This window comes from Aricia agestis, chromosome 3 (assembly GCF_905147365.1).
Source record: "Aricia agestis chromosome 3, ilAriAges1.1, whole genome shotgun sequence".
NCBI classification, from domain to species: Eukaryota; Metazoa; Arthropoda; class Insecta; order Lepidoptera; family Lycaenidae; genus Aricia; species Aricia agestis.
In genome coordinates, this window is record NC_056408.1 from 7,125,720 (window position 1) to 7,269,898 (window position 144,179).

At 35.5% G+C, this 144,179-nt stretch overlaps 1 protein-coding gene across 1 annotated transcript; it reads right to left on the minus strand.

Moving 5' to 3' along the window:
* Positions 1 to 7,631: 7,631 nt before the first annotated feature.
* Positions 7,632 to 91,000, minus strand: LOC121725514 (lachesin-like). The gene is made up of 9 exons (XM_042112517.1): positions 90,911 to 91,000; positions 65,162 to 65,336; positions 35,640 to 35,767; positions 34,433 to 34,618; positions 16,718 to 16,907; positions 11,035 to 11,166; positions 10,400 to 10,522; positions 8,510 to 8,680; positions 7,632 to 8,099 (listed from the first exon to the last, which is right to left on the minus strand). Exons 2-9 carry the CDS (start codon positions 65,244 to 65,246, stop codon positions 7,750 to 7,752), a joined length of 1,365 nt encoding a protein of 454 aa, XP_041968451.1. The 5' UTR covers positions 65,247 to 65,336; positions 90,911 to 91,000; the 3' UTR covers positions 7,632 to 7,749.
* Positions 91,001 to 144,179: the final 53,179 nt, after the last annotated feature.

The following is a 144,179-nucleotide window of genomic DNA, read 5'->3' on the forward strand; positions in this document are numbered from 1 at the left end:
TACTCTCCAACCGTCTTACGGTTTTTCGATCAGCACGCGAGTTTCACAGTTTTTACCCATCCCACAAAAGTGCTCAACGCCGCTAAAGAAGTGTTCACTTCAATAAAAAATAAATGCTTAACACCAGGTGACCTGTTTACTTGTTTGCCCCTTATTTCATAAAAAAAAATTGTTCTCATAGGCTTATTGCACTCTCTCCAGTTTTAAGGTTAAACTTAGATTTACACTAATTCACCATTTAAACTGCACTTGTTTTTTAAATTTTATTTTATTTCGTTATTAAAATATTTCCAATATTTCCATAAAGATATCAATTTAAATTTATCAAAACGCCACTTGTTTACAGTCGATGATCTATTTACACAATATATACAATTCCAAAATCATTGAATTTTCTATGGCTACACTGCACTGCTGTATTTATTTTAATGTTTATATAAGGGTAGATTTATAATAATATGGGTCATTTATTATTTGTAGGGTCCGAGTAAAATAAGCTAAAGCTAAGTAAACTACTCACAGACGGTTTTGCTCGATAGTTTTACTCCAAATCGAGCAATAACCACCGTGTGGACCGCAAAACTGACAGCTCGAAGGCTCGCTTCGAGCCGGCTCGATGGAATTAAATAAGTATGTCAAATATGTCATTTCCTTCGATTCGGAGTAAAACTATCAAGCAAAACCGTATGTGAGTACATTAAGCATTACAAATATTTGACGACCTCTGTGGCTCTTTTGGTGGGCTGTTGGTCGGTGGCTCAAGCCGGGGGTCGTGGGTACGAATCCCGCTGACGAAACAAAAAGTTTTCAAAGTTCCTGGGTCATGGATGTGTATTAAATATGTGTATAACATTATAAATATATCTATACATATAATAAAACTGTAGAAATGACAATTCTGTACATTAAAGATATCCAAAAAATAATAAGCGGGGGTTGTTACTACATCGCTATAGAAGCCAAAACTGTGGTTAGTTTTTTGTCTGTCTGTCTGTCTGTCTGTCTGTATGTTTGTTCCAGCATCACACGAAAACTACTGATCCGATTTGAATGCGGTTTTCGCAGACATATTTGTCTTCTCCCAACTTAACATTTGGTTTACAAAATTTTTTCCCCCCACCACTCCAAGGGGTCAAAAGGGGGGGTAAGATTTTGTACCAAACTTTTTTCTTTAACACGAAAACTACTGATCCGATTTGAATACGGTTTTCGCAGATATATTTATCTTCTTCCAACTTAACATCTGGTATATAAATTTTTCCCCCCTCACCCCTCTAAGGGGACCAAAGAGAGGGTCAAATTTTGTATCAAACTTTTTTCTTCAATGGACTAACTTCATATTATCAACTGTATTTTCCAATTTAACATCTGGTGTATAAAATTTTTCCCCCACCCCTTTAAGGGGGCCGAAGAGGGGGTCAGATATTGTATCAAACTTTTTTTTTAACATGAAAACTATTGATCCGATTTGAATATGGTTTTCGCAGATATATTTGTCTTCTTCCAACTTCATATCTGATGTATAAAATTTTCCCCCCCACCCCTCAAACGGACCAAAGAGGAGGCAGATTTTGCATCAAACTTTTTTCTTGAATAAACTTACATCATATTATAAACTGTATTTTCCGGCTTTGCCCCCGGCCGGTACTTGGGGGGCGGCTGAGCCCCCACAAACCCCACCCCCCCCCCCCTCCTGGTAATGTTGCTAAGCAAAATAGTGTTGCGTCGTTAGTGTTGAGTTTTACTTCGCCTTCTTTAGAATCAAAGTAAGTTATTTATTAAAAGTGAAATTAATCTAACCAAAAATAAACATGCAGATTTTGCGTGTCGTTTTATTAATATGTGCGAGGCTTTGCCCCTGCCCCTACTTGGGGGGGCTTCGCCCCCCCATACCCCAATCCCCTCCTGGTAATGTTGCCAAGCAAAAACATATTGCGTCGTTAGTGTTGAGTTTTAATTATTATTCCTTAGGAACAAAGTTATTAATTAATAGTGAAACATGTGAAACATACAGATTTTGAGCGTCATTTGGTTAATATGAGGAAGGCTTTGCCTGGATATGGACAGACGGACAGGCTGATATTATATCTTTGTACTCGGGTTCCGTTTTTTACCATTTGAGTAAGGGACCATAAAAAGGAGAGAATTATCCATTTCCGTTATTATACTATGGTAACGCCTACGAAGTCGCGGGAAACAGCTATCCATACTAATTTTATAAATGCGAAAGTGTATTTGTTTGTTTGTCCTTTCTTCGCAGCCTAACGAAGCAACCAATTGACTTGATTTTTGGCATCGACTTAGTTGAAAGGATAGAGAGTAACATAGGCTACTTTTGGTCTTGGAAAAACATCATGTTTCTAAAGGAGATTTGCAAGAATATTCAAATTGTACACGATTTTCGAATTTCATGCGAGCGAAGCCGCGGGCAAAAGCTAGTGTATACTATAAAAGTATTAAGTATATTTCCATTGTCTGGTACTAGTAACACAAGTCCTTCAGGTACTTACAACGGGGCCAGACTGACGTGGTGTGAAGTGTCCATGGATATTATTATTATTATCAATAATTTATTACTCGACTACTCGTTAAATGAGCTACCAGTTTAAATAACGCCTCATTCAAGCAGTCACGAAATTCTCAAAAGAACTTTATAGGAATCTATGCTAATATTATAAAGCTAAAGAGTTTGTTTCTTTTAACGCGCTTATCTCACACACCACTAGAACGATTATTATGTAAATTGGCACACATAAAAAGTCACTTACCACTTTTTTTTTGCTCCCGTGGTATTCCTTCGTAACGTGGACGAATGCGCGAGAAACGTCTAGTATGCAATAAAACCCATAGTAGAATATATATTTTATTTTAAAATATCATAAAATGATATCAACGTCTTATAATATAACATTGATAAATATTACGTTACCGGTATGCGATTTGATATTCAATATTTACAATTACAACTAGGATTGTCCAATATTATTGTCGTTACAATATTATAAATAGAATACATATTACAAATTACATGACACATGTTATAAAGGGAAAAACGTGAACAACTGTTTATTGTTAAAGATATTCGATATATTGCTTATATAAGTATTTTATGGTGAAGTTAAAATAAAAACATAAAAAAGTTTACCAAAAATAATACAAGTATTTAAAAAAAACAGACTAATCCAAGATACATCTAGTTGTTAGATAAAACCGTTATTTCATTGGTTTTCAAAAATTATGTGAGTAACTTTTAGCAATGCATTTCACAATAATAATATACAAAACATTATTCTTAGTTTTTTGTGGATTGATCAATCGCCAATAACTTATAAACTGTAACCATGGTGTCATCATCTTTCAACTTTTTTATTATTATTTATTTATTTAAGGTCGCTTTACATTACTTTGTTAGCATCACAAAAGACTAATTAAAACAAATTGTTACATTTTAAAACTTAACATTGCAATTGTTGTTCAAGTGTTACATATAAGTAAGTTAAGTATTTAAAAAAATGGCCAAGTGGGAGTCGGACTCACGAACGATGGGTTCCGTACCGTTATAGAGCGGAAGTTGGTACAAAATTATCTTTTATGTATAAGTGCCCCCCTTAAATATTTGTTTTATTTTAACTTTGTTAATAATTATTAAAGCAAAAATATAATTAAGAATTTTGTGAATAATTCATGTGCCTATTTATTGCCATTATTGATTAGGAGCAAAAAAGGCAAAAAAATCAGGAGCCCCCTTTAAATATTTAATTTATTTTGTTATTAGTATTTGTTGTTATAGCGGCAACAGATATACACTATCTGTGCAAATTTCAGAAGTCTAGCTATAGCGGTTCTTGAGATACAGCCTGGAGGCAGACAGACAGATGGTAAGACATCGATGTCTTAGTAATAGGGTCCCGTTTTTACCCTTTGGGTACGGAACCCTAATAACTTATATAATACAACAGACACTTCTAGGATAGTAGGTACTTAATTACACTTTTAGATAACATAATGCTTAACCACCCATTAAAAAGTATTACTTTTTTATTGCATTTTACATTGAACAATCAACAATCGCGAAATTAAGTACATATGTCTATCTGTTATTTTTTCATACCTTAATCGCTGAATCGATTAAATTGGAAGATAATATTATGTTTTAAGTACTGGAAGTTAAATATAATAAAATAAACTCACTCACTCACTCACTCACTCACTGCAGTTTGAAAATGGCTATCATTAGAACATTTTTTTATATACTTGTGTACTGTACTGTACGCGATTCTGCGATTTAGAATAACCATACACGGTTTTTACTTTTTAATGGGCAAAAAACACAAGCAATCCAGCTTACGTCAAGCGACGACTTCCGGCCGAACTTCTTTCTCTTCTCATCGTCCTAGGCCTAGGAACAATTACTATTCTTCAACATAATAATTTTTATTTATCTTATATTTTACATATAACTTCTTATACAGTCCAGAAGTTTAAAGTAATAACACAAACAGCACATATTAATATTATTAGTATTGAAATATAATAAAATATTGTGTCAACATTATGTAACTACCCTTAATTTGTATTATCATACCCACGCCTTAGCTTTTAATACATATTGAATGAGTATTATCATTATGAAATGCACCTGACAGTTCCATTATTAATTCCAGTTTAATCCGTACACTTAAAATAAAGTGACACGTAGTATTCTTAAACATATTATATACAAAATATTGTCGTAATATTATGTTATTGTCAAAAAACAAACTGTTATTATTATTGTGACATTATTGTCATAAATACGAACATCCATACATTTCACTTAGAAAATTCTACTCCACTACATTACTCTGATCTCTCAGGCTCCACGCTCATTTGGACACAAACCACATCGTGGATCGATCACAATAAATTATTAAAATTATTTAAGATATTGAAATACATAAATTACGCCGTAATCTATGTACTCGTAGATTACAGCGTAATTTATTTATATTTTATTGATATAAGTGGACGCTGTTAAGCATTCATGTACTAACACACAAAAAAATTACGTATTGAGTTATGAATGCAGTATGTTCTTTAGATGATTAAGAACAAGACTACATTCAAAATTTAACAACAAAAAAAATGTGGGTTAGGACAATACTGCTTAACAGCGACCAAGTATGTTACTTATATCCATAAAATTTTATTTTTTCATGTGTCAAATCGTGTGTGTACGAATAATACAGCATCCAAGTAAAACAAAAGTCGAATAACATAGAAGTCAAAACCTTGCATTTGCCTTGGATGCAAAGTCAGAACTTTATAATGACACAAAATATTACTATAAAGTCATTACACGGATGGTTTAGGCTGCAAGGTCATTCGTCAGTATACTAGTCATTTTATGTTAACACACACTTTGCTGACACATACAAAAACTCAGATGGCAGCACTGCAGTTTTCAAATGAGCGAGGACCCTTATAAGTATACAATATATTCCTTGTCTTATACACACGCTACAAGTAGAGTTCAATAAGAACTCGACAAATTATTATTTAAAGATTATTTTATCGAAATCCAATAAATTACATCTATTCGGAAGACTTTATTATGTATACCATAGAAACGCTAGTCTAAATTATGCACTTCAAAATCGATACAAAAAAGTGTGTATATAATAAAAATATTACCAACAGAAATATTTTTTAAAATATTTCAAATAATATAAATTTTTACTTATCTACATTATTGATGTTTATTGTCTATGACATTTTCTATGAAAAATAAGTTACATAGTAAGTCATACGATCACAAAATATACAACAAAATGTATACGAATCCTTACATTACAATGTATATTAGTAAAATTCGTTTTGTTTTTTACATTTCTATAATAAGTTGGATAGGTTGGTCTATATTATTGTCAATAAATATAACATTGTCGCATTAGCTTTGGTAAGTTATCCTCTTAAATATAATATTTATTTAATCCACAAAATAGTTTACGTTTCGAGAATTTACAAGTACGCGATAAATGTAACAACTTTTTGTTGATCATAATCATCAAAAGAACTTAAGTAGAAAAAAAAAATGTTATCAAAGTTACAAAAACGTTAAAAAAATTTGCTATATTATGCATAGCTCGATTTTTCTGAAGATTTTGATATGATAATTTGATATTTTATTTCACTCAAGACATTTCGCTATCATGTTCAAAAAGTATTAATATTGACTGACTAAACTGAGTAATTTGGCGTTAAAAGTTACCAGTTTCCGATTACTGCGTAGCAGTGCTACGGCATGCCACGTCGTAGCATTATAGCTGTAACGGCCGTAGTAGTGCTACGGCGTAGCACGTCGTAGCATTATAGCTGTAACGGCCGTCGCAGTGCTACGGCGTAGCACGTCGTAGCATTATAGCTGTAACGGCCGTCGCAGTGCTACGGCGTAGCACGTCGTAGCATTATATCTGTAACGGCCGTAGCAGTGCTACGGCGTAGCACGTCGTAGCATTTGACTCTTAGCATTATAGCTGTAACGGTCGTAGCAGTGCTACGGCGTAGCACGTCGTAGCATTTGACTCGTATCATTATAGCTGTAACGGCCGTAGCAGTGCTACGGCGTAGCACGTCGTTGCATTCGACTCGTAGCATTATAGCTGTAACGGCCGTCGCAGTGCTACGGCGTAGCACGTCGTAGCATTTGACTCGTAGCATTATAGCAACGACCGCAGCAATGCTACGACGTAGCACGTCGTAGCATTTGACTCGTAGCATTATAGCAACGACTGTAGCAGTGCTACGGCGTAGCACGTCGTAGCATTTGACTCGTAGCATTATAGCTGTAACGGTCGTAGCAGTGCTACGGCGTAGCACGTCGTAGCATTTGACTCGTAGCATTATAGTTGTAACGGCCGTCGCAGTGCTACGGCGTAGCACGTCGTAGCTTTTGACTCGTAGCATTATAGCAACGACCGCAACAATTCTACGGCGTAGCACGTCGTAGCATTTGACTCGTAGCATTATAGCAACGACCGTAACAGTGCTACGGCGTAGCACGTCGTAGCAGTGCTATGCGTTTTCACACAATTGCAATTATTGTTATATGTTTCATAGATTAATTATTACCGTAGAGAAACAGTATTTCATACATTTGAATGATAATTTAAAAAAATTACATATTTTGAAAATTTTCTTAAAAACAGACACGTATATCGTTCTAATGATATATAAAAACTACAATTCTTTTAAATAATAATTTTCCTAACACTCCATTGAAGGTTACATATTTTATTTGAATTACACTTATTGTCAACCTTTCCTTATTATTACATTTACATCATATTAAAGCTGATATTAATTACACAAAGTAACGTACAGCTTCGTTATATCTACAGTAACAATTACAACTTCATATGTGACAAATTTCAGTACATTATGGATATATGGTGAAATTTTTTTACTACTACTGTCATAATTATTGTACAATAAATGTAACTAATCACTAATCACTAAATTATAAGCACAATTCAATCCATTTTTATCTCTGTTTTTTAATATAAATATTATATTTGAAACAATTAATTTCACAAATAATTTTATGGCCACTTTTAGTATATTTTTAACTAATTAAAAAAATATATCCATAATATACTGTCCTAAACATTTTCAACATTTCCTTCAAACAACTTTCAAATACTTAATACTAATAAAAATTTAACAGCCATGATTTTATCACTATTTGCACAGCTAAGACGAAAGAAACATTTATATGAGAATATTTAGAGACAATAGTAAAAGTAGTAGATAATGTGAGAGATATTTTCGCACGTCGTTGCTAAATCCGACTAAATGTCGGGGTGGTCCGGACGGGCGGACTTTCTGTCTCTCTGTTCGCTGTGCGTACTCATTGCTACTGTTCGTAGCGCCGTAGCGAGTGTTAAGGTTACTTCGTAGCAGGTCTACGTCGAGCGCGTTCTGGCTTCGGTCGGGCTGCTTCTTGAGGTGGCGCTTCGGTGGTCGCGTTGTTGTTGTGACGGTTGTTGTCCGTTCTGTTGTTGTTGTAGTTGTTGTTGTCGTAGTTGTCGTCGTTGTTGTTGTGGTTTTCTGTGGCGTCTCTGTTGATTGACGTGAAGATTGTAATTAGTTTTTATATTTATCAATAAACGCAATAAATTCAATATACTGAATTTCGCCACAAAATTATTTGTGAACCATTTTATTTAAAGTTGTTTTACTACATTTTAATGCTATTTTTTTTTCAATACCCATTCTATGCGCTTTTTTTAATCAACAGTATAAGACGTATTAACATAAAAGTTCAAAAATAATCAATTTTCTATACCTAATATTATAAAGCTGAAAAGTTTGTTTGTTTGAACGCGATAATATCTGGAACTACTGGACCGATTTTAAAAATTCCTTCACCAAAGTATAGTTAAGATATCATAAGCTATGTATCACGGATGGAACCGGGGCGGACTATTAGTTAGAGATAATTTTCATAACTACTAAAGTCACATCTCACCTTTCAGCGTTATCGTCGCGTTGGCAGACCCATACGCGTTGCCGGCGAAGCAGGTGTACTCGCCGAAGTCGCTCCGCCGCAGCCGGCTGATGGTGATGTTCATGCGGACCGCGTACTCGTTCAGTACGTACTCCGATATCACGTACTTCGAGCTATTGAGAAGCTTTGCACCTGGGGATGTTAGTTGATTGAAGTGGAATGTAGTTGAGTATGTTATTTAGTCGATTATAATAAAATTAAGGGCACACGGTGTGTTTATATCGTCTTTTATTAAAAAAAACACCACGATCCAAAAAGAAAAGTAAAAAACTGTCAGCAGTGTTTTCCTTTCCTTCTTTTCTTTCTTTTTTTATCCATCAGATTAAACTGGATCACCGAACTAAACACTTCTATTCGGATCTTGTTTAAGACGCTAAAAAATAAGCGTTATTTTCACGTCTATTTTCACATTATATGCGGGTATAGAATAACAAGTACGTTGTGTCTGTAAATTTATTTAAGTTATATAGATATATAAGTGGATAGAGATAGAGTAGCTGGTTTAAAACACTAGATGCTATAAGTATATTTCAACATTATAATTCAATACTATGAAGCATATTGTGTAACATTTTCGAAATGGTTCAACCATTTCAAAAATAGTGTTATTTATTTACTAATTTTTATAAAAGGTTCGCCGAAATAATAGATATTCAGCAAAAATATTTTAGGTGTATTTCACACCTGGCTTGCGTACAAATAGTGCACGTCAGCTACCTATTAAACTTTACGGGGTTAAAATGAAAATGCTTCATACAAAAATGTAAAGTATCGTAAGTATTATACGTAGGTATGTGGTAAAATATAGTGAATGATGGTAAAATGTAATGTAATGTTTTTTTATGAAATAAGGGGGCAAACGAGCAAACGGGTCACCTGATGGAAAGCAACTTCCGTCGCCCATGGACACTCGCAGCATCAGAAGAGCTGCAGGTAAGTTGCCGGCCTTTTAAGGGGGAATAGGGTAATAGGGGAGGATAGGGATGGGAAGGGAAGGGAATAGGGGAGGGTAGGGAAGGTACTAGGGTAGGGGATTGGCCCTCCGGTGACCTCACTCGGCGAAACACAGCGCAAGCGCTGTTTTAAGCCGGTTTTCTGTGAGAACGTGTTATTTCTCCGTTCGAGCCGGCCCACTCGTTGAAGCATGGCTCTCCCACGTCTAATAGTCTAATAGTGTGGACTGTGGATGCATAGCTATAGCTTGATGAGATCAGTCTCAATACTTATTTTGGCCATACGCAAAGCGGAAACCGTACATTTTTCGAAACAAAAAAATCCAATATCCTTTCCTGTCTTTTAAATTATTAAATGAAATTTCATCCAAATCGTTTAGCCGTTTATGCATGAAAAGGCACCAGACAGACATACTTTCGCATTGATAATAATATTAGAAAGGATGTAAGGTTTTTATAACTCTTGATAATGACAGCTACTTATAATTCCTCCCTCTATAGTCTATATCAATGCCATGTCAAAAAATCCTTGTAGGTATGCAATGTAAAACTATACCTTAAGGTCGGCAACGCACCTGCAGCTCTTCTTATATTGCGAGTGTCCATGGACGACGGTAGTTGCGTTCCATCAGGCTCGTTTTCCCCCTTTTTATTACGAGCTAAAAGCCAAGGTTTGTGAGGGCTCGCGTCGTTTTATGACTGATGATAGCACATCTACATATAAAAAATCGTGACTGACTGATGACAACTCATCTACTTAATATAAATAAAAAATACTTTGCTAAAGCACAAATCAATAGACGTGATAGTTTTTCCGTAAAGTGTACCACAAAAGTGCTAAGGTTGTGGGCACGGACGGTTGTGGGATATTATTAGATAATTGAAGAAAAAAAAATACCGGAGTCTCCTCGCTGCCAGGTGGTGAGCGGTCTCGGGTAGGCCTCGACGTAACACTGAAGCGTCACCTGCATGTCCGCCGCGCGCCACACCACGAGGCTCGCAGCTCGCACCATCGGTTTGACTACAAAACAATAGTTTACAGTTAAGTAATGCTCACAGCGCGACTAACGCTCAATTTCACCAACGTCTGTTAGTGTTATCAGCTTGTTAAAATGTCATGTCTTCTCTTTCATTCATATGAAAAACGAAAGAAGTACTTTTAGCAATCGTTGTTGAAATTGAGCCATAGTTTTGTGGCATTTAGCGCTAACTTAGCATTTGATCGCACTTCGGAAAGTTTGTTTGTATCGCTCCATTACTTACTTTAAATTGTTCGTATTGACATTATTCTCCTAAATTTTTAAAGTGAATTTACTATGGAAAGATTTTACGCCGGAATTTCTCTCTGGTTTAAATCCCGAATCGGTACACGCCTCAAGCTGACGTAGAAAATCTAATACATCAAAATTAAACATCGCGGTTAATATTGCTGAATTGACAGGATTTGATTAAATTCTATGTGCTTGGAATAATAGACCAATCAGGAACGAAATAACTATGAGGAAAATGTAGAAAAATATTTTATGTACTTACACATGACAGAGACCTCGTACCGGCGGCTCTTGGTTGGGGGGATTCCGTTGGCCGCGATGCACAAGTACGACCCCATGTCCGTGCGCTTCAGTCCTTTCAGGCTTAGTGTAGAACCCACGAAGTTGTGTACTTCTGTGACCAAATAGAATTAAAATCTAAAGACTTATAAGGATAACACACAAAATGCAAAATAGTGATAAACTGTTGAGGGAGAATTAAGAGTGGGTGCACAAAAAATTCCTCACTAATTACCAAAACATGAAATTTGGGTATCAATATATCATAATATTAGCTTCAAGTGACTTAAAGTTAGTTTACAAATGAGTTTTATTGATAAGCACATAAAATACAAGTATATGTCATAATGTAAGTAATCTTAGTATTTCAGTCACGATTATCATCATTTACGAGTGAGCCATAAAGGAAAAAGCATGTTGGCTCGCTTCGGAAGGTAGGGGCGCTGCCAAACCGTTGTTCGCCACACGCGCTCGAGAGTAATTCACTTAAACGAGCCCTTTTAAACTCGATACGCTATGATATATCGATGGTTATTAAATCAGTATCGACAAAACATCAAACGCTTTAGAATTTACGGCTTAATACGATCAACTGTTTTATGCTCGATTTTACGATGCCGGGGTAAACTATGGGTTAACATAGTCGGTTTTACTAGTTCTTGACAAATTCACTGACACTGCGTCTTTGCAAGAAAGTGCTTTGTATACTAATAAAAATACGCCATATAAAGTTCCTCTCCGCGATGGATATAAATCATGGATGATGAATAAAATCAACTTTCGCAGTTATATCGCATAGACAAAGAATAACTTTGAAAACACTCTAAAATTAAAATCCAAGATGGCCGCGAATTGATAAAAGTACTTTCGAACAAAATCTGACCCAGTTCCTGAAACAAATAGATTACAGTCGCATAAATTTAACGGGTTAAGTTAAATTTCACAGACGTCAGTATATTCATAATAGAGCGTCTTAATTAACTCCACATCGCTAATCTCCAAGTATTTAATCAAAACATTACTCCAGTAATTCTCCGTTTAACAGTGGCTGTCAAATTAAATTTAAATGGAAACAATTTATAACTTTATTATGGAATAGCGACCCGCTCGAATCGGGTGCAAGCATAAAATACTACGAGTATTATAGTGATTCCAGATCTTTTGATTTTCTTGGAACATTCGGAATTTAGTGGAATGAAATTCCGTAAAGAACGTTGAAATTACTAGAAAGAATTCATGTCCAATATTTGCTCTGGTCCCGTTTATACCCTTTGTTACGGTCTCAAAACTACACGAGGTTACGAGTATGTCTATAGAATGTTTACTCTTTATCCGCGACAAAATGGACAAGGTACACGTGTAAGTTGGTCATTACCACTCTGACAGAGTTACTACTGTTGTAGTCTTTAAAATTTATCTATTTATCTCAACAAACAGAACATAATACAGTAGAATAAGTTATATTCGAACAACTTTAAGAACCACAAATATCACTTCAAAATTAGCAAATCTACCTGTATCATCCAAATATAAATAATTTAATAAGAAAAGACTCGTGTAACTCGTTGATACACAATTCCTTACCAGCTGCGATGCGCGCAGATAACGCGGGCCATTTTACTCCACATTCATCTTTGTCTCACAAACATCCGTTAAAGATTGATGGTCGCAACATGTCCTCCCTCAACCAAATTACCTTAAATATTTCCCCGATTTATTTTTAAATTATGGCCACCCTACGCCTGTATGAAATTGTGTTTTATTAATGGGTTATAAAGTTCGTACATATCGTCGGCGAAGTGATTTAGCAATTTGCCGTAACTATTACTCCCAGGCTAATTGTTTCCGGTCCATTTATAGCGGCTCCGACGTTTTTAATGATATTATTTATCGCAGTCGTCACAGGCGGCGTTGTTTAGAATTGCCGTTTTATCGTCTAAGTTGTCGAAAATTACTAAAAGTGCTAATTTACGTTGAAGCACATAAACATGAGCACGTTAAACTTGTGGTTGCGCGATTAATTGAAACCTGAACAAAAATATAACAAGCAACTTTATTAAGACTTTTAAGACTTAAAATATAACCAACTCGCTATATCTTTATATTATGTTCCTAAATTTTCTTTTAACCCATCAATTCCCAAACGGCAGTCGGCTGCCGCATAACAATTGAAAATCTATTGTGTCTCCGATACCGACAATGGAAGTGCTACAAGATGATTAGGTTACTAAATCTCGCTCTATTTAAGATAAATAAAGTCGTTGTATGTAGTAAACTTAATTAAATTTCGCCGAGCGTTTCCCTGCAAGTGTCGTCGGATTTGTTTCGCGTCGGAAAATGATAAATTTACTAATTAGCAATTATAAATTCACAGGTTTGGCGTGAACACTAATTAAGACGTTAATAATTCTTTGAGTTTACGTTACGAGTGATTTTTGTATAAATAAAAATTATTTAGCACTAGGATAAAAATTTGTATGTCACGGGATCCTTATATCTTAGTCATGACATTAGAAATAATTTATTGTAGATGATATTCATACAGGCTAATAAATCAGAAGAGAATTGCTAACCGAAACTATTTAGTTGATCTTAAGTTACTCCACCGTATAGTTTCTTTTTATTTAGTGTTTCAGTACCAAGTAATCTAGATATTTCAAGTAATTAAAATTAATGTAATTAATAACTTCTAGTGACGAAGATAAATTGGTAGTGAAACTTTCACCACCGTCTTAAGTTTTATTAGATTATCTATATTATTTAGTACTTTAGCGATATCTATAAAATACTGTGACTAATTTAATAAAAATGTTTCTAATCATAAAAAACTGTAATGATAAAAAAATCTTAATAAGGAGCTTTTCATTATTGTCTTCTTGGCAAAAATTGTACAAAATATAATGCGATTGGTATTTATGATTTCGTAACTTCCTAATTTAATCTCCCAAGCTTATTTTGTCTCTCATTTCGCATTCAGTAATGATCATAGCTGTTTTTGAAACTCTTGTACATGTTATTATAATGTCTTCAACTTTGCTTTCTCCGTTGACTTTTGCTGAAAGTTTTGCGACTTTATCATACAATATTATGTGACGCGTTTAAAGCTTATTTCTATAAAATAAACTCATTTGAGCACTCGTACATTTTAAAGTATTTTAGGGGTTCAAGAGAAGGTAGTAGTGAGGTACTCAGTGTTCCCAGACTAGTGTTGTAAAATTTATACTTAAATAGTTATAATATAAAGCTTCGTGTTGTGCCCTTATGTAACACAGTGTCACTCTTAATTTATATATTATGTGTCATGTATATTGTATAGTATAAATTTACTACGTAATAACGGAAGCATTTCTTGCAAAAATAAAAAGGACCCGACTGTACTGTGTCCGACGCTTGCGACCAAGACGAATCTAATGATAGCATTCTAGCTCAATTTCAACAAGTCATTCGTTGAGCATGCACAAACATAAGTACATTCAAAACCTTAAGTAAAAATATTCAACCTCAAAAACTAAATGAAACCAAATGAACTTCACAAACCTTCAGTCCTAACATTAAACCCGAAAGTAATCCCAACGAAATTTTCGTCGTTAATTACACAAAGCAAATGGCTCGAAAAGGGAAATCAATTGGTTAAACGACAATACTTATTTTGTGAAGCGTGTATAACACATCCAATTAATACTAAGTCTCCCCCTCGCTTTGTAACTATTACGTACCCTCTGTTTACCCGAGACCGCGACTCTTTTGTGTACGCCTAATGGCTCAAAACGGCCGGAATTCGTAAAGCAAGCAAACAAAAGAGGCCCGAAATGGCTTTAAATAGACCGTTAAATAAACACACCAAACACAAATAACGTAGGGTCTAAAATAATAACGCGTGTACCGACTTCGCACCTCAGAGATAACAATTTTATTAGCGCTCCTCACTAACGCATTTAATTTCCTGACCAAAAACCCGGATTGTACAAACTTTGTTTAAACAGTAATTGAGTTCTGAAAAGGTTCCTTCGCCGAGGAAATGAAACTCATTCTTGACCTCGACTGATACTTTAAAAAATTAAAAACCCCCCGACAAATGAATGGATTCCAAAACAATGATATACAGTTATTTTTTTAATAAAGGACATTTTGATTATTTCAACAACCCTTTGTTTTCATAACGAGAATTTCGTCCATTTGACAAAAGAGTTTTTATTCGTTCTGTGACTACAGGGGTTCAGTCAGGACTCAGGAGTAGATATATAAGAAAACATTTAGGAGTGATCATGGCTTTCATTTAAAGCTAATTTTGAACTGCTTTAAAAAAAGTATAACTAATTTTAAAAAGTAAAAATATAAGCACAAGGTTATTGAAATACTTTACAGTAAGCACTAAAATGCAAGGTGAGGCTAATAGAATATTAATAGGAGCACGTCCTGCGCCCATTCGATCCCACATTCTCCCGTTCGACATTATTCAGCTCTGTAAGTCTCTTTATTTCGCGTTTCGTAGTCTTCCAATATCTTAAGACGATCTCTTAATAAATCCCATAAAACTCGAATGTTTAACCGACGCGGCACCTGCGCCGGCTTAGGGCGGGCTTTGAATGCAAAATTAGTCTTATTTCTTTTTAGCACTCAGGACAATCCCCGATATGAATAGACTCCAATGAATAATTTGTTTATAAACAGTCTCATTTTATAATATTGCTTTTTTATTCAGTAACTTGTATAAAATTTATTAAAAAATCTTCGTTTTATTTCGATCTAGTAGGGTATGAATCTATTTCTGACGATTAGGGTATACTCTGCGCGAGCTTCGAGCACAGAAGAATGCGAAAGAGAGGGCGCAGTCACACTCGACTATAGCAAAACACTCCAGTCATAGTTCCTCAATCCATGTAAATGATGTGCATACTATACACTTTAAAAGTTTAAACTATACAGTGTGTAACAAAAATAAGTGATAATACTTTAGGGTGTGTACGTGTTCACTGTGAAAGTAGTAGCGCTGAAAGACGAAAATTTTTTTTCACTTTTGTATGGGCAAGGGCCCGAGCGTCACGAGTTTCCCCATACAAAAGTAAAAAAAAATTTGGCATTTCAGCGCTGCTACTTTCACAGTGGACTCTCCACAAGGAACACGTACACACCCTAAAGTGTTATCACTTATTTTTGTTACACCCTGTATACAATGTTTAGCACTGCTCCAATTACTCTCTTCTCTACCGAGCTACTATCATAGCATTCAACTTTTATATGCAACTAGATAACGCGCGCAACTCCATTGCACAGAAATTCGTTTATCGCGCGAGAACCGTACCTTTTTCCGGGACAAAAAGTTTCCTTTGTCCCTTCCCGGAACTCAAAGTGTCTTTGAACCAAATTTCAGCAAAATCAGTTCAGTGGTTTGGACATTAATAGGTAACAGACAGACAGACACATTTTCTTTTATTTATAACTAGATGATGCCCGCAACTCCGTTGCGCCAAAATTCGTTTACCGCGCGAACCGTGCCGTATTCTTCCGGGATGAAAAGTATGTCCTTTCCCGAGACTCAAGGTATCTCCATAACAAATTTCATCAAAATCGATTCAACGGTTTGAACGTGAAGAGGTAACAGACAGACAGACACACTTTCGCATTTATTAGTATGGATGGATATTAGTGTGAATAGCTGCACTCACCTTTAACTTCGGTGCCCATCTCATCTCGGAAGACGATGGTGCGTCCGCCTGCCCGCTTCCAGGACACAGTAGGCTCGGGCACACCAGTTGCAGTGCAGCGCAGCTCCACAGCGCCACCTTCTACTGTGCTGCCTTCGGAGCCGTCGTCGTCCGCGATCTCCGGCGGTATCATGACGGATAGGTGACCCATCTGGGAACGAAAACATAGGCCTGTTAGAAATGTCTGAAAAATAAATTTAACTCGACTGTTAAGAAACTTGAGAGCATCTGATAGAGCAGCTGTCTAATAAAGACAATGTATTATATTACATAATATACATGAATACTAACTATGAACAAAGACAGTGGGACACGATTAATTATTATAGTATTCAAAATTTTATAGGGACTTAAATTCCATGAATAATTGAAATTAATTTTAGATACGTAAGCAATAGTTAATAAAATTTGTTTGCTTAAAGCCTAAAACAGACTAAAAATAACAATAAAGTTAAACAAAATCACATTACAATAATTTGAAATCGCTCCTACAAATCGATTGGTCCCTTAACCTAACAATTTAAGGTAGCAACTCCTCAAATGTACCATGAAGACGTATGGTCCCCATAACGGGGTCGTTCTGCAAAGGCTGTGACAAAATTCAACGGTACCTACAACTGACAGACCCCTTAATATATTTGTTGCAGACATAGTAACTTTCAATTGGAAAAAGTTAACTTTTTCTTGTTTGGTTTATTTACTTTGCAAACTAACGTATTTATCCAATTTAAATGTATCACAAGAATCCTCCATTATTTCGTTAGCAACATCATACTATCTTTCAACATTATATTACATTTTTATCCGTTTAAACGTTCTCCATATCGTAACACACGTTCAACTCGATAGTCGGTAAAACCTACAACCACAAATACTTACATCAAAGAACCAACCCTTGAAGCATTGCAGCAAATACATTTGCGTCTATTGGAAAAGTCCTTTAAATCTCACGGCCGTCTTGTACGATATCTCTGTACACACATCAGTGGACACATTACTTTGACAAAATTCCGAGCTCGATGGGTCACATTCCATGTCTAAATATGCAAAGTTATATTTCAGCGACATTTCATCCTCGACTCGGCGTTTTCATACACAACTTTCTCTTAGATACTATAAATTATGCCTGTACTTTTGTTAGCTAAATTATACAGAGATATTTATTAAACTTCTCAAACAAAGGGTAGGTGAGCGCTTTATTTGTCTTAGGTGGCATCTTTGTAAAAAGGAGATAAGCTGGATTATTGTTTTGACAAAGTTGAAGCTAGATTTAATGAAATAAAGTACGATATTAGAACGTTTTGCAGTGTGTGATTTTTATTTTCTCCTGAAGCTATTTTAACATTATTTGACGACCTGGTTCAGTTGGTGGGCTGTTGGGCTGTTGTTTGGCAAGCTCAAGCCGGGGGTCGCGGGTTGAATCCCGCCGACGGAACAAAAAGTTTTCAAAGTTCCTGGGTCATGGATGTGTATTAAATATCATATAATAAAAATCTTACATATATGTATAATACATATAAACGTAATATATAATATATTTCCGTTGTCTGGTACCTGTAACACAAGTCCTTCAGGTACTTAGCACGGGGTCAGACTGACGTGGTGTGAAGCGTCCATAGATATTATTATTATTAATATTATTATAGGTAAGGTTATCTAAGAGTGTATCTTACGAGTACTTGCTTTAGCTACTTAAGCTTTTAACTATGAATATAGTATATTAAAAGGCTTGACTGTGAAAAAATATTTATAGAACATGTAGCCCTTTAAAGAAATGGACCTGTGGTTATAACTATATATTATAGTTTAAGTTATGATATTATCTTTATCAACTATTTTAACAAAATGGATTCAATAATTTTAACACAGTACAAAGTGAAATGCAAAATGTTGTATAAATTAACATATCGAAACTTGAACAAGAACAACTGGTACTATTTGAAATGTAAACAACTGCAAATGGCTATGTATATTGTATTAATATTAATATATCTTTGAAACTTTGAAGAATTTTAATGAACTAAATGTTTCCAAAATTTAGTTGCGATGAATTGCTCGGTAACCTTGCTTATTGACCGTATAAGAAGTATCCTATGGCCTTTCCCTAGTCTCCATATAAATCAGTTCAGCGTTTTCAGTGTGAAGAAATACCTAACACGTCATTTATTATTTTATTAGCATGGTTTGCGTTAAGTACTGAGGCGGGAATGTTGAGTATGGTAATGTGTCTCAAAATCATAATAACATTATGTATAAATACCTTTACAGTATAAGTGAACATCTTTAAAAACTTAAAGTAATTCATCAGGTGTGACGAACGTTGTTGAAGCCGGTCGTGTATTTTGATAAAAAATTACATAAATTAAAATGAATTAAAGTGAATATAGTGGAAATAGTGTAAGCAAAGTGTGTATCGGTTCATGGTTTACGTTAATATTGAAAATTCACCAAGATCCGATAGTACAGTCAATTACAATAATTATAAACATGAATTAAAAAGTATACTCATCCACATAATTATACTTCTACAATATGTATCACTGCAGCTCATATAGAGACTCGTTTCACTTGCGGCATAAAATAACATCGACCTCGGGAGTGCATCGCTACTTTAGTGTCAATTTTTATATCTGGGGACAGGTCTCATGAATTATGCAAATGCCGCGAAACGTCTGCGCCGGATCGAAGATTTACCCCCACAAAATGCACCGCGAGTACACGAGTACTGCATTACGTGGCTATTTTGCTTTTTAGGTAGGTTAGGTAAATAAGTTTTTGACGTATGATCTATGGGTAATACATTCTTAGCTATATCGATATTATAAAGGGTAAAGTACGTCTCTTTATCTTTTTAAGGTTCCGTGCCCAAAGGGTAAAAACGGACCCTATTGCTAAGACTTCGTAGTCGTCCGTCTGTCCGTCTGTCTGTCTGTCTGTCTGTCGCCAGGCTTTATCTCAAGAACCGCTGTAGCTAGACTTCTGAAATTTTTACAGATTGTGTATATCTGTTGCCGCTATAACAACAAATACTAAAAAAAAATATATTAATATTTAAGGGGGGCTCCCATACAACAAATATGATTTTCTTAGCCTTTTTTGCTCGATATCAATAATGGCACCAGGTAGGCACTTAAAATTTTCACAAAGGCCTTATATATATGTGTACTTTAATAATTAATAATAATATTTAAATAAAATAAAAATATTGTATATCCCATACAAAAACACAATATTTGGCCTATTTTTGCTCTATAACGGTACGGAACCCTTCGTGCGCGAGACCAAGTCGCACTTGGCCAGTTTTTATTTTAAGCCTGTCTGTATTAATATACAGACAGATTTTCATCTTCAAGTTTAAGCTGCTGACTAGACGTTGCCAGGCATGATACTTCGAACCCCAGGTTACAATAGGCTTGTTTTCATGCCGAAAATCGTTCGTGTGGCGTTGTTGCAGACAGCATATTCTACTAAGGGATATTATTAAATGCACATCAGAATAATTTTTCAGCACAATACCTTCACTCCGCTAATTAACTGAATGCATACCAGAAAAACTAATGCTGATCAAAAAAAAACAATTGATTAACTGAACATGTCCTTCAAAAAAAACTTAAACATCATACAAATTTAACCTTTATAACCGAATTCACACCAAAAATATGGTTCATACATCGGATATATTATTTGTAAAACTAAAATTTAAATTGTTTATCAAAAATACTAACTTGCACTCTAAATTGGAAAATCTTACAACGGAATTTCTAAAAACGATATCGAGAGGTGCACCACAATAAAATCAATTTCTATTATCAAAACAAGTCTACAAATTGACAAATCGTGCAATTAAAATATTTTTAACCTAACTTTATTTTCTTTTTGTTTTACTGAAAAACCAGTTGGGGCCTCCTCATCTAACGCCGCACTCACTCCTTTGCGCTCGCTCTTTACTCTTTAGCGACCACAGATATATCTTGATCTATTTCTGTGTTAGCGATTTTTGATAATTATGATGAGATATGGTGAAAGATTTTATCATTCCAAAACTATATAATTCAAGGTTTCTTGATAAAAATTAAGAAAAATTATCAAAATTCACTACTGTATTGTATGGGTTAATAAATTTATTAATGATTCTTAAATAATTAATAGCAATGTTGGCCCAATACGACTTGATTGGGTTAGGTTAGATGGCTAAGGCGGGAGCGTAGCGCAGCGTAGCTCCCTCCTTAGCCATCGTGGTTATTTTTTGTGAACCACCCAGAAGTAGGAGCACCGCGTAGCGACTCATAATTGAAGCCAGTTGTTTTTTTCTTTTTTTTTTCTTTAGTAGGTTGTCAACCCCTAGAGTGCAATTCCTAAGCCGGAGGCTTAATTATTTTGCAATATATCGGAAAGGAACCCTTTGTGCGCGAATCCGACTCGCTCTTTGCCGATTGTTTACGAGTATAAACTGAGTTACCATTCACTATGCCAAAGTTTAGTCCATGTTAAATTAGCACTTGATGATTTTTATGTGTTCTTAATTATATGAAAATAACAGATTAAATTGAGTTTTATTTAGAATAAATGGTGTTCCTAAAAGAAATTTAGGTGATGGTTTTCATTTAAAAAGTTGTAGTATGTTTGTTGAACTAAGGAATTATCTACTACGAATAACTATTATTAAAATAATATACTATTTTAATAATAGTTATTCGTTCAGTAAAACAGTTTTGCAAATAACTTTAAATAGTATGCTGAATTCGCATTATTTAGGGTGCATAATTAGTGTTCAAGTCAGTATTTTTGGTGCAACTTTCAAATATTTTGATCGGGAAAAGGGAATATACAGATATTGATTTAAATACATGCCTTCTACTAATGATAAAATGTTTGTCCAGCACAATCTATGTCGCAGCCTTATCGTAGATGTGGCATAGATTTGTTACGCCAAAACTCATAGGTAAACTTTGTAAAATAATTAATGATTATAATTTTTTTTTGTATTTTCTAACCATAATCGGTATTAATTATTTAAATTTTAAGTTATCTTAGCTAGACTATCAATTTTCAATATTACTGACCGTCTATGGTTTTTATTGAACACGCTCGCCTTTCACTTTCACGGGCCCCACTTATACTAAGATTTTACTGCTGTATACTTCTAGGGGTTTTATTTTTACATTTTACAGTTTATTTACTACCATTGACCTTCCTCTGCGACAAAGTGGGATATAAAGAACGCTCAGGCATTAACGCGACCACACGTTTACTAAAAGACTTTACATTTTAAAAGTCTGGTGCCGTAAGACTAGAAAAAGAGTTGTATACACTATGATTTAAAAAATTACAGAATAATATTGGGCGTTTCATGTTATATGTTGGATTTAGCAAGTAACATAAATGAAATGTATTATAATACTTGAACTTGTCTTTTAAAAAGAACACGAGAATAAAGCTTATTTAACAGTGGCAAAGAATGTTTATACGAGTATAATATTTGTTAAGTATTCTTATTTTACACACAGAAATGTATGGAAGTAACATTCTGACTCAAGGTCCCGCCATACATTCACTTGTTAAAAATAGCTATGAATTCTTTTACCATATTGCAACCATATTTTCCTCTTCCATTTTATGTTTCCGTTAGCTTGAAGACTTGTGAACTTTACATGATAGCATTACGAAGAGATTTGAATATCACAAGTTATATTGTAGTGTGTGAGATTGTATCTCAGGGTTATACAAAAGGAACTTCCATATATTTTATAAAAGTAGGGTTTTTTATATATAAAACGCAAATGCGTTCTTCATAATGGTATCTACTGATACTAATACTAATGGTATCTCCACTAAGTCCTATGATATCTAAACAGATACTTATCACAATAATTATGTAGATAATGCATATAATATAATATACATTGTTTCATCTCCTGTATAATCTGTGTTTTATGTAATGCAATATATGCAGTATGAGGTATCTCTAAGGTACAGTATTATAGGGTTCCGTAGCCAAATTTAACACTTGTTTTCCTTTTATTTTGTTAGATTTTCCCTAAAGATTACTTTGACAAACAGTTAGAGAACAATAAGATGTCCGATAAGTAGTAACATTTAGGGCACAAAGGCTAATAAACCAAGATCATCTTTGTATGTCTGTTAAAATAATAAAAAAAATTACGATGAAATTACGGCTACTCATTTCTTATTCTACAATACTAGAGTTCGTGCGATTTTGCTATTTCCTTCCCAGAAGACTTATAAGTACCTTATTTATGCACTTTCCTTTTTTGACGCGTTATTAATTACAGTGCTCTCAAAGTGATAATGCGCGTAGAAATTTTTGTATTTTTTCGGCAACGATCGTATTTCCCGAGCGTCGGTAGACGTCGCTGTAAAAGCTGTTTTAAACTTAACTTTTAGAAAAACAGCGCTTTGCAGCAACGTAGAGGCGCCTGACGTTGCTTGGACGTTACCATGGTAACGCCGCGATGGCTTCCCGGTGAGTTATAGCACTTATTGACGGACCGGCGACAGTGGACAGCCACCGCACAATAGACATAACTACCAGTAGTTCGACTGCAAAGAAACGGACAGGTTTCAATATCTGTCAAATTCGTCGGGTTTCACTAGGATTATGAACGGAATGTGCCTCGCGCTGGCTGGTATAATTTATTTTTAAATATTTAGAATAAAGATTTCAAAATTGGATTCTGACAATTTTAATCGCATGTGCCAAAACACAAACAACAATACGACCAAAGAGGAACACGTCCAGCGAATATGTCATAGTTTTAAATTCGTAGTGACAAGTTAACAACCCTAGCGACGATTTTCGTCATAATACGTCAAATTTAAAAATGTCAACCTCAGTTCTAAGTCGGCATACTCTATAATTCTGTCTACTCTGGCCACTGGCTATATGATATTTACTTATATTTCCTTTGAACAAGGTGCAAAATGCAAGTGCATTGTTTGGGGCTCTTACGTTTCATAGATTCGGGTGTTTTCGTGATTACGACAATTAGCGAAGATTTGCATGCGCATCATTAATTATGGACAACGCAAGGTTACCAATATTCTTTTACGACTTGTGTTGAGATTGACAGGAACACGAAGTTAGAATTAGCTAAGGAAACTATCTGATGTTGCTCTGTTGGAGACTTAGTGGCTTTTACTGCAAGGACACGAAGCGCTCTTACAAGTTACGGTAACTGAAAATTATGCAGGTACGTGGCGAACGTAGAAAACTCTACCGTTTCGAACGCTCGACTAGTTTTTAGTAGAATTGCGGTTTGGTCATAAAGATTTTTTTTTTTTTGTAAAATAAGGGGGAAAACGAGCAAACGGGTCACCTGATAGAACGCAACCATCGTCGCCCATGGATACTTGTTTTTTTAAATATTAGAAGAGCTAGATAGAAGGCATTTGTGACAAAAAACAGTTCACAAAAATTAATGTTAATTACATAGTTCTATGACGTTTTTTTTAAACTGATAATTTATTAAAAAAATTAGCTTGACGATTTAATAGTTATAATAATATAATAGAGATCCGACGGTTATAATTCAGAAAATCCAATATGTGCGACTGCCAGTCTGTCCGTCGATTACCCCTTCACGCTTAAATCACTAAGGGCCTGTTTCGCTACTTTCTGATAAAGCGCCGAATAGGCTAGTCACAGCTTTGATAACAGATTCTCCATACTTCATCTGTCAAGTTATGTGGTGGATAGCCAATACCGCACTGATCAGGAAGTGGTGGAACAGGCCCTTAGCAGATTTTGATGAAATATGGTATGGAGATACTTTGAATCCCGAGAAAGGACATGGGACATTTATTTTCCCCGAAAAATGTACGGCTTTTCTACGCGATAAATACAACGGAGTTGTTCAAAAGCAAGCTTACTTTAAGTAAGTAAAACTGTTTAAAATACCTCTGCACCAAAGCACCTTAAAAACTCTATTTTAAAAAGATAAAACCGACTTCAAAATTGTACGTAATTGAGAATTAAAACTCCCTATATTCTCTAAAACTACTGAACCGATTTTGATAAAACTTGCACTATTCCCTAAGTTGAACAATACCTAGTACAACAAAAAAAGAATTACTGAAATCGTATCTGGTAATCGTAAATGTTAGTTCCAGAGATATGCGAACACAAACATAAAAACATACATACATACACTTTTGAAATTTGTTCAGACGTTGATATAGACTAACATATACAAAAACTGGGCAGTTCTGGAAATATTACATACATACAGGTCGAATAGATAATCTCCTTTTTAAAATCGGTTAAAAACAAGCTTACTATAATATGTAAGCAAAACTATTTAAAATACGTCTGCTGTATGTTGTATGTATGTATGTTACGACATATAAAAAACCTCTAAAACATGCAGAGGTTCACGCTCATGTGGCATCAATTTTCCAAGTATTTACTTTGGGCGGAATCGCGTCAGGGCAATTATTTGGGGGGCGAGCAACTGACATACGCTATGATGGACGACCGCTCCTGTTTATTACGTTTTTTACCGATATTGACCCGCTCGTACGGAAACCTTCCAGAGGTTTCTTTCATACGGTACTGCTCATGTGGAATCGTAGCGAATCACATGTCATGTAAAATGACCAGCAAAAAGTTTATACTGCGAAATGAGTCACAGAATTTCACACAGAGATTTGTAATCCACACGCCAAAAGGAGAAGAAGATTTGTAATCTGAGCTGACCCGGTTAACGATGGTTTGACATATAAATTATTTCTAGTATTAAAATTAAAAGTAGATAACTTATTTTCGGGCCTAACGAATTCACATACAAAATTTCATTAAAATCGGTTGAGCCGTTTTGGAGGAGTTCGCGCACGAATACTATGGCACGGGAATTTTATATATTAGATTGATATTGAGTATAGGTGGTTTGACATGTTTTTTTTTCTTATCTGGTAACTGTTGAACAAACTCTCGGAAAACCAAATTTTGTAACAAAATATTTTAGATATAATTGTATATTAAAAAAATATTATGAGTGGAATGTACATAAATTAATCTCTCGAATCTCGAGAAATTTGAGAGCACAAAAATATTTACATTTAAAATCCGTTAGGTTCTTAATGGATACTCGCAACAACTATTACAGACAAAATTATATATAAAGCAGAGCTATGAGTAGCTACAATATAAGCAAGCTATTATCCGATATCATATTTTGTTACACTAAAAGGTCTTCGGATTTTTAAACTTATATATTTTTTCGGTATTATGAAGTAGGAAGCTTCAAGGAAAAAGGAATATTTGCAGCACACACCTGTGGCCCGAGTCCCGACACAACAAAAGACCGCTGACTAATGGCTGTCGATTTTTCGGCTAAGAAATAATTCACTTGTTGAATCCCTCCGCCAATTTTCTTTTGCTTTACCTAAGAATGGTTTTTGTTAATAACAGCTTTTGATCATTTGTAAAATTTTCGTCACTCCATGTCCTCTGTCAGGATTTCAACGGTAATCACAAAAATTAATCGACAGCGGATCGACAGTTTTTATGAATTAAAAGTAAAAAGCTTTCAGAGGAAGTCTTATAATTAATATTACGATCATACTTAGATCCTGACACGATTAAGGCACACGAGTAAGCCAACTAAATGTTAAACTAAATTCACATAAGGAGCTCAACTCCACCACAATTTCGGCTAGAATTTGGGCTGCATTGTTCATCTTTGTTATAATAATGTTACGGGCAAATAATTATGTAACGTCCCGGTATGGGTAACATCTCTCTGATGGTAGATTCCTCGGAGCAGTCTAACGAATTCCGCAGGTTCCAGGCCTGAGCTCACTAAAACATAAGTTGTGACGTCACAACTATGTGTCGAAGAATGTGTTTATGGTGCCAAGAATGAAGCTCTTTAGCGCAACGGGGATTCCCCGCAGGTCGGACATATTTCAAAGGCGTACAACGTTTACTTTGTGCATGAATTAATTTGTTGCGAACTTTGAAAAATTTTGCGTTGTTTAAAATTTATTCTTTGTTAAATTTTAAGTGCTCGTTGGCCTACAAAAGTGATTTAGTTCCATGTAAAAGTTTTGGACTCGAAATTTCACGGATTATTAAAAATTATACCACACATTTTCAAGAAACATTTTTAAAATTTATGTACTGACAAAACATATTCGCCTGTAAATCGACTGCTCCATAAAAATGCCTACATATTCAAGTGTGACTTCCTTACAACTTAATCTTACAAATTAATAAGACGCATATTGAAAAGGTATCGGCCAGATGGGCACCGATTTGGGCCGTAAACATTCGGAAGCGGACTTTAATCCGGTCATAAAAGTAATCCGAACATAAAGTTACGCGACGATGGACAACATAAGGGTACGGATTTAGTCGCACAAAGATTTTCAAGTAATTAAGATAAAATAGTAGGAGTTTTGTAACCGGAGCCCCGCCCGTTTTTCAACGCTCATACCGAGTTAATCCTCGAGTATGCAATAAAGATGGCGAAGTATTTGTGTTCAGGCAAAATTACCCATATTGAAAATACCCTCGGAGCTAACAGCCGACTAAAGGCTTATTTAAACTCCCTCGATTATATCATAGGTATTTCGTACTCTCGACCAAAATATACTGCAGATCAATATTCAATCGACTTATTGGAAGTAATTCTTCAATAATGCGATTGAGTTACGAGAGACAATTAAATTCGCAGATATTTGGAGTATTGTTCCTCCCGCTCTTATAATTGTTGAGGAATTGGTATCGTAAAATTGTTATATCTTTACTTATTCCTTTCTTAATGATCAAACAAAAACTCTTTGTATTATTCTAAATAAAGCCCAATTTTATATTTAAAAGGATTTATTTACATTTTTTTAAAGAAATTATCATAAAATTATGAATGTAAAATTTAGTTCTTGAACATGAGTTAATGGTCGGATAAGCTTATACTAAAATAGGCTTTACATTAACGTAAAATATTTGGGGTAAGTCCATAATGGCCTTTCAAATTTCTAACGTATTATGTGCGTTTATAATAACATACTGAGGGCTAATAGCTAAGTTAATATAATATCAACGAAATCTACTAGCAAAATCCAGCATGATATTTTAATGTTCATAGATAAAATAACAAGACCAATAAACAAATTGCTTAATAAATTTACTTCGGATTTGTTTGCACTTGTGTCTGATATTAATAATCTTATTTTGTTTACTAAAATGTAAAACCTAGGATATAACATTATAAAATAAACTTTGAAGCGAACTTTACTTCATTTTTAGTGTCCATTAAAATTTTAATGATTACGTTGTACATTTTGATATAATAATTATTATAAAACATAATATAATAAATTAATTATTTCGTCGTTTCTATGCAGAAAAATACGTATTTTTACGACACCCTGTACTTAATAATCGTGCTAGAGCACGTAGACGCCATCGCCATTTGTATCGAATAGGTATTACCGTATTTCTTTATTATTTTTCTACTCGTATTCAAATTCCTGCCGGAGTATCTCAAAATACTTGCCACAACGGGTGGCGAAAAGTTTGATGTATTGACATATTGACAATGTGGGGCCACGCGAGTTCGGAGAACAGAAAAAGGATTGCAAAAAGGGTCGTCGATCACCATTCCTGTCAACATTCCCTTCACTACAGAAGTTGTGCGTCACTTTGTACTTCATATTAAGTCACACGAACACGATGGTAAAATAGTGCAAAAGCGACGGTTTACCTAAATAAGTAATAATTATAATATCATAAGTCAAAACATAATTTATATTATATAATAACCTTAAAATTTTCTGCTTCTAATTATAAAGGACACAATATTATACACTAAAGTATAATAACTTAGTTTTGTTATGCGGTGTACCTTATACCCTGTAGGTATACTGTATAATGTTTAAATATTGTTTCGTTTACATCGGCCTCGATACAGGCGTACTTCACGTGTTCACATCAAATTGGAATTCAGTTCCAATTGAAAACTAGAGTTTTAAATAAATAACGGAAAGTTCACAGAGTTGGTCAATAGTCCTTTATTAACTTCCGTTCCGAAAAAAACTGTTTGACGCTACACGTAGGATCAGTCAATCTAAGCGTATTGTGTTTCAAAATGTTGCTTAAAATTTTCAAAAGCCTGTTAGCTACGCTTTCCTTTGTGATGATTATCGTACAATGCGTCTGTACAAAGTTACTAGTTACTACTATGTGGACAGTAGTAAAGAAACTTTGCCGTAGCCATAAAAACAAACCCAGATACATGTTTACGCTCATGCGACATAATACTGCATTGCTTTGCTACTACAAGTTTGGACAACCTTGGTTTAATTGATATTATTCATGTATGACGTATAAGGGTCAATTCAGACCTCAACGCGACGAGGCGAGGCGAGGCGCAGCGCGGCATAAATTTGTATGGATTTGACAGATTTCAATTGCGTGAGACGTCTTGCGAATCTGTCAAATCCATATACATTTAGAAATGATCTACGCGTCGCGTTGCGGTCTGAATCAACCCTAATAGTATTAACATAACACTGTTACAAAATAACTATTTTGATTAATGACATGCATTCAGTGTTGCCATAACAAAAAACTGTTTAGCATATTTGCAAAGGTAATGTTTCAGCGCTCACAAATTTACTTTAACACTTTACAAATGTTCGGTCCCTTGTAAATAATAAACCTTTTTCGCCGGCCGTATCGAACCTAAGTAAATAGCTCGCGGATAAGTGAGATGAACAATCTGTCTCCCGAGATTTGGGTGAAATACAAATCGCTAGATCATTTTACTTGGTGGATATTTTCCGCCTTTCTTTTTTATATTTTTTAATAAAGCGAGTCTTAATTTCGAAATCGTATATCGTTCAGCTGGCTATCACCAATATAATTCACCAATATAATCACCAATATAATGTATTTGTCACTTATGAAAATTTCACTAATTTTAGAAATTAGGTAATAACACTCCGGTTCTTCTCGCCGGGTTAGTTCCCGAACCGGTGGTAGGCAACATGTAGTTCAACATTCTGAAAATATTTGATTCAAATTTATTCAGAAATAAAACAATTTTTATTTTTAACACAAAACAAATTATAAGCGACCAAATTATCTGAGCCGCAAAAATAAATTCTACACGTTCTTTGTACGTGCTGTGCATGACTAAGTATAACAAACATTTACAAAGTTGCGGAATGAAGATGTCGCGGTCACATTCCAGTCTCGTGCATTCCACAAAATTCCAGAACCCTCGGCCCGTCACCGCCACGGCAGAGGTAAACTTAATAAGTGTCAATGCTGTCACACTCAAGCGAGTCGAAAACTTTACTGTTTAAATTGCAAAGGAACATTTTTGGCACTTTTATAAAGTTAGATTGTTTTGGCCATCGTCGTTTTTATGCTTATTTTCAACTTGATGTTTTATCGTTATGTTCTAAGAATTTTAAGTTTGTAACTTTCGATTTGCGTACAATCAGAGTTTCTTTAAACTTTTACTGAAACCATGTTATGAGACATGTAATGACGTAAATAATTTTCACATGTTTTAATTTAAACAAATATAACTAAGCCATAATGTATTATGTTAATTAATTTAATTAACAATTTATGAAAAATCCACAAAAGATTCGGTCAACTGGCAAATATAACCGACAAGTATTGATGATTTGCAAAAAAGAGGTTTACATTATGAATTAATCAATCGAGTTATAATGATAACGATTCTCGTTTATAATTCGATTATTCGATTAATTCTGCAGGTCAGACGGAACCGACGATTGGAATCGATTGCATAAATTTTAATATTAGCCACGGATGAGCCTCCGTGCTTCATCGAATCGAAAACTGGACGTAATTGGTGTTCATTATTGATAAGCGCTGATGATTCTGATCGAATCGCTTATTTCTAATACGCTTCGATTAATTGCGATGACGAATAATTAATATTGAGCTATCATAATCGTTATGATTAACTAAGATATTCCAAAGCGGGAAGATGGGGTCATGACTACTTCCAAATTTACGGCGTAAGGAATTTATCATAGTCGGAACCGTTGTCTAAATTCCACTTTATATGAAAGTTATTTCAATAAACTAAAGTATTTTAATATTTTTGTTTGCCGATAATTGCAAAACCCGCACAGTTATTAACGAGAAAGAAATATACAAATAACTAGCTATCCCGGTGAACTTCGTGTCACTTTAAAACCTCCCCAGGACTTCTACGAATATTTTAAGACTAAAATCAGCCCAATCCGTTCAGCCGTTTTCGAGTTTTAGCGCGACTAACACATTTGAAATTTAATTTTATATATATAGATTATAATTGTTTTTCTTTATTAAGCTACAACTATAATAAAGAAGCTTAAGTCATAACATATTTAAGGAATGTTCAGATTTCACATCGGATTGCCGTTTTGTATTTTAAGGCCTGGCAACTCTATCCGGGTCAGCTGCGAAATGCAAGCTCTTCGTAGTAATTATTGTCATTTAAATTTCAGACAGATCTTTAGAAATTTAATAGGTCGTAATGTTATATGCGACAGGAGCATTAACTTCAGCAACCTTCGACGTTGAAGCAATGAACTTTTACGGCAGCGACGTATCTTCAATTGAGGATGTTTTATTGTTAAGTATACTTACTTGAAATACTCAAGAAAGTCCTTCTTAAATAACAGCATGACCAAAATTTCCATCATCTCTGAACTAAGGTATGTTATAAGGACTAGAATAAATTTTACTGTGATATAATTAGAAATATTTTTATAGCATTTATTGCATATGCGATTTAAAATGCACTGATATTACTAAATTATACTTATGTGATAAAAAGCTTTTAAAATTTAGAGCTATATGAGTGGACAATTGCACTGGAGCAAAATAAACATTACTTAACATTAATTGAAATTATATTACAGCTTGGAGTTGTCACGAGTCCCGAAAGCCGGGGCTTACGTCAAATCTCTTAATCAATTTAACCTGAGCGATATCACAGGAAGAGGTTAAGAAAATCCCTTTAGAATTCGACTGTAATTTTCTTGATTATCTTTGTCTTGAACTAATCATTTGTAAATTGGGACGAGCGTAAGATTTTGTGGGCGTATAATGGATATTAACTTCTCGATTTTAACATTGGTATTTAACTGAGTAAAGTGTTATAAAAAGAGTGTATTTTGTTTGATAAATGTAACTATTTAGCAAAGTCATTTCTTCATATATTAAGTATATTTCTTATTTCAAAAGTGTTTTAATTATGTTTTAAAAAATCCATCAAATACTCACCAATAAAATACGAGATAAAAACTGCTAGATAACAGAAGTTTAGAATACCCAGTACTCACTTATATCACTTAAAGTAAAGAACATATTCAGTGATTTAATGTTCTGCCAGCGAGTCGACTGGTTTACTCGATAAATCTACCCATTGCAGTTTGCACTTGGCATTATTTAATCTACGTTTACCCGTATTTTGTTTTGCTCGTGGCATGTTTCGAAGAATGTATAAATAAGTGTTGGTGAGTTACGATTTGAAATTGTTCTAAAACTTCTTTCAAAAACTTTGAACTAGAGATTTCTTTACAATCTAAGAAATCATATAAATGTATTATATCATAAACAAGACTAATAATTAAAAACAGTAAAATGTTTATAATTTTCTGTGTTTATTCAAACATTACGAGAAAACTACTGAATTGATTTTAGTATTTTATTTTCTACTCTAATGCTACATAATTCTCATAACATTCCCTTTTGCTATAAAATTTTTCTGTATCATAATCGCAAGAAATATCCTGCAGTTCTCATCCAACAACTCAAAAGATGTGAATATTTAAAACCAATAATACCAGTGGAAATATAAAGCAAATGAAAAGTGATATTCAGAGATAAACCGCCGCAATCCGCATCAAATTCACTTAAACCCCGTCCCCAGTGTCACTCATTGTCTCCATAAGTGCATTGTTCCGTTTGCGCTCTATATCACAATACAAACTATCGTCAAAACGCCACTGTCGAAATTCAGACCTCCTACCGAATTCGCTCGTAAAAGGTTACATACATTTAAATTAAGATTTGATATAATATTATGTTTTAAATAGCTTAGATTTTTTTTCTATTTTATGAATCACTTGTATAAAAAAAATTAGGCAAACTCATATTCTTTCACAAATATAAAAACTCCATAAACTAGTAGCTGGTGTGTTTTCACATAAACATAATATTCAAATCTGCGAATGACTTTAGGCGTGGATGCAAAGCAGAATATACTATCCAAATCCTTCAATATTAACCTAATTTTAATAGGATCCAAGCGATCCTATTAAAATTAGGTTACGGATATTATGCCGTAGTGTTCTGACACAATTTTATACGTGGGAGAGCCATGATTTGGCACGAATGGGCCGGCTCAACTGGAGAAATACCACGTTCTCACAGAAAACCCGCGTGAAACAGCGCTTGCGCTGTGTTTCGCCGAGTGAGTGAGTTTACCGGAGGCCCAATCCCCTACCCTATTCCCTTCCCTACCCTCCCCTATTCCCTTCCCATTCCTACCCTCCCCTATTACCCTATTCCCTCTTAAAGGCTGGCGACGCACCTGCAGCTCTTCTGATGCTACGAGTGTCCATGGGCGACGGAAGTTGCTTTCCATCAGGTGACCCGTTTGCTCGTTTGCCCCCTTATTTCATTAAAAAAATATCATTTCATATTATGCCGTAGTGTTCTGACACAATTTTATACGTGGGAAAGCCATGCTTTGGCACGAATGGGCTGGCTCAACCGGAGAAATACCACGTTCTCACAGAAAACCGGCGTGAAACAGCGCTTGCGCTGTGTTTCGCCGAGTGAGTGAGTTTACCGGAGGCCCAATCCCCTACCCTATTCCCTTCCCTACCCTCCCCTATTCCCTTCCCATTCCTACCATCCCCTATTACCCTATTCCCTCTTAAAGGCCGGCGACGCACCTGCAGCTCTTCTGATGCTGCGAGTGTCCATGGGCGACGGAAGTTGCTTTCCATCAGGTGACCCGTTTGCTAGTTCATTAAAAAAAAAAACAATTTATACGTGCCAGAGACTTTCGGCTCGACATTGCTTATGTAGAGCTTCCACTTGTAGCAGTTTTAACTTACCTGGCACTTCATGGGCTCCGTGTTGATCTGACACATACAGATGCCGGAGTCCTTTGGCTGGACCTTGCTTATGCTCTCACGTATTTTGGCAGTTTATCACTTACCTGGCTCTTCATGGGGTCTGTGTTGATCTGACGCATACAAATGCCGGAGTCCTTCAGCTGGACGTTGCATATAATCTCATGTGTTGTGGCAGTTTATTACTTACCTGGCTCTTTATAGGCTCTTCATAGGGTCTGTGTTGATCTGGTACATATAAGTGCCGGAGTCTTTCGGCTCGACATTGCTGATGTAGAGCCTCCACGTGATGTGACCACAGTTTCCACTTATCTGGCTCTTCATGGGGTTTGTGTTGATCTGACACCTATATACGTGCCGGAGTCTTTCAGCTCAACATGGCTAATATAGAGTTTCCACATGATTGACCGCTTCTCACTTACCTGGCTCTTCATGGGGTATATGTTGATCTGACACATATTATATGTATACGTGCCGGAGTCTTTTAGCTCATTGCTAATATAGAGTTTCCACGAGATATGGCCGCTTCTCACTTACCTGGCTCTTCATGGGGTCCGTGTTGATCTGGCACATATACGTGCCGGAGTCCTTCGGCTCGACATTGCTGATGTAGAGTTTCCACGTGTTGTGGCCATTGTGTGTCACCGATAGCCGCGGGTTGAGGGTAACCATGTGCGTGTGTATCGCCAGGATTGTCTTCGTATCGGACTTTATCCAAGCCACCTGAAAATTGAAACGTTCAATTGAACAGTAAAAAAAAAACTGGAGTTTGTGGATGCCCAAAGAAAATTAGGAATTGCAAACAAGAAAATTTATCTCATTAAAATTATAACTCTATAATATTAAAGTAAGATTAGAGCAATTTAGTACTCGTATGTGTTTTTATTTTTATTTGTCACATAATTATATACAAACAAATTGAAGTTTGCACTCACAAAAAATTAGTTCATAAAATATTTCAGAACTCCAATTTCAGTCTGGTTCTTTGACACGAAATAAAATTTCGTTCGTATCTTTCGTTTATTTTTTGCAGTTCATACGAGTTCGCTTAAATCTTCGCCAGAGAGTGATTTAATAATATCGTAAATAGATATCGGCTACAGCTCTCGATCAGCAAACTCTTACGTTATTTTGTTTACATCCCCATGAAATATGTTTGTAAAGATTATTTGATATTTTTTCAGAAATTTTTGGTATGCACTATGCATAAGATCTAAGGTAAACATATTATATGTAAAAAAAATTGCATGTTATTATTAGAAATATTAGACTGCATAAATTGCTACGAAAACGTAGCAGTGCTACGCTTTCGTAGCTCCCTGCTACGCGAGCTTTAAAATTGTAGGATATTGTCAATTACAAGTCTATGCCAAAGTCAATAGAAAGGGGGCAATAATTTTGGCATTTTTTTGTTTATTCTACTGCAATATTATTTATCATCAATAATTGTTTATCATCAATGTATATAAGATACGAATACGCCTTAGTTATTTTAATACTCTAAATGGATAATATTATTAATGAAAGTTTAATGTTGGCCGGGTAACATCAAAGCCACAAAGTTGAATTTTTAACTTCTGATTACTATTTTCGTTACATAAACAATAGTTTTAACTAAGTGTAACTAATATGAAATTAAAATATGAACTTCAAAATCGTCAAATAAATATTGATTAACAACATGATATGATGTATCAAATACCCACCAAAATAGTCTATGACATTTAGCATTGTATCAACATACCTTGTAACCGGCCAGATGATTGACAGTGCAGGTGAAATGGACGTCTCTACCCTGGGCCACAGTAATGTTCTCCAGGGGCGACAGGAATTCCGGCTCGGGGTCGCTGTAGCCCGACCCCTGCAGCTGACCTGCAAAGTTATCACTTTAATATCGAAGCTGTAGCCCGGTAATAAAGTTTGTATTAATATGTTCGCTGTTTTGCCAATTGCGCCGTATGAAGCAATTCCAATTGACTGTAAATATTTGTTCGTTTCAGTTGTGGGTTTCGTAGTTTGTACGGCTATTTGGGTGAATTGAGCGCATGTAATGCTAATAATTGTGGATGCTATGTCTACAAGAAGTGGATAAGTATATTATGTTGAGGCGGATCCTTAAGTGCGTCTATTTGATGTATTTCTCAGTGATTATAATTACAATTTTGTTAAAATTTGTTAATGATCTTCTGTTCATAATAAATAAGATCCAACACTGAAGAGTTACTTTTTTGATTTTTGTATTTTTGTATGACGCTGTGGCGCCTGTCCATAAAAGTCACGAAAAAATTTGCTCTTTCAGCAATACTGCTTTCACAATTCACAGTGAACTTTATAATAAAGGTGACTCATGTCTCATACACACCCTAGTATTATGACTTTGTTTTGTAACCTGTATATAGGTAGGAAAGTAATTCTCTGGTAGAAAAAATATACTTTTAAGCAAATAGAACATTTTGTTCAGACGCTGATATAGACGTCGTAGATACGAAAATTGGGCAGTTCTGGAAATATTACATATGTACGCGTCGAATTGATAACCTGCTTTTTTTGAATTCGGTTAAAAAGCAATAGATTAAGTATTATAATATACCTAGTATAACAACCTTCGACGCCAAAATTAAAACATAAAAATAAAATCACAATTTTCAAATGGACATTTAATCAAACCGCAAACAGAGTTGGCAAAAATAACATTTTCCGCGAAATGCATGAATATCTAAAATGAATCTAAAGCGTGGCGGAAATAATTAACGGTACACCTTTGTTGCCACGTTGCCAGATCCAAATAAAAATAAACAATGACCTTTTATTCAATTGGCGTGGAACAAACAATATTGATAATGTTTACTTTAGTCATTAAAGCGACTGTTGTCACCGTAGACTGAGGTTCCATGCAGTAAAATTATTTTATAATTGCTGCATTTCTGTGATGTTTTCTTTAGTTTTAATCTTATTTTTTGTAACTATTTCATCAGTCTAATATAAGTAAGAGTGTGCTAAGGAAGAGTGGCCTTTCCTGACACAGGTGTACCAGTACTTAATAGGGAAGATCAACATTTGTTTAATATAATGTGTGTACAATGTTTTGATGAAATAAATATTTACTAGTATTATTATTATAACTTAGGATTAAATTAACAATATTATGAATTCAGAAGTGTGCCTGTCTGTTATTTCTTTACGCTAAAACCGCTGTACTGATTTAGATTAAATGTTGTGTGTTTGTAACTTTGATTTCCGCGAAAGTATACAGAATTAAGGATAGCTTTTAACTCGTCAAAATGCACAGGTATCATCTAGTTTTAAGTCAATATAGTGGAGCTTAAACTTTAAAGACTTCGTACAATGTACAGTAGATTGCAAAAAATATTTTATAAAAGTTAAATATAAGTTGTAAATTATAAACACTTGTTTTGCATTTAATACTACGTATAACTTTTGCTGGATTTTTGCACAAATTGACCCCGACTGAACTATAAAATGCTGTTCTTATGGCAGGCCAACGACATTGACATTTCATGAGCATACCACTTCGAAGTTTGTTTTGTAACAAACGAACTGAATCGCTTTGGCTACATTAATGTTGCATTAACAGTAGAATCAAGGTACTGTTTTAAAATTAAAAATTTCCGCAATAACCAATCAGAATTCCAATAAAAGTCTCTGATTTGTGTTCAGACCATAATTTATAAATCCACAATGAACAGATCGCAATTAGTATCTGCCATTAGAACTCGGCGGACTGTGATTCGGCTTTCGGCGCTGCGATTAAGCTTCGAGAGAGATTCGAAAAAGGGTCCTGAATGTCCCATACTGTGACATCAAAACGATTAATGGCTCTGAGGGAGCATGAATACTTTTTTGTCTACACGACATTGATAAAATTAGATCAACCAATGACGTGAGCACGCGTGTAGTTGTAAGTGAATGGTTTTTTTTGTTTCTTCATAAATAAAGAACCAAATCTTTATGTTCATGCTTATGCTTCATTTATCCTTCGATTTAAACTATAAAAATATGATAAAGTGTGTACAGTATCTACCACTTCACGCTTTATGCCACTGAACTGATATTAACGAAATAAAGTGTAGACATAATTACATATTTTATTCTCGAAAAAGTACCTAGAATAGTAATTTTAACAGTAACAGTTCTCGATAAATAAATGAATTTTAATTTTAATGAAATTGCGGGCAATATCTAGTAAAATAAAGTCAAAGATCTATCAATCTTTACATCTACTTTTACTGTTATTTATAAATAGACTTGATGAATGCATCAAAAACAACTACTTATAATAAAAAATAAAAAAAAACATCTGCTCAGGTATAAACATTTCCGAACTGCTTTTAAAGTATTCTGTAATTCCCTCTCCATACAGTATTATCGCAAAAGGCTTCCCAACTCCGTAGGCATAAACTTTTCCCAGTTCCGGTCGGGCGAAACTCTCCATTACTTCCAACTCTTTAGAAAATTTGACCACGTACTTATCGCGACCATTGACTCCAGGCATTTCAGCTCTCGCATTTTAAAACATAACCTGCTTCTGGGAATACGGCTACAATATAATATGAACGCTACGAAAACCTGTTTAAAATTAGTAACGTAAGGTATAATATTTAAAATAATAATAATGTAATACAAAATTTAACACTTTATTTGAAGTTTGTGTTTCGATTCCCCGTCAAGCTTTAGTGACGTAGACCTATTTGTTACCTATGTATACAAAATGCCTACGAATAATAAAAACTAAGGAAGAGTAACTTAGTCAAAAAAAGTGCACCAAAAGGCTACAAAATGTGACCCGAATACATATGCATATTTATGCATGTGTTCGGTACACATTTTTTGTGTATATATACTCGAGTGACATTAAACCAGGTTGACATGACAATTTTGTCAAATTCATTTTACAAATTGTTTACATATGTAAACAAAACTTACTTTTTACGTAGCTTTTTACAATATTTTTGTTGTTAAAATACCTAAATGCCCTGTGAAATGGTGTAGAAGTCATACAGATACGACTTTTAATACAGGAATAACCTTTCATCTGTAAGTGAATTGTTTAAAATTATGCTTAAATTTCTTGTATTTTTGTCGACCCAAAAAAGATGGTTTATTTAAGTTGGATGCTAGGGTATTTGCATAACATTAAGCTGGTCTCTTTGTGTTTGTCTTATTAAATTTACATGTTATTCTAAAAGTGCAATAATCAAAAAATAATAATATAATCACAAAATTTTTACAAAGTCGCCATGGACAGTGTTATGCAAGATGTAACAATTTAATCATAAACGAAATGTTAGGGTCTGGCTGATATTATACTAAATGCGGTATAAGATGATATGGGTATTCTCATATTTCTTGCTACGGATTTTTTTACAACAAAACAAAAAAACATAATGTAATATATTTTTTTATGAAATAAGGGGGCAAACGAGCAAACGGGTCACCTGATGGAATAATTAGGGTAGGGGATTGGGCGTCCGGTAAACTCACTCACTCGGCGAAACACATTACACAGCGAAAGCGCTGTTTCACGCCGGTTTTCTGTGAGAACATAGTATTTCTCCGGTCGAGCCGGTCCATTCGTGCCGAAGGATGGCTCTCCCACGTATCAAAATCTTAAATCGAAAAATTACGTTCAATCGACAAAAACAAATAAGTACTTCCTTTAATATTGTAAATGAACAAAAATAAAAAACTGCTAACTGTTATTAAAATATTACTTATATTAATTGTGTGTTATAAACTGTACAAAATTTACGTAAGTTTTTAATTTCAATTCTGTAATAATTTAGCACATAGATTTTTGTAATCTGAAAATGTCTTCTCTAGGACCTAGGTGCTCGGACAGTTTTAGATTCGCCCGAGTCGTACAAGGTTTGTTCATAATTATTACATGTATATTATAATTATTATCGATGTCTTAAGTATCAGAGCAAAATGTTTGATTTTAATTTTTAAAATAATAATTATGTGCTTGTTTCTTCGTGATAGTAGATGTGCTTGGTGTATACTGCATAATACTATCCACTTTTGACAATTATTTGTTTCATTAACTATGACAATGACAATAACCGCGCAGGCTGTCGTCCGGCGCGCAATATTATGATACGTTTCCTGGGATACGACCTTGGCGAAAATCTGAATTGTCATATTTTAGTGTTCGAAAAGGAGTCAAATAAAGTCAAATTTAAAACGGTTGAAGAACGGGAATTACGTTTCCTTAGTTTTTATTATTCGTAGCAAAATGCTAAATAATAATAATATAATATACTAATATTACAAAGTAGTAAGGTGTATTGCATCGGATACGTTCGAAATCTTCGATTTTTATTAACTTTGGCACTTATTATAGATTTGGCCGCGGTAAAGGTACCTACGGCTACTTTTTGTGTGAAAATTTATTGTTCCCACGAAACATCTTTCTGCGTGTACAAAGTCACTAGGAACTTTAATATACATATTACATAGTAATTAAATAATTGAAAAAAATACAAAATAATTTTTATCGTAGAATTTTCAACATCTCGATTCTATAATATGAAGTTTACTTATTGAAATATCGACGATTGCTCGAGCATAGGTCCCTGAGGATTAGGTTAGGCCACCTTTATCGTTAGTATTGCGGTTAGATAACTTTCTCGAACCTTCCAATGTTGTTTGTCCACACATCGGCTGTCTTTATGATGATAACGTAAATTAATTATGACGCCCCCAAGCAATAACCCAGTAATCGCAAAACTTATAAATATCAGCACAACATATTTTGTGTTTTTTAGTTATATTAATTATTATGCTCTGATAAATTTATTTATTTATTTATTACAATTCACCAACAGAATATCATCTGGTACATTCAAATAAAAGACAAATAATGGTAATTTACAGGTTAGATGACAGGACGTGATATACAGCATGCAGTGGCTACAAAGAAATTAGTAAAAATGAAATGAGATGAGAATACATCAAAATATAATCATCATTCGTCGCTTCGATGATCACTAAGCATACGCCAAAGCCCCAAAAATCTCTCAAACTATTTCACAATATGCTACGTAATAAATTACATTTGGTTAGCTGAAAACCTGCGCGATGTCAAAGTATGCGTATGACGCGACCCACATACTCTAAAATACTCTAAATAATACGCTCAACACAAGCGACTGCACGTTATTTATTACATCAGACGTTTTTAATTAGATATAATAATTTAACGTTCAGTTTAGTTTTACGTGAGGCTTTCAAATAGCATGTTTGTATCAGTAGATTTCCGCTACTGTGTAATAGCGCGACAATCGTATATTTTTGTAAAAAGTAATCTGTGTTCTTTTTCATAGTCTCCTCTATTTAATATCTATGGACGCTTTATAATATCTATAATATCTATATACGTGTTTTATTTTATTACTAGCTTTTGCCCGCGGCTTCACTCGCGTTAAGAAGTATTATTAGATTCCTATACTTAACTATGTACATTTGAAGACTGTTACAATAGTGGCATAACATAATTTTCTGTCGATTAGAATCCCTTAAAGCCTTTATTTTGTATACCATTTTTTAGTCTGCCTACAGTGTGTGCCAAATGGCTACCATCAAATCACAAACATATCAGTTAATTACTGGAGCAGCTGAACTAATCGGCACTTGCGCCTGTCACTGTGACGCACTGGACCGGTGCCGACAACTGGCCGTAGTGACGTCACATTACATAAATGGATCATAGACTTCTGACTAGGCTTTTTGCTCAACATGTGATTTTTTATGATTAACTCTGGAACAAACTGGCACCAGCAGTATTTCCGGACCTATACGACCTGCGAACCTTCAAGAAAAGAGCGTATTCCCTCTTAAAAGGCCGGCAACGCACCTGCAGCTCTTCTGATGTTGCGAGTGACTTTCCATCAGGCGACCCGTTTGCTCGTTTGCCCCCTTATTTCATAAAAAAAATCTAGAACATAGGTATAGATTTTTTGTTAAATAACTCATTTAATATTAGTTACCAAAAGTACATAGTCAAATTGCTAACATTCCTATTTGTTACTGGACCGCTGTACTGATCGTGGCTATGAACGCTGACTTGGCGGGACGTCACATTAGATAAACGGGCCGTAGGTTTTATATCTTATATCTTTAAACGAGCAATTCTTGTATATATATATAGAATCTCGGAATCGGCTCCAACGATTTTCATGAAATTTTGTAGGGGGTTTCGGGGGTGATAAATCGATCTAGCTAGGAATCATTTTTAGAAAATGTCATTTTATTCGTGTTTCATCGAATACCGAGCAAAGCTCGGTCAAATAGGTAGTATATTATATTATATATATATATATATATATATATATATATATATATATATATATATATATATATATATATATATATATATATATATATATATATATATATATATATATATATATATATATATATATATATATATATATATATATATATATATATATATATATATATATATATATATATATATATATATATATATATATATATATATATATATATATATATATATATATATATATATATATATATATATATAATTGGAATCTCGGAATCGGCTCCAACGATTTTCATGAAATTTAGTATATAGGGGGTTTCGGGGGCGATTAATCGATCTAGCTAGGAATTATTTTCAGAAAATGAGAAAATGAGTGTTCGCTATACCGAGCAAAGCTCGGTATAGCGACAAGCGTGTACATAAAAGATTAACTAGATCTAGATTTTTGTTTACTTACGAGCTACGTAAGCGTAGGAATAGCCATCTGCCATCATGAAATCGCTAACATATTAGTTTATCACTGGTCCGTTGAGCTAATCGTCACTGTGACGCACTGGGCCGGTACTGACAGCCGCTGGCTTGGCGCGACGTCACATTAGATAAACGGCCTGTTAGTTTCTGACTTTTGTGATCATAGTCTTTTTTATATAAGCGTTTTACATAAGAAAAAAATTCGGCCCTCGTGCACGAAGGGTTCCGTACTATTATAGAACAAACATTGTGTGTTTTTTGTATGGGAGCCTTTATTATATATTTTATTTTAATTTTATTATTAATTATTGAAGTATTATAAATACAACTAGAGATCGCCCAATGGTCGAAATTCGACCTTAGTTTCAACGAATCAGGACTACTACCTATATTTTGTAAAAAAAATATTGACTTTAAATCATATGTTTTTCAACTCTTGTCTCTGAGACTTAGCTGGTCTCAGATGGCCGTGTAAGCATTAATAGTATCTTAGATTCAATAAAAAAAACTATAATCCATTTTCAATTTGTCAACTTGTTGTCAACAGACTTCAACTATAAATAAAAGAGTATAATCCGTATGTATAGGCTTGTCACTCAAAATTCTGTCATTTCTCATGTGTGTGTGTTGTAGTGTGTGTAATGTTTTATTTGTTAAAAAAATGTATGATAAAAGCATTATTTCAAAACATTATTAGCTCGATGCACTCCTTCACCATAAAAACTATAACTGTGCAAAATTTCATTCACCTATGTTTCCCCATTTTTCGTCAAAAGGGATACAAATTTTTGGCTCACGTATTAATATATAGATTTGGTAATTTATCAACATTTCAGGTGCCTTCGTGTTGCCATCATTGATATCGAGCAAAAAATGGTAAAAAAATCACGTTTATTGTAAGGAGGCCCCCATAAATATTTAATTTTTTTTTTTTTAGTTATTGTTGTTATAGCGGCAACAAAAATACAAAATCTGTGAAAATTTCAACTCTCTAGCTATTACCGTTCTTGAGTTACAGCCTGAAGACAGACGAAAGACGGACAGACATCAAAGTCTTAGTAATAGGGTCCCGTTTTTACCCTTTGGGTAACCCTAAAAACGACCTGTAAATTTCTGACTTGGTCTTTGGCGATCATAGTTTGATATTCCTTTAATATGTAGAATAATTTTATATTGCCAAACTCTATACTTCAACTCCACCCTAAAGCCTGAGTACTCACGTCATAAATAAGCATTGGTAAAAACGAACATTAGACATGTACATAATTGATATCAGATTTAACATTTTATTCACCGCCAAATAACAGTAATTAAGTATCTACATAAAAGATGGGTATAATATTTAAATAGTATACATCCAAGCTCAACATAAGACCACACATTCATTTCATCCAAGCGAAACATTTTAGGGACCATTGTCCTTACTCTCTCGTCTCGTCGTGGTCTAAAAGGCCGAACGCGCTCAACCATGCTCATTCTTACAACAATATAAAACTTAATGGATATATTTTCTCAACTCATCAACTTTTGGTTTTTGGATACATTTAACATTTAGTAATATAATAAAAAGTTACCCATGTATTTCTATAACACATGCCATGTTAACAAAACAACTGAAGAGTGAAACCACACCTAAGTGATGCTTATGTCACAGTGCAGTTTTGAATTATTTAATACTTTACTTGTTAGTCTGCTTGAGAATAAATTATACCAAAAACTGCAGGAAATAAAGAGTCAAAGATGAAACTACGTTCAGTAAAGTATGGCCATAAAACGATTCCGCCCGCATACAAATCGTTGGTGCAGACGCAATATTCCAAACACTGTAATAAATCACATTTTCATTTCAGCCATATTAAGCCATTATCGTCTAATAGAGCATAAAACATCGGATTCCGTTTGAATACAATCATCGCATTAATCTAAATAGCGCTTCGTTTTTGTTTCCACCCGCATTGTAACGAAACAATAATATTATGTTTGTTTAAGTTGCTAAATAGATATGATTTGTTTAAGATTCTAACGGGCCAAGTAACGCATAATCCTGGCCTTGTATCATGAAACTGTTTAGAGACTCAAATAATCGGACGAGAATGCTGCGTCCTACTCTAACAAACGTGAAATGACGTTGTTAGAGCAGGACAGCATTCTCGTCCGATTGTTTGAGTCTCAAAACAGTTTCGTAGTAGGCCTAAATCGCGTTTTCGAAATTTTTGAAATCGAAACACCATTATAACATCTGATACGACGTGGGGTTTCGGCCTGACCGAGTACACAACCTCGCTGGGTCGGAAGATCTACGTGGGCTGATTCAGAGATAACGAATGAGGTTGGACTTATAATAATATAAGTCCTCTAGAACCAATGATATTCTATGTTACTAACGTAACTAGATTGGAAGTTTACGGTAGCAACGCGTTGCCACTTCGAAGATGCCTGCAGGCATATCTCACATACATAATGACATAACGAATATATGACTTGACATTGTCTTTTGAACAAAAAAGTGGTTACGCATTTCTGAGAATCTTTTGTAAGACATTGCTGCTCTAGTATTTTAGAAACTCATTGTCTAGAACACGTGGTTTGGCGGCTACACCGTACGTAAGATAGTATGTAACAGACAGCGCGACCACACTGCTATGTAAATAAATTGTTACATGCATTTGCTTGTAATCTGGTAGTGCAGTGTAACCAAATCGCGTGTTTATATTGACTTAATATAACCCGGCCAAATATTGTAGGTCCTCTATCCTATGAATCCATTTCTCCGATGGTACAACACACAAACTTAACGAAGTCTCTCTGAAAACTGTATGGACAGCGTTACACTTGGCCCGTTTAAAATACAATTATTGACAACATTATTTTTCAATATGGCGGCCGCGGTTTCCGATTCCGTTCATTTATAATTTATGCCCAGTCCAGCCCGGGATGACATTTAATTATCTGCTCACGTCAAATTAACTCAATACGAGTTCGAACCGCGGTAGGTAACAGCATCATTATCTGCTATCAATTAATTCTTTACTCTTTACACATTCATGCTTTAAACCCACGCATGAAACGATTATAATATGGAACCATCCCATCCTTGGCTGTCATCCATATTGGCACCTAGTAAGATGCACCTTACAAACGAACAGAATTATTAATTAGGAATAATATTGCTGGCGACGCTCGTAAGGAAGTCATAAGTCAATGGGGTTTTTTTTTTTTTTTTTTTTTTTTTTATTATAAAATTGGGGCCGTCTATAGACTGTTCGTCCATATCCTTTTTTTGTTATTTTATTATTTAGATTTTTCGCACCAAGGATAATTGAAATAATATTATGAATTTTAATTAATTGTGGTCCATCACGCCATGGACACTTTTTTTTTTTTTTTTTTTTTAATATGTGTATATATATATTTAATAGAATAGAGTATAATATGTTATACATATAATAAATAAATATATACATTTATTGTTTTATAAATTGCATAATAATAATATTAATGTTTTGAACGGTGAGGTCCCAGTCGGTGTGGCGGCCAGTAGATCCGACATTTTCCGATTTCCTTAGATTTTATGCTGCTCCACCCTTTGCCTTTAGATGTTGTGACATTGGCTTGGTGGAGAGGGGTCACTCAAGCTGGGTGGAGTTTCTAGGTTGTTAAAAAGATATCGTTCTGTGTCGAATCTACCCGCCATGTGGCTTAGGACTTTATCGTTCCTGTCTTTTATAGCCATTTTTATATTATAATCTTTTATGTGTTCGGTTGACACCTCCGTGGCTCTTTTTATGAAGCTTGCCACAGCGTCTCCATCAGTGTCAGTGTAATAGACACAGGTGTTAGTGTGCCGGGATATAGCTACAACTGCATGAGGAACGCTGTCATGGATTGCCAGCTTTCGGGACTTGGTCTGTATGATGATCACCGAAGGACTCGTTAATCCCTGAGCTTCATGGATTGTGAGGACGCGAGAGTCCGTTCCCGATCCATAGCCTGTATTAGTGAGGGCTGCTTTCTCCTCTTGTGTGTGGACAAGATACAGGGTATTTAGATCGGTTTTAGGTATTCTCGCTCCTGTATACTTCATTAGCTTTAGGGACCGCACAATTTCCTTCGATGAATAGATGTTATTATAAAGTCCATGGGGTTTGTACTCAGTAATATACGAGATTATACTGTTCCGCAATGTTTTGCTGCACATTGCTCTCTGTCAGCTTTTCTCAAAGTGAGCTCCGTGGCGCCCTGGTGCTCGCGGGCTCTCAGGCCCTGGGCTCCCAAAGCTCACGGGCGGGCAGAATCCCCAAGCGATACATAAATTGTGTTCAGAAATGTCATCAGACATCATTTATCAAGAGTCATTAAAATCACAATTCCCCACCTTAAAATATCAAAACCCTAGAAAATCAATCAATTATTATGATTTTTTTTTTCTTCCGCACTACCTGTAACCAATGCTACCCTACCCTCAAATCTGACTCTAGCTACGTCCCTGGACTCTATGTATATAATGTGCTCAATCGTAATAAATCCAAACGATATACGTAAACCATACACGGTACATTTCTAAAAAGCATAACGAAACACGAACATTAACAATGTTGAAAAATATTCCCCGCTCAACAATTTCAACATATTGCGAAGATACCGAACACAATTATTATTCATTTACATTTTAAAAACTCGTAAACAACATACTTTAACAGTCGACGGTCCTAGAAAGTTCTCCTTTGTAGCATTTATGCTGTCAGAGTACATTCTTTCGCGAGCTTTCAAACGAAAATTATTTAATTTTTTCATATTTATGAGAACATCGGGGAAATTCACTCTGTTATCTCGTTTTTATGCTTTAATTGGAATGGATTTGTTTGGGAAATCCGTGACTATCGCAGGTGTTTGTGGGGTAACGAGAACTGTCAATATGACGTTAAGCATAAAGTGAATAATTGCCTATTAAAATAAAAACAATTAAATTATGGGTTGAAATCACATACTTACCGTAGTTAGTATTTTTGGGCGAATAAGGAAAACGAGCGAATAAATGTCTGATGGAAAGCGATTACCGTCGTATATTTTCTAAATAATTACAGATACACGAGCTATATTAAAACTATTTTATTATTTTTCGAGCAGATTTGAAATTGCTAAAGAAACTATCACGAAATTAAACCACGCCACCAGCGAGCTTATTTCGAGAATGGCGGGCTTCTAAGAAGCTGGTCTCCTACTTCCACTCAACTGCGTTAAATGAAAATTAATAACCCTATGCGAAACAATCTTTGTTGTTATCGCCTTGAGAGCTTTCGCTTGTTCCACACATACGTTTCAAGCTTGATTTTGTTTTGCGTAATATATTTCATTTATAAAAATATTTGGGGTCCAATTCTCGTCACCTAAATTCATCTCGTCTCGAATTTAACACACATGCGAAATACGTTTAACGGGAGTGATCGAAATGACATTCGGTACGAGAAAGCTTCTGGGACAGTCTAAGAACTGAACTGAAAGGTTCGGGAATTAGGTCCGATTTATAATTACTTTATAATGAGAGACAAATGAATGAACTGATATTCAAAAGTAGATATTTTAATCACAACATATTTTATAACCCTCGGTTTATTAGGGAGAATAAATTTTGGTATTTTCCACAGTGAACAGTTGCCTATGTGTTAATCCAGGGTATCATATAACTCCATAATTTACTTAAAATTGCTCTAGCCTTTTAGACGTGAAGAAGTAACAAACATACAAACTCACAAACTTTCGCCTGTATAATATTAGTGTGATGAATGATGATATACGTATAACTTGGTGACGGTGACTTTATATGAAAATATGAAATAAGATTTTCATTTCATTAATGACAATAATCTTTTCCGGGAATGTAATTTAAACCCGCTCCTGTTTTGGCGGTGCCGTACGCGATTACGTATTCCAATTATTCAGTATTTTATGCCATCGACGCCTATAATTATTACATTCTGATAAAATTGCATTACCACGCTCGCTCATAATTGTCCGAACAATTTGGTGATTAGTTTTTTTAATTGCGGTTTGTACTATTTTTACAATGGCGTAACGATTGTAATTCAATGTATTTGGTTATGCGAAAACAGTAATTTTGTTAATGAATGTATTATTAAAATTTAAAGATTGTCTGTTATAGATTATGATCATGTTCAGGGGCGTAGGTAGTCTAGGTACCGCCCTATCTGCCGTATCAATTATACGGGGCCCCCAACGTGCCGCCAAGGCACGCTACGCTTCTGATCATGTTGTATAATTCATGAAGCCCCAAGCGGCCACATCCGGCCGCGATAACAACAGATAAGCTATTGTGTCTCGTTTTGCCGCGATCGAAAGATATAAGCATAGAGAAATTATACTTTCCTTTGCCTATGATATAAGTTACTATAATTACGTGTATGTAACGTTTATATGATTGGTCATACAACAGTAAAACTTGAATTCGTCGATGTAAAAAAAAATATTATTTATGCTTCAAGCTCCAAGCGGTCACATGCGACCGCGATAACAATAGAAAGGCTATTGTGTCTCGTTTTTCCACGAAGATTAAAATACTATTCTAATAATATGTATCCGAAACAACATAAATTCTAGACCTTTACAATATTAACCTTTATAACATTGCAAACATAATACAATGTAACATTAATGCGATGAGTGATACGGCGCGGGCAGTAGTTATTCAGAACGGCGGTTTCAATTTCGGCGGTATAATGAAACAATGTGGAACTTGGCCACATGGAGTGCTAGAACAATTAAAAGAAAAGGTTGTATAAAGTGTTTTCAATTAAACTTGGAATCCGCTAAGGCGGTGCGACGTGAGGGAATCTAGGGCACTAAACTGCAACATCCGTTTCAGCAAACATTTATTAGTTTTGGTGCAATCTTATCCCCATTCCCCCAATCATGAAATGACTTTTGAGGTCGTGAATACCTTATGTAATCCGGATTCCAGAATAAATTAAAGAAGATAGTAAAATAATATTTAATTTACATATTTGTTGCAATTCCGAAACTATAGCTTATATTCCAGACCACAACTGCAAACTTTAAATACTATTAGGGAAACGTTGAGACGGAGCACGATTAACAGTCTTCATACAATTAGAAAAACCATAACACGTACCACGGTACTTCAAAAAATTTTTGTGCATCAATAAGATTTGTAGTTTTGTACCTCATTTAATAATTTGCTCTTAATTAATACCTCAGAATTCACATGCCCCAAATGCCGACTAGCCTAAGCAGAACTTCAGTTTGCTTATGTCACATGCACTGACTGCATGCGGGCTTTCCAGTTATGCATTTCACAATTAACATCAAAGGCCTTTTAGGTTAGATTTTAGATTACCATTCATTTAATAGTATTTCAGACAAAAGTATCAAAATCCAAACTTACTAAGGATTTGTAATAGAGTAAACTGGATGTCATGAAATCAAGTTGAGCAAAAAGTTGCATAATATAACGATTATTGTACTATCAGAGAAGTTGATTCCTAGGCAGATGGAGGACCTAAGTAATTTCCCCTCATCAGACCGATCACAGCTAACATTGAATTGACACAATTGGACCAAATGACGCAGGTCCGTCAACTACCTAGCAGGTGCGGTCCGAATGGGGGGGGTCACAGGGGACATGACCCCCCCCAAAATCTAAGGTAAAATTGAAAAATCTTGCCAAAGAATAAAAGGAAATTTCTAGCTATCCCCTAAACACCACTTCGCCCGACCTTAGACAGCTGCTGTGAACTTAGAACCGTCCGAGGGCGCAGATAAAAAAAAATTGTGTAGTGACTACTGGTGACCCCCCCCCCCCCCCCCCCAAATTTCAGGCTGCGACCGCGCCTGCTGCCTAGGAATCAATGTCCTCGATGGTAAATACATACTAAATGACGCCTGCAACTCCGTTGCGCCAAAATTCGTTTATCGCACGAAAGCCATGATTTTTCCGGGATAAAAAGTGTCCTATGTTCTTCGGGACTCAATCTACCAAATTTCAGCAAAATCGGTTCAATGGTTTTGACGTGAAGAGGTAAGAGACCGACAGCCACACTTTCGCATAATATTACTATGGATTTTAATTAGCTGCGAACAAATCGGTTAAGCAGTTTTGATGTCATCCATATTCCATATATACAAGCAATAAAATATTTTCTCTATAATAAATAATCTATACATACATATAAATAAAATTGGAGTGTCTGTTTGTAATATTGAAAGAACCGTTTTAACTACATGCATAAGAATGTTTATAGGGTACAGATACCAAAACAACAGTTTTTACAATTTTTGTCTATATGTCTGTCTGTCTGTTTGTTCCGGATAATCTCTGAAACGGCTGGAGCGATTTTGACAGGACTTTTTTAGGCATGTAGCTGATGTAGTAAGGAATAACTTAGGCTACTTTTTAACCAACTTCCGAAAAGGAGGAGGATATATTTCACTTTTTTATAATGGTTCGCGGACATCTCCGGCAATTGTGAACCGATTTCCAAAATCCTTTTGTTGTTGAATGAGATGTAGCCCAAATTTGGTAACATGATCACAAAAGTGGTGATTTGATGATGCAATCCATGAGAAATCGATGGGGCTCCTTGAAATGTATATGGAAACACATAGTAATTTTACGCTTTTCTGAAGAATTTTAAGCTTAAACTACCAAAAAATAAGAATTTGCGCCGAAGTATACCCTGGTTCCGCAGGTGCTGTACAGAACTCTTGAATCCTTATACCTCTAGATACGGCATACCTGTTCGGCAATTTTGGCGTTGTTTCAACAACTAAAAGCGTATTTAAATGTCAATGTGTCAATTTAAATACTACTCGTAATCATTATCATTACTATAATTAGGCCGTGTATCATCACGTTACATTAGGTATTATAAAAACTCTTGCCTTTGATTATATTATTGTTCCACCGTTTTTTACTGATTTTCAAAACTGATTTGTAGCTGTATAGTGTTTATATACACTATAGAGGTACAATAACCCGAATTTGGTACATTGCTTACGAAAGTGGTGTTATGATAATGAGGTATTAGTACTCCTGTATTTTTTTGGGACACAAATAGACGCGTCAACTATTTCTGTATTCAATCTTCATAATTTTTAAGTCGGTACGAGTAGCAGCTAACTTCAGCGTAATTTCTATGTGCAATTTACCGCATAACACATATTGACCATTTTTTTTAATCTAAAAATAAATGTAAGCATAGCAAGTTCACCTTCAAGGATAGACATAATATTCTATGGCGAGCTTTTTTGTAGATCTAGAAAAGGTTTTTTTTATGAAATAAGGGGACAAACGAGCAAACGGGTCACCTGATGGAAAGCAACTTCCGTCGCCCATGGACACTCGCAGCATCAGAAAAGCTGCAGGTGCGTTGCCGGCCTTTTAAGAGGGAATAGGGTAATAGGGGAGGGTTAGGATGGGATGGAAAGGGAATAGGGGAGGGTAGGGAAGGGAATAGGGTAGGGTATTGGGCCTCCGGTAAACTCACTCACTCGGCGAAACACAGCGCAAGCGCTGTTTCACGCCGGTTTTCTGTGAAAACGTGGTATTTCTCCGGTCGAGCCGGCCCATTCGTGCCGAAGCATGGCTCTCCCACGTCTGAAAATATTTCCGCCATACATTCTTTTATTATTACCTATGTCTCATATCATAATTCATAGAGCTTAATTTTTTCCGACAAATGTGTACTCAAATGGACACAGAAACTAAACAATTTAAATATGCCTAAATCTCCCGAAAAATCATTATTTCGATTGAAAAGAGCATGAAAATCCGTGCACTGGTTTTTAATTATAAGTATACCACGATCAGACATACAGACAGACAGAACTAAGGACTTTTAGTGATTAATAAAATTTAAATACGGGCATTTGTTGTATGGGAGCCTCCTTCAAATACTTTCTTTAAGTATTTTGTTTTTAGTATTTTTGTTGCTATAACGGCATTAGAAAACGATTAGTTATGCCAACTATCTAGCTAGCGCGGTTTTTGAGATACAGCCTGGAGACGGACAGACAGACAATCTTCAAAGTCTTTATAATAAATTCCCATTTTTACTATTTGGGTAAGGAACCTTAAAAAGGGAAAATTTATTCTTTTTCATTATCTTTGTTATCACATTTTCCTAACGCGGATGAAGTCGCGAGCAACAGCTAGTATTAATAATAATACTCACACAAAACTAGCCAGTGAAAATATATTATTAAAATATATTTGCCGAAAATGGTACAAATATCAAAGACTTTAATATTTGTGACTTGGAAACTGATCAATTTATTCACTGGTACCGAAAGAAAATTAATGTTTTCAAAGACCCGTAAGACGACCAGGAGAAAATTAAGCTCAGAATTGCTATTTATACAGAATTTCGGTAGGTCAAATGTCATTGACTGGTGAAGTTGATATGTTTTAAATCTGGGAGCACGGCAGTGCTCCAGCCAAGCTTTTTAGCAAAGGCACGGCCGTACCATACCTTTCTCGAAGCGGTTCGCGGCTTTTTCACACCCCCTTTATCTTCGATGTTAACAAAGCTAGGGATTTAAAATTTCGGTGACTAGGAGCAAATACTAAAACTAGCTTAACCTCCAAATTACATAACATTTCGATAAATAGTTTAATAGTTACGGATGATCAAAGTTACTACATTTTGCCACTCACTGACTGACAGATCATCAAAATTCTAAGGTACTTCTAGTAGACTTAGAAACTTGAAATTTGGCAACAAGGTGGATCGTTATCCACACTGAGAGGATAAATTATGAAACTGGCCAAGTGCGAGTCGGACTGGCGTACATAGGGTTCCGTACCGTAAATTTGTATGGGAGCCCTCACAAGTGTATGTACTTATTATTACTTATAATTATTATAGTTAAAATACAATTAAGTATTTTCTGAAATTTTCAAAAACTTTACTTTTACCATTATGGATATAGAGCAAAAAAGAGCAAAAAAACCTGTTTGTTGTATGACACCCCCCATTAATTATTTATTTTATTTTAGTTGGACTATTAGCTTTTATAGCGACAACAAAAGTACATAATTTGTCAAAAATTTAAATATCTACCTATTGCGGTACTCGAGATCTAGCCTCGTGACAGACGGACGGACGACAGACAGACAACGAAGTCTAGACTCATTAGGAATAGGCTCCCGTTTTCATCCTTTGGGCAAGGAAACCAAAACACTGAAAAGTATAATATAACTTTATTAAATAAAAGAAAAGATTTTAATGTTTTTTTTATGAAATAAGGGGGCAAGCGAGCAAACGGGTCACCTGATGGAAAGCAACTTCCGACGCCCATGGACACTCGCAGCATCAGAAGAGCTGCAGGTGCGTTGCCGGCCTTTTAAGAGGGAATAGGGTAATAGGGGAGAATAGGGATAGGGGGAGAATAGGGATGGGAAGGGAATAGGGGAGGGTAGGGAAGGGAATAGGGTAGGGGATTGGGCCTCCGGTAAAGTCACTCACTCGGTGAAACACAGCGCTAGCGCTGTTTCACACCGGTTTTCTGTGAGAACGTGGTATTTCTCCGGTCGAGCCGGCCCATTCGTGCCGAAGCATGGCTCTCCCACGTATTTGTGGCTTTGCAAGAACATTAAAAATGAGTTTCGACTTCATAATAATTATTTTACGTACAGAAGGAAATATATTAAAAATAGTGTTAACAAAGTTAACAATGAAACTATGATAATTAGATTCGATTAAAATATAAATGAAATCAGAACTGCGAATTACGATGTACACTTCATACTCGCTCGATAGTAAATGTTGTAGCACTCTCTTTATATCGCGGAACCGCTTGTTTGCGGAGTATAATTATTATGGTTAAAAATAATCCGGGATAGGTCGTAATACTCAATCAAAAGTAACATCGGTGCACAAATAACCTCCTGAAAGTTCAAAAGTTGTTGGGCTATCGTCATAGAATTTGTACTTTGTAGAAGTACCCACCTGTTATTATCAATTAATTTTACGACCTAGAATATATACCTAGAGATAGAGATTGGGTGCTAAGCTAAGTACAGAAAAGTTTTAACGTGGCCTGAAAAGAAAAGAAACCTTAAAAAAAGAAATGAAATCCCACAAAACATTAAATGTAAAAAGGAGCCAAGCAAAATATTGCATAGCCATGCAATATATCTATCGTAAAAAGTTTTCAGATCACATTCAAGCCAAGCCTTCAACTTATTTTGTAATTTAAATCAACATTCAGTGAATTTATCAATAGTTTTCTTTATTTTATAATTATGATAGTGGCTTGGCAATGAGCACTAGAGAAACAATCAGCGACTGATTGGATTTATTGGGTACCATCGTCCACATGCGTCGTTACATACTAAAAACACTTTACGCTTGCCGTTTAACTACCCCAAATATGAAGTTTTATATTTGTTTTTCTTGTGCTCATTGCCGAGCCACTATAATAATTATAAAATAAAGAAAACTATTGATAAATTCACTCAATGTTGATTTAAATTACAAAATAAGTTGAAGGCTTGGCTTGAATGTGATCTGAAAACTTTTTACGATAGATATATTGCATGGCTATGCAATATTTTGCTTGGCTCCTTTTTACATTTAATGTTTTAGTGGGATATCTTATACATCAACAAGCATTATATATTCTTGTGGCTCTGAATGACAAAGGAAATGCGAAGCAGTTGTCATTGAAAATGACACCATAATTATTGCACATCGCATGTGCTTGGATGACGTTGAGAAAAAGAGGTAATCCTGCATCATAACTCTAGATGCCACAAGCTTAGAGAAAACGCTTAACGCTTTTGGTGAGTTTAAGAGGGCGACTAACGTAAAAAATCAAACATCGTCCTTTTCTCTTCACACTCACGCCCGTCTTTCATATGCCAGGTGAGAAAGGACGACGCGGATTCATCGCCAAATTAGTTTTTTCTCAATAACTCGATAAATATACAACATTTTATAAATCCGCTAGGTCGATCTCTCAATGATAAAATTTCATACAACGTGTTAAAATATTAACTTAGTTCAATGCACGGTTATGGCAATAAATGAAAAATTCGTGAAAATTAGATGCATCTTTGTGATTTTTTTCTATCGAGAAAATTTTAAGATGTCGTGTTTTTGCTCAGATCGAATTCTCGGAAATATAATGTAGTATCTAATTTTAGAATATAAAATAATTCGGGGCTTATTTTCAAGTAAGTATAAAAATGAATTATATTATCGACACTTTAGGGTTAGTCGCCCCTTTAAGGGTAGAAGAATCTAGCAGTATACATTTTCGCCGCACGATACAAAGAGAGCGGTATATTTACTTCCTCTCCTATGTGTCGTCGCGGAGATTTACTCTCCCTCAAAATTTTTATTAGATCACGTATCATGACGCGAGATAACTATTTTTACTGATACTAAAAAGTGCATAACGTTAAAAAATTATTTATTTCATAAATATGTTGTACTATATTAATGGACGGTTTACATTATTCCAATCCATTAATACAATCCAGCGCTGCATTCGACCACTGGATTGAAGTAAAGTAAACCCGCTGTTAGTTTTGATCACAAACGCTCCTATTCCAATCGCCTCAGTGGTCCAGTGGCTTAGAGCGTCGCTCTTGACTCGTGGGTTCGATTCCCGCGTTGGAAACATGTTGTTTCCAAGTTTGGTTAGGACAATGCAGGCTGATTACCTAATTATCTGACAAGTAAGATGATCCATGCGTCGGATGGGTATGTAAAAAGTCGGTCCTGCGCCTGATCTCTCGCCAGTCGTGTGACGTGTCGGTCGTCCATCCCACATGGGTTAAGAGAGTAAAGGAACAGAGAGTACTCTTGTGTGCTGGTCACACACCTGGGCACTATAAAATTACTCCTGCGTGAAACCAGCTACCATCACCGAAATCGGTGTGTAAGTTATTATTATTCCAATTTCAATTCCACAAAATCCTATAACTAGCAGGTTGGCAGTAATTACACGTAGGAATATGGCTCAAAATATGAAACAGAAACTTCACACATTACCTATGTGTAACACATGCCCACGTGAATATCTTCGCAAACTTCGCGATACAGAAAGTTCTGGAGACACGTCAACTCTGAACTGACAACAAGTCTCCAAACATCCTTTATTCGAGACTTATAACGCCTGAATTGGCGCTGATTTCTATACTGTAATTTAACGACTGTATTTGGCGATATACTTATATTCGAAAGTTTTTTTGTCTGTCTATCTATTTGTTACCTCTAGGCGTTTAAACGGCTTAGCCGATTTAGATGAAATCTGGTAATGGAATCTACCTTGATAAACGGGAAACACCAAAAATAGTTCGGCAAAAACTTAAAACTTAGATCAAAATTTATATTTTTGCATATAAAGTCAAAATAATTTATTCAATAAGATTATTCAAACATTTTTAATTAATGTAACATGATAATATTTAACTTCTCAACGTCAGTTACATGATATTAGTTATGTGCGAACAGCTCTTCTGTAGAGCCAACATAACATTGTATTTGGTTTTTTTTTTATGAAATGAGGGGGCAAACTAGCAAACGGGTCACCTGATGGAAAGCAACTTCCATCGCCCATGGACACTCGCAGCATCAGAAGAGCTGCAGGTGCGTTGCCGGCCTTTTAAGAGGGAATAGGGCAATAGGGGAGGGTAGGGAAGGGAATAGGGGAGGGTAGGGAAGGGAATAGGGGAGGGTAGGTAAGGGAAAAGGGTAGGGGATTGGGCCTCCGGTAAACTCACTCATTCAACCAAAGTCTACAAAACAGTAAGGGCCGCGACATACCGGAATGGCAGCGGCGAGGCGAGCACTTTCAGTGTCATATGATTTTAAACTTTATCTTCATTAATGTAATACATAGTATCGCTTGAGAAGTCTACGGCCGCCCGTGGCCGCTCGTGGCCGCTCGTGGCCGCTGGCGGCCGCGATTTCTCAAGCGATACTATGTATTATGGGCCGTTTACTCTCAGCCCACTGCTCCTGCCGCTGTCGGAAATATTGCCTCAAATACTTATGCGGCATTATAGAGGCGAGTGAGTGGTCACACTCAGCCCTCATACTCTTTTACGTAACGACTCGCAACGATGGCGGATATCGAAACTGTTGCGGCGACAACATTATGTCTGCTGAAACTATATTATGCATATTTTAAAAAGAAATCAAAACAGATCGAATCGAAGATGCCGTCGTCGTAGTGAAAGGAAATTGTGGATGAGAGAAATTCATAGAAATACAACACCGTAATTACCTATTATTACAAATTCTACATGTTAAGTCCATTATTTTAAGTTGGCGCATGGACCAGTCACAAAAAATTAAATTAAAAATTAACTATGCTTCATTTCTAAAAAAGACGGCACTGGCGGCAAGTGAGCGAGAGAGCTGAATGTAAACACTCACTCGCGCTCGCGCTGCCCGTCCTTTGACTTCCGCCCGAAAAACCGACACTCGAGGGAGCGCCGGGCAATAGCAGCGGCATGCTCATGCCGCTGCATGTGTCATGTGGCAGCGCGAGTCACCTATTTACATATTCACGCTGCCCACTTCCCTCCCCACTTCCCTGTCCAACAGGGCTGAGTGCAAATGTCGTATTACAATAATGAAGATAAAGTTTAAAATCATATGACACCGAAAGTGCTCGCCGCGCCGCTGCCATTCCGGTGTAGCGCGGCCCTAAGATCGCACTGCTACAATAGGGAAGATGCGATATTTTTATTTTTGTCTTTATTTTAAAGAACTCCATGTAGAATCGACCACAAGTATATTAAAAAATTAAAACACTGGAATTTACTGCAAAAAATGCTGTTTAAAATTGTCAATTTAAATATTGGCGCCAAAACGGATCTATAGTCTGTATGATGTCACTACTGTTTGACAATTATTGACAATGACCCCACCTGATCGTACCTCTCAAAAAGTTGTCATTCCCCGCGTTCCATTTAGCGTTAAAACCGATCAAAATGCTCAAAATGGGGGCATTTTGATCGTTCTAAACGCTAAATGGAACGCGGGGATAGCATGTGTGACGTCACTGAACCTTCTTTTATATTTTTGTAACGTTTTAATAGCAACATTTTCATAAATATTATATTTGCATGTTCCCTATTGCGGTGCGATCGACTCGCCGCCGCATTTGTGGCCTTAAGTTTGATGGATAAGTGTGTAGTAGAAGGAATATGTCTTACCATGACGATAACTACGACTTTTTAATAGTTGGCCTTCAAAGGAACGTGGCCTTCCATGGTCCATGGTCGTTATATTAATTACTACAATGTATATTCAGAGGCTAGAGCAATTTAAATGTATAATGATTATCATATTATTATAATTATTATTTGTGGTGCATAATGTTATTAAAAAAGACAAGAAACAAACATGGATAACATAAAAGGGTCAAACAAGGTATTTACATATAAGTAATTAGTATACTGTTATCTTAAATTTGAGTCTACCTGGAGTCCCGTCCGTAAATACAAGTTGTTTTTCCTGTAAGTAACAAATCTTTGTCTAGATCATTCTATTAATTAATATCATAATTACTACCATATCTGATCTAAGATCTTTGTTCAACGTATTTATCTACTAGCTGTCCCGGCAAACGTTTCTTGCCATATTACAAAGTACTAGCTATTAGACCGAGCTTTGTTCGGTATTTGATAAAACACGAATAAAATGACATTTTCTAAAAATGATTCTTAGCTAGATCGATTTATCGCCCCCGAAACCCCCTATATACTAAATTTCATGAAAATCGTTGGAGCCGATTCCGAGATTCCAATTATACATATATATGTATAATTGGATTCTTGTATATATATATATATATATACAAGAATTGCTCGTTTAAAGACAAACTAGCTATTTGACCGAGCTTAGTTCGGTATTCGATAAAACACGAATAAAATGACATTTTCTAGAAATTATTCCTAGCTAGATCGATTTATCACCCCCGAAACCCCCTATATACAAAATTTTTTATGAAAATCGTTGGAGCCGATTCCGAGATTCCAGTTATATATATACAAGAATTGCTCGTTTAAAGATATAAGATATATTTCGCCCATATTTTATTCAAGTGACTAAATAAGTATGTCACCATGGCAACGTACATCGCTATTCCATAGTATGCAAACAATGGCCGTCGTCAGTCTCGAGTTGTAATAATTTACTATTATTCTTTCAACAAATGCACCTATCAATATAATATAATAAGTACCCAGTAGCCGATTCTCAGACCTACTGAATATGCATATAAAATTTGGTTAAAATCAGTAAAGCCGTTTCGGAGGAGTACGCAGCCTAACATTGTGACACGAGAATTTTATATATAAGGCTGGCCTCACACAGCCGGAATTTCATAATCGGAAATTCATATTATTAATTCAGAAAGACCGGAATACCATACAATATCACGCTCCACACACATTCTGATTTTTTCAGATTATGAATTTCATAGATCGATCTGTAAGAATATGAATTTCCGATAATGAAATTCCGCCTGTGTGTGTGAGGCCAGCCTTAGAAGAATATATTATTAATACGCGCGCGAAAAACTTTGGAACCTTTTTTACGAAAAATGCAGAAACGTAGGTGCATGAAATTTCGCAAAGTTGTAGTTTATATTGAGAAGGAGTGCATCGAGCTAATATTGTTTAAAATAATAATAATAAAATTGTGCTTTTATCATACTTTATTTTAATAAATAAAACATTACAAACACTACAACGCGCACACTGCCATGTTTTGACAGACAAGCTTATACACACGAATTATACTCCTTTGTTTATGGTTGAAGTCTGTATTCAAATTGACAATAAATTGTAGTTTTTTTTATTAAATCTTAAATACTATTAGACAATGCCTACATGGCAAGTCTGAGAATAGCTGAGTCTCAGACACAAGAATTGAAAAAAAAGTATAATAATATGATAAAGGCGCAGCGCAGACGACAGACTATCCGTGACGCACTTTTTAGTCTGTCTGTGCGTTACTGCATAAAATTGCATAGGTTCTATTTCCACAGACTAAAAAGTGCGCCACGGATAGTCTGTCGTCTGCCGCACCCTTTGGTGCAGACCAAAGACAATATTTTGACAATATGTAGTAGTATCTTAATATTAGCAAGACGTTGTCTAGTCGTAAATACTGTTTATGAGGTGTCGGAGAAATAACCACATTTCGGCCAAATGTAAAGGAATTTTGTCGTGCCTGACCGGCGAAGGGAATTTGGGCGATGGCAACTCTATAGTTACATAATAATATGCACCAGGTGAACAAGAACGACGTAAAATCGGCACCAAAGTCGTTTTTTCGTAATAACTCGATAAATATTTAAAAAAAAAATCAAAATCCGCTAGTCTAGTACATCCCCTCAATAATAGAATTTTGCATTTAAGTATTCACCCCTACAAATAATGAAAACTAAGGAAAAGTAACTCAAAAAAGTGTACCTTAGGTACACATTTCAATACATTGGCAAAATTTAGGTGACCTTGAGCGGTACTAGGCTGACGTTACATGACAGATCAAAAGGAACCAAATTTAAAACGGTAATAGCAGAGTAGACAGAATTATAGAGTATGCCGACTTAGAACTGATGTTGAAATTTTTAAATTTGACGTATTATGACGAAAATCGTCGCTAGGGTTATTAACTTGTTAAGGGTGTAAACTTCTTGCTTGTTACCTACGAATTTAAAAATATGACATATTCGATAGACGTCTCTTTGGTCGTATTGTTGTTTGTGTTTTGGCACATGCGATTAAAATTGTCAGAATCTTATTTTGAAATCTTTAATTTATATATTTAAAAATAAATTATATCAGCCAGCACGAGGCACATTCCGTTTATAATCCTAGTGAAACCCGACGAATTTGACAGATATCGAAACCTGTCCGTTTCTTTGCAGTCGAACTACTGGTAGTTATGTCTATTGTGGTAATAGTATGGGAGTTACGATTCCTTAGTTTTTATTATTCGTAGATTCACCCATTTGAATCGACCGTTTTGAAAATAAATTGAAAAATGTGAAAATTAAATGCATTTTTGTGATTTTTTTTGTATAAATTTTTAAGATATCGTATTTTCATTACGTACATTCATTTCATTTCATTTTATTTCATAAGGATTCCCTGTTGATTTCGGAACCCTAAAAATGAACATTTTCAAATTGTTACTCACACACCAATTCATCCACTCACGTCTTCAAATCTACTTAATAATGAATTTTTGTAACCAATCTCTTCAAAAACCTACACAGTGATTACTGAGATATATTTTCAAAGGAGGATAATTTTGAGAATACAAAATAAATCTTTATTTAAATTTTAGTGTAATTAACATAATAATTAAATATTGTAATCGATGTTATCGATGGAAATACAAAAAACGTATTACTAAATAAGCGAATTCACCTTGTTTAGGGGTATTTAAGTCGCAAGTTCAATAATTGCAGTCATTGTCAGCGTTTTCCTCCCAAGATGATTTCCAAGATCTGCGTAGTGTTGTGTGTTTTATTTAATTTTGGGTCTTCGTCTATCCTGTACATAGAGAAAGAATGTCCCGTCGTCGCACCAGTTCCGAAGTTGGATTGGAAGGGCGTAAGTGTATTTAATGACTTTGTCATTAAATACACTTACGCCCGCATTTGTCATGTGTTATGAAATATGAAAAAAGATATTCAGAAACACTCACAAACGACTTATGTGTGTAACGGCAGATGCCACTGTAATTTGTTAAAATGCAATATGCTTAATATTATTATGATTTTTAATATGTTGTAATAATGGGTGTATGTAAGTTATAATAATAATGGGTTGAGTAAATTGTATAAAAGAAGACGAATTTTTAAATTTTGCGCTTTATGTACTTGCCCTTATTCCAGAGGTTGGAACGACCAGATATTTTAAGCTTTGTCCACATTGTGCCTTTTTTTTTGGTCAACAAGGGCATGCGTCACGTTCGCTGTTGACAGCGCTATAAGGCATGCCCTTGATGAACAGAAAAAGGCACAATGTGGACAAAGCTATAGAGTTTGGGTTATCGAAATATTTTATTTGATAGAAGTCTCAGACAGTTTATCATTATCTATGAGACTTCTTCAAAACGATTGTTAGGAGATAAAACAGAACCAGAGTAGACAGAAACCCTATTTTTCAACCGACTTCAAAAAAGTAGGTTATCAATTCGCCCCGTATGTAGGTATGTAATATTATTTCCTGAAATGCCCAGTTTTCGTATAATATGTTAGTCTAGGTATATCAGCGTCTGAATAAATATGCCAAATTTCAAGAGTGTATACTGCATGTATGTTTTTTTTATTTTATTTTATTCAGAAAACTCACAGCTTTTCAAAAATTTCACTAAGAGTACAATAGAAACATAAAGCCATTTATAAAGTTTTCACATATAGGTAACAATTTATTTACTTATTTATTATAATATTATTATATTAACAATTTATTTATAAATTTTTTATTTTATGTTTGTGCTTGCATATCTCCGGAGCTACAATTCCGATTTAAATGTTTTTTTTTTCCTAGGTATTGTTCAACTTAGGGAATACTGCAAGTTTCATCAAAATCGGTTCCGTAGTTTTTGAGATAGGAAATTTTAATTCTTTATTACGTAGGTACAATTTTGAAGTCGGTTTTATCTTTTTAAACTACTTTTATTTGTTTTCAGCTTTCAGGCCTGTGGTACCAGCAAGCGAGATACGACAATGATTACGAGGTCAAAGCTCACTGCGACCTCGTGCATCTTATGACGGAACAGAACATGATCAATGTCACCGAACATCACGGTGACCAGCCGTGGACTTACAGCGGACCATTCTACCCTGCAGCTAACGGAACCGGTGTGGTCTACATTCATTCTTCCATGTACAAGAAGATTGAGCATACAGAAGATATAGCCGTTGCCGTTCTCGCCCTGGACGTGAACAACTACGCTGTCTTGTACGACTGTAAATACGACGAGGAGACCAAGAAACGCCACGACTACCTCTGGATCTGGACCCGGTCCAAAATCTACGACGGCGAAACTAAGGCGTTTGTGGACGATTTTCTCGATAAGACGCCGCTTTTAGAGAAATCTAAGATCCTTTGGCAGGACTTCTCGCCTGAGTCATGCAATGTATGAATAAATGGCTAAAATTAAAACGTGTTAGATATCAAACCTGAATCTGAAAAGAGAAGGAAGTCGGTTTTAATTTTTTGTTAAAAATAATTATTTTTTGGACTGGTACCGACTTCAAAATTATGAAAGATTGTTTACAGAAATAGTTGAGGTTGAATTAGGAGCATTCTGAAAAAGGCACTATTCAAGAGTAAGAACTATTTAATACTATTTAGTTCATTGAAGAATAGGTAATGTTATATTGTTTCCACTTGGAAGTCGGTTTTAATATTTTGTTTATAACCGAAACGTTCTAAATCCAAAATCCCTGTTTATAGCGGAATGCGAAACATTGAACCCCATAAATAAGGGAGTAAGAAAGACCCCGGTTAATGATACAACTTTGTTCAGTTAGATTATAAAACTGATATCTAATTATTCTCACTCTCGCTTTTATGGGAGTTTTGGTAACTTCATACTCTGATTTTATTTCCATTTTAGGTTACTTGGAAATAAATGTTACTTTGAAAAAGTATATAGGTAGAATAGATATATTAATTTTATACCTTAATCTTGAAAATTTAATTAAAGTTTTAAAATAATTATTGAGTATCTGATATTGAATTTTAATATTCTGGAATGCTTGGGAATCAAAGAATTAAGATAGACAAATTTTGGTGCAATAACGTTTTACACGGAGAGCCATGCTTCGGCATGAATGGGCCGGCTCGACCGGAGAAATACCACGTTCTCACAGAAAACCGGCGTGAAACAGCATGCGCTTGCGCTGTGTTTCGCCGAGTGAGTGAGTTTACCGCAGGCCCAATCCTCTACCCTATTCCCTTCCCTACCGTCCCCTATTCCCTTCCCTTCCCTACCCTCCCCTATTACCCTATTCCCTCTTAAAAGGCCGGCAACGCACCTGCAGCTCTTCTGATGCTGCGAGTGTCCATGGGCGACGGAAGTTGCTTTCCATCAGGTGACCCGTTTGCTCGTTTGCCACCTTATTTCATAAAAAAAAAACAGAGTCGGAAGTCAACTAGTGTTTCTATAGTGGTTGGTAAAAGACAAGCGAATGAGAAGATAACCGTATCGCTCACTATTTTAATTTCTACAAGAAGTCAAGAATATCTCCAATTCAATAATTATTTATTATACACAGTATTATTTAACACAGTATATAATTATTAGTTATACACATAAGTGCAAGAAAGCACTTATTTACACGACCGGTTTCGACAAAATCGTCATCAGATGTTCATGAGAAAAGTGTATAATTATTGAATTGAACATAAATTTCCACCAAGAAGTTACAGTACATTCAATATCATATCAAGAATATCTTACCTGCAACTATAGTGAGTAGCGCAAACGTGGAGACCAGAGGCAGGCCGGTCTCCCTGGCAACGCCTCGCCGCCGCCACTCCGCCATAGTGTCAACATACACCCTAATCCTCCAATATCACATCTCAATATCGCATATATTACTGTATAAAGTATATTATTGTCATTGTCTTGGAACCTGAAACAAACAAAACTCATTTAACGATGAAGCACGAAAAATAGTTTTTTTAAAATTATGGTAAGTAAAAAATATAACTTAGCGACGAAGCACGACAAAAATAATTTTTAAACGATATGGTATTTCTTTCTACAAGAAATAAGACTTTTTTCTATATTTAAAACCATTACAATATAAAATTATGAGTAAGTACCGAAATATGACCCGGTATATCCTGGCTAACACCATGCTGTTGATTTGTTCCGAAATATACGATAGTGTGTTGACGTACCTATATGACTTTGTAGAGATGTCATATTACTACGTCACACTTGTCTCACCAATAGCACAATGGTGCCGGATTCAAGACGTTATGGCCAGTATACTAGGTTAAATTTCGGAACTCACACAATGTCTGGTCTCTTAGTCAAGTCTGGGTGTAAAATTTATTCAACCCAAGTGGCGTTATATTATTATTGTTAAGGATTAACGCAGACTATAACGGACAACTGCTACACTTAAAATGGAAATAGAAGGCTCTAGTAAAGTATTATGCCAAGTAAGCAAGATTAGGTTAAATAAGTAAGTGCATCGAAATAATTATATTTCAGACTGCACTTTTATTTCGATTACACCTTTGCAATAAACAATAATTGAAGGACGTTTTAGTGTCCGTTCGTATTTCTAGTATGAAATAGCTGAGCTATCATTAATACGATAAAAATTGTTTTATTATAGTGTTTCTGTCCAACTCTATCTGTAGGAAGCGACATCCGGTACACTGTGAGATGAAACAAAGCCTACGCCGCACAAACGGTAGACGATGAAAAATTTTATTGGACTTCGAAATATCTTGATTAAAGTCCAGTGTCCGAGTTATTTTCTCGATTGAGATTAAAAATAACGAAGTCCTTCCTTGGTCCTTTGTTTCTAGTTTTATTTTAAGCCCTAGAACTGAACAATTCTCGGAAGCTGAGACAATGTGAATGAAAACTCATTTACGGTGCCATAGAAGTTTTAATTTAATTTTGTTGGGAGTGCAGTTTTTTTAGCGACTGAAATTTTATAGGTCGGTCGGTTCCACTTACTGCAATTCGAATACGATATTCGGCAAAGTTTTCTGTTGTATATACATACTATCATTATAAATGCGAAAGTATGGCTATCTGGCTGTCTGTTACCACTTCACGCCCAAACCACTGAACCGATTTTGCTGAGTATGGAGATACTTTGAGTCCCGGGAAAGGACATAGGGATTTTTTTATATAAAATAAGGGGGCAAAAGAGCAAACGGGTCACCTGATTGTAAGCAACTACCGTCGCTCATGGACACTCGCAACATCAGAAGAGCTGCAGGTGCGTTGCAGGCCTTTTAAGAGGAAATACGCTCTCTTCTTGAAGGTTTGCAGGTGTTATAGGTCCGGAAATACTGTTGGTGACAGTTCGCTCCAGAGATTTACAGTGCGCGGCAGAAAATTACGCGAGAAACGAACTTTTCTATTCGGAAACATGTACGGTTCTCTCGCGACAAACGAATTTAGGTGCAACGGAGTACCGGGCGTTATCTAGTACGGTATAATATTACGAGTATGTAGTAAATGTGGTACTAAGATTATGAAGGTATTAATCCTACAACTCTGAACCCCGTAATTTGTAAATCACAACTATGAATGAGATTACTACATACAGTAAGTGGGCGAGGGATCAGCTATAACGATACCCCTGAGCTCGTAAAACCACCGTACAATATGATTTTAACCAAGGGTCTATCTACTTATGAACGCTATAAAATTTGGTTTAATAAGAGTTGCCAATTTTGTTGTTCAACAACTTTACTGCATAAGTATTCTTGATGTTAGTGTTGTGGATAAAATTATTTATTTCATGTTTGATGTTACTAAGAGATTAATCATGGGTTGTGTTCTCTTAAAAATGTACTCGAACTTTTCATCATGGATACAAATTTTCTCATAGAGGGTTAAATAGTGAATCCAAGTTAGTATGTCAGAAATATTTCACCTCTACGAAGCCGCATAAAAGCTTAAAAAGTATAATGTTTTAAAAAAATGATATTCCAAGAATTTTTAGATATCTCTGGTATGGTACATAGCGCGTCGTGTAATGCTTCGACACGGCGTTGCGTGGCCTACATGGATCGTGTTTTTATTGCGGGGTCCCACACGTGAACTAACCGAGATAACAATGATTGCCGCCCTCGTATATTGTTTTAAGTGTTTTGTTCTAGCGAATACTATTTTATCGGGTTTACGCCTCGACTATCTGTTGTAAAAAAGTTTGTGCAGTCGCGGAATGTGACAGTTTAGTTTTTTTTTATGATCGTTCGTCTGATCGAGATCGACTATCTACCAATAACGGCACGTAGTACGTACACGCACTGATATACCAATTGTAAGTCACTTTAAGCGCAGCCCCCTTGCAAAAGACCGTAATGTCCAACACGGCATCATCTTTGATAATGTACTATCAGCGAAGTTGATTCCTTGGCAGATGGCGGACCTAAGTAAAAACCATAAAGTTAATATACCTAGCGGAACAGAGAAAGAAAGGCCTGAGCAAGAAAGATGTTACTATCAGTAACACAGCGTGGTAAAAAGAGACGAGTGATACATCACAGCAGCATTCTTTCCAGTTCATCCAGTCGGCACGTGCCGCACGTTGACAATTTAATCTCATAGAAATCATGTTCAATCATGCTTGTGTAAGTATATACGTACAAATATGTTTACACACACATGAAACCAATTTCGGTTTTGTTTGACAGCTCGAGATTGTTGCTCTATTCCGCTAGGTATATTAACTTTATGGTAAAAACCCATCCGACCAATCACAGCCAACATTGAATTGACATAAGCCGACCACACGACATAGGTCCTTCAACTGCCTAGGAATCAATTTCCTCGATGGTACTTTCTTTGAAAGATTCGTTACACGACATTCGTTCCATTACACAATGGAAATAATTAAAAAAATATATAGTATATCCTACGAATAATAAAAACTAAGGATAAGTAACTCCGTCAAAAAACATGCTCCACAATACTTGTCAAAAAAGTGTACCTTATGGCGGCTCTCGACATAGGCGAACGCGTTGGCCAACGCGTCTGCAGACGCGTTGGCCCAATGTGTAGGACGGGCGTTCGCGCGTTGGCCAACGTCTAAATACCTACGGCCAACGCGCGAACGCCCGTTCTACACATTGGGCCAACGCGTCTGCAGACGCGTTGGCCAACGCGTTCGCCTATGTCGAGAGCCGCCATTAGGTACACATTTCAATACATTTGCAATATTTAGGTGACCTTGAGCGGTACTAGGCTGACGTTACATGACAGATCAAAAGGAACCAAATTTAAAACGGTAATAGTATGGGAGTTACGATTCCTTAATTTTTATTATTCGTAGAGTATATCTAAACGTTAAGTAATGAGCAATACTCATTTGCATTTCACAGATTAATCATTGTGACCAGCTCATGTACCTAAATTGTTACATTGAACACGAAACAATTTGTTATTGTCAAGGCCTGCTTATTTGTATAATACCCCCGTCTCCAAAATGTATTACAATATTTTAATGTAATTAATTGATTACGTATACAGCTATACACTATACAGTTATTCGTTTTGGTAACATCAATTATTATTACTCGGAAAAACAGTTATTTTCCACAAAAAGTTCATCACCAACAAAGAATTTGATGATAACTTAAGCAGTTACTTAGTAAAGATTTTAACGTAATGTCCACACACAGATGTAAAAGTATCAAATATTAGGTATTTGTAATCATCAAAATCATCCTCTGTATGCGGTCATAATAGTTTTTAATCGCCCATGAGGGCCATGTACTATCAGAGAAGTTGATTCGTATGCAAATCGGGGACCTAAGAAATTTGGTTGCGTTACGTCAAACCCAGCTGACAGTTCACAATTAACATTGAATTGACATTTTCGACCGAATAACGTTGATCTGTCAATTGCATAGGAATCAACTTCCTCGATGGTACAAATTATAATGAGAATAATGTATTAATTAATTGTAATAATTATGTAATTACAAACATTTAATTGACATTAATAATAATTTTGCAAATGAGTGAAACTGGAGTGCTTGAATTGTTAGAGGTTTTAATATTGGTTTCTGTTATTTGATGGCGATATATAAAACGGGATATTTAACCGCAAATTCCGCCGTAAAATCAGTTATTGCTTTTTATTTTTAACGAGTTAATTAGTTAAATAAAATTTGTGGTTATTTCTTCTCGGAAAGTAGGTGTTGCTTGTAATTAGGGTTTCAAAGCTATGTAGCATTATATTGTGAGTCTTTTTAAAACTAAATATATACCTAAGAAGCAAATGACAACTTTTAAAACTGTTTAATATTCAGCAAGGGTTAGAAAGTTTAAAATGTCTCAATGGCAAATTATAATCTCCTATTAGTCTCTTTAAAAATTTTATAATATTATCATATAACTATCAACGGAAGATTCAAGAATACGGGAGAGATCGCTTCCCCCAAAAGTAGAGTCGTGTAAACACGAATCGATAGGCCAAGAGCCTGCGTTATAGTGCGAGTTTACAGTTATCAATGGCGTTGACGTCTTACAATAAACAATACAAACAGCCCTGCGTTTGACACCAGCCCCGAGTGGATTAGAGCCGAGAGTTCGGCAGCATTTAGAAGGCGTAATAGCCTTCCGTGACCTGCTTTAGTTGCGACAAATAGAGATTTACGAGATTGCCTCCCCGGGATTTTCGGAGGCCCGTTTTTCGTAATAAAATTCAACGTTGTTTACTTTACGGTTACTTTATACCTTTTGGACAATCGAGTTTTAGGGTATCGTTTATCGCTCGATGGTCGGTTGATTAGCAAATGCATTGAAAATAACGTCCCAAAATTTCACATAAAAGGGGCTACTCAAAAATTAGGTTGGAAACAATTTTTTTAACCCTAACACCATTTTTTAAAAAGCCTAAAAATTAAGTATGAAACATAAACAAAAACGCAACCAAAGTTTAATCAGTAGTTTAAAACTAGACGTATAAAACGCTGCCTTACTTATCATTTTTACAATTATTCTGTATCTACTATCAATATTAATAAAAACATTTTTAAAATAAAAGTAGCTTTATTTAAGAAGAACCATTTCTCTTTAAAGAATTTCAATTTAAGCAAAACTAGGAAAATTGTAGTTAAATCTTCACAACTTGCTCGCTGGCTTCTATTACCACTAGTCTTTGTGATGGCACATAAAATCTTTTCAAAGGATGTAAAGAGAGAAAACTTCCACTTAACATAACATACTTTTTATGTATCTTAGATAGCGGTTGTTTGACGCGGAGTGTAGAGTTAAAAGTAAATCAATAAACTACTTTTCGCGATAAATTGTTTTAACATAAATAAACACATTTTTTTCTTTGTAGAGTCACTGTATTTTTAAATTATGGTCTGTTCATTTCGTGAGAAAAAAGTCACAGTAGATTTTCGCCATATCTACGTAGATGTTTACATATCTATGCGATTATTTATTTACATGACTACCTTTTTTTTACGTCAAACCCACCTTTTTCTCACTAGCTTTTAGCATCCGGTATGTGACCACAAAAATTTTTTAGGAAAATAAAGTAGCCTAAAGTTACATTCAATACTTTGCGTCCAATTATGCAAGCTCGCAAACTTTCTCTTTCATAATATTATTCGGCTCAAGAATCGACCACTACAAATAGTATTATAACTAAACTAATATTAATAATAAATCTATAGCTAACTCTAAGATTTCCATCACATTAAACAAGGCAAGTTATTAAGGGAAATCTCATCAGGAATAATTTTACATTTGTATGTAACATGTTATCTCGTGGTGGCACACTACACTCCCTAACTCCACCATTGTCATATTTACATTGTTCGTACTATTAACTATAAGTACTAGATACATCCAATTCTGAACACAAATATTTTGTTTCCATTACTCAGTCGAATTACGTTCGTATGTTTGGATTTGTAGGAATCAATTTAGTATTAGAGTATTTTGTTTTAATGCTATAATGGATCATAAAGTGATGACGTACATACATACTCTACAACAGATGTTATATAATTTATTATTTATTTTGCCTTGATATCTAGTAATTAGATAATAGATATTATACTCTTTTAAACTTCTACAGGTCAGAGGATTATAATTTTGTACACATGCTGCTAAAAAGCTGCAGCTAAAACACATGAAAAAGCACACGAGACTCGCCTTTATCGCTAAAATTTTACAATTTCAAAGCTAATAAACAGTTTAAAAGGAGATTAAATTTAATATTTCTTGTTAGTGAAGTGACCGTATAGGAGACTATCGATTAAAGTGAATATTGAAACGTAACCTGGCGTCATTCCAACGAAAGTGTTATGTAAATATATGGAGATCCCCCAGCACTATTTCTCGATAATAAAGTGGAAAAATTGTTGACTATTTTTGTATTTTAATCCATATAATTTTGTGGAGGAGTAAACACTTAAAATAAAGTAACAAATAACATAATCAACTAAACTCCCAACCAGCAAAGTAATCCTGGAATGCAATTTTATAATGCTATTTGGACTTATGTGGCTCCGATGATGGTTTTGGTATTTGCTACTGCCCTTTTATCAGCATAAATTAATGCTGTTTTTACTTCAGTAAGTTTAATCCTATAATTTAAGCTTATATCGGTATATAGAATCATATTTCGTGGCCACTACTGGACTAAGACTCCTATAAAAGCTAGGAACAAAACTAAATACACTCAGGAGTAATTAATCTAGTAACTCAGACTTATATCCGCCTATAGGATAACATCTTAGGAACATTTAAATCATAAGACTCCTCGATGAGCATCTACCAGGAATATATACACTGAGGCGCAATTACTCTTGTTATTTATACTTATAACCTCATATAAGCTAATATTTTATGGCCATTATAATATATTATATTATAAATAATATAATATAAAATATATATAAAAATATAATACACACACTGGCAAAATTAGCGGAACATAGGTAAAAAGGGCCAAAACTTGAACTCAAGTGGGTCGGGCTGTCTGAAAGCCTTTTTTATAGCTTCTAAGCTCATTCAAGAAATAAAATATTGAACAAAACTGGCAAGTTGACAGGTTTTTATAGCAATTATGCCCTAATAAGTGTTTTTCGATTATTGACGTTGTAAGTGTTCCTGATAAGAATGGCGTTTTAGCGGGGTGTAAGGTATGCTCAGCTCATTTGATTGTTTGGTTTTTGGAAGAACACATTGCTTAGATACAAAATTAGTGATTTCCCAGAAACTGCGACAGCTAGAGCTGTAACCACGATAGAGAAAGGTCACACCTACCGTTCGGTCAGTCAGGCCTTAGGTGTGTCGGCTTCCGTGGTTCATCGTAACTTTCAACGCTTCAGAGAGACTGGATCTTACGTTCGGAGACGAGAACAAGGCATATATCGGGTGACAATGGTCCAGGATGACCATTTTGTAAGGAAACAAAACTTAAGAAATCGACCTCAAACTGCTATGCAGACACGAAATTTGTCGGAACAGGTCCAAGATGAACGTGTAAGCGATTGTACAGTAAGAAGAAATACTCAAAGAAGTTAAATTAAACCCAAAAGTGCCAGCAAGGGCACCAAAACTTGAGACAGGACACCGAAGAGCCAGGCTAAGATTTGCGCGTGAACATCAAAATTAGACAAGTGAGTGAAATCTTGTGCTGTACAGTGATGGGAGCAAATTCTATGTACATTGTATTGACAGGCGATAAAGAATGTGGATAGATCATAAGGAAAGCTACAGGCCATCAAACTTACCGGAAACAGTGGCCTATGATGCAGGCTTGGTAATGGTTTGGAGTTGCATATGATTTGGAGCCCGCATGGAGCTGATGATTATAGATGATGGTACTTTGACAGTACAGGGCTATAGCACCGACATCCTGGAATGGCATGGTGTGCCTTTTACATAGTTTTAGGTAGTAATTTCAATTTTATGTGCGTCCATAGAGTAAGAAAATCGGACATTATTACCTAAACGATGCTGGCGTAGCCCAGGTGGAGAGGCAAGCGTGGTCTACGGATGTGGATCCGATTGAAGACGTGTGGCACATCAATGGGTGAACGGTACGAGTTAAAACTCCAGCTCCAAAATGTGTCCAGGACCTCGAGTTGGCGCTACTGGAGGAGTAGGAGAATATCCCACAGGAAATGATTGACAATTAAAATGCAAGCATGGAATGGTGTATCCAGGCCCTCTTGAGATCCATAGAAGGCATTACACGCTTTTAACATGGCATTTCTTTAATAAAAATGGAGAATTTATCTTAAAAACTTACTACTGAAATTTCAAAGATTTTCTTAATTTTTTTATTTTTGCTGATTTTTTCTATTTTTCACGTTTTTATGCCCTAAATTTATATAAAATTTATTTCTTAATAATCAATTAGTAAATAAATATATAAAAAGCATTGAACAATTTAAAAAAAATGAAAATTTTGTTAAGTTCCTCTAATTTTGCCGGTGTGTTTATATTATAAAGTTAAAGTACTGAAACTGTCTGGTTTTTCATTACCTTAGAAGTGATTTTATATAGTTTTATTATAATATTATATATGTAATTAATAATAATAAAATCACTTTGATTATAACAGCACGCAGTAAGATAAAATGTTCTCTAAATAGATTTATCACATGCCATTATAAGCTTAGATACACTTTTAATGGCATTCCATAGTACTGTTGTACATGTACTAAGTAATCTTAAACAAAACTCTTTTAGGCAAAAGCATGCTTTATATAGTTTTGTTAATTCTTCATAGGAATTACGCACAATTAAACCTTTTAATATTTCTTTAACTTCCAAATATATCAATATCAATAGAGTTTATTTTTATCTGGGCAATGTAGAACCCTAATTGGTAACAATATGGCGAACCTTCGGTTTTAACACTTGCCAAAATAGAACCAATATTACTTATAATGGCCCTAAGTCGCACTTGGCAATGCTCACCGTGAAAATGGCGACTGTCCATGATATTTTCATAGTTAAATATTAAATATTAAAATGTAAATAAGTAAATTAGAGGCGCTTTAAAATTTTAATAAAAACTATAGTATATTTTATCAGAAAATTCCCATTCCCCTTCGAATATACAACAGACTAACAACAAAAAGCTTTTGATTTTCTACTATATTATATTTCTGATTATAATGGTTGACATATAATGATATTCAATCAAAATTTAAGTTTTGTCAATTCCTGGACTCACAGAACGAATTGGATTCTGTTCACAAAATGTGAGCTTATAGAAGCATTGCGAGGCTTGTATTGATCTCACTTTTTCCTATAATTTACTTATGTTGGCATTTGCAGGACTAATTGCGCTTACGTAATCCTGTTATAGGAAAAATATAGGCGTAAATGGCATTGAAGCAGACAAATATAAACACGATATAAGTTAAAATTATAAATAAAATAAAGTGGGCCTTTTTCCGGACTTATATGTGGATATAAGTCTCATATAATCCTATGGAAATGTACTCCTGGTGATACTTTCAAAACCACTTTTTGCCATCATTAGCTTAATAGTCTCTCAAATGTTTGCAAAAAAAATTGAAAGTGATATTGAGACGTTACTTGAGAACAAAAGAGTTTCATTCTTATATGCTCAAAAAATAGCATAACAATGTAAACTATAGCATCTTCTATCAAAAAAAATATTTGAAAACGTACGACAGCAAAAATAGCATGATAAAACGGCAATTATGTGATAAATTTTCCAAGAAAAAACTGTGATAACATTATTCAGAACGTCTTCATAAAATTAATTGTCTCATTATGTTCAATCTTTGCACTCTGTGGTTCCTAAAGTCGCTATTAAAAAGTTAAATTATTCGTTAATTTGAGCTATTGTGACGGATGGTGTCTGATTTTACAAAGGAATTGGGAATTTTCTTAAAAAGTGTTGGTAATTTGAAACATTTAAGTATCAGCACGTTTCACATTTTGTGTTAAGCTTTGGTGACTTTATTGGTTTTTTTAAATTCCAGACGTACTTGTTTTTTTTTAACATTTTTTTTTTTATTTAAAATTTAGTTGTCCTATATATTTTAAAAACATGGATTTATTTAAGTCTTAACAATAGCCAATTCTTAATGAAACAAAAAGTAGTTCACTCAATGCATGGTAATTTTTGTTTGGTGGTTTTAATGAAAGAATCAAACTAAACGCAATAACGAATAGTATAAAAAATCCTTGACAAAATAAACTCAAAGAGTTTCCGATTAATTACATTCATTGCGGCCAAAACTTAGCTCGTTAACCAACAATACCCTAAAATTCTCATTCAATTAAGAGAGCCCTTTAGGAAGTTTTAGAAAGAGATAGTAGCTGTCACCACCATCCATACCAATAGTAACAAAAGGTGTTATTAATCTCCACTGAAGGCCAAAATACTTCGTCACGCTTCTAGTAATATACAAATTATTATTAGCTGTTGGTTGTTAAAAATATCTTGATACGCTTACGATAAAAAATAAGCCAGTCCTATTTTCGTAATAAAACCCAATGATTAAATAGTTGAACTCCTACGCCTACTACACATCTTCGAATATTATAGCTTACAACTGCTATAATAAATCGAGAGATCTTTCGCCATCAACAGTAAGTGACAATTATATTTTGCAACATAATAATATTTTCAACCCTTTGGTTCCATGTAAACGGATGATTCCATTTATTTTTACAGTATTCTTCGAGTGCCATTTTTCAAAATATGTTGTTTATTTTTAATATCATGAAACTTTAAAATATAGGTCACTAGATGACGCCCGCAACTCCGTTGCGCCAAAACTCGTTTATCGCGTGGGAACCGTACATTTTTTCGGGATAAAAAGTATCCTATGTCCTTTCCCGGGACTCAAAGTATCTCCATGCCAAATTTCAGCAAAATCGGTCCAGCGGTTTGGGCGTGCAGAGGTAACAGACAGACAGACAGACACACTTTCGCATTTATAATATTAGTATGGATAGGTTGCCTCAGCATAAACATCATTCTCACAACGAGTACCCAGAGGAATGAACTGGTTATACTCAATACATCTGTGAGACTGTGATTAACAAATTACAAGCTTCTTCAACGTACAAGCGTCCGCACAAGATCTGAAACTGTCTCATCGGTACACGCTACCACCATCAAACCTGCACCCTCTAAAGTCTAGAGTGCAACCCAAAAAATTTACCCCATGCCGCAGATGCTCACAATTTTCAATATCATTATCCAAAACTACCTTCATTACAAAGACATAAAGCCTTACACATTATTAAGCTTATATTGTCATTGTTATTCTTATTTTACTCGTAATAAATCACATTATACTGAATAATAAGCCACCCTTATCATGATAAATCATTGTTCGGGACCGGTATAGGTATGACTGTGTAGGGCTTCGTCTAGACGGCCACAATAGCTCTTTTAAAGATCACAAACAAAGAATACAATGCTTATTATTAATGCCATTATTCTACGAACGGAACTGTAGTTATTGTTTAATTCGTTTCGTATCTTTCTATCTACATTGAATGAAAATGTTATCGATGTGCGAAACCTAAGTAAGTTAGCAAGTATATTATGTATTAGCATGAGAACAGACACTAACATAATTATTGATAAATTATTTTACAGCTGCACTCAAAGGACTTATAATGGTTGCTTAAAGTTAAGATTAGATCTATTATATAAAGCCCATCCATTGCATTTGCATTGTTTTTAGAAGTACTTTATTTTAAGAAGGCGAATAATGGCAGAGGAAAAACATCGTCTTTCTATCTACACAATAATTAGACAGATCATATGCAGGTGAAACAGGACGACACGGGATCGGTGCCAAAACAGATTTTTCATAACAACTAGATAGATGATAAATATATATATATATATATATATATATATATTTTAATGTAATAAGGGGGCAAACGAGCAAACGGGTCACCTGATAGAAAGCAACTTCCGTCGCCCATGGACACTTGCAGCATCAGAAGAGCCGCAGGTGCGTTGCCGGCCTTTTAAGAGGGAATAGGGTAATAGGGGAGGGTAGGGATGGGAAGGGAAGGGAATAGGGGAGGGTAGGGAAGGGAATAGGGTAGGGGATTGGGCCTCCAGTAAACTCACTCACTCGGCGAAACACAGTGCAAGCGCTGTTTCACGCCGGCTTTTGGTGAGAACGTGGTATTTCTCCGGTCGAGCCGGCCCATTCGTGCCGAAGCATGGCTCTCCCACGTATAATATTATACGTTTTTTTGATCCACTAGTACAGTAGTGTCCTTCAGTGTTACAATTTTATATTGTGGATTCAAATATTGACTCATAATATGAATGGACTATTCAGGATTAGATGCATCTTTGTGATTTCTTTTTGTCAAGAAAATTTTAAATTGTCATGTCGCTTGTTACAGACTTTTGAAAGCGTAAGTAATATCTATGTTTAAAAATGAAACAATTCGTACCTTATTATTATCAATTATATAATCGTCAAGTTTCCTCTAGTCGCCCTCTTAATACATAATAAGTATTTTCGGACTTATATATTCTTACTTTTTATTTTGAAATTATAATATATATAAAAGAGAGGACGGGATGTCCTTCCTTTAAAATAAAAAGTATGAATATTTACTAAATTTTCAGAAAATAAGAGTAATTTCATTTACGCCGAACTCGTTCATTGCAACATTTTTACTTTGTTTCATAAAAATGAATAATTTCCTTTTTATTTTCACCATTATTCTGAAATTAATTTTATACAAAAACTAAATATTGTTGTGCTGGTACCTATTTTCTGTATCTGCAAGTTATTTGGCACGTGATCCACTTTAATTAAAATTAAATGTTGAGATAGAAAAAGATAACTCTTTGTCTCTTACCTTTTGTGGATCTCGGATGAAAAGATTTTTTTTGCCTTATTTTGTTTGAGCGGACAGATAAAAAACCATTTTCATCCTCAACTTTTTACGACCTATACAACATAAGTACCTGTGGTATGATGTTGTTACGCCTTTCCACATTAAATTTCCGAATAACTTTTTCGTATTTGGAAATCCGAATGCATGGAATCAGTACAAAATACATTAACTGACGTACACGTTCGTTTTTCTATGGACCGATCACGGAACAAATCCGCACGTACCTACGTTTCGACTGCAACCCGGTGCAAGTGCAAGAAAAATGACATTTGCGCTGGACTCACGAAATTCCGAATCGAAAATCCACATTGGGAAAACGAATACGGAAAACGTGTGTAATGTGTATGCGGCCAGCCTTAGGACTAACGTCGCAAATACATAAGGACGTCTGTCCTAAATAATATTATACTATCTACATTCTACAACTCGAGACGAGTTTCATATTTAACAAAATTTAAGATTTAATATTATGTTTATGACTCGTCTCGTGTGAACCTTAGTGCAATAACTATATTCCACACGAAACATTGCACTTTAAACATGTCGCATTCGAACGTGCTATTTAAATACTTAAAATAGCACGTCCGAAAACCAAAGCGTAATTGGTTTTAATAATAGAGCAGTCAAACTCTCCGGAATCCCAGGAGCATATACAATTTCAAAACAATTTATAACGTATTAATTTGGATAAATTGAAGTTTGAAATTTGAAGTATTTGAGGAATTAGGAGAGAAGCAAATTAAAATTCATCGAATTTCCGTTATTGGAGTCTGGGTTAGGGCGCATATTTCACCGTTTGCAGCGGAGGTTGTTTGCCATCGGATTGCCGTTTATTTCCGGCATATAATCTAAATATAAAGCAATAATCTCTGAATACGCATTCTTTATGTTAATCTTAAAATCACAATACGGACGTACAGTAAGCAGAGTATATTACGTTTGTTAAAGATTATAATATTTTCTAAAGGATTTAATATTACCAGTTCTATGATTTTGAGGTAACAATGATTGAAAATAATATATTAGCAATTCTGATGATTTTGAAGCTTACAATTTGTTTATTAAGCTTATTAATACCTGATATTGCATACTTTTAAGAAATAAGTATGTTTTTTTAAAATAGAAATCATGTTGAAGACTTAATTAATAAAATTTGTCTTAATAAAATCGATTATTTCAATCCCATAATATTATTATCTCAAAATTTTGGCCAGATATTTTACTTAATATTATTATGTTAAACGGAAGAGTTTGTTTGTTTGTTTGAATGCGCTAATCTCAAGAACTACCGGTCCGATTTGAAAAATTATTTCAGTGTTAGATAGCCCATTTATCGAAGAAGGCCACGGGCTATATTTTATTACGCTCAGATTAATAGAAGCGAAGAAAGGGGAAATTATCTGAAAGGGCTTATTTGAACGCGCTAATCTCAGAAACTACTGGTCCGATTAGAAAAAAAAATTCAGTATTAGATAGCTCATTTATTGAGAAAGGCTATAGGTAATTTTTTTATCACGCTAAGACTAATAGGAGTGAAGAAATAGAGGAAAATATGGAAAAACGGGGGAAATTATTTGAAAGGTCTTATCTCACATACTACTGGAGCAATTTTTCTGTTATTTGGCACAGATAAGAAGTAGACCACGTCAAACATCATAGGCTATTTTTTGTGTACTAATTTGTCTGTAAAATATCAAATTTACGCGCGTTAAGCCACGCGGAACGTCTAGTCCTACAATAATTTGACAATGACAGAAGTTAGTGAAACAGCTGTCTCTTAATAAATATAATAGCAAGATGGCGGCTTTATGTTGATTTTGACCACGCGCTAAAAGAACATTGTACAGAAGAACCTCGCAGATACTATTTGCTATTATTGTTTGGGATTTTAATCGTTGCATTATCACGGAGTGTACGCTGAAGTCGATATTAGGTACAAGGAGGCTGCCTCCTTTGTTTCCCGTTGACACCGTTTGTTTCCGAATACAATAGTTCGAGAATTGTTATTTTTAAAGACGTCTTGTTGTTTTATTACGCTTTGGGACAAGTTTTCAACGACTTGAAAAGACAGTGATGTTTTTAATTTCGTACCTTTTCAGATTACAGAAGATGGAACCATTTAATTTGTGTAAGTGTATTTTTTAATTAAATGAGATGGGTTATGAAAACATTTTAAAAGGACCCAGCTACTTACACAATGAAACTGTTAGAGGCGTAATGAAGACTGTAACATTTTGAAGTTTGCAGTTCTCAATCAACAAATTGTAGTAAAGGGCTTTCTTCACGTTAAGTCTTGATGGTTACCATGATTGCCACCACGATGTTTTCTAAAGCGTTGATATTTACATTTAAAAACGTTTTGAAATGCTTGTATGCAACAAGTAACAAAGTATATTAAGCTATTAAACTAAAAATTGGAGCTAAAATATTTTTTATCATACAAAAATGCGATAATAATAACGGTTATATTATAGACGTAGTTAATTAGATCAATTTGTTTTAACAATAATGTTCAAGTAGTCCTCTTGGAGTCAGTCTCGTATTACACTAACGAGACAGCTGCAGATTTTTTTCACAGTTTAATAGGTCGGAGAAATCCGATAAAAAGCCTGAAAGAAGGCTTAGATGCGGGTCAAATGTCCCGCGTCAACCCGAGCGACCCTTAGATGATACTTTATTTTTTCGATTGCCATTGGACTTTTAACGCTTTCCTCCTGGGCCCATTACTGCAGAAACAGTGTTATTTTCTTATGAAGAGGTTACAATTTTGAGTTAAATCTATGAATATTATGTATAACCTTACATTTTACAAACATGAAAATCACCTTTAAATTCTTATAAACTTTTATTTTTTATTTTTATAAAATTGCATAATCATTTATTAATTATTACACTTAATCAAAATATAGGACTTTTCTTACTGAACAAGACACACGTTTGATCTCAGGTTTTTGTGTCATGTGTGCACCTATGGGATATATTATTTTTTATAGGTCACTCGGCTTCCTAAACACAATTTTTTACCTACTTTCGCTATATAGCGGTACGGAACCCTTCGTACACGAGTCTGGCTCGCACTTGGGCGATTTCTTTTAAGTGTGTGGTTTGCGCTTTTGACTTAGGTACTATAGCATATTTAACAGGGGTTTATTTGTAAGTAGCGCTATTGTAAAGAAAACTATTAAAAACCTCGCAAACCGTGCACTAATCCTTCTCGTATTCGGGACAGGCCTTGCATTTCAATTTACCTAAGGGCCAATCCACACGTACCACAACCACACCACGTCGTAACGACAAAATGCTGTCAAGCAGTGGTTACGTGTGAATGGTGTCGATGCGGCTTTTTGTAGTTGCGTTGTGGTACAATTTGTTGGTACAATTTTTTTGTTGGTACCAACCAACAAAATGTGGACGTGGTTGCGTTGTCGCCAGTAGTTGCGATGTGGTTACGTACGAAAGTCAATGAAACGGAGGGGGGGAAGAGCGCGGGCGGTGTGAGCGCACTGTCATTGCATCGACGCGACGTTGTGGTTGCGATGTGGTCGGCCACTAGTTCGCTTGTGGTTGCGATGTGGTCGGTATCACACAAGTGGTCGATAACGACTGCAAAATGTGGTACGTGTGAATAGTCTAGTTCATTTACAATACGAAATATACGCCCGACCACGTGGTGTGCTTGTGTTTGTCGTGTGGTTGTGGAACCTGTGGGTTGGCCCTAATATAAATCATTACATTAGTTAAGAATAATTAGTTACAGCGTGAAATGCTGTTCTGTTAGCAATTGAAATTGAGCCATTTTAGCAATGGCACGGGACAGTCGTATAATGCATGCAAATGCACACAATCATCGTTCGTGAGCTTAACGTGCCAACTGCCATGCTGCCTCAATCAATACGTATCATTGTCGGCTCTTCGGTACAGGAGACAATTGGTTATACAAGATATTATATCAAGCTGTCACCGCAATTTTACTGAGCAGATACTTGTTTATCATACATGATCGTACAAATTTATTTAAAGTCAGTCAAAATTCAAATCTGCTTATCTAATTGTATCAAAGTTAAAGTTCTCTGAACCAACTTTGATCTTAAACGTAAAGATATAGCAGGAAGGCTCTTTCGCGTGATAATATAAGTATGGATGGTGTCACCGATGCCTTTATAAAATACACTTAACAAAACTGTATAAAATGGTATAAAAAGAATAATCCGACAAGCACGTGGTATATTTGAAAGATGGAGCCGGGCAGGTTAACATTTATCCGCCGCCGCAAGCCCATACATTAAATTTATTGGAGTTTCAATAGGTAAGTGCTATATCATGGCAACGGCAGCTGCGAAAAATTAAATATCATTAAAATTATGGAATGAATTTTGCATTTCCGTGCCAATAAAAAGCTTTTGTGTACGAAAGTAGCTTGTATTAATTTCAGTTGATCGGATTTGAATGTTTTCATTCCAATGAGTCGTCTAATTGATATTAACAAATTAATTTTATTTATCGCATTATTTTCCTGGGATGAATATTTAATGCTTCTTGATGTTAAAATTGTTAATATTTACTGATTTATCTTTATTCATTTACGTAAAATCGAACACTGCTCATTCCCCTTTCATTTTAGCCAAGCGATCTTAAAACTGTGTACTATGGCTCATATTATTATCTACATGTAAGATATCTTACATGTAGATAATCTTACATGTAGATAATAATATGAGTCACAGTGCACAGTTTTAAGATAGCTTGGCTAAAATGGAAGGGGAATGAGCAGTGTTCGATTTCTAGGTCCCTTTGGTGAGCCAAGGAGCTGGTGGGTGTGGCGCACGATACATGTAGATCGCGATGTAACGGTGACGCATTATTGGTAGAAATTACACACAATAATCATGTGCCGATTGCCCCCCAATTTCACCAAACGATATCATAGTTGTGCTTGGCTTACAGTATAGGTTACTTATTTGTATACCGCGTGTTCAACGCCAGAAGACGCTTTGTATTGTGTATGCTATGTCCAGAACTCCATTTATATAGGAAACTATTTTATTTTCTCATAACCGAAGTGAATAAATTTTACATTATAAAAGATTTTTTCGTCAGAGCAAATGGTTTTACAACGCAGCTGCTACTCTAGTTAATTTCAATAGCTGAGACAAATATAGGCCAAATCTTTTTATGACAAAACTTTTAAAGAGGTTTGATTTATTTTAAGAGGGAATAGCAATGTTTTAAAAATGTTTATTAAGATGTACCACTAAGATTATTATGTTTGTTATTATTTAAATGTTTTAATACTATTTTCATGGAGTATCTGTATTGTAATTTATAAAACTACAAAATATAATTCTTATAAAATATCTAATCTTAAACTTTAAGTGTCTAAACACACTATTCCGCCTGCAATGTGGGCGCTGACACATCATACCGTGATTCCGTTGCGTTATATTGTATGCGTTTGACATTGCATTTTTTGTAGGTTAGTACACGAATGCTCAGCAACGTCCAATTATTGAGTTATGAATAATATAATAATCTAGGAATAAAATTGTTATATTACACAAGTTTTCCGAGGGTTCCGTAAATCTCTACGTATTAAATCCAAAGGCATTTATGGAGTACAAGTTGAGAAAAGTTGACCGTATAAAACTTAAGGCGGTTTAAATTTAATGAAAAATTCTATGAATAATCGTTTTTTAAGTAAGGATGTACGGAATCTTTTTATTTTTCTGTTATTCTTATTTCGAGTCAAACATGACATTGTACTATGCAACCATAATGCCTTAAGAAAGAATAACAGAAAAATAAAAAAATTATGAAAACTGCGGCCGAAGTTCGGCATCATTACGCCTGCACTGTGTTTTAAATTACCGATAGCACACCATGCCGAAATTATGTCGCGTTATAATTTATGCGTAGCGTATTGCTCACGTTACCATGCCGAACTTCGTGCTGCGTATTTACGGCCTAGTGTGTTTAGACACTTAAACGAAACGCAACTCAAAAACGATTCAGTTTCCTGAGAGAGCGATAACGGGGAAGTAGTGTATGAAATGGATGGAAGTATGAGATTTTTTTAAAATAAATTATAAATTTATTTAAAAAAATCTATCGTATCACCCACTTTATAGTATGTGGTAGTATGAGTTTTTTTTTTCAGGAAATCATAATAGTTTTGTTATAATAATAATAATAGCTCCCACACCGGTTTCGGTGACGGTGGCCGGTTTCATTGAAACCAGGCCAGCTACGCAGGAGTAATTTTATAGTGCCCAAGTATGTGCGCAGTACACAAGAGCACTCTCTATTCCTTTACTCTCATAACCCAGTAGGAAGACCGACACGACCGGCGAGAGATCAGGTGCAGGACCGACTTCTTACATGCCCATCCGACGCATGGATCATCTTACTTGTCAGACAATCAGGTGATCACGCTGCATTGTCCTAACCGAACTTGGAAATAACATGTTTCCAACGCGGGAATCGAACCCACGACCTCCGAGTCAAGAGCCGCGCTCTGTACCACTAGACCACGGAGGCGTTATAATACTACATGATACACCTACATAAACCGAATTAGATGAATGACGCGGAAAAGATATCCCAAGAAAGAGCATACGTCTAGTCATTTCCAGTAGTAGGAAAAATGTACTGCCCCAGCGGATCAAATAATAATACGCGAACAAAGTACATCAAGTTACCCAATAAGTTTCGTTGCTGTACATATTTAGGGGTCCTTTATCAAAGTTAACTATGCGATAAAAGGCTGACAAATGACGAGTTGTAACGGATAATAGCAGTGGAAGCTGAAGTTATGACCGACCACTTCCCCGTTATCGCTCTCTCAGGAAACTGAATCGTTTTTGAGTTGCGTTTCGGTTTCGGCGTCATTAATAACGTTTAAGGGTCTAAACATACTACGCCGTAAATACGCAGCCGAAGTTCGGCATGACTACGCCTGCAACAGAGTAGACAGAATTATACCTGCAATGTATTTTAAATTACAAACGTTTAACGTTTAAGAGTCTAAACACACTGGGCCGTAAATACGCGGTTAAAGTTCGACATGATTACGCCTGCAATGTATTTTAAATTAGAAACGTTTAACGTTTAAGAGTCTAAACACACTAGGCTGAAAATACGCGGCCGAACTTTGGCATGATTAAGCCTGCAATGTATTTTAAATGTATGATGAGAGGATGAGAGTAATACATCATAATGTTATGATGATTTTACGTAATTTATAATCTAAACTTATTTATTTTAATAAGTTAAATATAAATAACCCAATATCAACATTTATTTAGTTGCAATTACTGTAACAAGTTTTATTCCAATCAGTATATCGATTACAGCCAACCGTTAAATATAAATGAACACTAAATAGACCCGAATATTCTATGTCAAAAGAACAAAATCGTTAGCCCCACAAAAAACTCATTTTAAACAACAAATTAAAATGAAGAATATAATCAACTACACTTCAATACACATGAATCATCATCAATTAAGAAAGAACAAAGAGACTAATTCTGTTTGATTTGATTAACATGTCTATTAAAAAAAAGAGGGAAATAATGTTGCTTTATAACAAAATTGATTGTATTCTCCTTATTTATGTGTGTCTTAATGCGTTTTTCAAAATACATGTCTTACCAAGTTTCAACAGAATAGTTCTTATAATTATGAAAAAAATGAGTACGACAAACAGACGGAGTGAACAACTTCTTGACGTGGGAGAGCCATGCTTCGGCACGAATGGGCCGGCTCAACCGGAGAAATACCATGGGCTCACAGAAAACCGGCGTGAAACAGCGCTTGCGCTGTGTTTCGCCGAGTGAGTGAGTTTACCGGAGGCCCAATCCCCTACCCTTTTCCCTTCCCTACCCTCCCCTATTACCCTATTCCCTCTTAAAAGGCCGGCAACGCACCTGCTGCGCTTCTGATGCTGCGAGTGTCCATGGCCGCATGGGCGACTGAAGTTACTTTCCATCAGGTGACCCGTTTGCTCGTTTGCCCCTTTATTTCATGAAAAAAACTAACATGACGTCTCTATAAGAGTTTCAAAACCCTAAAGAGTAGAAATGTATAATATTATTACACTTTTTTTTTACTTTTCTATGTACCAGGTAAAAATTAATGGCATATAATATTTCCAAGACGATGTGCTGAGAATTTAACTATGTGTTCACAAAATTTAATATCGCCTGCAAACGTAAGCAAACAAACACGCATTTGCATACATTAAGTAACTTCACTCAATATTTAGGTTTGGTAAATTATTGTGTCGAATACTGGGCGAAAAGCTTTTTAGGCAAAATAATCGAATGAATATTATAACGACTTTCAAAGCTTATAAGAGTGTATCTTTGTTAGTTTTTCATCTCATTGCTTCCATGTTAATACGTCTTCATCTCATTGGTTGCATAGTTGGCGTTTATTGTGTAGCATTATTTCTATCGAACAGACATAAGTATAATTTTTACATACATCAGAATCGTGAATGGTAAAAAAAATTACACAGAACTTTTTACATTCAAAATACTAATTTAACCCAACAGAAATGTAGACCACTAAATGCAATAGATAGATTTGGATTCAAAGGCCCGCCTACGTTATAAATGAGAAGTACCTAAATGTAAGTGCCAACGCTTTGAAATGACACTTGATGATTTACGATTATCTTACTGGTCAAGGGTTGCGGTCGGTCAGAGGGCTAGATCTATTATGTATTAGGTTGAATAATTATTTCATTCTGATGCTTTTAAGTTTCACCGTTTCGTTCTTCATGTTTTTAAGAAATTTGTTATGTTTCTTTTTTCTTTCTCTAATCTAACCAGCAAAAGTTTTTTTTATTATTAATTTATTTATATAATTTTCACCTAAACTTCTAAAAATTTAACCATCTTTTACACTTGCAACGTAAAGTCTTATTAATTGTTTCTAATGTTTGGTCAAAATATTATATCCTGCCCGTTCTTTTATTAAGGTATACTTACCATAAACAATAGATATAAAATGCCAGCTGATACTCTACAATCAACTTTAACCCAGACAATGTAAAGAGCTAGGGAATGCTACCAAAAATCAAAATATCTTATTCTTAGTGGGCCCCTAGACGATCAATTTTATTGTGCAATATCACTAATGTGCAATATTATTGACCGCCTAGGGTTGATATTGAACGCGCCCGCAATTTAATCTTATTGTCAAATAAATTGTTCAATAATATTGTTCAATGATATTGCACAATAAAATTCACACAATTTTTTTTCCCACTTAAATAAAAAATCTCAATTAATTTTTCGTTACTCTCTCACTCTGGGAATGCCATTGCAATAACGCGCTTTATAATGAAATGAAGTTACCCTTTCGATGACGGCGTGCAGCTTCCTTCCGTTAATTACATCGCTACAATGAAAAGAATTCCCAAGAAATCGAGGTCGAACGGCCTATTCGTTCATTAAGGCCTATTTAAAACAGAGTAACACATTCATCGTGAATTCTCGCACTATTTTTGCCGGCTTTAACTCCGGCTAGAACCGTTCATTTTTTGGGTTAAAAGTATACCGAGACTCAAAATATCTCCGTACTAAATTTAAAACAGACAGACACACTTTCGCATTTATAATATTAGTATGGATTGCAGGATTGACGTGACTATTTGTTGTTCACTTACTCATGAGAAAAAAAATTGTGTGAAGCCTGTTTTACATAATGGCTTAATCTTTTTATATCCTGAAAAAATATATTTTTTAAATTTAATGATATGCATTTAAATCTTATTATTGCTGCCAGAATGGAGTGACTTAAAAAGAAGTAACTCTATTATTTCATAAATTTGTCATGAAATTAAAACGATTTTATTATATCATTTCATTTTGAGTCACTTAAAACTTTATTACTTTTACAGCAACGCTAAGATTTATTCAATCTTAATACTACTTAGACGTATTAAAAAACTAAAAAAAATATTCTTCCAGATAGTAAGAAGCGTTTGAATCTTTTTAACTTTCACGAGCAACGCAGCGAAGAGCACGTACTTGGCTTTAATCGAAAAAAGCACAGTTCTATTCAAACACTAGTAATTTAAAGCAGATTACGAATACAGATTTAATATAGATTCCGAGTCGGAAGCGAAAAGTAGCAGGGAATGGTTTGTGTAAATTATACATGAGCTGCACCGCCCGGTCGAAAGTTTGGCTTTGTCTTGATGGAGACTTCTATAGATAACGATCTTATATCCAAAAGGACATTCCGGCTATGCCAGCTTAGTTAGCGCTTACGTTGAAGTTTGCCTCTTGAAATATTTAGCTATGAAAGCTAATATCATTAAGCTTATTTCAGGAAGTTAAACATACAGCTTTTCCTAGAACACGTTCCATACAATAAATAGCTAAGGTAAAATGTACATAACATAAACATTTTTGTTTGTAAAACATCATCTATGATAATGCAGTATGCAACTATGTATTGTTGCATGTAAAATTTAATCCCAAATTGAGATGGATTTTGTAAGAACTTACGAGCGTAACGTAATGACATCGCAAATAACATATTTAAAATATTTAAAGCCATCCTGAGTATGAAATAAAATCCTGGCGTATTCAGCAAACAGAGAATGGTATAAAGTATAAACAATTATAGGCCTTATTTGAAATGAGGTCAAATGTAAAATTGTCGCTTTTTTGCACTTAGAGGAGTAAAGGCAAATGCAAATAGAGGATTGTTGTCGCATAGCAACGCATGCACGCACAACTAGGACATGCTGTATGCATGCACGCGGTACAATAAATATTTCCATGTTGATAAGACTTTTATTTATTGTGTACCTTATGAAAAATATTTTTATTAAAAGCAGACACCGAAATACACGCGCTATAGATTTCTACCCGATTTCAAATGTGAATACGAAACAAAAACATATTTTGACGTGAAGTGATTAGAGATTAGACTAACCAATAGTTATAATAATACTGTATGACTACTCAATAGTAAGTCGGTACTATAGCGCGTTACTAAAATGATTTGAATTACGAATTGAGAAAAGAAAGCATAAAGATATTTCTTGCGTAAGGCATTAAGTTGTCGCGCTAGTTTTTAAGATGAAATAGAAGCCTAGGACATTCAAGTCACGTGCCCAGAAAGGAGCTTAACATGACTTTAGAATTATCATTTATCACTATTACTTTTTGCGTAAGCTGAAAATACGCGGCCTCATAAAAAATAAAAGATTTATTGGAATCATAATAAAACATTAAGTGCTCCAAAATGACATACAATATGTAGGATGCTGTCGTAAAATATATCAAATAAAGAATACTGTTTTACGTCGATGAGTTAGATATGCATATGGACTTAAATGAAAAATGACAATTTGTAGGAGAGGCTTTCAAAACATTAAAAGCTTTACGTAAAAATTGAAATTAAATTTAGTTACATTTGACTTTTAATGCAACGTCCAAATAAATATGCAGTTTGATTTAAATATATTATTATCTATTTTTCAACGTAAGTAAAGTGTTAGTAGGTAGAAATATTAAGCTCACATACTTAAATTGATAAAATGTATTGAATTTAATAAGTTAAATATTGGTTTGGTTCTTATACGTCGGACTTATCGTTGTATAGAAAAGACAAGTTGTGGATTTTCCATAATACTGTTTCAAACATGGTATAAATACAGTTCAGTGGTAAAATATTATACATTTTATATACTTGTATATCGCATGTCACTTGAATGACCAATCAAATTAAACAATTTAAACCGCTACCATGTTCGTAGCATGCTACGAGAACCGTAGCAAATCTACGGGCATTCTAAAAATGATCACACGTTGAAATCCATACTAATATTATAAATGCGAAAGTGTATCCGTCTGTCTGTCTGTCTGTCTGTCTGTCTGTCTGTCTGTCTGTCTGTCTGTCTGTCTGTCTGTCTGTCTGTTACCTCTTCACACCTAAACCGCTGAACCAATTTTACTGAAATTTGGCATGGAGATATTTTGAGTCCCGGGAAAGGACATAGGATACTTTTTATCCCGGTAAAATGTACGGTTCCCACGCGATAAACGAGTTTTGGTGCAATGGAGTTGCGGGCATCATCTAGTTATTTATAATTTATACTTTTAATAAAAATAAAAGTAAGTTAAACATTATAAAGTACAGACTACAGTGTTGTTTATCAAGCACACGTGCATTAACACAATATTTGTAATTCGTGATCAGAAGTGAATAATCCCGTATTAAATGCAAATATTTTTTCTTTTTAAGAGATAGTTAACATTTAACCAGCATTTACTTTATACTTACTAGTTTGAAATGTTTTAGATAATAATGATTTTCAAAATGTTTATTGTTCTAACTTAAAAAACACGTTTTGTTTAATTATTAAAATGCTACGTAATAAATAGGTAAATTTTAACCAATTAATGACACATTCAAACAAATAAATAAAAATAAACACAAAAAACATTGAACTTAGTCATAAAACCTTTAAGCAAAAAAATGCCGCGCGTCTTCACCAACTTTAAAACACACAGTCCCATAACACAGAAATAACTTAACTGTAAACTATAATAACAAATAAACTTTATCGCTAATACGTACCTCAAACGTGTCTACATCCACTCAAGAGATGGCGCGAGTGGGACGACGAGAGTCGCTCAACTTGGGAGCCTGCGGTGAACACAGCGCTACCCGCGGATACCGGCGATTCATTAACCACTGTGGAGGCTGCACGCTCCCGCCCGCCCCCCGCACCCCCTGTACCCCCTCGCGCCTGCGCACAACCCCCCAATAGCACTCCTGTTGCATCTGACGGCGACGTCAAAACGCCATGAATACGGTTAATCGTTCGAATCCAACTATCTTGATTTACGCGGAATGAGCAATTTCCATATTAGGATTTAGTCGATTTTAAATTGAACTGCCATGTGCAGCTCGTTCGAATTGTTATACGACTATTTTAAACGGTATTTCAAATTTTATTCTATTTTATTCTATCGGTAGATGCCTAGTTTCTTACCGTTCTTATTAAAACGTAAAAGCTTATTAAAAGCAATAATTTAAATATTAATATTACAGAATATAATAATATTTGGTAATTTCTCGATGAACACAATATCAATAATGTCTTTTATTTTAAATTGTTATATGTGTGCACAATAAAGAATATTTATCTTATCTTATCAATAGTTAGATCTACATCCTAATTCTTATTCAAAGTTTTTGTGTAATATTTGTTTCAATTTACCAAATATTAGTGGTAAAAACTACGAATAATAAAAACTAAGGAATCGTAACTCCCATACTATTACTACCATACCGTTTTAAGATTGGTTCCTTTTGATCTATCATGTAACGTCAGCCTAGTAACGCTCAAGGTCACCTAAATATTGCAAATGTATTGAAATGTGTACCTAAGTTACACATAGTTTAGTATTGTAGAGTATGTTTTTTGACGGAGTTACTTTTCCTTAGTTTTATTATTCGTAGGGTAAAAAACTAGAAATGTAACATGAACTCACATTGACGTATAAATTTAACAGACGTTAATAAAATTAGTCATCTAATTTTATTATCTTAACGAAACTGATTTATATTGCTCCTTATGTCTATGAGCCAAAATCAAAGATACTGTTTAGTCTAAATTGACATAAACATTTTTAAATTTATGGTAAGAAGTGAAAAACCTCTCAAGATTACTCGGGCAAGATTGCAAAACTAATTTAATTCTAGTTCAGTATACCATCGTGTATCGGCGATATTTTATCATTCGATCATGTTCAGTTTAATAAAGGATGTTGCGGACTTGCAATGTGGCTCCATATTATTGCGAGACGTAGAAAATGTTTCTCCGTATGAATCCCTCACCCGTCTATAGAAAAATGGATTGCTTCCTAATATCCTCTAAAATATATTTCAGCTCGTTTTTCCTCCGTTTTTTCGTTTGTATATCTTTATTAAAGTTTTTGCATGTGTGCTAGTGAAATTTATAGTTTAACACTTTCAACTTGCAGATTATATTTTGTAAACATGAATTCTGTATATTTCAATTTTCATATTTATCCACGAGGTATTCCAAACACGGTTACCAAGGCCTACCTAATATTCAATAAACTCCCATTAAAATCTATATTATCTAACTTTAACTCTAAATCAAACCATACACAACAGTATAATTCGGTTAAACGAAACATAAAAAGCAATAAAGTTTAAGGGCTTTAAGTTTTTCCATGATGGCGAACGGGTACAAATTAAAAGTAGGTCGGTAATCGCCGACCTTCGTCAAAGCACAGCCTAACTCTTAATCCCCTGGAGCATGTTGGACATTATTTATGTCTGCCCAGTGTTGCTTCCCGAACTTTTAGCATACCTACTTAATCGATTAAAAACATTTTATTTGCATTACCGGAATTACGGTTTATTTGGATTGGTTTTAATATATATTTTGTTTTACAATGACCTTTTAAGAAATATTTGTACTTGTTATATACTTCAGTATTTACTTTGCATAGACATACATAAAAAGCGCTTGTAATTTGCATTAATTACTTACTTAAAAAACGCTTGTAAACTATATTTAGCTTAATAAATAAAGAACTTCATGAAAAAGCATTAATATTATACTATACTAGTAGATAATATTTTAAAATGCAGATTATAGAAAATAACGGTTTCTAAATATTTAAGTAAAGAGCTAAAAGGAAACAGCATTAAAATATAAATAACTGTACTTAACGAATATCCGTTTTAATCTGTTAGGGAATATCAGAAAACTATTGGAGTGTAATAATACAGACTCTTTCATAGATTGCCTTTTGGCTACTGCTTATGGAAACATATATTAGAGAAAATCCGACCCCAGCTTATCAAATATTATGTTATGTCTTTGAGCCTTATAACTTCTTATGGATACGAAAAGTCATGCGGTGGTTTTGATTGAGTTTGATTCGCAATTCATACTCTTAATGCCCTGTGATACGCATTTATTGAAAGGTGGCGGAGGATTATAATTACTTTATAAGTACTTTCATAAGGACTACACTTGTATCTCTAATACATTCATTACCTGGGACAATCTAGTTATTAAACTTTTATTTATTACTATTCATTAAATAAAAATTCGAGGAAAACATTGTCTCACAGGTCACTTTGTTAAATTATTTAATTTTCCTAAAAGTTTCCTTACAGTACTTTTTTTTTTAATCAAATAAGGGGGCAAACGAGCAAACGGGTCACCTGATGGAAAGGAACTTCTGTCGCCCATGGACACTTGCAGCATCTGAGAAGCTGCAGGTGCGTTGCCGGCCATTTAAGAGGAAATAGGGTGGGGAGGATGGGGATGGGAAGGGAATAGGGTAGGGGATTGGGCCTCCGGTAAACTCACTCACTCGGCGAAACACAGCACAAGCGCTGTTTCACGCCGGTTTTCGGTGAGAACGTGGTATTTCTCCGGTCGAGCCGGCCCATTCGTGCCGAAGCATGGCTCTCCCACGTCTAAGAACTTTGTAATAAATTTCAACTAGCCACTTTAGTGATTACGTTTAATATTCGAAAATGATCAGACGTATCTACTAACATTGTGGCTCACATTTTTTGCTAAGTAAGGTTACTTTAGGTCTTGCCTCACAAGGTCAGGCCTTTAGGTAACACATATTGATTTCACATTGTCTGTTCGCTTAAAGAGTAGTCAAATAAACCCCAATTATTTGTACTATAGTATAAATTTATACAGTATTCAGAGGTAAGTTAGGAACGCGTAACGTTCATAGTAAACTATTGTTCACTCTTAAGGTATCTGAAATGACGTTTATGTGTGCTTGCGCTAATTCAAGTCATAGTAAAAGGAGGGGAAGTAAGTTATCTTCATACAAAGGCACCGCGAGCGGCTTGTATGTGTGCGCCATAGTATCAATGCGTCGCCACGTACGGCACACAACAAAATCTCGGCCAGTTTTATAAGGCTGCACTGGTACCGTCGAGATTTTGTTGTGTGCCGTGTGGCGACACATTGATACTATGGCGCACATATACAAGCCGCGCGCGGTGCCTTTGTATGAAGATAACTTACTTCTCCTCCTTTTACTATGTTCAAGTAGTCTAGTTCAATCATAATATGAGCGAATTGGCGTTAAAGGCAGGATCTCAAACGTGAGATTACAATCTAAAAACAATAAAATATCGACGTAGATGCTCAAAGCATTTTTTTTTTACTTTGGTTAAGATAATGTGTCCAAAATATCTGTAGTACATTTTAAAATACCTAATATTATATTACGTCTATTCCTGTTTTTGGGGTAAGCTTTTATAGTAAAAGGGTGACTATTATCGAATCGGTAAACAAATAGTAAGGGCTGTTTGAAGTGCGTCGAGTGCCCTCGGGAAACAGAACATTATATAGCACTTACACACTGTCACCTTTGCGTTTGACTGTCTTATATTATATTTCTCACTTTCTGTAATACAACATGCCAGTTTATAAGACAATAATATGTAAACATTTATTCCAATCGAAAGTGTTTCTGTTGATCATTCATCACATCAGCTGTTAAATTGATTTGGATAAACATTTTTGTGTGGAGATAATATGAAGTCCGAGAACAGGTATATCTTATAAAAATAGTTTTAATTACGCAAAAATAACCGGTTCCTACGCGATGAAAGTAACGGAACAAGCAACATCAATTTGTAAATCTTAATATATATATTTCTTGTGTGCGTGTGTATGTGACTGAACTCCTCCTAAACGACTGGACCAATTTTGATGAAATTTTTTGTGTGTGTTCGTGGAGATTCGAGAATGGTTTAGATTTACAGTTTGGTCTACTGGAAAATGTTTTTTCAATTAATTTCTTATTTATAAGGAGTTGTTGATTTTGGAATGTTTTACATTAGATCCGGCGGACGGCGCTATCATCGCATTCAATATTATTCTATTTCAATTTTAGTTTGTCCTGACAGATGGTGCTACGATTAATTTGAAAAAAATTTTGTTATTCAATTCATGTGCTGATTAAAATATTAAATAAATAACACATAGGCTACAATTTTAACCGACTTTCAAAATGGGGGAGGTGTTATGTTCGTTTTCTTATATTCAACGATTACTCCGCCGTTTGTTAACCGATTTTCAAAATTTTTCTTTTGGTATATAGGGTATCATCCCAATTTGGTATTATATTCAGAAAAGTGGTGATCTGATGAAGGATCCATAAGTAATCGAGGGAACTCCTCAAAACTTATAGGGAAACATATGGTGACTTCGGTTTCGTGAGAAGTATTCTAAGCATATGCTACCAACAAGTAAGATTTTGCACCGAGATATACCTGGTATACCGTGGTTCGGAAGGTGCTGAGAGAATTCCTGATTCTTTATAGATACAAGTTCGGGAGTTTCGGCGTTGTTTTAAGAACAGAAAGCATATGCTACTATGCAAATTACATTCTTCATCATCATCATCATCATCATCACTACCATATTATACCATTTCATAGTCTTTTAGATCGAGACTCGAGTTTGTCAAGCGATAATTAAAAAAAATCTATGTTTGTTTGAACGCGCTAATCTCAGGAACTACTGGTCCGATTTGAAAAATTCTTTCAGTGATTTATTGAGGAAGGCTATAGACTATATTTTATCGCGCTAAGACTAATAGGAGCGATGAAATAGAGGAAAGTGTAAAAAAACGGGAGACATTTTTGAAATGGCTTATTTGAACGCGGTAATCTCAGGAACTACTGGTCTAATTTGAAAAATTATTTCAGTGTTAGAAAGCCCATTTATCGAAAAAGGCTAACAGCTATATTTTATCACGCTAAGACTAATGAGAGCGCAGAAATAGAGGAAAATGTGGAAAAATGGGAGAAATTATTTGAAAGGGCTTATTTGAACGCGCTAATCTCAGGAACTACAGGTCCGATTTGAAAAATTCTTTCAGTGTTACATAGCCTATTTATTAAGGAAGGTTATAGGATATATTTTATTACGCTAAAACTAATAAGAGCGAAGAAATAGAGGAAAATGTGGAAAAAACGGGGGAAATTATTTGAAAGGGCTTATCTCACGAACTACTGGAGCAATTTTTCTGTTATTTGGCACAGATAAGAAGTAGACCACGTGAAGGATCATTGGCTATTTTTTGTGGACTAATTTGTCTGTGAAATATCTAATTTACGCGGGACGTTATATTTCGCGTGGTCACGACATCACGCGTAAACGGCTGGAGCTATTTTGCTGAAATTTGGTATAAGTAAAGATACTTTCGAATCCCGAAAAAGAACATAGGATACATTTTGTCCCGGAAAAATGTACGGTTACTGCACAATATACTTTTATGATTTGCGCGTAAACTATTCAATCTATTTTGATGCAATTTGGTATGGAGATACTTTGAGTCTCGGGAAAGGATAAGGAATACTAATTTTGTCATGGGAAATGTACGGTTCCCGCATAATAAACTTTTATGATTATCGCCTAAACTATTCAATCTATTTTGATGAAATTTGATATGGCAATACTTTCAGTCTCGGGAAAGGACAAGGGATACTTTTTATCCCGGAAAATATAGGGTTCCCGCACAATAAACTTTTATGATTCTTGCCTAAACTATTTAATCTATTTTGATGAAATTTGGCATGGAGATTGGAGATACTACTTAATTTGAATCTGGGACAAGGAATGTTTTTTGTTCCGGAAAAATGTGCGATTCCCACACAATATACTTTTCTGATTTGCGCGTAAACGACTCAATCGATGTACGAGAACAACTATAAACTAAAGTCCACGCGGACGAAGTCGCGGGCAACAGCTAGTAATAAATATATGAATCTAAGCATATATGGCTTATAAGTATTCTTTATTATTTATTTATTGATTTAAGGTCACTTTAACATCTTACTTGTAAGTTTGTTTTGTAGGTATAATTAAAATATATTGTACCCAGATTTAAAAACATTTAAAGTTTGATGCCTATCTGAACAATGGTCGTGACATTTTTGAGGTAAAAATAATCCAAAAAATTGTAAATTTAGATTACGGCTAAGTAAACAAGGCATTGTTAAATATGAAATTCAAAAGGTCCTTTCCTAAGTTACTGTCAGGGTCAAAGTGATAGGCTTTTATTCCAGACATGAAAGAAATATAAAAGATAAGTCAAGCCTTATATTCTTAAGAATTCCTCAGATTGAAGATATAAAACCGCGAGGCGTTTAAATTTTGAACAAAATATTGGTGAATAAAAATGAAACAGGCAATAAAGTTAAGTGCACCTTTTTAGGAAGGTCACAATGTTATGTCATGAATGTGGTCACTTTGTCTGTCAATTTAACACTCAAACCCTGGATTTATTTGTATGAAATTTGGCACGGAGTAAAGCATAAAGTTAATATACTTAGCGAAATAGAGAAACAAAGGTCTGAGCAAGCGAGATATCACTATTAGTAACACTGCGTGGTAAAAAGAGACGTGTGGTACATGATAGCAGCACTCTTTTTTTGACGTCCAGTCGGCACGTGCCGCACGTTGACAATTTAATCTCATAGAATTCATGTTCAATCATGCTTGTGTAAGTGTATACGTACACATATTTTTCACACAGATGAAAACCAATTTTGGTTTCGTTTGACAGCTCGAGATTGTTGCTCTATTCCGCTAGTTATATTATCTTTATGGAGTAAAGTTAGTTTTTATGTTAATAGAAGCATGGTTCCCGCGCGATATACGAATTTCGACATATCAGTTGTGGGCAACGTCTACTACGTAATAAGTTCTTTTACTCAAACACATCCCTTTTGTCCATTAAATAAATGAACACAAAAGGGTCTGCTATAAACAGACGCGTGGAATCAAATGAGCAAACATGGAGTGCACAATACGCCGACATCTAATCACAAAAACAGGTGCGACTTTATCAATTGTGTTCGGTGTATGTTATTTGTTCTTTAGGGTTCGGAAGATACCACAAGGAAAGCTTTTTTATATTTTGCTAGCTTTTTGCGGCTTCACCCACGTGGAATTCCGAGAACGACATAATTTCAGGAAAAAAAACGTTCAAATATAATGATCAAGGGATGATGACAAGGTCAAAGATTAGCAAATTTTGTTAATAAAATTAAGAAATCATGGTAAAAAATAAGTGTTCCCGAAATTTCAGCTTGATAGCATTTGTATTTTTTTTGTTATGCGCCTTCAAAGTTGGATATTCAAGTCGATTTTTTTTTCAATTAAATTTCCTAATATTTGTATACAATTCGATAACTTATGCAATTAAAAGCAACTTTTGTTATGAAACCACTTTCATAAACGCAATATTTAATATACCTGTCGAACAAAGTTGTCTCCCGATACGAAAATACGAAAGACTGACGTCATACTTTCGTAGCACTTTGTATGGAGCGTTTCGGGCAGGCTTTTTTATTAGATATTTGAATTGTCATATCTTGGTGAATTTTTAAGCGATCAGAGTCATTCTTTCAACGATGTTTCTATTTTTTAAGTGTCTTTCAATTACCGATAAGAAAAAAAAATGGTCATCATGCCTAGTATACATAAATTATGGAGGAACGCACCAGCTTTCTATGAGTGTTACATTTTTTGAAATCCAGAGATTACCTCCTACAATAAAAAAACAGTCTTCTCCTCTTTGTTATAATATGAGTGCAGTTTTTCATTGCACATCTTCAAATGTCACGAAAAAATCTCGGAATTAAATGAAATCTTCGTTTCATATATCTACAACTCCTTGATAGAAGTAAATATGAATTGTAAAAGAAGTCATATAAACTATGGTAATGTCAGGCATTCTCTCTCTTTAACTCAATAGTAGCTTTATACATGACTTTCTGTAAAATATTTGATGAAAACGTAATTAAGTGTAGGTGCTTTTACGGAGAATTGTGTTAGTAGTAAACCTCATGATTTACTGGTTCGAGCTTTTACACATACCGTTTACACTTTACGCCTGGAACGCCTCCGTGGTCTAGTGGTATAAAGCGCGGCTCTTGACTCGGAGGTCGTGGGTTCGAACCCACGCTGGAATTCCCGCGTTGGAAACATATTGTTATTTCCAAGTTTGGTTAGGACAATGCAGGCTGATCACCTGATTGTCTGACAAGTAAGATGATCCATGCGTCGGATGGGCATGTAAAAAGTCGGTCCTGCGCCTGATCTCTCGCCGGTCGTGTCGGTCTTCCGTCCCACTGGGTTATGAGAGTAAAGGAATAGAGAGTTCTCTTGTGTACTGCGCACATACTTGGGCACTATAAAATTACTCCTGCGTAGCTGGCCTGGTTTCAATGAAACCGGCCACCGTCACCGAAACCGGTGTAGGAGCTATTATTATTATTATTATAACACTTTACACTACGTTTTACATGGTAAGTTATAGAATAAACTTTGCAGTATCAGATACGATTTATAAACTTGTAACTGGATGAAAAGTTGTAACTCGATATTAACGCGGTGGCCACAAATTTAAAACGGCATCGAGATTTGAGGCCGTCGAATATATGTCACCGACTTTTTGCCCCACAGTTTGCAACCGAACCGTTTTTTCTGCGGCCCGCTCGCATTTGCGTCGTTTATCATTTATCAATCAAGCCAATTCAAAAAAAGTAGCCAAACTAGTTTTTGAAAACTGGTCAACTGTTTCAGAGACAGTCGCATAGTTTCGCGTCATATTGTCAATGAAATACGATTGCAACCTTTATAAACTTAACTTTATAATATATATTTCTTTAAATAATAACCACATATTAGTATTCTATTTCGTTTCCTCTGACGTTCCAAGAGCCACTCTTCCACGTCTATTTTTGTAAACACAGTATTTACTAGTATATTTACTTAGAAACAACATTATATTTTAAATAGACATTAAATCCCAAAATAGAAACATACACTTTTGTTAAGTCGGATTATAGTGTTGCGAAGGTAACCCTTTCTCCTCACCTTACCAGAGATTATCTTAATGAGCGCAGAGGTCTTAATGAAGCTTTTCTTGTGAAGCCTGGAAAAGGTCAGCGCCTCCATCAAGTTGTGGACAATTTTTAATGGTTTAGATTTGGAATACTTTTTGTGTATAAAGTAAACACATCTTAAATCTTGGGAGTTTTTACTACCACATTTTATTTTATTTTTGTCGAAATTTTACGAGTGTGTTTAACGGTTGTTGCTATTTTTTCACGCAAAATCTACTATACGGATGAATGTAACGGATACTTTTGACCTCCAACGTCAAGTATTGAATCTGCTTGATATTATACTGTAAAACTACGAGCAGCATTGCTATAAATCTGAAGGCACGGTAGTGCCCCCGCAAAGACAAGCCAAGCGACACACAAGGGCTCTACCTACCTTTTCTCGAAGTGTTTCGTCGTTTTTTTTAACTTCTGATATTTTTTCACAGGGTAAACTTTATATGATCGTCTTGGCAACATTTTACATGAAATAATTTGGTGGGATCATTTTAAGCCATATACAACTTTTTCTTCCCGTAAATGGAAAAACATCTACTTTTTTTCTTGAATAACGCTATTCGAATTCAATAGAGATCTAAATTCATAGGCGGAAAATCTATTTAATATTTATCCACTACGGTCGCGAAACCCTGCCGCCGCCGATAACAATAAGGGATAGAGGGTACAATAAAATATGTAGATGCGCCGGTGACCGTATTTTTCTCGGTGTAATCTGCATTATTCAGGCTTTGTCACGAACTTCGACAGTTTAACAGCGTTTATCTCGCGCTTGCAAATTGAGGCGCGACTTGAAGACAAACGCGGACGGTCATTACCATAATGGAGCGGATTCTTTGTGAGACGGATTACGTTGACATTGGACGGCGCGAATATGCCGAGAGCAGACTTCGAGTTGAGTCAAGTTTGAGTTACCTTGGCAATATCTTTTGCAACCATTTTATTTTTAACTAGATAATGTAAACCCGTAAATTCGTTGTGCAGAAATTATCTCATTGTGTGGGAACTGTACCGTTTTCTGCAACAAAAACTATCCTATATCACTTTCAGTCACTTCTTCTTTGTCAGTCTCAAGCAGATACGTGGGAGAGCCATGCTTCGGCACGAATGGGCCGGCTCGACCGGAGAAATACCACGTTCTCACAGAAAACCGGCGTGAAACAGCGCTTGCGATGTGTTTCGCCGAGTGAGTGAGTTTACCGGAGGCCCAATCCCCTACTCTATTCCCTTCCTACCCTCCCCTATTCCCTTCCCTTCCCTACCCTCCCCTATTCCCTCTTAAAAGGCCGGCAACGCACCTGCAGCTCTTCTGATGCTGCGAGTGTCCATAGGCGACGGAAGTGTCTTTCCATCAGGTGACCCGTTTGCTCGTTTGCCCCCTTATTTCATAAAAAAAAAGACTCCAAGTAAAAGTCATCTGGGCAAGCTTGCTACCATGTTATTTTCATGCGTAATCTATATATATAAAAATCAATTGCTGTTCGTTAGTCTCGCTAAAACTCGAGAACGGCTGAACGGATTTATCTTATCTTGGTCTTGAATTATTCGTGGAGGTCTAGGGAAGGTTTAAAAGGTGAGAAAAATTTTGGATGTGTGGCGGTACCCACAAATCGCCTAATATTCCTGCATCGCGCTATCGAAGTTTTCTGAGCGCGTCGGTATATATACGACAGCTGAAATGTATCACGTGGGCTTCGGCCTGACCGAGCATAATACCTCGCTCGGTCGGAAGATCTTCCTTTAGCGTCGCCACGCATTATCCCACAGATGTATAGATGCATAGATGTATATGTAGATGTATGGATGTTTGTTACTCTTTCACGCAAAAACTACTGAACGGATTTTAATGAAACTTTACAATAATATAGCTTAAACATCATAATAACACATAGGCTACAATTTTAACCGACTTTCAAAATGGGGGAGGTGTTATGTTCGTTTTCTTATGTTCAACGATTACTCCGTCGTTTGTTAACCGATTTTCAAAATTTTTCTTTTGGGTATCATCATAAATATAGGGTATCATCCCAATTCGGTATTATATTCACAAAAGTGGTGATCTGATGAAGGATCCATAAGTAAACGAGGGAACTCCTCAAAAATTATAGGGAAATATGTGGTGACTTCGGTTTCGTGAGAAGTATTCTAAGCATATGCTACCAACAAGTAAGATTTTGAACCGAGGTATACCTGGTATACCGTGGTTCGGAAGGTGCTGAGAGAATTCCTGATTCTTTATAGATACAAGTTTGGGAGTTTCGGCGTTGTTTTAAGAACGGAAAGCATATGCTTCTATGCAAATTACATTCATCATCAACATCGTCATCATCATCACTACCATATTATACCATGTTATTGGTAAATACTTTTCATAGTCTTTTAGATCGAGACTCGAGTTTGTCAAGCGATAATTTAAAAAAATCTATACCTACCTAATATTATAAACCTGAAGAGTATGTTTGCTTGAACGGAATCGGAGGAACTACAGATTCGATTTAAAAACTTATTTCAGTGTTAGATAGCTCATTTATCGAGTAAGAACTAAGACTATAGGCTAAGACTAATACGACCGAAGAAACTCAGGAAAATGTGGGAAAAACGGGGGAAATATTAGAAATTACGAACTACTGGAGCAATTTTTATGGCAATATTTGGCACAGATATAGAGTAGACCAAGTGAAGGGAGTAGGGACATAAGAGCTATTTTTATGGGAAAATGTACGGTTTCCGTAAAATTCCTAATTTACGCGGGCGAAGCCGCGCGGGACATCTAGTATATAATATATTACGCATGAAAATAACATATAATAGTTTTGTCCACCATTCTGTCAGTTTGTATGACTTTCAGCCGTCTGTCTGTCTGCTTGTTGGGTTATTTACGAGATGAATCATTACATTAGACGGCGCAAAGCAGTCTCGAGTAGACTCAAAGTTGAAGTTGTTTGGAAGCATTTTATATTTTATGCATAATAAATATTCATTATAATTTAATATATTAATGCGAGAATATTGTATCTGTCTCTCAGTCTGTTTGTATGTCTTTCAGCCATCTGTTTGTCGGCCTACTGGATTCTTTGTGAGACGGATTACAGTAAACATTGGACGACGTAAATCAGTCGATAGCAGACTTCGAGTTGAGTAGTTTAAGAATTGAGTCATCTTCACAAACATTTTCAGTCTTACCACAAAAGATTTAAACATCTATTAAACAGTTGTTTTGAAACCATTTTGTACTGAACTTTTTTCTAATCAACTGTTTAACAGGTGTTTAAATCTTTTGAAGTACGACCGTTTGTTTTTAAATATTTTGAATCCAATACCGTTTGCAAACATTTTAAATCTGAAACTTAATAATAACATTTGACTATTACCGCTCTTCATACTTAATAAACTTAAGTTTTAACCAATTTTGATAGTTCCCGTTAATGTTAATATAATGGATTTCTGATTTTTTTGAAATCATACAAACATGTGACATGATAAAAACATTAGCAAATCTAAACCGCAATTTAGCTCATCATGGAACTTGTTATAAGAAGGAATAAACGTCTTGGTGATTGTGAGAAACGTGGAAACTCAGATTTACGGCAAAAAATTTGACAAGTCATCAAATCTACATATTTTATTACAGTCTCCCTAGCCAACTTCGACCCTCTGTCGTTTGGGCGCAGTATTAACTAGTGCTGCCGGCATTTCTTTGTTAAGATATCGACATTTTCTATATTTTTTTTAAATTTAAAGATGTAATAAGAATTGAATTTTGAAATAATTATTATCAAAGTACAATTATATACAGTACAGTATATTATTAAAAATATCACGCTACCTATATAACAAAAATACTAAAATTTTGCAATGCTACGAACCACTCAATGCGCTACGAACCGTAGAGCGCGCTACGAAGAGTGCTACGTGCTACGAGAGTGCTACGCTACGTTTACCACGCTCTATGTTAAAACATCTACGTGACTGGGCGCTTCACGGTTTAATAAGACGCGACACGACCGCACTTAGGACATTTAATTATTATTTAACAATAACATAATTCAGAAATTGCATACATTTTCATACCTTTTACTAAATTAAAATTAAGTAATCATTCCTTTATTCCGTCTGATAGCTTATTATAATTGTATTAATTTCTTCGCTGCTAAATGACATGATAATGAATTCAATGTAATGCTTTACATTTTTGGAGTTTAATAGATATCGATCCAGTTGCACACAATGTCAGATAAATAAAATCGGCCAAGTGCGAGTTAAACTCGCGCACGAAGGGTTCCGTACCTCAATCGAGCAAAAATAGGCTGAAAATTGTGTTTTTTGTATGGGAGCCCCCCTTAATTATTTAATTTATTTAAATTTTATTATTGATTATTAAAGTAAAAATATAACTGAGTTGTTCGTGAATATTTCAAGTGCCTATGTGTTGCAGTTATTGATATCGAGCAAAAAATAGCAAAAAATCACGTTTGTTGTATGGTAGCCCCCCTTAAATATTATTATTTTTTTAGTATTTGTTGTTACAGCGGTAACAGATATACACAATCTGGGAAAATTTCACAAATCTAGCTGTAGCGGTTCTTGAGTTACAGCCTGCAGACACACAGACAGACAGATGGACAGATATTGAAGTCTTAGTAATAGGGTCCCGTTTTTACCCTTTGGGTACGGAACCCTAAAAATGAATATTGTTCATAAAAAATTCTCTATCTATCGACAAAAGGGCATGCCTATCTAATATTAGAGAAGTTTCAGTATCACCGACAGCCGGGCCGGCGCGCGGCGGTGACCGACTGCGGCGACACTTCATAAAGAACACTTTTATACTCAATCCTTTTATATTACGCCTTTTTCACTCACTTATTGTTCATTCATTACTTATTGGGTCAATTTAGTAGCTTAAGTTTACGTTAATTATAGATTAATGTTATACCTAAATTAAATAAAGTGACTTGACGATGTCTAAGCAAAACGAAATTGTCAAATAGCGAATTTCAGTTTACGATCTCTATTACGCATGCATTTCTTTTTTTAGGGTTCCGTACCCAAAGGGTAAAAACGGAGTCCTATTACTGAGACTTCGATGTCTGTCCATCTGTCTGTCTATCTCCAGGCTGTATCTCAAGAACCGCTATAGCTAAACTTCTGAAATTTTCACAGATTGTGTATATCAGTTACCCCTATAAACAAGTACTGAAAACAAAATAAAAATAATATTTAAGGGGGATACCATACAATAAACTTGATTTTTTGGGCCTTTTTTTGCTCAATATCAATAATGGCAACAAGTAGGCACTTAGAATTTTCACGAAGGCCTTAATTATATGTTTTTCAATAATTATAATAATATTAATATGAAAATAAAATAAAAATGTAAGTGGGCTCCCATACAAAACCCCATTTTTGGCCTATTTTTGCTCTATAACTGTACGGAACCCTTCGTGCGCGAGTCTGACTCGCACTTGGCCGATTTTTTTATAAAATCAGGAGCCAAAGGGTCACCAAATGGAAAGCAACTACCGTCGCCCATGGACACTCGCAACATCAGAAGAGTTGCAAGTATGTCGGCCTTTCGGTGTGATCTGATCCAAAGATTCACTAGTTTGTGATAATATTTCAATATTAAAACATTTAAAAGAGGTTATGTATATTCCGAATTAATTTTATTTAGGTGGACATTACTTTTTATCTAGATAGCTGCGAAAAACCGTTATTAATGAAAGTACCCAAAAGTCAACTGAATTCTTAATAAAATTACTTTAACGCCGTTACGTGAAATGAATAATAAAGAAATTAAAATCCTAAAGGTTTAATCACTTTAGATAAAGTTAAAGGGTAAACGGTTATGTAAGAGCTTATTTTATTTTTAAGTCCATTTTCGCATTCGTTTTTTGCACTATTTCCAGCTAAATTTAGGATTCTTTGAGTTCTTCATGAATGAATTAACACGATTTACAATATGTATTCTAATACTTATATTTTCAGCAATTTTGTTCGCCCAGAAATCAGTTTAATGTGCGGTAACCATAATATAATAATATGGCCACTACAATGACTGTGACTGTGTTTCGTGCTTTCCCGGGACTCAAAGCACTCAACTAATCATTCACTTATTTAAATTTTAAGATGCGATAGATAGACAGATTTGTATTTAGTATGGATAAGAAAATTAATAATGTTTAAAAATGCTTTAATTCTGCGTATAGTAATATACAAGCTCCTTATATTACAAAATCTGAACAATATATAATATGAGAAAAGCTCGAATACGAATCTCGGAACAAAAAACGTATCGAGCGCGTAATTCACAAGAATTTCAAGAAGCTTTCAGCGATATATCCTTACACCCATTGTGCGATGAGGAATTAAAGAGTTTGTATATATTATTCAAACGGCGCGGGGAGGAGGGGAGACGCGGGGTCTTTTTGCCGGCGGTACAGCGCTCCGCACTTCAGCACGTGACCAGCGAGAGTTAGAAACGAAAAATATTGTACTGGAAGCGCCTTTGTATTTTCTTGTGATTTGTTAGATAAATTAAAAAATAAGTATTTATCGATACTACCACCTTTAGTGAAATATTTTTATCAAATTCTTCCTGGTGTCTTAATTTTTCTAGACTCTCTTATTCTAGATTCCTTTTGTAAATAGCTAAGCTCTTGACTTTCAGATCGTAAGTTTGATACCGGCGTTGGAGGAATAAAAATGTTATTTCCAAAAGTTAAGACAATACAGATTTGTAAAGCGCCTGATTTCTATTCACTTGTCGTATTATAAAGTATACCCTAAAATCATTACTAAATATACAATGTTATAATATACTAGCTGTTCCGGCAAATGTTGTTTTGCCATGTAAAGTATTTCGCCCATATTATTTTATTGAAATGACTAAATAAGTATGGCACAATGGCAACGTCCATCGCTATCCCCTCGCACAAACAATGGTCACCGGAAGTTAGATCGGATTGTAATAATTTACTATTATTTATTCAACAAATGCACTTATCAATATAAAAAGTAGATGTAGTCCGATTCTAAACCCTAGCCGATATGCTCGCTAAGATTCACGAAAATCGGTCGAGTTGTTTAAGAGGAGTTCAATTACGCACACCATGACACGAGAATTTTATTTATAAGAGATTTTATACAAAAATTGGTAACCTACGTTGCTCGCTCATTTATCCACAGTTTTATATCCATGTTCAAATGTTTTATTCCAGCAAGTAAATGCCACGAGCGGGTCGCACTGAATTACTTGGTCGCGAAAATTGTGAGGTTAGCTTGTTCAGAATAATGCACATTCGATACAGAAAACCAAAACAAGCATTTCTGAGACATAAAAACTTGCGCTATGAAGTTGGCGTTTATTTTCAATTGTATTTTGACTTCAGTAGTGCACATGATTGAAACTAATATTTTACTGTAAACGAAAACCTTGTATGTGTGAGTAGTTTTCAGCACTGACACAAATTTCAGTAAAATGATTGCATCGTTTTACTTTGTGGGAGAAAAAACAATTTAGGTGTTCATGGAACATCGTGTGTTTTAGGGTTGTTTGTTTTTTCTAATACCTGCAAGCTGTGTAGTCTCTTAGTAACTATGTTTAAAATAGAAAACTTGATTTATTATTATTATTATGTTCGGGTCACCTGATGGTAAGCAACTACCGTCACCCATGGACATTCGCAACATCAGAAGAGCTGCAGGTGCGTTGCCGGCCTTTTCAGAGGGAATACGCTCTTTTCTTGAAGGTTTGCAGGTCGTATCGGTCCGGAAATACTGCTGGTGACAGTTCATTCCAGAGTTTTACAGTGCGCGGCAGAAAGTTACGCGAAAAACGCACTATGGAAGACTGCCACTCATCAAGGTGATGAGGATGGTATGTTTTTCGCTTGGGACGATAGCAAAAAGTTGCAGATGGTATGATTCCGAACAATTCCTCAGAGCACTATTATCTTGAAATGTTTTTGTTGATAAACCATACTAAGCATTTTAACCATGCGTGAGTCAACAGTGAAAATGTGTACTATTTTAGTGGTCAGGTAATTGTTATCATATATTTTTTTCAAGAAACGCACTTTATATAGTATAATAAGTGAGCTAGTATATAATTCACCTTTCATGACTGTTTTTCTTATGAATGCTGAGTAATTTGCTTTGAAGCAAATTACTCAGCATTCATAAGAAATGAAAAAAAGTTATTAATATAGCCTAGAAGCTATTAATATTTGCTGACCGCCATAATTACTCAGCATTCATAAGAAAAACAGTCATGAAAGGTGAATTATATGGCGGTCAGCAAATATTAATAGCTTTTAGGCTATATTAATAACTTCTAATTGGCGAAATGCTGTATAGATGGAACTTACTTGGCTAGAAATTACTGTATTGGGAGCTTCCATATGACAGCTGTGTAAAAACGCTATATAGACGTCTACAGAGCATTTTACACAGCTTTTAATGAAAAAATATAGTTGGCTATGTTATATGGCGCTATTTGGCTCTTTCTAATGTAAATCACCACTACATCACTGCAATATGACCAAAGACGATATAAGCCAAATCTTACATAGCCATGTTTACCGAGTACTAACTTATCCGTCACAACACATTTCCCGGATCATTTGAATTATACGAAACTGTACAATACAGCGTTATGTGTTCAAACAGTTCTCAATATACCCCGGCCCGAGGCCCGAGGTTACAACTTGGGAATTCGGCACAAGTTCGATGCTTATTTGCTTTTAGTAAATATCAAGTTGACCTTCTATACTTGGATGTGTAATCTAAGTTTGATTGTACTCTAATGGATTTGTTCGTTTGTGTGAACAATTATTATTGGTCCTATTCTACGAATAATTAATGGTGTAGCTACATAGTATCCTGAAGCTATAAGAAGAGTGAAGTACATGAATAAATATCAGTATTTGTATGGTCTATAAAGTTGTATTTTTTATCTCAAGTTTAGGAAAGGCAGCTGTGGTGTTTTAGTTTAAAGAAGTAGTTTCTTTCCAATTAGCATAGTTGCTGTCATAAAAAACGCCTTCGTGGTCCAGTGGCTTACAGCGTGACTCTGGACTGCGGAGCTCGTGTTACAGAGCATCTTGAGCGGAGGTCGTGGGTTCGATTGCTGTATTAGAAACATGTTATACGTGAGAGAGCCATGCTTCGGCACGAATGGGCCGGCTCAACCGGATAAATACCACGTTCTCACAGAAAACCGGCGTGAAACAGCGCTTGCGCTGTATTTCGCCGAGTGAGTGAGTTTACCGGAGGCCCAATTCTCTTCCCTATCCTCCCCTTTTCCCTTCCCTTCCCATCCCTACCCTTCCCTATTCCCTCTTAAAAAGCCGGCAACGCATCTGCAGCTCTTCTAATGCTGCGAGTGTCCATGGGCGACGGAAGTTGCTTTCCATCAGGTGACCCGTTTGCCCCCTTTTTCCATTAAAAAAAAAAGTTTGGTTAAAATAGTGCAGGCTGATCACCTGATTGTCTGACTATAAGACTATCTGAGTAAGATGATCGATGCGTGGGATGGGCATGTAAAAAGTCGGTCCTGCGCCTGATCTCTTGCCAATTGTATCGGTCTTCCGTCCCACTGGGTTATGAGAGTAAAAAGAATAGGGAGTGTCCTTGTGTACAGCGCATACACTTGGATACTATTATATGATTCCTGCGTAAGTGGCCTCGTTTCAATGAAACCGGCCACCGTCACCGAAACCGGTGTGGAGGTTACATTTTTTTTTTGTCATAAAAAAATATCATATGCAGAAGTGCATTGGTTCTGCAAAGTCTTGAAATGGCATAAATATTCACGCTGTTATAGATATTATAATATTATGTTTTCTTATTCTAATTTTTAGAGGCAACAAGCGCAGCCGTAACTTTAATTTTTCATAAAAATCAGGCTCACGAAGTTACAAAACCACGTTAATAGAACATCAAAGCTTTCATAAATAAAAATGACGTTGCAATGCCTTTGCATGGTACAAACGCGAATAAAAAAATTACAAAGCCATTAATAAAATAGACGGGTAGTTTTTGCACGGCGTTTTTGCAACTGAGTAGCAGCGGTATTCCATTGAACTGTAAACGCCGTTGAAATCTAAAAAGTTGGATGGGAATGCCTTTTTGCTCGTTCCCATACTAACTTCACGATGAAATTCTAATTTGCTTTTGAATCATTTGGATTTAACATTCTTCGAATACCTACTCACTTAAACAAGAATACGCCCGAAATGTTTTCCAAGTGTAACTGAAATGTTTCGCTTTCGCCGAAACTTTTATGTTTATTGAACATTCCACTTTGTTTCGAATTATGTTTTCCATTGTTCTAATTTTACTTCATTTATGTTTCTATATACCGTTCCGAGTTCGGTTTGTTGTAAGCAAAATTTTATGGCTGTTGCAGTTTCCAAATTCTTTTGGTTTTATGTCAGAGCTTTTACATAAAAGTTGTAATGCAAAAATAACAAAATGTTTAAGTGTTCCTATCGTAATTTTCTTTCACTGCAGAAAGTAGGGAGCCTGGCAATATGACACTACTATTTTATTAATTAAAAAAAAATTACAGTACTTTAAGTTTACTACATTACAATTTTATTAATTAAAAAAATTACAGCACTGTAAGTTTTAAAGTCGGCATTTTAGGTGCTCCACACTTATCAGCAATGCCATGCTACCTCTATATTATTTACATATATTAAAAAATCCACTATAGAGAATTATTATAAGTTCCACAGCGAAAACTTCTTAAGTTCTCCAGCACTTTATGCGCACAGATGTCGCTAGTGGGAATCCGTGTCGGGCGCGACTCAAATCCGCTACGAGCGCGGTACGAGTGCTATACGAGGGCGCTACGAGGGCGCTACGACAGTCATCTGACAGGTATCAAGCGGGGACCCATTAACGCGCCTTCCGCCCCGCCGAGCTCCGCGAAGCGACACATAAACGCAAGCATTCAATGAACTTTAAATCCATCGAGTATAACACTGTAATGCTTTAAAAATAAAGAGTTTAAAAAATTAAAAATATTTAATTACATGCGTACTTTTTATGGAATCGTAAGAGCGGTATTATACTACATACGATTAGAATCAAATCCGAACCCGCAAAAAGATAGTCTGGAGTTGATGTAGAATAATTTTTATGACGGCTTGCGTAATATATCCGTTTACCCTGCTATCTAGTTATTTGTGAACTCTCCTGCCTTATAGGGTTGCTTGGAAGAGATCGCTTATAGCGATAAGGCTGCCCTTGCCCACATTGATGTCTTAGTTTTTAAGTATTTTAAGTCTGTTTGTATACAATATACACATTTATATGTGAGCAAGTGTATATCTATCTAAATCCGGCTTCGGATACCTCACTTCTTTCCGTCATTCGTGTAACAATCTCTCTTCGGATCGAATTAGGATCGGAAGTAGTGCAAAACCTCTTGCATGATTGACTAATCAAGCCATAAGTACTAAAGGAAAGTATAAAAACGTTTTTCAGTTTAAGTAGTTGGTAAATGGTAGTATCCTAATTCGAGCGACAAAGGTTTGTATTGTCATGTTTTACAATATGCTGGTATCCATATTTTGTTATTTTAAGTAAGTTGTAACTTAAAACGAGGCATATAATAACCAACCGTTATACAATTAAATTACTCGCTAATTAATAGCTAAAAAAGTAGTAAATAAATTTAAATATACAGTTTGTAACAAAAATAAGTGATAATACTTTAGGGTGTGTATGTATTCCTTGTAGAGAGTTCACTGTGAAAGTAGCAGCTCTAAAAGACGAATTTTTTTTTTCACTATTGTATGGGCAAGGGTTCGAGCGTCACAAGTTTCCCCATACAAAAGTGTAAAAAATTAGGTATTTCATCGCTGCTACTTCACAGTGAACTCTCTACAAGGAACACGTACACACCCTAAAGTATTATCACTTATTTTTGTTACACCCTTACAGTAAACATTTTTAAAATAAATAAAAACAAAAAGGTAAAAATATGTTACGATTATTGTGTTTATCTCTATTTAAAAGTTAAACTACTTAATATATTTTGATTAACATACGTGGAATACAGTCGAAGTTAAGTCAGTACTATCTCGTATGCAAAATAAGCTCCAAGCTTAGACAAATAAATGGGCTTGTGTAATGAAAATAGTTGCAGCTCCGACCCGCACAGTGCGACCACCAGATTCGGACATTCTAAAGAAGTTCTACTCAACCTGCAGCCCGCCGGGACTCTTTCAGTGGCCTGCGTGAAGTAATACCATTTTGAAATTCACGCTCACCGACAAAATAATGTAAACTCGTCGTGAAAGTCGGAACAAAATATTTATATTTTTTAAACCTTAAAAATTTTTGCGACACCAAGACCAAAACGTGTTTGTGGCCCGTGTAAAAAAAAGGTTGAGTACCACTGTTCTAGAGGTTCGGGTATTAAACTAATTAGTGTCCACGTATCATTTCAGGAGGATTATATTCGTATAAACTATCTTAATAATTAACGAATTTAAGCCATTGTGATATTCATTCAATCTCATTAACTTAAGGGTTTTTTTATACGAAAATGTCAATGTCAGTCCCATCGTTATACCTAAGCTAGAGATAGACATTGAAGGCCCGATACAAAGAAAACGAGCGAAGTTTCTTGTATTTCAATTACAGACTTACTAAGGTTTGCTTTGTTAATAATTAAATTTTATTGGTGTTATTAGTTAGTATTAGGCAGTGATTTGTCATAGAGCAGGCAGTAAGATGTTTCCCACAACTTCATTGCTCTGAAATTAGTTAATCACGTGAGAACCCTTTGACTATCTGAAATCACGTGATCAGCCAGCATTATTCAGTATCCTTAACAAACTTGGTAATATATTTTCTTCCAACGCGTGAATCGAACCGCCGAACTTCCAGTATCGCTCTATAGTCTAAGCCACTGGCCCACGGATAGTTCCCGGACCGGTGGTAGGCCTCATCGTTCTAAAAGTGTTATTTTTATACCTATTTAATTATTTTTTTTCACAGGTGTGATCCGAGCCCATGACCACTGTCCCATGCGTCAAGAGCCACGCTCCACGCCACAGACGTATTACGCAACAGTATCACAATATACGTGGCTATAAAGATTGTAAAGTATCACACGCGTCGATAACGCGACAGAGGCGAGTAATGAAAACGGTTGAAACACGGTACACGTGCGCTCACCGGGAAATAGAACGCGATACCTCGAATTTATGAATACTATTGTGGTTGATTTGGCTACAGGAATCAATAACAATTCGATTATGATATTGGCTGGATTTATAAGCATCCGCGCGCAGATCACAGGCAAAATATGTATAATATGGTGCAGACAAAACCCTTAACCAATTAAAAGTACTATTGTCTAGCAAAATCAGTCAAAAATACTTTTGACTTAACAAGTTGGAATCATACAGACAAAAAACTGTCTTTGGAAAACGGGTGCCTCCTTAAATCGAAGTATCAGACAGCTCGAAAGTTGAAATGTTTTTTGAAAAATATTTTGTATGCAATCTGCCTATGAATCATTTTCTCTGATAATAGGTTTCGTGTTGCCAAAATTACGTTACACAAACATTTTCATAAAATAGAAACATTCGATCACAAATGAGTGGCCGTCCTTACTTAAGACCGACATGAAAAATCAATACCTAACTTTAACATCGGAGTGAAATCTAATAAAAATCGTAGTAACACATCAAAACATAAAGTCATGACATGTAAATAGAATCCACGAAATAGAAAACGCGCGCAGTCGGCCGATAGAGGAAATTGAAACAAACATTGCAATCTCCCGGCCCAACAGATATGTATTAAAAGGAATTCGGCGTGTCCGAACTACTGCACGTTAGTTCTTTTAAATAACGTCCATTCAATTCTGATGTTTATTTATTGACGTGAGCCTTGATTGTTTCGACTTTCCTTCTGATTTTTCTTACTGGGTATTGTTGTTTCCTGGATTTGTATTCAGGTGAAACAGTAGATGCATATTTTATTTACATTTATACAATGGCAACTAGTTTGACATTGTGACAATAAAATATGACAAATGAAGTGCCAATAATGTCGTGCGCAGGAGTGCGAAATATTTTCCTTTAAAATAGTGCGGCGGATGCCCTTTTTCAGCCCTCGATTCCCAAGACGCAAACGTAGGTTGAAACGTTACAAACCTGTCTAACAAATAAAAACTCGTCTCCCTAACCAAATTATTCAGACTCTTTCAAATATTCACACATGACACAATGTTAATAATACATTAAGACATTATAAATATGTTGAATAAATATTTTCGTACCGGTCCCATTTATCTTTCTTAGTCATTCCAGCGAGGAAAGCCATCTTCTCCCGCGAGCATCGTACGCCGTAATATATAGACGCGCAAGAATTAAGATCGGTACGCTTCAGTGTCCTTTAATTTATTGCACCTAATTTAGAACAAAAATTCAAAATGTTTAAAATATTATGCTAAATTTATAGGCTCCTATACTCGGATTTACCTAGCCTATTAGGGCGAGGTCCCCGAAATATAAAGAAATATGACGTGACTAAGTGATGCATAAAAAATGCAAAATTAAAACGTAAGCAATACAAAATTAAAATTAAACATAAAATTTTAATATAAATAAATGGCTTTTTATGTTCATTATATAATTTCGGCCACCTTGTGGATATTTAGAGCCATATATTATTTCAACACTTTGTATTGTGCATCTCATAGTAATAACTGATAATTGATAACCTACCTAGTTCCTTATAAGTTGATGAGTGTTAACATTAACATTATTCCTTAACCAAAGTATTTTTCTCTAAAATATTTACCTCTGTCTTTGTATCTTAACTGCCACATAAGTTGTAACCGAACAGGTTCTGTTTAGAATATAAATCCTTATTATTTTATTTTATCATGTTTGGAGGGCTTACAGCTAACTATAGCTAAATTTACTCTAAATTGTAGAAAACGAAAAGCCAATTACAAGCCTCCACAGGTAGGTAGAGATTATTATAGTATAATTATGTAGGTATGGCAAAGCCTATAGTTTTTATTATTCGTAGCTAACAACCGAATATTCTATAATTCACTGCTTATTACAAGTATAGATGGTCCATACGCAAAAAGAAAAGTTTTTTATTGTTATATTTTTTTACTATTGCACGAAAACACTATATAATAATTCCGTTATAACTTAGACTTACTTTTACGTAGTTTTGTCACGTACACATAAGAAAAAGCAGTACAACATAAATAATTTTATACTTATCGAGATTGGGTGATTTTTTATTTTCTGTAATAAATGAATTCAACAAATGGCGGATAATTTTGTTATTAGGGATTTTGCTATCAAATTGAAACTTTTTTCAGTGTTGACAGTGCAAGCAAGTTCCAATGATTTTTTCTTATAATGAAATATCACTTTATACATAGCCTAGTCTTGTATATTGTACACAATCGACTATACAGTATTGAAGAACCGATCAAGCCTTTTGAGCCCAGGCATCATGGAATATGTCACTATTCACAACGACGCATAACTTCGTGCATCAATGACATTCGCAAACACCCTGTATGGTATGCACATAGACAATGTCGCTCTTAATACGTCCACATAAGGTGCATATTGAGTGCTAAATTCTATCGAATACACCGCAAATCGACCAGTCCGCTCCATAGATAAGAACTCTCCACAGCAAACTGCAAAGTTAGTCCTTAATTTCTATGCCGTATTCAAACTTGGTTCTGAAATAATTGAAAATTAATTTTATCGATTGCTTTTGGGTTGTGACTTTATGGATATCATATACCCCTTTGACATTCCTCGTGTAGGCTTTTGTCTAAGAATATAATTATAACTTTTTAAGGAAATACACACATGAAAATAAACTATGAAATATCAATTATTCCATTATATAAGGTACGGCCCTATAATGAGTGCTTTTAATTTTCGTCAATAATATTAGACAACTAATTTTATGTTCATACAAAAGTAGTAACACCTGTGGGTATTGCAGACACAATAGATTTTCAATTGTTATGCGGCAGCCGGTTACCGCTTGGGGATTGATGATAAGGCCTCAGCGCTTTTGTATAAAATGGCTGATATTTTTTTAAGTGGGACTGTAACTTATATACTAAAAGTCGCTTAAATTAGAATATTTTCGTTCTGCACGGTTTGAAATATTATACTTAATAAATAATAACATCACTCTGCATACATAGTATTGGCGCCTACTCCTATTTGAAACCTAATCTTCGCTTATCGTTATTAGCAGCTGCTGTAACTATAGGGGTAATCACGTGCCCGAATAATTATTATTATCTGAGAATGATCCATAAATAAACCCATGTATCGGCTTAAAGTCAATATGAGCAAATATTTTACCATAGATATTTATGTTACGACTTTTTAAACATTTTGCTGCTTGAAAGATACACTTTTAGCTAATTTTTCTGACGCAAAAAAGAATTTTAATATTCTTCACTTTAACGCCCAAAGTATTCCAGCGCATTACCCAGACATGCTTGCTTCTTTTGAAAACGTAAATGTGGATGCCGTTTTGGTATCAGAGACGTGGCTGAAGCCGTGTTTGCCATCGACTAATTACAGTTTACCAGGATTTCAACTTATACGAAATGATCGAGTTCATAAGGGAGGTGGTGGTGTTGCCATTTATTTACGATCGCAAATACCTTATACAGTAATAGCATCATCTAGCCTTTCATCAGACGACCTGGAGTATTTGCTTGTGGAGGTCTCCTTTTCGAGGACAAACATTTTATTGGGAGTATTTTATTGTCCATCACTTCACATAGATTATTTTTCAACGTTTGAGCAAATACTTGATGATTATACTCCTACGTACTTACATAACGTATTCATGGGTGACTTTAATACATGTATGATTAAAGGCGATCGTAGAACAAGGAAGCTCAAATCTATCCTCGATAGTAAAAATTTAACCATGCTACCTCTGCAGGCTACTCACTGTGCACCTGGATGCACCCCATCCTTGCTGGACTTAATTGTAATATCCTCTCCGAGTTTTGTCGTTAAAGGAGGCCAATGTTCAGCAGACATTTTCTCATACCACGACATCATCTTTTTATCATACAGCATACGCCCACCAAAAGTAAAGCCAACTATTAAACTTCAGCGAAATTTCAGCATTATCAATAGCGATAAACTTCTTAAAGATGCACATGACATCGATTGGACTGAACTAGTTGAAGCCACTAATATTGATGATAAAGTGGAGATATTTAATAAATCAATACTACGTCTATTTGATAAACATGCTCCTATCAGGCCAGTTAAGGTCAAGCATCTTCCTGCCCCATGGCTTACGGATGAAATTAAAACGATTATTGCAAGAAAACATAGGGCAAAAGCTAAATATAAGAGAACTAATACAATCGAACACCGGGAGAGATATATTAGATTAAGAAATCGCTGCAATACAATGGTCAGAGATGCTCAGAGACGCTTCATTCATTCCTCTGTCGATAATAGTAACCCTTCCAAAACATGGAAATTCTTGAAGTCCATAGGTGTAGGTAAAATGACGAGTCCATCTCCCTTAAAGATTCCTTTCGATAAAAATTCCCTAAATTCCTTTTTTTCCTCCGCTAGCAATGTAAATTTTGATCCTCACTCTAAATTACAAACAATCAGCAATCTTGCATCTACATTGACACCTAAATTCCCTCAATTCCTTTTTAGCCCTCTTACTGTTGGCGATATTAAAAAGAGTGTCATGTCCATATCATCGAATGCTGTTGGCGAAGATAATATAAGTCGTAAGATGATAATTTTAATTATAGACGCAATTGCTCCAATACTGACTCATCTTTTTAATTTCTCTCTTACAAATGGTAAAGTCCCGTCAGTTTGGAAAAGTGCTCATATAGTTCCCTTGCCAAAATCTAACAAACCTAATTCGCCTGCTGATTTTCGACCCATATCCATTTTGCCATTCCTGTCAAAGGTTCTAGAAAAATTGATACATCAACAGTTGTCCTCGTTTGTTAATAAACACAATCTTTTAACCTCATTCCAATCAGGCTTCCGACCTGGACATAGCACAACTACGGCTCTAGTAAAAGTTACAGATGATATACGTCGTGCTATGGACAGTAGGTTGCTAACTATTTTGGTTTTGTTAGATTTTAGCAATGCCTTTAATACTATTGACCACGACATTCTTATAGGCAGGCTTAGGTTGCTTAATTTATCGCCTTCAGTAATTGATTGGCTTACAGACTACCTCTCGGGGCGCCGGCAACGTGTTCGTGTGGATGACGAGTTCTCGTCGTGGTCAAGCAACACTGTTGGTGTTCCGCAGGGTGGTGTATTATCTCCCCTCCTTTTTGCGTTATTTATAAACACAATCTGTGAAACCATCTCGTCTCTCTTTCACTTGTATGCAGATGATCTCCAGATCTATATCCAGTCAACCTTGGAAGATCTCATTAGAAGAATTGGTGAAATTAATAATGACCTCAATATAATTTTTGAGTGGAGTAAGCGCAATGGTATATCTATTAATCCCAATAAATCTCAGGTCATTATTATAGGCAGTTCTGGTTTAGTTTCCAGGATTGACTGGGTAAATCTTCCTCCTGTGCTCGTTTGTGGTACACACGTGCCTTATTCAAAAAGTGTCCGAAACTTGGGTGTTCATATGGATCAGCACTTATCTTGGTCAGATCATGTAGCAGCGGTCAGTAAGAAAGTACACGCGGTATGGCATTCCCTGGGAAGGTGGAAGAATTTGCTACCGATTAAGACCAAGGTCTTACTTGCTGAGTCCCTGTTTTTGCCGATGCTGGATTATGCCGACACGTGCTTCGTAGATCTTACCGAGGACAAACTTAATAAGCTTGAGCGTCTGCAAAACTTGGCTATTCGTTTTGTGTTCGGTTTAAGGAAATATGATCACGTGTCGGAATATCGTTCTAAGCTCTCTTGGCTACCTATACGCTTAAGGCGTAATTATCGAGTGCTCTCTTTTCTGTACTCCCTGCTGCATGATCCCAGAACACCTTCTTACCTAAAGGAGAATTTCGTATTTCGTACATCTAATGACAAAGAATTACGCTCGTCTTCTAAATTATTGTTGGATATACCATTATTCAAAACAAACTTTTTTGGGTCCTCTTTCACAATAAAATCGATTCTGCTATGGAATTCTTTGCCTGTTAATATCAGGCAAGCTAAAAGTGTACACGTATTTAAAAAACTAGTCAAAGACTACTATCTTAATAATAATAAGTAATTATATATTAATATATATATATATATATATATATGAGTATATGTATGTATGTATGTGTGTGTATATATGTATATAATATATGTGTATGTGTGTATATATATTATTAGCTTCATATTTACTTGTTTAGGTAGGTTTAGAAATACTTAGTTATGATTGTTATTAGTATTACTTATTATAGTTATGTTTTGTAATTTTCTAATTTTATAGATGTAATTAGTTGTAGTTTGTTTTTGCACATTGCCTATTTGTTTTTTATATAAAATAATAATTTCCTGCTTTTCGGTTGCTTGGAAGAAATTGCTGCATAGCAATAAAGCCGCCCTTTGTGTTTATTTAGTTATTAGTACTTAATAAGTTTGAATTTCTATATATTATGTACCTATGTGTAAATGCAATAAAGTATATTCATTCATTCATTCATTCATTCATTTATAAAAGTAATTATGTTTATTACAATCAATACGTTCGGTATACTGGAAATAGTCTATAACGAGTAAGTACATTATAAAATACTTAATATTTAGGCATTTTAAAGTATTAATACTAAAACAATAGCTCCTAAAGTCTTAACTATTCAGCACTTATTAACGTCGCGACTCGCGACTGTGAATGTAATATTAAGCAAGAATTTAATATTAATTAACTTATTTGATATGAAGTAGTAATTTGAGTAGCGAGTTAATATTGGGTTAGTGCGGTATACATGAACAAGGCGATGTAACCACAAGTGGTTAAATACGAAAGAGGGGATTGCTGTTCGTTGGAAAGTTCAACCACGGATACCCGGCGCGAACAAATCGTCCGTATTAAAGCTACGACACGAATACGATACGATTTCATTTTAATATATTGTTTTATCACAAAGTATAGTAATACTTTTTTAATAATTAGATCTATACGACCTGCAAACCTTCTAGAAGAGAACGTATTCCCTCTTAAAAAGCCGGCAACGCACCTGCAGCTCTTCTGATGTTGTGAGGATCTATGGGCGACGGTAGTTGCTTTCCATCGGGTGACCCGTTTGCTCGATTGCCACTTATTAAATTGTATTGTGTTTGTATTATGCCAAAATAGTCCGATAGTAGAAGTTGCAAATTAAAATATCTAGATTTCTTAAATGGTATAATTTAAAAAATATATTCTAAGACAGTTTTAAGACAGTTATTAAATTCTTTAAACCTAATATAATTAATTATTATCCCTTAACAATAATTAAATCGACAATCTTAAGAATTTTATTATTACGATTCAACTTGATTAGATTATTGTGGAGCATAAAAAGTCGTGTCGTAGTCGTCACGTTCTAAATCAAGTAACGTCTTTGTATTGCTTTCTAACGCATACCGACTGTTTGCCGTCGGAGATTGCAATATTATGTACCAATCCCCAGCCTTTTCCGACAGATGTGCAGCTATGTTCATGGCGTTAGAAATATTATCCTATTGCCAATTGGAGCAAAAACTCGTATTGTGAGCTCCGTCGAAACTGCGTACATATCGAGCAATCAAAATATTTCCTTATATCTGAGAAGGTCGAGAGAATTTTATTTCATACATGACTTGTTTTGATTGTACCTAATCCTGTTAAACGAGTAATTCCTATTGGCTGCTGCCTAATTTGTTTTTTATTGGAAAATTGTAGAGAAAGTACAAATTAAATTATTATTGCTTTAAAGCAGTGGTTCTTAACCGGTGGTCCGCGGACCACTGGTGGTCCCTGGAGGCATTCCAAGTGGTCCGCGAAGCCATCCTAATAATATGTGATAATTCAGAAGTTATTAAAGAGTATGGACTATGTAGTCACAAAAATCACATTTAATTAAAATCTGTAACTTTTAGACTTTTGCCAAATAAAAAAAATGTGAGCTAATTATAAAGTTGTTCTTGTTTTTTTTTTTATCAAAAAACCTTTAGTTTAGGTAAATCAACCAGGTGGTCCCCGGCTAGACATTAGACAGACATTTGGTAAAATAGTCCCTCATGACTAAAAGGTTAAGAACCACTGCTTTAAATGTTAAGCCGTAAGGTGACGTTAAGTACCTGTGTAATTAATAAAATGATAAGTTTAAAAACAAAAAATGGTATAATCTGTATTGACATATCATTGGTTAAAATCAGACCAGTAGTATTAGCCGCTACTAGTCTGCTTAGGGCACATACTAGTCTGCCAAAACACCCTTTAGCTTCGTCGTAGCCAGATAAAAGCTTGCAATGGTTCAGGCTTCGGGGAGACTATTAAAAGATGTTATCTTCACGGTTAACCTTTACTGAGTGCACTTACCAGCTACTTATCCTAACTTATATAGGGGAGGTGACACATACACTACAAGCTGTTGCATTCCTGCAAAACTCTGTGGTCAAAGTTGGATCAGAAAAATAGCACTTGTAGTGGTCAAAGTTGACAAAAAGTTGATAAAAATTGCGCCGTCTGACGGGGGCGTGAGCGACGGGTATGAGTTATGGACGGAACTGGTGGAGATTTAGTGTCGCCGGCGATAATACCTCTGTTTACACTACATTTAACTTACCAAGTGCACAACTATGACTTACTGTGCTGTTTTCAGCACCGGTTTCTTAAGCGTAGACTTTAGCGTTAATGAACGTTTTAACAAGTGTCTTTATTATTTATATGGCTTTGAATTTCTCTTATCACACTAATATTGTAAGGCGAAAATTTTTATTTGTGTGTTCGTGTGTTACTTATTTATGTAATAATGACAGTATTTTAAAAAGATAAAACCGACTTCAAAATTTACGTAATTGAGAATTGAAACTCCCTATCTCCAAAAAATACTGAACCGATTTTGATGAAACTTGCATTATTCCCTAAGCTGAACAATACCTAGGTATTGTTAAGCTTACAACAAAAAAAGAATTACTGAAATCGGAACGATATGCGAACACAAACATACGTACATGCATACATACATTCATGCATACACTTTTGAAATTTGGCACATTTCGAATTGATAACCTCCTTTTTTGAAGTCGGTTGAAAATTACTCGGACGGATTTAATCACTTTTGGTATTATAGTAGTTTAGACTCTGGATTAACACCTTAAAAATACAGTATTCCCGTGAGATACTGTAATAAGTAGTTTTTGACTTTCTTATTGTGCCTGCTAGAAAATATGTATTTTCTGTTCCAGTAACAAATAAACAGTTCCAAAACATAGTCATGCATTCTGGAACTTTTTAAAATGTTGTACGTTTCTGTACCTAATCCTGTAGCACGAAGTATTCCTACTAAATCTCGCTGCAAAATACGAAAAATATAATATGCAAACCAATATTTCGCGCGGAGGTAAGCCCATGAAAATATTAAAAATGTTACGTGCTCCTAGTGACTGAAATATCGTGCGTGCACCGCTATCTAAAAAATTCGTGTTTATTTACATTCGAGGCGGAAAAACCGGGCATAAAGATTGGATATTCGCATGAAGGACCAACAGAGGTTATTATAATTATTGGATTGTAACACAACTTACAGTTTACAAACCTTTGACCGACCAGACAAACAAGCGGTGGACGCAATAAGCTAGCAATTTCGGACCACCGCTCAACAAATTTACCGACCGAAATGAAGTCGCAACTATACATTGATGTCAGCGGCCACTTTTATTAGTCGTCACTATTGAATTCCGACGTTCCGTTTCCGTGTCCGACGGCGGCCAATATTTGACTTTCACACGATGTGTTTAACTTTTGACTCCGCCTACTAACCTCTTTTGTCGATGAATTCAACTGGAACTTACATTCGGGTTACATTGTTGTTATCATGCTAGTTCTACTATGGTTTTTATAAATACATCCATGTTTTTCTGTTTTTTATTATTGTAACAAAGTGAAGTAGGAATATCATTCATTAAAACGTTACAATTGTGATATTATTATTCCTACCTGAAAGTTGCAAACTTTAGCTCACCTACGAGGCACGAAACGGATAACAGATGCATTTCGCTTGAATTATTGCCCATAGCTGCATAACAAAAAGCACATTTCATTGTCTTGACAGTCGAAATTGCGAGTCATATAACATTACAGTAGGAGCCATCAAATGCACTCAAGGTTCCATATCTGGGCCACTCGTTTGAGCATTAATTGCTGTGCAAATCTTAACCGAATGTTATGTTTCAGTTTCAACTATTGACCTTATTTGTCTAATACTTATTCATTTAACCTACACGTTTAACATATTTGGCATCGGTACAGACCCGAAACTCACTCAATCAAATCAATCATAGGATTTTTGGAGAATAGGCTCCAAAAGTGCCGATTTCGATTATTTTTGTGTTTCCACACGAGCCACAGAGCTGCGTGCTGTTATTAGTGTGGTACATTTTTGTAAGCTCCGTTGACATGAAAAACCGTTTTTGTTTCTACTCTAAATATTTACTGTACCGTTTATTGTCAAAAATACTATCTTGTAATCTATAGGTCAACTACCAAGCTCTCTCAATAAAACGTCTTGTCTACGTCAACGATTTGTTTGATCCAGGGCTAAGTAGTCTCGGAGATCCCTGTTTACCTCATAATTTCCGTTTCTATACTTCCGTTCTAAGAAGGTTTCTGTATCTGTCAGTGACAACTGACAAGTACCTTAGGACAACCACAAAACTTTTATAGGAATCTCTAATGCTAAGTACTCACATACGGTTTTGCTCGATAGTTTTACTCCAAATCGAAGGAAATTACATATTTGACATATTTAATTCCATCGAGCCGGCTCGAAGCGAGCCTTCGAGCTGTCAGTTTTGGCGGTCCATACGGTGGTTATTGCTCGATTTGGAGTAAAACTATCGAGCAAAACCGTATGTCAGTACTTAGCATTAGTGTAAGTACTCACATACGGTTTTGCTTGATCGAGCAATCACGTAGAGTAAAAAGCACGGCTCGGGCTTTCGTCCACACATTCAGCATTGCTCGATACTTTTACTCCAGTTCGAAGGAAATTAGCTACGAATAATAAAAACGAGTGTCAAAAAATTTGTCAAGCCGGCTCGATTCGAGCCTTCAAACTGGCTCGATGCGAGCCTTCGAGCTGTGAGTTTTGCGGTCCACACGGTGGTTTCTGCTCGATTTCGAGTAAAACTATCGAACAAAACCGTATGTGAGTAGGTACTTAGCATAATACTTACTTATCTTTACTTTGAATTATTTAGAATAGAATAGAACGAACGACTGATGAATGATTTTTAATGAGTCAATGATTATTATTAATTTAAGTAAGTTATGTAAATGATTTTGAATTTTAAAATTGGAATATTTATTTGATTGCTATATATATTTCATTTTCATTTTGTTCACAAACTCTACATACTTGTTAACACTATATTTTGCTGTGGTCATTCAACATAACCTCTTCTAATTTTCAATTTAATGACAAATCTTGCCAAACAATTTCGTTCATTCTCCCGGGTATAGAGGTAATATCTGTATCGCAATATGACGTATTGTTAGTGGGGCCGTCAGTTATGAAATAAATCGTTTATAATCAAGTCGTGACGTCATCAACAAATGTCTGTAGGGCGACATGTAATTTCCCGGGCGTCAATTATCAGGAGACGGCCGGGCCCGCGGTCGGGGCCTACTGTCAAGACGTTTGATAACACGCTGTATAACTGTACAAGTATAGATATAGAGTGGAAAACAATAGGCAAATAACACGTGACCTTGGAAATGCGTATTCGATGTCTGATTATATCTGAGTATGTCACAAACGGGAAAACGTATTTTTAAGTTAAACTTAAATGTCACTTTTTTGCAAGTAAGTTATGGAAATTATTAAACTTAAATATAAAAATACGCTTTGTATTTTCATTTTATATTTTAACTGCACTTTATTATATAAGAAATTTTGAATTAAATACTAGATTAGCCGGGCTTTCAACTCTAGTAAGAACTTTGGTTTTCCAGAAGTAAGAATATCAATTTTTTAACAATAATCGATTTTTCTTTTTAGTTTACAAAAAATACTTATATTTAGGATCATGGCACACAGTTACAGTCATATCCAAGACTCCGACACATCCACTACTTAAGGGCTGTGTTAATTAACGTTAATGCAATTACGTTAACAATTCACAATAAGATGAAAGTCAAGATGGCTGCTATCTGCGAGTACCGGATAATCAATTAACCGCTGCCCGCTTGCATCCGGCTGCAGGAACTATGACGAGGGTAGCGGACAGCGGGGCGGTAGCGGTGGCGGTAGCGGGGGCGGTAGCGGTAGAGGGGGCGGTAGCCAGATAGATGGCTCGGAAGTCTGCAATCCACTGCATGGTTTGGACAACTATTCGCTTTGTGTTAAATTCCTACCGTTTGTGTGGGATTGTACGATTATACTACTATAAGGGCTTGTGTATGCTGGTACGTAAGAAGTGCATACCTCCATATCGACAGAGTTATTTTATCTTGCGACAGCATTACAACAATCAATTGACAGTCATTTTCCACCTATCGCATTTCTGTTGTAAGATACAAAATCACCCTGTGGATCATTTCGATCTGTCGCATTACGCATATGAACTGGTTTAAATTGGTTTCGTAGAAAGCAAATAAATTCATACCTTATCATTCGCGAGCTTCATGGAAAACGAATACAATGTTATTATATTGCGTAGCGTGTGTAGTGGCAGCCTTAGATATAGCATAGCGAGCATTATTCCACTTTATTAAAAAAACGCGAATTTTTTACTTTATTTACGGTCAACTAAGATATTTTTTGATGTACTTTACAGTCTAAATAGATTTCTGTTATCCATACACCGTAAAATGTATCCTATACAATTCACATTCAATTCCATAACGACACCATGAGGGGCACCAAATACCAATAAATGAGCCCTGCCAAAATCTGCCCGCGATATTCCGCCAATCTCATCTGAATTGACGCAAACAAATCTCTACTCCTTATCTTTCAAATCCGAGTCGACGGGAGTTAACCCGGATGATTTCTGAGTCATTAACCCTCTCTCTCTCTCTCGGTCTTAAGTAAGACAGACAACATCAGACTTTGATCTGTATCACATGAATCTGCGGCTTACCGATTAACCGGGGCCGTGGTTTGAAATGGCAGTTATCAACCAACGACGCGAAGAAATCGTGCTATCTCCCACTAATACGGGCTTAGAGGGCTCCAATCAAACTAAACAAACCTAAGGGCGCTGCTTCACTGTGACAGTACAAATAACAGCATCAGCCAATTGAGTGTATATCGGCGAACACCAGCCAAGTTAGCGTATAAGTGTCTAAACACACTAGGCCGAAGTTACGCGGCGTAAATTACGCCCGCAATGTATTTTAAATTACCGATGACACACTATTCCGTCGCGTTCCGTCCGTATTTTGTATGCGTTGACGTAACCATACGTAATTTACGCCGCGTAACTTCGGCACAGACACTAACGCTCGAATTATGTGCGCCCGCGCGAACGAGCGGTTTGGCCACTAAAACGCGAGTTCACAAGCATCTATGTATTTAAATAGTAACGTGGCCGTGTCACAATTGCTTGAGATCTCGAGATGTAGCAGCCAAAACGCTCGTTCACGCGGTCGCAAATAAATTGTACCTAATATTGACAGGAGACATTTAAAAGAAAATTCTTTTGAGGAAATATCGCGTTCTAGGTCCTTGAGAGTCTAGCCACTCATGCATCTAGCCTTGTTGTTTTTATACGCTTAGAATGAAAGTTTTATAAGTGGCTAGACAACTAGCCACTTATAAAGCTCACTCTATACACTATACAGAACATAATATACGTAACCACTTGTGCTGATAAAACAAGACTTTACCATATAATAGCGATACAAAATAAATAATAATAAGAAGCGGGTCCACATTTCAATTTAACATTACTTTGATGCATCAAGTCGCGCCTTCGTTTTTGTATGAACTGACCCTTAATTCCCGTTCTGTTTCACGTTTTCATGTGTGGGATTAGTGACGAGACTAGAGTTATGGTCTTACCCTAGCCTTATCCCTTTAAAGTAGATCCTAGGTACCCTTTGTGCGATAGATAACAAAACTAATTATTCTCTATCGCCTCTATCTAAGTTAATTAATTATTGTTTAACGCAAGAGCTACGGTATAACGCGGTTCGTTTGAGCATTCTGCGGTGATGTTTTAATAAATAAGCTTTTGCGCTTAGCGCTTTGTAAAGCTTTTTATAAGACAGTTATAAAAATGCATATTTGAGAAAATAACCCTGTTCTTTTGTTTAGGACCTTAACCATAACTTACCCATATTTACAACTTGTGGTGTGTGCACCTTTTATAGTTCTAATTTTTTTATTAGGATCACTTCACACTTAAAAGAGACGTAACTATAGTCGCGACTCGACAATATATATTGGCATTTTGCTATTAGAACATGTTTATAGCCCTTACGCATTACAATGTTACGACAGTTAGTTGTGACTTAACCCTTAGTTATTAAAACCATAACAGAATATTTTTTTCAAAATTGAAACATGTTTTTATAAATGTGTATGTAGGTACTAGTATTTTTCGTTATGTTTATTCACAACACAACACAACGAAATAAAAACTAGTACAGTCGCGTTTAATAACATTGAAATTCCCAAAACACCAGATTGTAACCGAGTGTCCGGATACACCGTGTTCTGACAACGGACCGCCTAACCCGCCTGTTATATTAACCATCGCAAATATCTCTGATATATTTTTTTAAAAGTTAACATTGTTAATACATTTTGTAACAAATGGAAATACCGTTTTTAGTAAACCTTTTATAATATCATGTTTATTGTAATTTCAAAATATTTAGCCAAAGATAAATAAAATAAAATACTATTTTTAATATTACTAACTACGTTAATGAGTTACATATTACTTATTACCAACCAGATGTCTTAACAAGATTAAGAAAAGCTAATTCTGTTTTAACCTCCCACGCAAACAGAGGGGTGTGTTAAAATGGACGTGCATATGTTTGTGTGTGATATCTCAGCTTCCAAACGAATTATCAAATTATGCTCCATATTTTTAAATCTGACATCAACAAGAATATTCTTAGTAGTAATTACTAATTATATTATTATTACACTTTATATTTTTATTAAATACATACCAGTATATTAAATTTTTTATAATATTTAAGATGGCGCGATGAGCTAGACAAATACGAGTGAATCGAAAGAAGTGCAGGAAGACTTTGCAGAAGGCCCATGCCCAGCATTGGGATAACATAGGCTCTTAAAAAATATGTTTATTGCTTGAATTTAATTAACTAAAAGTAAAAGTTATTTTTTCTGCTAATTAATTTTCATAACCAGCAAACACCTTTGCTAGCCGACATCTTGTAGGTTTCGACGAAAGCTACGGCTTCGGCTTTGGCTTTCATTTTCGGCATTTAAAATTTATCTGCATGGCCAGTTCTTCGGTTTCAACTTTATTACGAAAAAGATTCACTTTTTACAAAATAACCGTCATAATCAAAGTGATATATCGAAAAATTGCCATTTCAAAATTTCATTTTATAGCAAGATTCAATATTAATATTTCATACGTCGTTTCACCAATCTCGGTTATAACTTATAAGGGTTTTTGAAGTTCTTATTAATCGATTTCGGCTTCGGCTGAAAATCGACCTTCTGTCCAACCCTATGCTGCCGTGTAATAATTTGTTTCTTATCGTACTATCAGTGCAGCTGGGTGCATCTTAAGAAAGCAATTAATCTAAGCTCCTAGATCATTTGTTACGTTTCCCTAACAGCCTCGATGCATTACAAGATGTACAACTTCAAGTGATTAAATTACAATTAAAAGCTGCATTTTTATATTATTTTGATAACGTTATAAAAGCATAGCCTTTATATTGTATTTTTGTACTCGTAGTTTACAGTAGATTTAAAAATGTTCTTTTACCAAAACGTAATCTCGTTTCGTATCATGTCAATGTATCGTCGCATCGCGAGCGTAACCAAATCCGTATGAGTCTAAAAACGCCCTGAAATCGTACAAATATATATTTTCTTTAATTAGCCCATGCTGTTCGACTGCTGGACAAAGGATATGGGGAAATGCTTTACGCATCCCCGGCATTGTGGATACGGCCGGGGTATGTGGGACTCCTCGTAGTCTACCACTAAAACCTCATTGTGCTCTACTCCTCGCTTAAGAGGATACACCAGGGGCTAGAGAAATGAAAAAAAAGTACGTGTAATATCTATAGCTGTCTCCCTTACCTCAAGCCTATACCGCAGAACGCGATAGAGACAACTGCAGAAAATCCAGAAAATCAACGATTCGTTGTCCCCTGATTCCTTCTCCAAAACTTAACCGATTTAAGTACTTTTTTGATTAAAGATTAAAAAAAGGCTTGAGCTGTGTTCCTATGTTTTGCTTTTTTTGTATAATCTAGCCAAATCTGTTTTCTGGACGTTTGAACACAGCGGAAAATCTGGCCATTTTTTTAGGTTTTTGAACGTTCATATACGAAAACATAGGGACATTGTATTAGTGGCCGTAGATATTCAGGAAAAAAATTATAACTCTACTAGCATTATCCAGGGAGGAAACAGGGGACAACGTTTGTATGGAAAAAATGGCGGTGTGGAATCCTCTTAAGGCAGAGTTACGTCTACGATAGAACCTACCGCATCGGGCAAAGGCGTCCCCTATGGTATTCCACTTTTTTCGCTCCTGCGCCACCGGTGGTCAACCTGGTAATTTCAAGCTTGTCGAGCCATCTTTTCCTTGGCTGGCCACGGTCGCATTGTCCATCTCATATATACATACTAATTACTAATATTACACAGATGCACATCATAATATAAACATACATATTGCCTCTAATATTACACAGAACGTACATTCAGTTCATTTAATCGCAAACGGAGCTAGTGTAAGTTGGGAGTTCCCCCGGGAGCCCGCGAGCTGAACCGCGGATCAAAGTTCTGAGACGTGCAACTTGACTCGGAGATAAGATTTGAATGCCAAAATCATCGAAATACCAGACTATGGAAGAGTTACGGTATAAAAGAAATTGATACATAAAATGCACACCAAATATAAAATCGGCCAAGTGCGAGTGCATATTACGACCATAATAATTTATCTCGAATGACATTCGCATGATTCGATAAATATATAGGAAACGTGCGCATCCTATATTATGCTGCAGAATGATGATGTGTGTATGAATGTCGCCAGTATGGAACTTATAAAATCTATCCATAGTTTCATAATAATTAATATCGCACACACAGAAAGCAGTTAATTTTTACCAACTTTTCAGGAGCTTAAAAAATAATCCCACATCTAAAGTACCTATTATTCATAAAAATATCTTACAAATCGACGTTGCAAAGATAAAATCTCTCATGTGACATTTTTAAGTTTTCGAGAAAAACGATAAAAAGTGTCTACTGAAAAAAAATGTTAGATTTGTAATTTTTTTAATGCAGATACATTTAGTGTTTACAAATGGATATTTGTGGATATAATTATCAGTAATAAATGAATTAGAAAAGCCTGAAAAGTATATTTTTAACGATTCCGCTGCACATAAGAGATTTTAGCTGCAAACTTTTGTTACATAAGAGATATTCTGCATATTTTTTTTGTGTTTTCTTCTTGCAACTAAGATATTTTAACTATTTATAGAAGTTACTAAATTAAAAATAATCGGCCAAGTGTGAGTTGGACTCACGCGCGAAGGGTTCCGTACCGCTATAGAGCAAAATTTTGCCAAATTTTGTGTTTTTTGTATGGGATATGGCCCCCCTTTATTTTTTATTTTATTTAAATATTATTATTAATTATTAAAGTACACAATATAATTAAGTACTTACTCTGTGAAAATTTCAAGTGCCTATTTATTGCCATTATTGATATAGAGAAAAAAATCGCAAAAAAAAAAAAACCTTGTTTATTGTATGGGAAATATTAATTTTATTTTGTTTTTAGTATTAGTTGTTATAGCGGCAACAGATATACACAATCAGTGAAGTTACAGAAGTCTAGCTATAGCCGTTATTGAGTTACAGCCTGGAGACAGACAGAGAGACGGACAAACAGACGGACCTACAAATAATTTGGTGAATGCGAATATATTTTCCTGGAATCGCGATCCTGACCCTAGTAGCTTTTCGCTATGGTAATTAGGTGGTCCAATAATCATTATGGCGCAACTTATAAAGCACACTGCACAGAACCATCTGGCGTATATTTCAGCCCTCTTATGTCTACCACGACTGGATCTTCCTTTTTGCCGGGACGTATAGATTTGAAATTTGTTTCGAGTTCTTCGTAATTAAGAAAGAACTCACTGATTTAACACAGTGCCGGTCCTAACCAAATTTTCAGGCGGTGCGAAAACCAAAAGTGGCGCCCTTCTAAATAAAAAAATTGGGTGTCTCAGGTGGCTTAGGTCACAGGTGGTGCTGCTTATAGAAACGTTAGGGCTGCAGGTCGCAGTCGAAACGACGTAGGCCAAGTTTTTATTTTGACCCCCGTAGCGCCGCCTCTGCGGCAGCATTACTGCGCATCGCAGGGATATGGAGGAGAGTGTGCTAACCCAATGGCACCAACAGGTGCTTGTCATTACATTAAGTATCTGGCAAGACCACATGGCCTTCCCAACTGCCAGCCGCCGAACTGTGAAAGCGATCTGGTCGATACTACAACAGGGGATCATACATTCGTGGGACGCCCTTACCTTTGGTCATTACCTGCACCGAGGAACGGGCAGGAGGAAACCATCGCCTAGGTGCCACTACAGTGAGGAAGAGGATGTTAAATTTTAACATCGAACGGGTATTTTGGTCGAGCTTGCTGCATTCGATACACATAATCACTAGGCGCGTAAATAGGAGGTTTGATGTACTGTTCAATAGTTGAATGGACACTGTCTACTTCCATCATCGTATGACCTTTTTCTAAATTACAACTGCTCAATTACAATGAAAGAAATAACGGTAGCTATTTCCACGCGGGCAAGAATTAAAATATGTCAACGACTATAATATCTACTTGGGCGGTCTCCTTTAACAAAAGACTTGGAAAGGAAGTCAATCGTCGAATTTAAAACGCCTGGAAGAGCTACTGGTCCTTGAAGATGCTGATAAAAGGAGATTTGCCAATCTCCCTGAAACGCAGACTCGTCGACATGACGTGTATTATGCCCATCCTAACCTACGGTGCTCAGACCTGGTCATTGACCGAATCGCAAACGTTCTAGCACGGGGTTTGTCAAAGAACAATGGAGCGCAGCATGTTAGGTGTAAGACTAGCTGACCGAATGAAAAACAGCACGCTGCGCTCCAAAACAGGTGTTAAAGACGTCGCGTCGGCATGAAAGCTGCAAAATTTAAGTGGGACTAAAATGGTTCCAGACGACGGAAATGGCGAGATGAACTGGAAGCCTACAAACCAGGCTGGCCTGCGGTGGCGTTTGAGCGAGACAGATGGAAGACCTTGGGGGAGGCCTTTGCCTAGCAGTGGGATTAGGGATAGAACAGGCTCATAAAAAAAATCTACGCGACAGTTTAAAACTGCACTGAAGGTGGCCTCGAACTAGTAGTGGCGTGATGCATTTGTTTTCGTTTCGTCTCACTTCCGATGCGTCGATTAATTATTTCACTCTCTGTCTAAATAAGGTTTCCGTTTTTTGCCATTTCGCTACGGAACCCTAAAAGGCGCGAAATCTATGCGTAATAACAGAAACCAGATATTTGAATAAAAATGGTGAGTGAAACCTCAGTGTCATCTGAAGCACATAAGAGATTTTGTTTTGCAATTTTTCAACAATTTGAATAATATTGGTCAGTGAATATCCTCTTATGTGTCATCTCAGGCACATAAGAGATTTTGCTATACATATTATGCACGCTCACACATAGGATATTTTAAAAAAGAGTTCTAGCTAAGGCAATTGTCTATATATGAACATAAGAGTTTTTGTAGTCGATAGCTCTTGAAATTCTGAATACAAAAATGCAAAAAAACGCATTTTGGGTAAAACTGCACATAAGAGGTTTTATCTTTGCAACGACGAAATACTACAATAGTATACAATACTACATTGCAGTAAATTTCAAGTTCAAGTGAGAGAAGCCGTACCAAAGTGTCATATAGGTACCAATATTACGAAGGCGAAAATGTGTGTGTTATGACTTATGAGTGTGTGAGACGATATGTCGAAACCAAAAACTGACACATTTCATTCATTACATCAACATCTATCTATACATAATATAATAAAATCGTAGGAAAGTCAATTCTGTACATTGAATATTTTTGAAAAATAATACTTGCGACGTGATCTACAATCGATATAGAAGCCTGTATGTCTGTTTGTCTGTATGTATGTCCGGGATAAACTCAGAAAGTACTGGATGGATTTACTTCCAATTTTGCACAGATATTACTTAGAGGTCGGGTCAACACATAGGCCATATATTATAACGATATCACCTATGGTGGGGGGAGGGGCTCAAGTTTCATTATTTTTAGTTTTTTGTTCATATCGCTAAAACGGTGCGTTGTAGTGAAAAAAAGTGCGATACACAATGAAAGCTCATAAAATTTCCCACAAATTTCTCCTTTACACTTTGTATCTATCTCCACTCCTTGCCTTGCTATGAGCTTTTATCTCTCTTATCTATACAGATTTCGAGTGTCGTTTGATTTATATGCAGCGAGCTTCGGCACCAGTCGTTTCTTTTGGAGGGCTGTTACTTACAACGAAATGGTGTCGTGGCGTTTGTATTGCGTCTTATTTCTCCTTTTTAGGAACAAACTAAGTCATCTATACATATAATAAAATCGTAGGAAAGTCAATTCTTTACATTGAATATTTTTTTAAAATAATACTTGCGACGTGATCTACTATGCTGACGCGGACGAAGTCGCGGGCACCAGCTAGTATTTTATAAAAAACTACGATTAGCCTCGTATAAGCTTAAACGCGTAACAAATCTTGTATTACCAAGAAATATCAGTTTCAAACGCCAAACCAAGTTCGTAATTACAAAGCGGTTAAGTCGTTTAAGTAGCAACCAGTAGCAGCTAGGATATTGAAGTGGAGTTATAATAAAACTAATTTGGAGTGCGGCGAGGTACGCCCGCGGCGCCATCTAATGAGCATCCTGCGCCTCACAATGTAGATGATATTCAGCCCGACTATTATTATATAGCGCCTCCAGCGCTTGCCTTTTCAAAATGTTTCGTCACATTCGCGGCGGAGTTATCTAATTCTAAATATGTAACGTAAATACGTTGAAATATTTATGTTTTTAAGTTTTAGATGATGCCTTGAGTAAATCTTTAGTAACTCCGTTTCCAGAAAAACGAGAATATACAGACAGACAAATAAGGCCCTGTATAAGTACCTATGTATCCATTGGGAAACAGCAAATACATAGCATAATGTGAATAAGTATTCTGGGGATAGAGTTGACCTTAGTTTTATATGTGCAAATCACGTTTATACGTGGGAGAGCCATGCTTCGGCACGAATGGGCCGGCGCGACCGGATAAATACCACGTTCTCACAGAAAACCGACGTGAAACAGCGCTTGCGCTGTGTTTCGCCGAGTGAGTGAGTTTACCGGAGGCCCAATCCCCTAACCCCTACCCTATTCCCTTCCCTACCCTCAACTATTCCCTTCCCTTCCCTTCCCTACCCTCCCCTATTACCCTATTCCCTCTTAAAAGGCCGGCAACGCACTTGCAGCTCTTCTGATGCTGCGAGTGTCCATGGGCGACGGAAGTTGCTTTACATCAGGTGACCCGTTCGCTCGTTTGCCCCCTTATTTCATAAAAAAAAAAAAACATTTTAACACTTAAAATTGCCCGCGACTGTGATCGCGTTTCTATCTGAGTACTTTTTCGAAATAAAATCAGAACTCAAATTATTAAAATTACGAGACTGGGCAGAGAACTTCATACAAAACTTAACATTTTATAATAATATGAAATTTTGTGCCGATTCGCTGTTTAGGCTTTACGAAAAATAGTCTTACGTGTTCATTACATTTATAATATAAATAGCATGCTAGTTTACTAATTTCTATTCCTCTAGGCTCCAGTATTTAAGTGTGCAGCCCCTTGATTGTATTGTCGGGGGTTCCCCGACAGCGCGACCGTCCCACCAACTAATCCGCTTGGAGGGGCATTAGCGCGCCCACAGCCACTATTGTGCTGCTTACTAACGCTTTAAGCCATCAGCGGATTGCTCAAAAACGTCTTTATAACTAGATGACGACTGCAACTCCATTGCGCAGAAATTAAGTTATCGCGCGGTAACCGTACATTTTTTCGAGATAAAAAGTATCCTATGTCCTTTCCCGGAACTGAAAGTATCTCCATACAAAATTTCTGCGAAATCGGTTGCTGAACCGATTTCGCTGGGTTTGGGCGTGAAGAGGTAACAGACAAACAGACAGATTGACATATAATTTAGTATGGATCTTAAGACGCATCTATACTGATATTATAATTGCGAAATGCTTTAGACCTGTCTGCCTGTTCGTCTGTTATACTACTTAAACTGCTCAACTGATTTGGATATTTTTTTTATACGTAGATACTTTGATTTTTGGAAAAGGACATAGCTAATTAGTTTTGTTGCGAAGAGTTTTCGGTTTCCACGCGGTTACTTTCCACGAGAACACGCACATGATTAAGCTTTTGAAGAATTGATTCAGATAACTCAATAATGAGCTCTATCATAACTAATCGTAGCAATCAACATTCAACATGTAACTGAATACGAGCTTATATAGGCATTACCTAACATTTATACTAAAATTGACCTTACATAATTTATATACTGACAAGAAATCTAAACAGTGAAGAACTAACGCGAGACCTGATGGTAATTACTGCTAACTTGCGGATTTAAAACCATGCCAGCCAGCTTTCAAGAGAGTATCACACTGGAAAGTAACTCCGACACGTGCCAAGTAATATTTCTCAAAAACTCCGTCTGTTTGATATAAAACGCGTCTTTTCCAAGTTTAATCCACCTGTAGTGGCATTATCCCGGGTCCAGGCCCTTGACTCAAGTGTCCCTACGCGTAAGCCCCTCTCGTTCTGTTTGCCTTACACTGAAAGATGTCACGAGAGCCCACCTGTTGGCTAATGGCTTTATTAAGTTTTAAAACCTTCATCGTTTTTAAATTATTACTAGTTTTAAACATCTTTAGCATACATGCAACAAAAAACGGGCAGAATAATTCCAAATTATTCTACAGATCTTGTTTTGTAGAGCTTCGGGACATATTTTTTATCAAGAAATCTCTAGAAATCTTTTAAACTATGTTACAAATTACAATATTTTTACAAGTGTAACATGAAAACGCGCGACGCATGACGTAGCAAAGATGGACGAAAGATTTGAGATAAGTAAATCATACAATACACTTTTAAAATATACACTTATATACAATATTTACATACTAAATTGTAATCGTTCATATTTTTTGGTATGTAAATATTTTGCAGTGAATCTTTGTACAGGAACCTTGGTAATTACTATCTTAAGCTAAATAGTAACTCAATTAATATTCTCAAGTAAATATTCTCGTATGGGAACTGATCTTGGTTTTACGTTTATATAAAAATTTCGATGGCACCCGGACTCTTAAAAGTCCGAATTAGCACTAGGACATATATAACAAAAAGTGAACGCAAAGACAATATTAAGCAATTTAAGCAAACTAGCTGTTTGACCGAGCTTTGCTCGGTATTTGATAAAACACGAATAAAATGTCATTTTCTAAAAACGATTCCTAGCTAGATCGATTTATCGCACCCGAAACTAATGTATACACAAAAAAAATATAGGGGATATACTAAATTTCATGAAAATCGTTGGAGCCGATTCCAAGATTCCAATATATAATTGCTCGTATAAAGATATAATATTTAAGCACTAATTAATTATTATTACTGAAAATCTAGCAGCAAGTTTGTCGATAGTACATGCATGTGGTAAACAGTACGTTTACCTAGGCTTTAAGCGTGTACGCTTAATAAAAGGGAACACTGTTCTCACATTTATATCCATGACAAAAATATTTTCCATATTTTCTATATTTCCCCTTCATTTCTATAAAAGCTAACCATTGTCTAAACCACCAGCGCTGGTCCTCATTGCGATGTCGCAGAACAATGTGAACCATCAATGCGAAAAATGAAAGAGACTGAGTGACCATTTGAATATTAAACGGGAAAATATTATAGTAAACATGATGCAAAGTAAAGAATCAATAGGTTAACGCTATCTGAAAAAATAAGTATTTTAAGTTGGATAACAATTTCGTTACAATATTATGTCTAATGCTAAGATTCAGCCCGTTTTTTATCAAATAAGGAAGTATCGAGTATCGACCTCATTAAATTGTGTTAATATTATTTAATTAAATTTATAGCGGAATTGGGGTGGTGACTAGTGATTACGTAATTACTACACCACACAGACCTGCGTTATTTGGTCGGATTATGTCAAGTTAGGGTTACCGCAGATATACTTTTTCAAGTTGGCCGACTATCGTAGAACTTAATTTCGTAGTTTCAGAATTTAATTGGGCAACTTTTTAATCCACAGTCCACGGACCGAAATAAAAACGTTTTATTTTATTTATTTATTTCATTAATTGTGGGTAATCGGAAGGGAATCGCGGCTCTGATACGATTGGTGTCCAATTATTTAGTTGTACAATTTAGTTGGATGCAATGTGCGAGCTCTCATATAATAGTTATTGGTATACTATGCGATTTAGTTGGCCAACTTGAAATTGTAAGTCTGCGGTCGCTCTTAGTCCTGATCTGTCGGCTCACGGCTGGCCTTGAAATAACCCAACTAAATTACGTTTATTCATAGGTAGAGTCGCTATAGTACGTTCACTGAAAACTATTAACGAAAAGGGGTCCCCATAAGACGTAATAATTGCTTTTAAATTGAAAATAAAATGCGTCGCTCGGCGGGGAAACCACAAAAAAGAACTTCAAGAAAACTTTACGACCAATCAAATTTCCAATTAGCTTTTTTTAAATTAATCTCGAGGATTAAACGCGAAGATGTCGAACGATTCACCCTTTAATTGCCGTAATTGGGGGACTATTATGAATTGAGCTGGCAATCAAAAATCATTGTTAACCACGAGTGCTTAACGACAATGGTTGCTCGAAGAAATCAATATTAATTAGGATTTTTTAACGAAAGAAGTGATATTATCGTTGTTAGATGTTATTTATGTATGCCAAAAATTAAGAAATTCGTACAAAAGTACTCATTAAATAGTTCATACTTCTGTGTATCAATGCTAAATATGCGAATTTCAATAACAAGTTTATAAAGCAGCAAAATCAAATTGTAAAGATTGAGAAGTTACCCCACGGTCCCGATATACAAATCAAACAAATACCTACATTATTTAATTTGTTTTAAGATTTTTAACGTTGATGACAGCCCTTTTAACCACAGATTAAAGAATTTTGGGTAAAAATAGAGTTTTTACTGTAAAATAAATTACACAAATCAATATTCCAACCACATATTAAAATATCGAAATCAGCTCGGAAAAACTCCAATAAGGTTACACCAAGTTCAGCCGGGATGGACTATTGAGCGCTTACAATGGGGCCAATCATCCAAGTTGGGGCACCTCGAGCACGTCTTCACACTTCCGACTTTGTTCGTCAGACCCAGCCGTCAAACATACTAATTAGGTATGTCACTGTTACTAGGAAGATTTGAGGAAGATACGGTGATCAAGGGTAAAAATAAGGTAATCTATATTGTCTCTTTTTTCAATTGGTTTGTATGATCATCGCATTGATAGATATGAAAATATAATACAAATAAAGTTTAAAAAACTAAAACCCGACTACTAAAACACGCTCTAAAAAGTACGAAACAAGAAAACAGTTTATAGGGATATGGAAATGTTTTAAGGATAGCCGTGGTCGTATGTATGCCCTTTATTATATTAATATAATTAATATAATATAATGAATCTGTTTTGCTCTAGTAACTGGCATACGACCACGGCTATCCTTTAAACATTTCCATATCCCTATAAACTGTTTTCTTGTTTCGTACTTTTTAGAGCGTTTTTTAGTAGTCGGGTTTTAGTTTTTTAAACTTTATTTTTATTTCAATTATTTTGAGGCTAAGATTCACTCGATCTTAAACTATCCAACTCCTTAAATGATCGAGGGTCATGAGGATGTTTAACAATTATTTTTTTTCTGTTTCACTAGGTACCTGTTGCCCGCGACTTAGTCCGCGTTAGCATAGTACAATAATTTTAAAGGAGATGGATATTTTTTTTCCAAAAAAAGTGTACTTATGTTTAGTTTAGGGTACAATTATTTCACTTTTAATTTATAACCTTGTTTCTAACTAAAAAAGGAGGATCAAAATTTAACATTAACGACGCGATAATACTTCCACGAGGGAAGGGGGGTTTAATTTAGGGTAGCAGCCCCCCCAAGTTCCGGCCGAGGGCCAAGCATGTGGAGGACATGGTAATTAATTAATGATACTCAAAAAGTGTATGTTTAGTTTAGGGTACAATAATTTCACTTTAATTTATAACTTCGTTCCTATCAAAACTCAACACTGACGACGCGACAACATTTCCAGGTGGGGGAGGTTTGGTACAGGCCAGAGGCGAAGCCCCCCACATCATTTTGATATAAGCAACATTTACCTCCGACCCCCTCTATCCTCCCCTATTGAAGTGATTTATGAATTCTTGCAATTATCAGGTGATTGCTCGTAAACCCGTGAGAAATTTATAATAATGTTTACATATTTGAAATGTGCTAATAAAGCTCTTTCTTTTGATACCCCACACGAAATTGTCAGGATTTTTTTTTGTTCTTTACTTTCAGTCCTCTAGATGGTGCTACAGTCAATTTAACGTGATGTCATGTAGCCTATAACCAGCGGACAGTCAAGAGGCTTCTAACGACACCTCATTTGTCCAAATGCGTTAAGTTGTTTTAAAGTTACGAGGGAACAGATGAACATCCATATCCACATACATACATACATACATACAGGCCAAAATCATAACCCTCCTTTTTGCTTCGCCGTAGTCGGGTAATAACCCTCCTTTTTGCTTCGCCGCAGTCGGGTAAAAACGAATTGTCTAAGGCTAGCCGCATGCACGCATTTTCCGTGTTCGATTGCCGAATTCGTTTTCCGTATTCGGAATTCCGTGAAAAACGCTAACGTTCGTTTCATTTACGCGCGAACGCGCCGGCTAGCAATTGAAACGTACGTGGGGATTTCGTTCCGTTCCGAAAAAAGCGAATGTGTGCGCCAGTTAATGAATTTTCCACTGATTCTATGAATACGGGTTTTCGAATACGGAAAACGAATTCGAAAATAGTATGCGGAAAACGTACGTATGCGTAAAATGGAAAAAGAATACGCTCATTTTAGGTAACTTTAAATTGCGGTTTTACTTTATTGTATTGTTCAAAGTTAAACCGCAATTCAAAGTTACCCAAAATGAATGTAATAAAATTACATAAGTATTTGAAAATAAATAGAAAATCAGTAACACGAGTTAATTTTGTTTTGTACGTAAGGCTTGTCTTTAGCCGAATATAACATAAAACAATAATTTAACAGGGGGGGTGAGCCAAAATCTTTACGTTTTCGCTTCGTTATAGAATCGCCGATCAAAATGTAAGGAATTGACATAAGGTGATTCGAACATCAACGTCATAATATTAACGAGCGCTTATGTCAATTCCATACATTTTCATCGGCGATTCTATAACGAAGCGAAAACGAAAAGATTTTGGCTCACCCCCTGATACTTTAAAAGCCTCTACATCTTTCCGACTTCTCAATCAAAAGTAATAAAGGATGTATAGTATCTAGTGCATAATATAAAATAATACAAAACGCAAATGTTAAGCAGCTTGAAAACTATACTTAACTGAATCTTACAACTTTTAGCGATTATTCAAATGGAGTTTGGAATATATAAAAGTTCACCTTGTTCCACTTGAGGTAAACTTGTCAATGCGGAGTATGTTTAGTTTGGGAAGTTCGATCCCACAAGATAGTATCGACATCCAGATAGGGTGAGAAGTTTCAGGTGCAATCCGATGTTGCACGGTAAATAGGTCGGCTGGAACTTCTACTCCTACTAAATAGGGTTGCCAAAATTACGGAGATTTGGTTATGTTGACTAAATTTGTTGATCTAATGAAGTAATTGGAATGGTACGAGAGAGTAGTCGGTATTCCTAATTTTCTTTGCATTTCGATTCCGCCTAACCTTCTATAAATTGGCGTTTTAAATTCCATTAAACTGGCTAGTTAGTAGTTACATCCGGAATTGGAAAGTTGGCTAACTTTTCGGTATAAAAATCTCGCAACCCTACTCCACCCGTGCTAACAAAACTTTCGGATGCACAAAGTTACTCTTGTCTCGATATTACAATCATTATCTGGGTTACGGGTTTTACACTATCTGCGGTCGAGTGTTTTTTATTGTTAGAAGTGCATAATGCTTAGTTTTGTTTTTTTTTCTACTTCCAAAAAAATTGGACCATAATAAACTTGACCTATGGATTTATCTAACACTTGACGAAAAAGCGGGGTATGTGTTTGACGTATCTGTAATATGTATGTGTGTGTTTGACCGTGGCGTCATAGCATCCAAACTGGTGGACCGATATTGATCAAATTTTGCTTTTGTTTTCACCGAAATGCACACAATTTCAAACTTATCAATGGTAGCAAGTATTATCCTAATAATATTTAAAGCAATGCTTTTAAATCCGAATGTAATAACTTTGTCTTTGCATTATAATAACGGAGGAATATGGATGGCGAGATAGTGGCAATAATTGTTCCCTTATTAATATTACTTATCTATAGGCATGAATTTGGCACTCCGCAAGACAGTTTGAAACTTAGTTGGCTATAAATTATTGACGTGAGAACATGAGGTCAAATAGTATGAAAGTTTCAATGTAATAATATGCTAAGACGTATACGGTTTTGCTCGATAGTTTTACTCAGAATCGAAGGAAATGACATATTTGACATATTTAATTCCATCGAGCCGGCTCGAAGCGAGCCTTCGAGCTGTCAGTTTTGCGGTCCACAAGGTGGTTATTGTTCGATTAGGAGTAAAACCATCGAGCAAAACCGTATGTGAGTACTTAGCAATACAATGTAAAGTGTAACATTATTAACAACTAAATCACGCCCGCAACTCCATTGTGACAAAATTAGTAGAACCGTAAATTTTTCGGGAATAAAAAGTAACCTATGTCCTTTCCCAGGACTTAAAGTATATTCTAATAGTACGGTACTCATAGACATCTTCTATCTTCTATCTATATATATAAAACTCAAAGGTGACTGGCTGATTGACATAGTGATCTATCAACGCACAGCCCAAACCACTGGACGGATCGGGCTGAAATTTGGCATGCAGGTAGATGATATAACGTAGGCATCCGCTAAGAAAGGATTTTTATAAATTCTAACCCCTAATAGGAGATGAAAGTTTGTATATAATAATACTTCTTAACGCGAGCGAAGTCGCGGGCAAAAGCTCGTTATACTTATATGATTATAGGTATAATATTATGATAATAATATGGTATTTAATTATTTTTGATTAGCACTCACCATTAACGACAACATTGCAGCGTTGTTGCTAGTCCGATAAAATAGTCCGCTTTGTATAAAACTACAAATTTTTATGTTCTCATAAAATGTTTGTAATTATAGGTCTACCAGGGTCTGATGGCAAAAAGTGAGAAAATAAATTGACTCTAGCAATACCGGGGTAATTGGAGTAAAACATTTTGATCCTTTTTTTTCTTATAGCGGCTGATTCTATGTGTTAAACATGCAGATATAAAAATTTATCCAATGATCAAGATTATTTTTTGAAAATCTGCTGTCAAAAATTGCCATCAGATCCTGGTAGACATAATATTATAATATGCATTAAAATATATCTGGGTACAGGTTATAAATTTTAGTAACTATCTAATGTACAGTCCACTTCTTTATAATGTATACGGGTTTTCCGAGGAATCTATAATAGTCTGTGTCTTTATATAAAAGTTCAATTTTTTTCTTAAGTTAACAGAATACAATGCGAGCATTTTTTACATAGCTCCTAGACTAGAAGGTCAACGACCGCTGGTGCCACCTTAAATTATTTTGACTATATTAGAAATATAAATACCTACATCGACCGCTCTGTCCTAGTAGACAAGACGTGGCAAGCGATTATCGTAAACGCTAACAAAATGTATGCGATTTGACGCTAGCAAATACTAATGTCAAATCCCATACATTTTGTGGCGTTGGCGTTGGCGTTTACGATAATCGCTTGCCGATTGTCTAGGCCCTCTGGACTTCGCCTGTTTAAAAAAACACTACCGTAACGTAAACATAATATTGTATTTTTCCATAACACAAGTTTCAGCTCTAGTTTACAACATAGTCATTTGCGAGCTGTTATTGTATCAGAGTTGGGAGTAAAAGTAGGTTGCGACGATATGCGAACACGCTGTATCTAGATCTGAAGTTACATACTACTAGGGAGTAGAGACTAGAAACACACAAATGGTTACTGTGGCGAGTAAACT

Excerpts from the sequence above, each read along its gene's own strand:
- LOC121725514 (XM_042112517.1), bottom strand. The coding sequence starts at position 65,246 with ATGGCGGAGTGGCGGCGGCGAGGCGTTGCCAGGGAGACCGGCCTGCCT. Across the intron at positions 35,768-65,161 it reads GCTACTCACTATAGTTGCAG|GTCAGCTGCAGGGGTCGGGC; the intron begins GTAAGATATTCT and ends ATAACTTTGCAG. Across the intron at positions 10,523-11,034 it reads GTACGAGGTCTCTGTCATGT|TCAAACCGATGGTGCGAGCT; the intron begins GTAAGTACATAA and ends ATTGTTTTGTAG.